Source organism: Mchenga conophoros, linkage group LG11 (genome assembly GCF_057382185.1).
Source record: "Mchenga conophoros isolate Kocher_MC1m ecotype Shallow Benthic linkage group LG11, M_conophoros_male_GT1.1, whole genome shotgun sequence".
Classification (NCBI taxonomy): Eukaryota; Metazoa; Chordata; class Actinopteri; order Cichliformes; family Cichlidae; genus Mchenga; species Mchenga conophoros.
This window is the reverse complement of record NC_140536.1, coordinates 32816418-32960596: the sequence shown is the minus strand read 5'-3', so window position 1 is coordinate 32960596 and position 144179 is coordinate 32816418. Positions and strand designations below refer to the sequence as shown.

The window sequence follows — 144179 nt, the reverse complement described above, 5'->3', positions numbered from 1 at the left end:
GATTTATTGGGATTTTCTTATACAACCATCTCTAAGGGTTACAGAAAATATTCAGTGAGCAGGAGTTCTCTTGGTGAAAATGCCTTGTTAATGTCAGAAGTCAGAGGAGTATTGCCAGACTGAGCTGAGGTGGATGAAAGTCAAAGTAACTCAAATAAGCTCACACTAATTACAGACAAGGTATGCAGAAGAGCATCTCTGAATGCAAAACACACTGATCCTTGAAGCTGACGGGCTACAGCAGTAGAAGACTACACTGGATGCTGCTCCTGTCAGCTAAGAGCAACAAACTGAGGCTACAATTCACACAGGGTCATCAAAAATAGACAATATAAGACAGAAAAATTGGAGGTCCAACCCAGCAACAGTAAGGTGTACCTAAGAAAATGGCCAAAGAGTGTATAATGGAGTATTTATGCACAACAAAAAGTATAGTTCAGTAAACTATCTTCTGTTATTACCCTTTAACACTTACAAACCTAGAGCGACATGTACTTACCCAGGAGTGGGTTATAATTAGGAAAAACCTTTGCACAAAACAGGTGAAGATATTCTGCCATTGACATTTTGTAAATGTCAGTTGCTGGCATAAATTCATTTTATTAGAATAGTAAAAGCTTTTATGTAGGGTTTTTTTTTCAACTAATATCAAAGTCAGGCTTCTCATACTCAAAGTTTGGTTTGTTCATGTGTTCTTTCTTATTGGTGACTAATTACGATCTCACAGTGCACCTGAACGTGGACTGAACCTGTATTTATTTCTGTTTGGTTTTCTTCAAGTGGGAAATCTTTGTTCTCACCTGCAAAAAGAGTTCAGAAAAAATAAATTAAGCGCGCTCATCTTGTGTTTCCTCTATAATTTTAACACATCATTTGACTCGATCCATAGAGTCCAGTGGGAACAAAGATTTGTCCAATACAATTTATATTGAAGAAATCCTATTTGCCTGTATATCTGCGGACACCGTTACACTGGGCACTCCAATCTTGACTTTCAGGGTGTTATTGTTTCTTGTTGTCCTGTGGCTGGGCAGAAAGCCTGTGACTCAGCTGTTTGCGTGCAGCATTTGAGAATAATGGATGTGAAGGCACACCAAACACGGACCTTTAAAAATGCATGAGTGCCCCCCAAAATCCTCCCTCTCCCCCCACCGAATAGAGCTATCACTGGTGCCTGTTATCTCCCTGAACCCCCAGGTAGAAAATGGTAATGATACCACTTAACATCGCTGCACATATGGAGGGAAAATGGAAATGCCAACAGCACCTCAACTATAAAGCAAATCAAATTGAAATATTAATCCGCTGATTAATATAACATTATGAGAGCCCATTCTCTTTGTTGTTAAACAACAAAGGGTTGCAAAATAAGCAACTGCCTAAGAGGTAAGGGGTTTAAAAGAGTCCCACAGAGGTGCTAAAGCCCCTTTCAAACATCATTACTCTGCATAATGTATTCCCTTCCACAGTGCTGAGATTTGATATTGATGTTTACTCATTTATTTTTTAATTAACGTTCGTTGTTAATGAATTCTTTGATGAGAGGCATTTTGTAAATCATTATCCTTGGAAGAGGCAAAAAGGGATGCATCGCTCTTGCCCCTTATACTCATGACAGAAGAAAAAATGCTAGGTGTAAGGGGAAAAAAGTTCCAGATGAGAAGTAGGGTCATTGTTTAAAGTTTGTTTTGTGATGCGTTGATTTCCCCCCGCCTCGCCCCATGTTGGTGTTTTTATGATTGCGTCGCATCTACGGGGATGAGCATACCGAAGTCGACGGGGACCAGAGCGGGAGCTGGTGTGGATACTTAGCTAATTACAGGAATATAACTCAAGGCTTTCAGAGAGCCGCTCCAGTGGGGAGGACGGGTGCAGTTTTATCCACGGAGCCCTTGGTGGAACTCTGTCCTTCCCCTCTTTAATATTGATCACTGGGGAACTCTTGGAGAACAGAAAGTCGGCTTAGAGGCTGGGAAAGTTTGTCGAACCAACAGTTTACTCTTTCTCACAAGTGTCACGAGCTCAAATACTTTTTTCAGTCTCGTGGGCCACACTGAGTGATCTATCATCTATCTTCCAGTGCATGTGACATCCGCTTTGTGTTGTGCCATTGCCTTTTCTAAATCAGCATCATCACAGTTTAAGGAAGGAAGGAAATCTTGATCTCAAAAGATTCCTCAGTTGTAAAACCAATAAAAACATTAAAAGACCAAAACCAGCAACAAATAGTTTCAAACAAATACAGAAGTCTAAAGTGTGCAATTCCTTTGTGCTGTGGAGTTCCATTGTTGCACAAAAGCTTTTAAAACCACGCAGTTTAATCATTGTTACATAAGGAATATGTTCCTTCATTACAATGAGGACACACTGTAGCTCAGTCTGAGTGAATCTGACACGCACTCAGGATCTGGATCCTAATCCACTGTTGAAAATAGTTTGTTTTAACATTTATGTTTAGTGAAACTACTGAGATACATGAGACGTTTAAACTACAATATTGCCTTGAAGGTTTACCTGAAGGCTACAAGACACTGGTGCAAAATTCTAACATGCCACTTTGGGCTCTTTTGTGTTGCTGTGGAGATGTTTTTTCATTTTTAAGCACATTGAAGTTCTGTTTGTATTTCATGCTCAGCATATCAGCGTATCAGTTGCCAGTAATAATTAGAAAATGAAATGTTACATTGCACAAGTGAAAACTGAGCATCCGTCTGACGTTTTTTCAGTTTATTTAAAGTTTTTTTTGTTGTTGTTTTTATCACGTTCATATGTTCAGGTCCAGTAAGGTCACTTTAATTGCAGTGAGGTTTTATTATTCAGTGAATGCCTTGTTTTATCTATTTTTTCAATTTTATTTTAACTTAATTAATAGATTTTTAATAAATTATATAAACTAAAGGAAAATTCACTATATCCTTGTGCATTTTATTTTATTGCGGAAGCCTCTATGTTGCACTAAAGATGTAAATGGAAATATTACACATGATCAAAGTGGAATTTAAAATGAGACACTGAACAAACTGATCAGCAACAACCACACAGTATAACCACTGTAAAAAGAGCGCAGTATTGAAAACTAAAAACATCATTGATAAAACTCATGTTTTAAGAGTTTTGGCATCTCAAGTCTTCATATTTTCTGGTTAATTTGTAAATCTGCAACAACTCATGTATTGTTTGGCCAAACTGGTCGCCAACAGTAAGCTGTGAAGCAAAGTTGCCAATGTATCAAACGCGATACAAAAAAATATAATAAATATATAATAAAAATATATCATCACAACATGATAAAGCAAGAAAAAAATGGTTTTTGTTATAAGGGTTAATAAACATCTCAGTTCCCCCCCAAAAATCTGAATTTTCTGGCTATTTTTTGATGGGTTGGGTCTTACAGCGTTAAGGTTGACCTTTAAGCCTAAGATGTTAGCAAACAGTGCAATTGGTGTATCTTTCTGTTTCTTTTTTAAATATCAATTAACTATAAATATAAGTTTTTCTGTAAAAAAAACAAAACAAAAACAGCTGCGGTGAGAGTGAGCCAAAACAGAGGCAGACTTAGGTGATTTTTTTAAAAGTTAGACAGCCTTAGATTTCTAAAATTGCCACATTGACATATTTATTATAAAAAATAACGATTAAAGCTGTTTGAGCTGGAAACTGATTTGTCTGCTAGACATGCATTGGTGAGAAGAAGTAAAGGTGAGGCTGTTTACAAGAAAGCTCCAAAGGGTATCTTTACAGCGTAGAGAGGAGAGAGATTAGCAGGGAAATGCATCATTTAATAATGCTTTTCCAATATTGACAAGAAGATGCAGGAACACATTTCTGAGTCTTGTTCAGGGACTTTGGGTTTATGATACTGTAGGCTAGTCTCAGTGTGAGGTTTAGACCAGTTGGCCACAGATGAGTCTCAAGCCCCCAACCCATCTGGAGCCACCTTGGAGATGAAGCAAAAAGCTGGAGCTTGTCCATCTCTTGGCAGGGGCAGTCTCGTCTGTACACATACGAGGCGGATCGTCTTTAATCCTACCAAAGAATTAATTGCTTAATTGGATCAATTATGTATCCCAATAGGTTGATGTGCGGTAGGTGAGTTAAATATTATTGAAGTGGTTTTTGTATCCAGGTTGTTATGTGCTAAGAGTTATTTGGATCTCGATCATATGATCCTACACAAGTTTTAAATCTTACTTAATATCCATTTGCTCATGTCACAGTTTCGTTTCAATCATGCAAGCACTTTTTCAAGTTTGCGTCACTGAGCGACATTATGCAGTGCTTGTTTTCCAGACAGAAGAACTATTTTCATGACTTATGGCATTTGCAGTATCTCAAAGATCGCACTGCTGTTTTTCTTCCTTCAAGCCAGTTTTAAATGGAGCCAAACTGCACAGCTTTAAAGGCACATTCATCAAAAAGCGAGTGCACTGCAGATGCTGCCACTTTTTCCTAAAAAAAAAAAAAAAAAAAAAAAAAAAAAAAAGATTGCAAGTAGAATTATGGCTTTTCATCAGCCGATAAATTTCACTTGTGATTAATTGCAACACTCACTTTTGGGATCACTTCTACACAAAAGAGCATTTCTGCTTTGTAAAATTCATATAAAAGAAATGCAAATCAATGGTGTTCTTGGCACCAAACATATGCTGCCACAATGCCAACAAGCCTGCCCCTGACAACCCCAGCTGGGGGCTTGTAAGACTTGCTCTTGGCAAAAGACGTTTTTTCCACCCGCTTTGCAAATGATCACCAATTAATACGAACAGCATCCAATTCTAATTTTGCACCTGGTAAGATTGTGAGTATCTTGTAAAGCTCTTCTAAGCTATGGATCCAAATTACTGGATGCTTTCCCCCCCTCCCTTCGGGGATTGCAGAAGGGGGAAAAGAAAAAAAGATGGCAAAAGTCCATAACCTATTGAGACCAACATCAGTGGAAACCATGAAAATGACCGTTTAGCTTGAAAGGTGTTGTTCTTCAGATGATGAAAAGAGAATTTAGCTGAGGGGTGAGAAATGCAATGACGTGTGGGGTCTTTTACTCTGATTCAACAATGTGATATAAATACAAAAATAAATCTGCACAAACATACCACACAGGGGCAAAAGAAACACTCTTTCCAACTTCTTAATAAAAACTATCTGAACATTTATTCTCTTTCCTTGGATCCGTGTAACTTCTTCCTTTGTTATCTCCAAAGGAAACTCACTTTGTTGTATCGTCACTCTAAAACTTTGAGAGGATGGTAACGCAGCAGCATCCATCCATGTGATAAATTCCAGATATTTCACAAAGAAATGAGACTTTAACAATTCAAAGGCGTTTCACGTCACTAATTGCTCATCAGAGTTCTAAGCATCTCTCTGTCTCTTTCTCTCTCCATCTCTCACTCTGAAATTGATACTCGCCATATGACTTATGATGGATAGGAAGCTTTAATGAGCTCTTACAAGCAATTAAGTAATCAGGGATCCCTGCTGCTCTGTGCTGGAGCTCGCAAGAGCAGTGACAAACGGAGGCCCATCAGTACTGTAATCAGCACAGGACACAGTCACCGCTGCTCACCACTCCCTAACCAAGGGCAGCAATGGGCCAAGCAGCAGGCTCCCATCTCATGTTATTGTTTTGTCTGCAAATAGTCTCGGAACTTTGTGATTTTGAGACATGATCTAGTCAGAGTCTCCACATATCCATATCATCTTATACGCTGTTGTTTTTTTTTCTGAGTGGGGGGTGTAAAACTGCATTGTTGGTGTGAGACTAAAGCTTTTGAATGATGCAAAAAGAAGAGCAAAGAAAACAAAATCGTAGAAGTATGGGAACAAAAAAGTGCAGAGAGTAGGTCAGAGTTCCAAACGGAGAAATGACAGACTTACATTGCTTTAAAGTAAAAATGGGCAATAAGGAACTGGTGTGGATGCAGGTCACGGTTAATCCTAATTAAGCTAATAAAGTAACACTGCATGGGAGAAGTGAAGTGAAAATCAGCCACTTTAAATACAGTCACAGATAATAATAAATGAAAAAGTTCAAATGACTGCTTGTTCTATTGTGAATCACACTTGTTATAATGTTAGCTTTAATTTGTCTCTTGCTCTTGGTTTTGTTTTCTTTAAATGTAAATTCTTCTCCTGCAACAAAAACACTGAACCACTAGTTTAGTAAAATCTATAAAGGAACCTCCTGAGTGGAGTTTATTCAAATGGAGGTACCAGAGTGAACAGAGCTTAGAGGGAAAACTCCACCTTCCACTGTTAAGGGGCATCACAAACAGATGTTTCTGAAAATGAATCATCGTTTATTATTTATTATTATTTATTATTTTATATGATGTATTCTGGCCCTGGCTCTGTATCATCATTAATGTTTTTGAGGCTGTTTTTTTTTTTCAAAAAATTTCAACAAACATGCAAAACAGACAAGGATACTTTTAATCTTAAGGTAAAAAAAAAAAAAAATATGTTTATACTTTTTGTATCAATCTTTTCTGCAGCTTTGATAAACAAACCAAATCAGGGTGATGCACACAGACTGTATACAAAAGATGGAAACGAGGGCTTGAAAATTAAGCAAACACAGACTTGTCTTGAACCTGTATTTTTTTTGCATGGGCAGCAGGGGGCGACTCCTCTGATAGCAAAAACAATTACAACAGTATAGAATTAAAGTATAAACTCTAATGCTCACTTGATTTGTCATGAAATCTTGGTAAAAACTTAACTTAATGGTTAAAATTTATGTAACTAAACTGGTTGTCTCCTTTGTCTCCTCTCTAGAAGAGTTATATTCTATTTGTATATGCCTTTTGTATTACTCTTTTACTTACTGTGCTGCTGTTTCTGGTGTTGTTTCTGTACAGTTTATGGGTGCAGCTGGCTAAACAGCTTTTGTATTATTAGTGATGAACTTAGCAAGCACTCCAACCTCAGGTCTATATTTGGTCATTTCTGGCTCCAAAAAAGCATAGTAGCAATAAAAATGTTAATTTTGAGGCTTCAAAAACAAAAACCAGTGTCTGACATTTTAATGTTGATCTTTCTTGTAGCATCTGTGTCTAGATTTCTGCTAGATTTCTTCTGATTTGGCCCTTTGAAGTGGAAGCATTTCCATGCTTCAGGAACTCTTAAAATGCTTATTTACGTCCTGTTCCTAAAACTAAATAAAAATAAATTATTTTTAAAAAAATGCTTATTTACGAAAGTGGGAAGAAACCACAATTTAATAATTTTGAGCACTTGTTAAAATTGGCACATCAAGTGCATTCCAAGTTCAGAACTCATTGTATCACATTGTTTGTACTGAGTCCAAACTATCACATTACAAGACATCTACATGGCAGTACGTTTTACGGGTACGTGTTTTCGAACACTAGCTATGACACATGATGTCTATTTTAATCTTCTGTTGACACCTAGTTTCTGCCACATTATTTAATTTTTACCAAATCTGTGACGCAATGCTCACGATTAGTTGTTTCGGGACAGTTTGAGCTTCCGTGTGCTGCATGTGGTAAACAATTCTTTTCTTTGTGACAAGGAAAATGAAATCTAATTGCAAGATTTGGCATTCTCAGCTCCCCGCTCACCTGGGGCGTCTGAGCTGTTGAGCTCCATGTTCTCAGCTCTACGTTCTCACCCACCCAAAGCATGTTGGGCGCCCCAGGGCGGCGTAACACCTCTCCCACACTCTTCAACTCTTCTGAATAATTCTGCCCCGACCATACGTCTCATATCTCGTGGTGTTTTGGGGGCCTGAGATAATACGTTGCGCATTGAAAATCAAATATGTTGCTTATTAATAGGACGACTTTGGCGAACGCTACCTGGAGAAATGCCGGAGGAGAGAGTTAGGAGAGAGGGACGCCTACAGTGTGGTGTGCTTTCTCTCTCTTCTGTGCTAAGGGTAAAACAGCTGAGGGTGCAGATTTTTCATTGCTAAACTGGCACAGCTAATGTAGGTGCACACATACACACACACACATAAACATAAGTGGGCTCACACACTCTGTATGGAAATCAGAGAGCCAGGGTGTGGTAGTTGGCAAAGCATTAAAAGCACAGAAATTCATGTTTACTGCATGCAGGGATAGAAAAGACAAATGGAAGAGAGAAAAGGAGGAAAAAACTGTGGGCATAAAGGTCTACTCGGTGAGGCCTCATTTTAGTTTCATGGTAGAGCAGAAAACAACAACGGCAGACAAACACACGTCAGTCAAACAAAGCCTGGTGTTTGGGTGGCAGCAAACCAATGAAAGCAGTGCCACTTATTTTCTTTTTCTACCATCTGGTCTATTATATAGTCCTTATTCAAACACGGACTCCTGCGCCGTACAATTTGTTTGTTTCGTGAAACTGACTGAAAAGAGGTTGTCGACGTCTGATTGTCTCTCAGGCTAATCGACGAGTGAGTTGCGCCGCTCCGTGCGGCTAACTTGGCGTCATTTCCTTGGATTCCGTACAGATTGCACCAGCTAATTATGATCTAATAACTGGCAGACTGTCTGTTTCAATATTATTACAGGAAGAGTAGGTTAAATTAATAGCTCATCATCTGCTCCCTGTATCAGTCATGTTGTTTTAATGATCATAATTCCACCATTAAATCTTAATAATATGTCAAGATCATAAGGGAGACATGTCAATTTGGGGCTTCAATGAGAATTAAGCCAAGGATTGCTGAAGTTAAACCTGTTTTTCTTTCCTGAGAAGGCCTGATTGTGTTAGCTGTGTCCTCACACACATACACACCAGAAGCAGCAGAACAGATGCAGAGCTGTGTCTGAGCCAATCTGATATTCAAGAAATTAATTTCTAATCCCTGATTGATGTCTTGATGCTTAACAGGAAAGAAGCAGGGCGAATGTTTTCTAGCATTGGCATCCTCGGAGTAAATATTCTTGTTAAATTATGAGATTATTTCCATATATTTTTCATAGGCAATTTTTATTCTCAACAACAGCATCTGACTCACCTAAAGGCACACTTAGCTGCTGCTTTTGATCATATAACGACTGGAGGTTAATCTGGGAATTGACAGGAGGAGGCTTCACTTGCATAGAAATAAGTTACACAAATCAGTTTTCTTTCTTTGGAACCGGCTATTATCAGCTGACCTGTGCTGCTACTGTATGATTTGTTGTTCTTCGTGGTCCTGGCCAAGTGAATTATCTGAGATTCAGGTTGTTATAGCTGATTTTCTACCACTACAAAGCTAGTTTTTAAGGTGGAACTTGGCAAGTCTTACATACATTAAAATATAAGATAAGATAAGATAAGATAAGATAAGATAAGATAACCTTTATTAGTCCCACACGTGGGAAATTTGTTTTGTCACAGCAGGAAGTGGACAGTGCAAAAGTTATGAGGCAAAAATTAGAATACAATAAGAATAAATACAGTACACAACTGTACAGAATAGAATAAAATAAAATACTATATACAGTAGAATAAAATAAAATAAATATACAATAAGATAAAAATAGAATACAAATACAAATGCTATATACAACTGAGTAAGAATACAACGATGACAGAAAGGATTATTGCACTTAGTATTATTGCATATGTATGGATGTGTGTGCTTGATCAGTTAAAGTCTTTATTATGGAGTCTGACAGCAGTGGGGAGGAAAGACCTGCGAAATCTCTCCGTCCCACACCGTGGGTGCCGCAGTCTCCCACTGAAGGAGCTGCTCAGTGCTGTCACAGTCTGCTGCATGGGGTGGGAGATGTTGTCCATCAGGGATGACAGCTTAGCCGCCGTTCTCCTGTCACTCACCACCTCCACTGGGTCCAGAGGGCATCCTAGAACAGAGCTGGCCCTTCGGATCACCCTGTTCAGTCTCTTCCTGTCCCCAGCAGAGATGCTGCCGCCCCAGCAGACCACACCATAAAAGATAGCAGAAGCCACCACAGAGTCATAGAATTTCTTCTGGAGTGGGCCCTCCACTCCAAACGACCTGAGTCTCCGCAGCAGGTACAGCAGGTACAGCCTGCAAGCAAGTCCTCCTGTAAACAAGTCAAGATACTCTAAAACCACATCTGGCACTTGTTTGGACTGTTATTCTGAAGCCACATCTACAGGGTATTGTAGATAGGACAATATATAGGATAAAAGTTTTTCTATGTACACAAAAGCAAAAATGACTCCTGTGCTGCTGTCATTGCTCTCACGTTTTTCTCTCATATTATACTTCTGCTGCTAGACAGGACCTAAAGTAGCAGTAAGCATGGATATTACAGTCTACCCTACCACTAATGTAACATAACTGTATACTTATATCATGTTAACTCAGCTTAGTCTCCAATTAATGTCAGTATGACCTTTGAATAACATGAAATTAGTTTTCAGTTTAATTTGTTGTTTCTCTATATGAAATATACGGATAACCTCAGAAACACATCATGTACAGGTCCACTGTCTGATTTAAAAAATACAACACAAATTATTATTAAATGTAACTTTTAAATGTTCTCTTTATCAAATGTCACTTGCTGGACAGCCCTTGCCTTAAAATATAGCAACTGCTTTGCTGGCAAAAAAAACTTGCATGGAAATGATTTGTTGACCTGCCTTTGAAATTACCTGCCATTTTTTAAAAAAACAAACACCAAGTTACACCATCTATGGTTGCACTTCATCAGCAGAAGTAGGTAGCTTCTGGAAGGCAAAAAACAAAGAACGTCTAGAGCAGCGTTCCCAACCTTTTTTGCGCCACTGACCGGTTTATGTCGAACAATACTTTCACGGACCGGGCTTTACGGTGTCACAGATAAATACAATTAAAAAAAAAACTAATACCAGTACCAAAAAAAGATTATTTATAACACCCAGGAAAAGACCCAGGGAAAAATAACGATAAAAAGCTATAAAAACACAGAAAACCATCGATTTCACACCCGAGGCCCTGGTACCAAACGACTCATGGACCAGTACCCGGGGGTTGGGGATCACTGGTCAAGAGTGTGTAGGTGGGAACTGGGGCACCAGCTGCCTTCACAAAAAAAAATCAATCAATCAATAGTTTTTTGACAATATTATATTGATGATAAGATTTTGTATTTATCTAGTCTATTAGGATTTGACTGAATGTGCTGGAATGCCAAAAAGAGGAAAACTACATAGATGATTCATAGATTTAGTGAAGGGGGACATGCAGAGGGTTTATATTTTGGATTCTTTAAGATAGCCACTGTTTGCTTTGATTACTTTGCTTTGCGCACTCTTGGTATTCTCATGAGGCAGTCACTTGAAATAGTTTTCCAACAGTCTTGAAGGAGTTCCCAGACATCACGAGCACTTGTTGGCCTGCAGGGATTTTTGGGGTCATTGCCCTGTTGAAAAATAAATGAAGGTCCAAGTAAATGAAAACTGGATGGGATGGCATATTGCTGCAGGATGCTGTGGTACCCATGCTGGTTCAGTATGCCTTCAATTTTGAATAAATCCCCACCAGTGTCACCAGCAAAGCACCCCCACACCATCACATCACCATGTCCAAGTTTCATGGTGGGAACCATGAATGTAGAGACCATCCGTTCAAGTTTTCTGCGTCACACAAAGACAAGGCGAGTAGAACCAAAGATCTCAAATTTGGACTCGTCAGACCAAAGCACCAAGTTCACTGGTCTAATGTCCATAACATGGGTTTCTTGGCCCAAACAAATCTCTTCTCCTTGTTGCTTTTCCTTAGTAGCAGTTTCTTAGCAGCTATTTGACCAAAAAGGCCTGATTCACTCAGTCTCCTTTGAACAGTTGATGAAGAGATGTGTCTGGTTCTGGAACTCTGTCTTGCATTTATATGGGCTCTAAGCTGAGGTGCTGTTAACTTGCGATTTCTGAGGCTGGTGACTCGGATGAATTTATCCTCAGCAGCAGAGGTGAGTCTTCGTCTTCCTTTCCTGGGGCGGTCCACACGTGAACCAGTTTCGCCGTAGTGCTTGATGATTTTTGTGACTGCACTTGCAGACAAATTCAAATTTTTAGCAATTTTCCAGACTAACTGACCTCCAGCTCTTAAAGTAATGATAGACTGTTGTTTCTCTTTACTTAGCTGATTGGTTCTTGCCGTAAAATGGATTCTAATAGTTCTCAAATAGGGCTGTCAGCTGTGTACCAACCTGACTTCTGCACAACACAACGAATTGCCCCTAACCCCATTAAGAAGGCAAGAAATTCCACAAATGAACCCTGAAAAGGCACACCTGTGACCTGAAAACATTTCAGGTGACTACATCATGAAGCTCACTGAGAGAAGGCCAGGGGTTTGCAACCCTGTCCACAAAGCCAAGGGCGGCTATTTTGAGGGATCTAAAATATAAAACATATTGAGATTTACGTACCCATTTTTTCTTTGCTACATAATTCCATATATCTTCCTTCCTATATTTGATGTCTTCTGTATCTACAATGTAGAAAGTAGTAAAAAAAGTGAGTGGTAGTGTATATCCGATTTTCAGGGGAACAGTTACAGTTCTAATTTAATTATTTTACTATAGTAGAGTAGCTTTGCATGATTCACAGTTCATAATAATAATGCCTATATGAGGCCCTTGGTGCAGACCCTCAGTTCATCTACTGATAGCAACAAGCTGGTCCTTTTGGGTCCCTGTCCCTTTTAGCCTTCTGATTGGTTGCACCTCACAAACAGAAGGTTTAAAGAGCAAGTGGATGGGATTGCTGTGCTCACAACCAGAGCTATGTGTCTGATATTATAAAGGGCACAGAGGGGAAAAACAGTGTTGAAAGCAGTCTGAAATCTCAGATTTTGGCTCACATGGATTACTCCGACATATGTTGACTTCATTATTTGAAACTTTGGCCATGTTTAATATGGGAATCCATATATCCATATATATATGACAAACAACGTATGACAGAAAATAAAGAAAACATAGTAAGTGTACTCTAAGAACTTCTCATATACATATTGTTTTTCTAGTAACATGTTTTACTTTTGGGATGAGTTCAAAAACGATATGTTAAATGTTTTGATTAAAAATCCTGTGTCTGAAGAAAATCTCTTGTTAAGTGAAGACTCTTTGGATCCTCTGTTGGAATCTCAATTACAGCACATTAAACTTTGAAAGGCCTCCAAGGACCGGGAGTGAAGGCACTTTTTGGATGGACTTCTAGAGTCTCTAAAAAAAGGGATAAAATTCACTGCTTTGAGGTACAAACCTGTATTCAAATCACTCTTCCCTCAAGGTTTTTTGTTTTTGAGGTGGAGACAGTCACTGCATACAGCTCCCAGCTAAGAATAGCTGCAGGAGAGGAGGGGAAAGCAGCAAAGTGAGAAAGTGAGGCAACACGAAAGGTAGAGAGAAAGAGAGGGAAAATGAAGGGGAAGAAAAAAAGGAAGTGGGTGACAGTGGGGGAAAAAAAATAACACAGGAGGGAGTGTGAATGAGACAATGGCTCTGTCAAGGAGTCAAACGATGTAAACATTATCAGTGTAACCCGGCAGTGACTTGGACTGGCTCAGGACTAAACACGACACGGGGACAATCAGTCTAAATCAGTCAAGAGTCTAAGGGCGTGGTGTGTGTGTGTGTGTGAGAGAGTGCATGCGTGCGTGTGCGTGCGTGTATGTGTGTGAATAGTGCTGGATGGTATCAGTGTGGTGATGGCAGTACCCTGCTCCGAGGTCACTGCTCTGGTCACACATGTATATACTGTATTTACCCGTGCAAGTGTGTGAATAAGTCAATTGAAGCATAGCATGCTGCAAAGTTAATAAAAGATCATTGTGTGTGTGTAGGTGTGTGTGCGTGTAGGAGGGGGATAAAACAGTCAATGAATCTATTGAGATACTGCAGTCTGTATACAGTTAATAGGAGCGTCTGGATGGAAGAAACTGAGTAAAGGAAGCCAACATGTTAAGTTCACTGCTTCATTGTTGGAGATGCCACGTAGTGTACTCTATGTGCATCCATGTTGGTAAGAGTTACATGATGCACAACTCGGTTGTTGTCCAACATCAGTGTTTAGTTTACCTCTTTTCCTTTCTTACATTTCCTTTTGCAGAAGTTAAAATAAAAATATGAACAGCTGTCATGACACTATCAGTTCTTCACCGTGAACTTCACTACAGTCAGCACAGTCAGCTTTAAATTTCTTGCTACTTGATCTTCTCTCTCTCTTACCTTTTTCTCCATATCTTTGTTAAGTCCTCTCTCTTCCTGGGAAATATGTCAGCTGTACCTTTAGCTAACAGACACACTGGGTGACAAACTGAAACAGTTTGTATGTTTGCTGATATTTGTTGAGCTGTTAGACACACTGCATATGAAATTACCTGCCATTTACAAATATAAGTTCCTTTATGCTCGCTACTCTTCTGTAATGCTGGCTAGGTGCAGAAGTACCGTGACTACAACTTCTAGACACCTGCACCAAAAAAACCCCATTTTTCCAGATCATTTCAGCTCACTCTAACCACTGAGTATAGCACTATTAATGATAAATAAACTATATATTTAGCTTATTTCACATGAACAATAAGGAGCGGTGAGTATTTGTACTTTGTTATTTCTCAAATCTTGCAGTGGCCTTGGAGAGGAGATAAGATGGCTTTGTCTGCCAAGCTGACAGCTAAGGATCTTTTCATTCAGTAGTGATTTGGGTATTTGTCAAGTATAGAAGAAAGTTGTCATAACAAGTATAAAGTTGTGTGCTCTGAAGAAGGGCGTGTAAAATCTTTGTTTATTTTTATTCTAAAAGTAACCCTTAATAACCCTTACAAAGAATTTTGTGGAATTATAACTCATATGCCTTTAGGAGATGGTTTATGCTTCCACCACACCTGCAACCTACCAATGTGGATTATTTCTTTCTTTAAGCATAACAGAATTATGGGGTCAAAGGCTTACTGTGCATCCTGTCGTTCACTGAGTACAAATACAGATAAAGTCAAGGAATGTGCTAATACAAACATAAACTGTTTTCAGTATTGAGCTGATGGTTTTTCCATTTTATAATTCTTTATGGTCCTCGTAGGATCTGATCTGGAATCAATATGATTAATCCCAATCTCCTAAAATGGGCTAGATTTTATAAATCCTGGAAGTAAAGCTCAGCAGAGCTGCAGGGCTCCCTCTCAGATTACTGAAATTACAGTATACCAAATGGTTATTGTAAAATATTCATCCATGACAAATACATGTTGCCTACCCTGATTTTAAGTATTTTAAAGGAGGCATCTCATCAAGCCTCACTGTGACTTCTCTGGAGGTTGATGGTAAGTCAAGTGTCTCTAAATGTTAATTAAACTTACAAATTGATAATTGGCTCACTGGTTAAAATCTTCTATTCATACATCTTTATTTACAAAAAAGCACCAAACTGTTATGTAATTTGCCTATTAAAGTAATTATTCTCATGGTTATTTTTTTCCTGTATTTTTGTGTTTATTTTTTCTCATTTCAAACTAAATCTTATTCTAGCTTTGACTTACTTATCATAACTCTAACAACAGGTATTATTCCAAAATATGGAAAACTGCACATCAAGAAAGGGTGATGGCCTCTTTTCATCACAGTCAGGTATATTAAATGCGTTGTACCTCATGCATATATGCACTTCCAGAGCAGTTCTGCTATCTGCCTACCTGTCTTTTTTTTTAATCCCTTTCTTTGTATCAGCACATAAGCTCAACCCTGCTGTTCAAGAGGACGCCTAAAATAGAGCACTGGCAAAAATAACAATGTCGTTTCTCATGCTCTAATGCCAGTTGATCAATAGTAATTACCTACCTGTGGACCTGGCTAGTGGAGCTCCTTAGGCCCCTGGGGGTTTCACTATAGACAGCTCACAATCCAGTCCTAGGTAACTCTATAGGACAGACCTTTTAATTGCTTTGTTCACTGTGAGTAATTGAGGGTTGCAGCGTGTATGCCACGAGGAGTGTGACTTCACTTGGCCTCCGTCTAATTAATCCCATCACACAAGCCTTCTGCCTTTAATTTTCACTTTGCGCGTGGCATCGTGAGGTGCGAATACAACTGGAAGTATAGGTTGGTAACTGTATATGGCATGCTGAGCCAGATGCACTACAAATGCAACCATATGGGTAGACACACAAGTGTTTCCATGTGTGTATTTTGCTCTGGAGCATATTGTCAGATATTGGAGCCATCATTTCAGCACAACAACTGTCCCACTGCTCTGATTTGATCTCATTCCATGCTAGGCCCCAAATCAGATACATGGAACTGTATCAATATTGTTTCATTAGCATACTGATTAATCAACTAGTTAATTAGACACATTTCCTATAGACTGATTACACCTCCTGGACCTCTTAGTGTGAAGACATATAGAGTAATTTAATTATTGTAACTCTCAGATGATGCATCATAAGTTTTTTGTTTTTTGTATTGTTGACACAAAATATTTTAGAGTTCTTGAGATAATGCATAAATGCAACATGTAGCAGAGACCAGAGGAGCATTACAACATATTCTGAGGTTAGTGTGCTTATATGCCCGCATAATAGTGAAAGTCAGTTGGAAAAACATGCATACAAATGCCATGTTGTTTGTGGCTGAATAAGATATTTTTGAAGCCTTGAATTCAGATTTTGAGCCTTTTACTTTCATCTGGAATGACCACATTTGGATCACAGGGTAGAACTGAGGAGCTTTCATCTGGCATTTTCGTAATTCACTCTAATACTAAGTAATGCAATAACTTTTAAGTAGTTAAAAGCAGGCTGTGAAGAAACTTAACTAACTCCATCAAGTGTCTTTTATTACAACAGTCAACATGAAAAATTACCAAGTTATTACTCAAATAAGCCACACTCCTAAAAAGAAAAAATACAGTTTTAAAAAACATATCCATTCAGTTTTCATAAAGCTGTAAATGAGCTGAAGAAACCAAAACCGTCTGTATTGCTAGGCTGTGAATGTCTGTATGTCTGCCATAAAATCAGGTATTTTAACATGGAAGTCTATGAGCATCGACTCAGTTGTGAAGAAAGCCTCAAGTGGACATTGGAGGAATTGCACTTTTCTGCACTTAAATGTTGGTGCCTGCAGCTCAGTCCTCACCTAAAGCACCGCCATTAAAAAGATATTTTCTGTAATATGCAAATTCCAAAGGCCACTGCACAGCTGTTGTTGTTTTTAACCTTTTAAATTGTTTTAACAGTTAAAGTTAAGACAAAAGTTAAATTAGCAAGTTAAAATGGTTAATATTGCATTTAGTCTTTTTATTCTAGGAGTATATTTTCAGTATTTTCTACAAATATTTTCCAAGGTGAGCACAAAGAAACCTTTTTCATGTATAAATCATACGCATGACAGGGAAAGTCAAACATCCAACTTTTCAACGTCAAATGGCAACATTAATCCTACAGTTTGGGAAATATCAAGAAAATGCTTATGTTTAATAAAAAGGACCAAATGTGATGTAATGCATGCCCATCATCCACCCCAACCTCCACCACCCTTTCTTTCTTCCTTGATAAGTCTCACCATTTCTTGCACTGTACAGAGTGGTGTCGATTAATCCAGTAACCATTGAATTTCTGTGAATACTTTGGGGATTTGATCTTACTTCTTTCTCCAAGAAGCAATGATAGAAGTAGTACAATGCTCTCATGACACTGTAAAAGCTTTTTTGAGAGACATTTGAGATGACGCTATTGATGACATTGAAACGTAATATTCCTGTATAGCAAAACAGTTAAAAAAAACACTACCACTAAACATGCAAAAAAGGAATTGTCTGGAGCTGACAGTCAACACAGGAAATTATTAATGCACCTATATTGTCCTGATCCCTACATGATTTGCTTGAGATGCAAATATTGCGGGTTATTTGAAACACAAGTGGAGATGGGCTGGACAGAAACGAATACTAAATGAATTCCATACAAACAAACTCTCCTCCTTTACAACTTGAACTCTTTCCCTGAGCTTTTGGCCTCGTTTTGTCCTGTAACCCACACTTGCAGCAGTGAGATGGAGAGGGTGCCGCATAGAGGTGTGATGGGTGCCTCCGCTGGCACTGCCAGGCTTGGGTGGCCGTGCAACAGTATCTGCAGGCTGCCATCCTTCTGTTCGCAGAGCATCTGAAGAAAGCAAACTGCACTGTTGCTCACACTCCCCGATCCCGTTGTTGTCATTGGCCGGCAGCCACCAATAGTGAGCCAACTGAGTTAACAGACACTTCCGCTCAGCACATAAGGAACCATCTGTTTTAAAAGCCAGAAAGAAATAAATAAAGTCCCCCCTCTCTCCCTCTCTTTTCCTCCTCTCTCCCCCATTTACTCTTTCTAACACAAGTCTACAATATGCAGGGCTATGTTATTATCCTGCACCTCACTGTTCATCATTTGCAATCTACAGCTAGTTACCAAAATTACTGCTGCGACTAGACTGAATCTCGACTGCCCTTTATTGGCTTTTTAAAATTGTTTCTGAATGAAGGAGTAGCCTGTCAGAAAACTATTTTATTCCATCTGTTTTCCTGGTAAATAACAAAATTGTCTATTTGTTTTTTTTGCCTTCACTGCCATCCCATAATTCAGCACCAAATGTGGCATTGCAGCAGTTATCACACATGACTCATTTGTAATTTATTGGACATTAGCAAGGTCAGAATCATACTGAAGCCTGATGTTTGTAACATCTTGAAAATCACGGTTGCACGCCCGTCTTGGCTGCCACGGGCTCCTCAGACATGCCAGCTTGTAGCTAAATAAATATTGGCTGAGGGGCATTTGAAAAAACATATTGTCCTGGCTCAGCACTTGGTCCCCCTGCCCTCTGTTGCCAAAACAGGACAACGGGGGTCCAGAGCAGAATCTCTTTTCACATGAGCGGTTTGGTCAGCTTGCTGCCTCGGCCTGCTCCTGCAGCCTTTGTGTCTGTGCCTACAGGTCCTCGAGTGTAATGTATTTACTCTGCTCTTCATCGTGTGGCTTGCGGAGGGGATCCTGGAAGCGTGCCATTTGTACTATCACACTATGCCTATGTTTCTCATGTGGCTTATGAGGACAATGGTGCGCTTGTCCCATGTGTGTTTTGCAGTTTTTATGATAGCCAGAGATATCTTTGTCACTCCTATTTATGACATGTGTTTTGAGACTGAGCCTCAAATATGAGTTAACCACAGCGGGGTTTATTTTCCTGTTATTTTTAGAGTCTGCTGTGTGCTTATAATTGTTCGCTTATTTTCACTTGGAATACATTTTACTATGTTTTCATTTAACACCAAGGCCGTGGTGCTTTTTTAGTCTTATCTGATATTTAATGACAAGTGCAAAAAGAGTTATCATAGTGTATTTATAATCATGTTTAACACCTTTGCTTGTCTGCTTGATGACTCCCAAAATCTACTCCCAAACCTCCCTTTTTGCTGCACTTGCTATTTACTGTCCAACATTTCTCAAAGCACACAGTTTTCCTCAGCTTTCCTCGCATTAGTCTCCACACTTAACCCTGAGCAGGAATCCAGAATAATATTAAGAAAAAATATTACTCTCTGTATTCAATTTAACTGGCGAATACCTCATGAATTCCTCTCTATCCAAGAAATTAAGGTGTATCGTAACAAGTGCATTATTTAGTAGATTTGACATGGCTGCCACATATTCGCCAAGAAAGAATTAACACGCCCGTGGAAAGGAAAGCAAGAAGAAGAAGAAGGAATCTAGTGAAAATAATTAATTAACACAGCCTATTTCTAGTCCTCCTCTTAAGCCTATTTAAAGGGCATTAGGTATTATGAATGTGAGGTGGTCTAAATTTACCCCGTATTATCTATCTTCATCTGACTACATTAGTATACTTTTCCAGGCTCCTTGCTTGCTATTTAAATCTCATTGCATGACTCTGAAATCCAACCTCTCTTTTGCTTGTGTATTTCACACTCAGATTATTTTTCCCACCAAGATTAATCTCTCTTTATAGCAGCTGTGATCAGATTTACGCACCTGAAAACTGTTAAACTAAAAAAGATAAACCCGACATGAGTATTTGCTAAATGGGTGAAAGACGCCCGTAAGTGACTTCAAGAAATGAATTATGTATATGCTAAAGAGAACTCATTTGGGAATTAAGGAGGATGAGTAGCAGTCCATTTTGTGCCTGTTAGGGCCTACACTGGCTGCATTAGGGAGAGCTAATGGGCCCTGGGAGGGGGTGTGGGGTGCATGGGAGGGGGTTGGACCCTTTGCAGCCCAAGGTCTCCAGGCCCCTGTGACAGATGGCTGGCCACCTCGCTGGGTGGCTGTGGCTACAAGGTCTGTCGTGAGGTTGATCTGTGGCGTTGACAGCGTCGCGGAGATCAAACGACATTGTGGAAGGTGAAGAGACGGGTGGCGTGCCAGGCCAGAGAGGCAGAGACGGTGTTAGGGCTCAATTCGAGGGTTTTGGAGGAAGCTGCTAGTGCTGATATTTTTAGAACTAACTCACAGATATTTTACATGTTTGCATACTACCTGAAAAAAAAAGTCTTGAGGGATGTCTTTCTGTGAGGCTTAAAACCACAATACCCTAATGAGATAGTACTAGCCTCTCTAACAGGCTGTCATGAAATACACTAAATATGCTTAACTTTTTAATGACAAAATAAGTTTCCAGGAATAAAACTCGAGTTTTTCTCAGTTACAAAGCATTTGATACACCACATGTGCACATGTCATGTGCATTGAATATATGTATATATATATATATATATATATATATTCTTGCACAGAGTACTGTGAAAGGTGCATGCACATATGCTATCCTGAAAGTGATAGAAACAAATATAATTTGAAGATATGAGCAAATATGAACATTTTGTCAGGTTAGTCAGAAAAACAACTCTTTATTACATCGACAGTGAAAAACAGGAGTGTCCAATATCCAGTTTTTCATTGAGATGAAGTAGCCACACGCTGTGTTCTCATGTTTATTAAGACACCAACATTACAGCAAACAGCTTTCATTAGGTTTCATCAGACTCTGATCAAAGCTGTTTGCACAAACGCTGGTGTCTTCATAGAGTCTCCGAAATGAGAACATAACATGTGGCTACTTCACTTGGATGGAATGATTTTTTTTGCACAAACACATTGACTGTAGAGCAGTATGTTCTATTCAATGGGTACTGATAATGGTCTACTGTGAGTTTTTGCTAACTTTTACAACTGACAGAATGGTATTTAGTTTAGGTTTAAGGATCTGTTTTGTTATACCAAAGTAGTTTCACTTATTTTGTTTACAGCATTATCATTTCTTGAATGGAATTTATGAGGAGCTTTTTAAATGGAAGAAAAGCTTTTCATGGACTCAAGAAAATGACTAAGTAAAAAAAAAAAAATCCTTTTTTGGAGTGTTTTCGCTACTGTAAAACATGAACAGAATGTACTCCGTTGCACAGTAACAGTTAATTACTCCTGAAATATGCCAACATTCTGGCAAACAAAAGATTTAAAAGTGTTTCTATGATTCTCAGTGAAACTAAAGAGTTGATAAATCCCATTTTAAAAAGAGAAAGGCATCAATTCCCCACCACCAATGCCCCGTGGGCACAAGAAGCCCGGCCTGTTAGGCGATTAGCCCGTCTTACATTCCGGGTGATCGGATTAGACGATTCCCACAGTCTAGTCTGAAACTACTCCCGACCCGCAGCTCCGGAGAGCATCTCAATATCCAATTTCACAGCTTTCTAAACCTGGATCACACAGGCTATTTATTACTGTCACAGTCTTTGTGTTGGGGGGTGGAAGGGGTGGGGAGTTAGCTTTTGTGTTTCATCTGTTTCGAAGCAGGAAGACGATCAACAAGAGAGAAAAAAGCGTAATGAGTGAGGGACCTGTGGTGTTGCCTGAAACCTCCCAAAAACACAGGATCCTTGTTAAATTAGACAACAACCACGCTTGTTTCAGCAGTCAGCAGCTTCTCCAAGACCTTTTATCCGCACGCCGGCCCCGGTGACTGAAAGAAATTATGACCCAGGTTTGTGTGTGTGTGTGTGTTTGTGTCCTGCAGCACACTGCAGAGTGCTCTCTAATTGATTTAAAAAAAAGAAATGCAAGAGTAAAGAGTTGACTGTACTTTGAATTTAGGAATCACGACCTCTGAAGAAAATGAAGGTGTTTCAAAAACTTTTTGATTACTGCTCAGAATTATACTCAGAAATGGTGATTCTGAACAGATGTAGCCAAAATAGAGCCTCCTAGATAATAAAACCATTTATAAGGCCGTCTTAAACTGGACCAGCAGCTGTAATAGGGGCCTCCATTATAGAGGCTTTATAATTTCCCTGCTTTTTCCTCTTAGAGCCTCTGTTGTTCCTCTGAATTACCTCTGAATGATTTATGCTCACTGGTCTGGCCACTGATAGACCCTGGCAACACAGATAGAAACACACTTAGGGCTTTTTGGTGTGCAAACACGCTGTATTAAAAGCCAACTTGTTTCAAACAGCCAAACACATTTGCTGCGACGGGGGCCACTCGGTGTCATTTCACTTGTCAAACACTGCAGTGTCACAGCCAATCAGGAGACTCCAGGGGCAGCACAAGCCATTTAACCTGAGCAAACACAGTGCGCTGTGAAGCCTGAGGATGACTTAAGAGCCTGAGCAAACACTGGCGAGAGCCATCGGGCACGAATCAAGGCAGCCTGGCTGAGGACAAGTCACTCTGGTAATGGGTTTGTGATGACTCAAGATCGAGCGGCCATCTGTTTGTTACAGTGGGGGAGGACCACAATTCACAGTTCAGATACACAGAATATTAGCCGGTAGTGCAGCAGAGGAGGGGTTTTGGCTGGTGGCACAGGATGTAAAGCATATGTCCATAAATGGTAAATATGTTGATAGCTGAGGCCCTGATTCCCTGAGTTGGGGCCAGATAACAGGATTTGCATGGCGATTTTCAGCCTCGGCGACAGAATGCCTTTAAAAGGTGTAAGACAACTAATCCTGCAAGTGACCTTCACACTATTCACGACATACAGGTGGAAAATGCTGCAGTGCTGTTGTCCCACCAGCAGCTCACCGCTCACATGGAAAATTCACCACATATTTAAAGCACCAAAGTGTTTGCATTGGATTTCAATGATGGGACTTTGAATAAACCACAGTCATTTGTGTTCGGTCTGTAACCGTGAAGTTCATTTGAACAGTCAAACCACATACAGCCTCTGACGCAAAAACTGGTTCTCCTTGCACAGAGCTGCTCAGGGATAGTCCGCCTATGTAGTCCGGCACTTTACAGAAGGAATCTTACCTCTTGGAAATCCTTTAAGTGAAAGAATGTCAAGATACTTTAAACCCATCTTTGAATTAGTGAAATGCACTCAGTTAAAGTCCTGCTGTTAAAGTAGCAGGCCTGCACATAAACTGCTGGGTTTTATATGTTACTGTAAACCACTGTATAGCATATAGTGTTTTACATCTATAAGGCATAAACAACTTGGAATCTGTTATCTTTAAATATAGATAGGACTGTAAATACATGTAGAAGGTAAAGAGCTAAAAAAAAAGTACAAATACAAAGTACAAAGAATTATACTTGAATAAATGCACTTAATTTCTTTCCTCCACCACCAATGATAATGTCTACATGTTCCAATAATCTGCTTAAATTAAATGTTGGATTATATTTTCTTATGTGCATTTTCTTCTTAAGAACAGAAGTGTGGTGCTGAAATATTTTTGATAAAAATATTTACATTTGATTATAGTGCTCAGACAGTAAATACACAGGATATAACTAATTATCTAAAAAGGTAGCCCCGTCTTCACCTCATTGACCTACTTTTTCAATACTGAACAAGCACTCTTTACTCCAGTTTAGTGCCATTTTAAGAGGAAAACCCAAAATAGAAGCGTCATTCATCATATTAAAAGCCGCACTGCTGTTTTTACTTTTGTATATGTCGGATTAGATGTTGTTAAATATCCTCGGGGAAGCAATCAGGTGTTTAAAGTTAAGGGCAATTCCCTTCCCTACAGACAATCAATAAAAAAGAAAAACCTAAGCGTGGGGACTGTAATAGGCTCGGCTTGTAACCTGCTCTGACAAATTAAGGCAAGTGGTGTTTTTTCATTACTTACACATCCGTTTTCATTTTTCAAATCAGTGGAACCAATTAAACAATGCTTCCTTAAATTAGTCATTGATTTTTAGCAATAGTGACACCTTACAAAAGGAAATGATAACTTTAAGGGAGTGTTGCTGCTTTTTTTGTTGCTGTTTTTTTTTCCATTACTGCCAGCACCAGACACAAAAGGACAGAAACAATTCACCTACATGAAAAAGCGAGGTCTTAAATTAGCCATTGATTTTTCCTCAGGTGTCACTTTGGTTAAATGCTTTGTGATTGGGAGTTTTCTTTCCAACTTGGAAATTGACAAGAGTCTATAATCTGCTAGTCTACACACACATACACACACACACCTGCTATGGTGTTTTCTTTTCCCACTTCCACTTTGTAAATTTATGACCTTGTCGGGACAGACATGATAAATATTCAGCTTGATTGAAAAAAAAAAGATTTATCATATGTAAGGAATACATAAAACTGCCAAGAGAAGAAACACTGAAGCTCTTAAACTTTTCTTTATATTATGATCAATTAAAACATTTGAGAAGTGCTCATCACTTTGTTTTTCAGAACTATTTTATTACAGAATTTTTCCTATTGCCAATCCCATCCCACACACGTGAATCTTGAGAACAAAATTCAGAGTAATTTTTTTAATGCTGAAATTGACGGAAAAAAAAGAGACAAAAAATAAAGAGAAATCCAGAATAGCAGGCCATAGCTGCTGCACTGTTTTTTTTTTTCTTTTTTCCCCCCTGTTGTCATTTTCTCGAGACTAGAAAATACACTTACAATTTGAAGCAGCAACAAAATGTGCATTTACCTGATTATACAATGGAACAATTTAATATACCATGATTTTTATTCATCACATTATAAAACTCTAAATATTTCTTTTACGTTGTTTTTTTTTTTTTTTAACCAAAAAGCAACCTATTAATGGCAAAGCAACAGTTTTTAAGCAAAATATACACCTCTCGTTCACCTGGAACAAAACCGAAAACAATTCAAGGGAGAAATTCGATTTTATATCTTTTTTTTTCCTTTTTATTGTCTGTGCCAATGAAATCAGATGTTTTTTGTTTTTTAGCTGGGGATGCAAACATTATCCTGAATATGAACTGACTGGCTGCTGTAACCACTTCGACTGTACATACACTTTTCACCTGTTATCCATTGAAAAACTGAACACCTGAAGGACGAATGAGTGACTCCTGCTCTGACGCATTACACTGCTGTTTACAGTGAATGACTTATTTTACAGCAGCCTGTAGCTTTGTCTTCGATCCTAAACACAGGCCATTCACGTGTGACGCAGAGAAAGTATTTTTTTTGTCATCCAGACATTTTTTTTTCCCGGAGTGCGTCCTTGTAAGTGAAAGTCTCATCTTTACTGACCCACAAGGTTGTTGAGCTGCTGAGGATCCAGTGGAGTTTATGTCATTACAACACCTACATGATGAAATCTACAGTCTGATTGGACGACGGGCCTTGACGGACAGAGGTGCGGTGTTCAGACCGGTGGCGAGGCAGTTCTCACTGATAGCTAAATGTCTCTTTTATAATCACATTACTTTTTCAAGTCTATAATCATGTCACTTCACCATAAAAGTATCGTTAACACGTTTCCAGTACAGGATGAAGACAAAAAGAAAGACAGTCAAACAAATGGCCATCTTTTGTGAGTGTAGATGAGACGGTTTCTTTAGCAGGAGATCAAAGTGACCGTAAATTAGTCCAGTCTCGTTAGGGCGGCACATGCTAAAAATCATAAGGACTTCAAAAAACAACCAAACAAACGGAATGATTCCCACATTAATGTACAAACATAAATGAGTAAAAAGCCAATCACATAGCTAGCCCCCGGCAGGCTAACATCGTGCCATTCCGGTCCATAAAGTGCACTCTCCATCTTGCTGTGCGGTCAGAAAGACAAGAGCAAAAGGACGTGTACGTGTTTGAGACAGAGGGGAAGGGAAGCGCCGCTGCATGTGTGTGTTCAGTCTAATTCCCCGAGCGGCTGCGAGTTAGAGGACACGACAGTCTCATGTGTACGGATGGAGGCAGCTGGGAGGAGGGTAGGGTGGAGGTGTGGGTTTTGTGGGGCTGACGTTAATAAACGTAGCCCTCGCTGTAGGGGTGCGGCTGGCAGTAGGGTCCCTCCTGTACGTATGCCATGTTTTCGTCAAAGTGCGACAGCGGCACCGTGTCCTCCTCGTTGATCTGCCGCTCCATGTCAGTTTTCAGCACCGGCCGCTGATTGTCAGGAAACGCCATGGAGAACAAGGCCTCGGGGTCACACACGAACTTGTAGACATATCTCTCGCCGGCCACCTGGAGAAAGACGGAGAGGTCTTGTTTTTAAACCATTTTTCCACAGCATATTCTACAGTGACTGAGTGTAATCTTTCACTTTAATCCACCAGATGGAAAAAAAAGATTAAATATCTTTAAAAAAAACAAAACAAAACATTTTTTAAACTTTTAAAGCTGATCTCCAAATGTCATCAACAATTCTGCTTTGGCCTCCACACTGCACTAAAGAAGAGGTGCTTTGAGCTTTAAGTGTTTTCAAACAAGATACAGGATTAGTTAATAGCATTTGTATCCATATCATTTGATGTTTGTTTACAAAAAGCTTCATTAAAATCTGCAGTATTTGCATCTCTGCTCTCTCATTATACTCTCTGACTCATGGAGCCCCGCCCCCACTCACTAATGCCGTGTGACTTTTGCGTTTTCACACATCGAATCTGATCTAAATTAAGCCATTAAAACACTAGCATCACACATTAACACATACCAACCAACCAAACGAGACAACAATAGTCCAGTAACTCGTAAATAGTATCTGCTGGCTTTGATGTGGATACAATGACTTGACAATTCTCCAATCGTTAAATAGTCAAATATTTTAAAAAGTGCACAAAAACTACTTTTAGGTGACTAAAATGCTTCGTGCTCCTGATCTAGAGCACAGCAGCACGTGGCTTTAGCTTCTGTGCTGGTACCCTTTGTTGCTTTGGGGCATCCTAACCACCATGTATTGTTTTTTTTTGTTTGTTTTTTTTGTGGATCAGTGTTTTATACAAACCCACTTCAAACAAATGAACTATCCCCAACCTAAGCGAAAACAGCTTATCCATTAAAAGAGTTATTTTAAAACACCAGAATAAATTATATAGAGTGGTTTTACTAAGTTTTCTAAAATTATCTTTGAGACACTGATTGCTTTTTTAAACGTCTTATGTCACACGTGGATTTGGTAGAAAATAAAGGAGCTATAAACTGTTCATCGCTTCTCAGAGGTAAAAGTGATCTCAGGAGCAGATTTATGTTTTCTTTGCTGTTTCTTCCTTATTTTATTTAAACTTGGCCAGCAGTTCTTGACCTCCAACCAGCAAAGTATAATTCCACCTAAAAGTGCTCAACCTCTTCTGACCGGCCTATTAATGAATGCTTTCTGGAGATGCTTCTAACTGTCAAACTAATACCTCAGGAAACAAAAAACCTGACAGAAAAGTGTGTTTATCCAGTATTCTGTTAAAAAAAAAATCATTACTCTTGATCTGAAGTATTTTTGCATAAATAATCTTATGACAATGATCACAGCATATGCAGTGTAGGTCCTAACTCTAAACGCACTAATTGATCTGAAAGAAACTTAGTCCAGTACCAAGTTAATCAACATCTATACAGCTTATGGAAATTATTTGTATAACACTCAAATCCTTACAAATTATACATGCGTGGTAGCTGATCTCAAAAAGAATGGTCATTATTTGCACATCTATTGTTTTTGTAAATATTTTGCTGAACAATTGTTTTACTGCAGGGACACTTTGACGTAGCTGGTTCATCAAACAGTGATGTTTGATGGTGATGATGTAACTGATTACTTTCCCTTATATAATGAATATGTAGCTTGCAAAGAAGAAGAAATATATGTATTTATTACTCATTTGTTTGCTGTTTATAAACATCTGTTTTTGGCATTACTACATATACTACATAAATACTACATGCACTATAATGAAGATTAATTCAAAGAATAACTTGATAAATTAACATACATATCTGGGTTTCACTTTAGTAAAGCGGACACGAGCCGCAAGCCTGGCAAAAACTGATTTTTGCACACAATACAGAAAAAAGCTTTACAATTACAATTTCTCAGCTATAAAGTGTAAATGAACTTTTTTAGCTGTTTCACCATTTTTGAGACACTCTTTTCCTTATATAAGGCACCTGGGGGAATGGGAGCACCTTTAACACAGGCCAGGTATAGCAGCCAAATGAGTAGTTTTCATACTATGTTTACATCAAAAAAATCTTTTAGAAAAAAGGTAAACAGTTTTGGATCCCTTTCAGTGTAAGAGATGAACTATAATTGGTTGATACAATTTTTGTATTTTTTTTTTTTTTTACCTTCTGCATGATTCCCTTCTCGTAGTAGTAGCGCAATGATCTGCTGAGTTTGTCGTAATTCATCGCTGGCCGGTTCTTCTGTATCCCCCACCGACGTGCCACCTTTATCACACACACGAACATGAAGACAATAAAGACAGTCAGTAAACAGAGCATTATCAGAAAGCAAACTTATCTAACACAAACGAGCACGGTTGCCCTGATTTCCAGACAGGAACGCTGCAGCAGCTAAAATGTTAAACAAACTTAGCGATCCATATTTTCCTAATAACAGTAATTAGAGCGCGTCCAGCTTGTGCAGACCTGACCAGGGATGTGTTCATTAGGAGCTTGTCACACACCCAGCGGAGGAGGCAGCAGATGTTACAGCACCTGTCTACCAGACCACCCGCCACCCGGCCTCACGGTCCAAACCCACAGCCCCACGGCATTCTCTTAGCTGCTTGCTTTTTTTAAACTCTGCTTTTTACTTTCATTTTTGTTTGTTTCTCACAGTTTATCTCCTATAATACCTTCCCCGATCAATGCAACTGTGTTTTTTCTGCTTTTTCTTTTTCACATTTTTTCTTGTCCCCACAACCGCTGACATGCTGCAAATGCAGAAACCGCTACCTAACGTTTGTCTGCGGCGCCTCAAAGCAAATGCGTTTGGTCACCTGATGGCATGAATGGGGCCCCCTGTTAGGTGCAGCTGGCTCGTGCTTCTAGACACCATCGGGCTGCGTGGACCACTGCCCGGTACTCATCTATCTCCTCCATTCTACACTTTCACCCCCTGCCTGCACCCTGCATCCTCCTTCATCCTCCAGCAGTGACTGAGCCCCACTGTGTGTGATGTGGCCATACACAAACCCTGCCTCTGTTTCCATTTCAAAAGGCCCAACCGCCAACATGGGTTATATTTTTAGGAATATGTCCTGTGAAATATTTAACAGGAGCAGGTCATCAGGGTCACTTGGTTGGCTTTAGTGTGGACTGTAGAATATATAACCCTCTGAGGTCCAAGTCATCGTCTGTGATGATCCCAATCCTAACTCCAAACCCTTACCCCAACCTGTGTGTTAAAGAAAAGCAATAATATATATATTTTTAAATGTAAGACGTTTTTGCTCCCTGTCAGTTAGAATGATTCCTCTCTTTGTCTTCTGATCGGTAAGAACTATTTTTTAAAGAAGTCTACTGCATTTTGAGAGCAGAAAATATTACTGATTCACACGTTGACCTCTGACCTCATTTGGTTTTGCAGTGATTTACCTTACCTTCTTACCTTCTTTCACTGCTTAATCACTTCATTTTTTTAACCAAAAGTCTACGAACCAAATATATTTAAGTTGTAATTATATAAAACGGTCCAAAGCAGCAAATATTTACTTCTGAGTAGCTGAAAGTAGGTAAACCTCTTAAAGATTTTATTGAACAATATATGTAGTGAAATACAATGCAACATTTACCTAAGACTGTCCAAAAAGCTTAAGTATAAAAGCCATGAAAAATAAAAACTGATTTTTTAAAGGAGGATTACAATATAGAAAAATACGATTTTTTGTGACAGTGCCTTTTGTTTGTCTCTTACCTCTTCTGGCTCAATGAGTTTAAACTCCATGCCACGGCCGGTCCAGGCAATGAAGTGGGAGTTGGACGGGTCATCCAGTAAAGCCACCAGGAACTGCCAGAGCTGCAGCGAGCCTCTGCGCTGGTACGACGGGCCCTCACGGTACAAGCCCGACTCCTGTTTGATGTCGCCTACAGAAAACGGGGCAAAATGGTTATTGTATGATGGGCAGAATCGTTGGTACGTGGCATACTTTTCATTTTAAGAGTCACTGCAGGACTCACCTTCCACCTTTTCAGGCACCACGCAGGTATCGTCGTAGAAGTGCCTCGCCACTTTGTCAAACATACAACCTGGAAAACAAGATCGGAAAAAAAAGATAGTTTGATATCACATGAAGCAAAAACCTATACGTGCACCACCACAACATCCACACGTAACATCGTTGGTACCTTCAGTCCTGTTAGTGTGAGCCAGATAGCCGTCTTGCCGTAAGTAGACAGAATGGCAGCTAGGCACTTCTGCTGAAACCCAGGCAAGAATGAGAGTGGGTGTTAAAGGGCCCGAAGGCAGCATTAAGAACACTATCTCAGTTATCTGAGAGCAGTCAAAGCCTGTTCACTCAATGCACCACTGGCTCTGATTAAAGAAAATGCCCTTCAGCATCAGCGCTGCGATGGCTTCCAGCCACGGGCGAGCTCACTATATCACACTGCCGATACGAGCCCCGAGCATCTCCACTCAGAGGAAGATTTACAACTGAATAAAACACAGCGCTCGTGTGAAAACAGGAGCTGACACGATGTAAGTTTTTTCATAATACGAGGGCTCATGATGATTATTTTACACACGTTCTGAGATCAAAACTAAACGGACCTGCAGGTGTTAGTTTCTTTGACGTTTTCGCTGTGCAGCTGCAGCACGTTTAGCTAAAACGGTTGACGTGTATCTTCTCAATCAGCTTCTTATTATGACTGACTGCATCCAGTGTGAGTATACAGTTTTCTGCCAAAGCTGTTTGCTTTGTTTCACATTTTATTTTTCTTCACGAGTTCTTCACTTGTTTGAAATGAACACATGCTTTTGTAAAACAGTCAAGATATACTACCAATACATTCAAAACGTGAACAAACACTTTTTGATGTTGTTTATGATGCTTTTCGCTGGTCATCAGGCCACGCCCACACTGGCCTGAGGAGACAGATCAGCTCAGTTCTTCAGTGGTGATAAATACTCGCTGATTCTATACTTTATACATATTTAACATTGAGTCCTGATGTTTGAGCAACATTTCAGCTGATGTTAAAATAAACTGCGCAAAATGCAGACGGTCACTTTTCTGGGGTCAAAAAGGAACAATTCACCCCCCCAACACACTTCCTCTGGTTCTGTTTTTTTCCAAGTTTAGATCGTTTTAATGCAAATTTGCCAGGTTTAAAGATATCAGCTCTAGAAATATCTGCCTTTTCCTAAATCGCACCCACCTTGTTGATTTCAAAGCACCTCTTTTCCTTATAAGATCTACCAACCAACTAAAATAGATTTTTGAGTGAACTGCACCTTTAAAAGTTCTCACTCGTGGTTTATCAATATCATGGCTATAACAAGAGATCAAATAAAGACTTGTGGTTTGAATAATTCTTAAACCAAAAATGTAATTTTATATAGACATAAGCAGTTTTTTAAACCGTAGGTTTAAATGGTTAAGATAGAAATGCCCCACTACATAATTCTCTTCCTTCATTTACCGGTTGGATTTACTACATTGTCCAATCGACTCTTCCATTTACTGTATATGTCCAAACCTCCCACAACACAGATGAGATGCTGCGATCAAAAAAACAGCCAAATGGGCTGCAAAGTGAATGTTCAATAAACAGACTGAAGCCCTTCATTTAGACCCATAAACATTTCTCTGAGCTTCATCAAAGTAATGGACTTGTAGAGGAAATTGCTGCTAATGAAATTACCAGATCCCCTCCCATCCTTCTCAACAGTCCAGCTCCAGTCAACATGCCCCACTGTGGCTGCTAATAAATTCACTCTGATGCTCCTTCTTGGACATCTTGGTCCAAGTAGTGGACACAACACAAGGAAGACCTTTTGGTATTTTAACAGTTGATCGAATATATTTCACCACTTTTGCTTTGTGAGTGCACACAATTCTTTGTAGACAGTTTACTTGTATCAATAACAATTCTTCTAATTGTTAAAGCCATTTCATTTATCTATGAAAAAACACTGAAATGTGAAATGTAAGAATTGACTGTTATTACTAAAGAGAAAATCAAGCTGCCAGTGTCATTTTGGGCTCTGTAATTTTTGCCTGTATTTGGCCAAATTTGCGAACAAAAAACCCGAATAAAACAAGAGAATAATGGTTGATGCAAATAACATTGCTGCAAATAGGCCAGAAGAAACCCAAGAAACTGTGAAAAAACAGGGTTATTTTGGACCGAACCTTGTTTTTCTTTTCTTTTCTATTTTTTTTTTCTCTTTTTGATACATTTTTCAGTTGTGCTAATTGGCATTTAGAAGCCACATAGTTGTGAAACTCGGTAAACACATCTATTGCAAAGTAACGTTGCCACTGGAAAAGCGAGAAAACACCAAAAATCACAGCTGCCTGACTCCTCAATGACAAAAACTGCAGAGCTGCTGTTAGGAAAACCAGGTGTAACTTAAAGAGATGTGAATGAGGCACCACATGTTTTGGTGTTTGGAGGTTGCTTTTTCCCCCTGACTGGTCACACACACTCTCCTCCAGCTCTTCCTCTCCTGGGTCCACTCTGTCGCCTTCTGAATGAACCCGGCAGTCCGGCGAATGTTCATTCATGTCCCGAGGTAGCCTCAGGCTCCACAGAGGCTCCACAGAGCCTCTGGCTGATGATTAGGTCCCTTTACTCTCTAACCGAAGGGAGCGGACAAGCGTGGGAGGGCAGATTCTGGATTGTGACCAGGCTCAGCCCCCTCCTTTTTTTCTATTAGAGCACCACAGGAAATGGCGAACAGCACAGACACCCAGCCCAACCAGATCCCCTGCCCTAATAATGGGCAAACTCAATAAAACCGCCCCCTCCCGCCATGTCTTCTCTCATTCCTGAAATGATAATGCTCTGGCAGCTATCACTTCTCTGCTCTTTCACTTACCAGAGGAGTTTGAAGGAGCACAAACAACAGAAATCTTTTCAAATCGCTCACCTGAGTCATAGGTGAAGTCCCTCGGCTCCTGCTTGATCATCATGCCGGCTGGGTATGTGTGGGGAATAGGGGCCCCCATCATGGCCGGGTGTTCGAAGAGGGGGTCGGGGTACTCCTGTTTGAAGCCTTGAGGAGGGAAAGGGATGTTGGGCTCCGACATCTGCCTGTGGTAGATGGGCCGGCCGTCCCGAGCCATTGTCGGCGGGGAGGGAAACGAGTGGCAAGGCTCTGAGAGCTGACGTCGAAATCTGAGACAGACGACAAATTCAGTGGATTCATGACACTGACTCCTGATTGTGAACGACTTGATGAGACAAAAAGGAGATAAATCAAGAACATGTACATTTTGTTTTACTAATCAATGAATCAATAATAGAAGTGAAAATTCTGAAATCCGTAATGATGTTTTCAAGTGCTTGCCTTTTTGTTTCCCCTATGTTTATGCCTACAGGTGACCAAAAAAAGCAAAAAATAAAGGAAAGGTTTGGAATATTTGTCTGAAAATTGAATTAAAGAATCTCAAACCAAAATCAAATATACATGTTTATCCTATGGCACTTGGCTTGTGGTGCTCATGGGAGTAACTCAGAAGTAAAATGCCTCTTGTGTCCTGATTACTCTAAAAATCCACAAAACTTGTTTTGAAAAGTTTCATGTATAAAGTATTTTCTATATACAGTGCACATCCGCCAACTGTGTTACTGTGCAGAGGGATGTTAATGTTAGCTAACTCTATTCTCCTTTAAGAATTTGAGAATCACAAGGGAAGTGTCATTTAAATCCATTATATTACATTATAAGAGAAATCTGACATTTTTACTCCTAAACTGGAAAATTCACACCTAAAAAGATCTTTTGCTTGAAATAATTAACTTAGTAGGTCTGTTTGTTGTTTTGTTTTTTCCATTCTGCTATTGATTTATTGAATGAGCTCTATTTCAAAGCACTAAAGTCAAGTGATGACCACATGGCATTCGATGGTTGGGAAAGTTGTCGTTTGCAGGCCCCGCCCACTGAGGATTCACTCAATGAAAAACAGAAACTCAGATGTGCATCTGCTGCTGTGACCTTATTGTAATCTATCCTTGGTACAACTGCCAGCTAAGATCACCAGATGTAAATGTGATGTAAATGTAAGAGGCTGCAGGCTGCAGTACCTGTGGTCCATAGTGTAGGCGTTATCAGGGAGAGCCTGCGAGGGCGGTATGTGGGTGTAGGTCCTGTCTGGTTTGGGCGTTGGGGCCGTCGTGGGTGAGCCATGATGAAGTGGGGACACAGGGGTGCTACAGGGGGGTGTCACTGGGCTGGAGGGCTTCATTCCTGTGGGCTGCTTCTGCTCATAGGCACTGGGGTAATAGCAAGAGTCAAAGATGCCTGTGTTACTGCCAGTGTACGTTACACGATTTAAACTCTTTTTAATTAAGGATTATTTAACTGATAGCTTCGTCTTAAGATGTCTGTATTTAGGGTAGTTTGGAACAAATGCCCTACCCACTCAACTATCCTTTCACTGTTTTCTAAACCGATTTGATTTACTGTATAAATTATGAAGCCTTGTGAGCAGATGTCACAAAGTGAAGAAATGCATCACAAACTACCTCAGGGCATTTATGTCAGACTGCAGTTAGAATCAATGGCATTTTAAACCACTCCATAATCAGCGGTTCCAGAAACCCTCTGATTCAGTTCAGTTATAACAGACAATTAAAACTAACATGACTGCCATAATCTCACATAAATACCTCTGATTGGAAATATCTCGTTAATGTCTTCAGAGTCACCACCCAAAGCTGTACATATCTCGATGTCCTTTGATTTGCAGTTTGGAATGATTAGCAAGTCATTTCCAGTTAAATAAAAATTACAATGCAGAATGAAAAAGCCAAAAAAGTGTCAAATGTATAGAAAGCATAAAGATTCTTCACCAAGAGTAAACTGACGATAAGCTAAAGTGAGTATTTAGTCATCACTGTCCTACAATAAACCTTCACACCTGCATTTATTCCTCTGTTAAAGTGAGGAATGTGGAACCAAATGTTATTTTCTGTGTTTTCTTTACAAATCTGAAAAAGGTATCATGTACAAAAGCATTTAAATAATTTGTAAAAGATGTTTTAAGTGTCGGTGGGGGGGAGCCCACCTGATGCTGTACGGGCACTTCTCTCCATACTGGAGTTTGAAGGGCCGCTCCTGGCTACAGTTGGAGCTCAGCTCTGAACACGGGCTGTGCAGCTCCCTCTTGATCTTCAGCTGCAGTCCGTGGAACGCCACTACGATGGGAAGGAGGAAGAACAATTAACATTTACACTCTGTCAAACTGTAACATTTTTTAACATTGTGACTATTTTTTTGTTCATTTAGCAGCAGACTGTTTCTGGATTGGCTTGTAAGTACCTGAGACAGAATTCGTACAATCACAGGACGGAAAAAATAAATGAATGAAAACTAAAACCGCTGTCTTCATTTACATCTGACAGATCATTCACAAAAATTAAATGAGATGATCACAGTCTGGAAAAAAAAATACTGCTTGTTTTATTTAAGTACAGCAGATTCAATTTCAAAACTTAAAATACAATTAAATTTCAGAACTGCACACAGCAGCTTTACCCACAATGGAAAAAGTCATGTTACAGTGCAGATACAAGCAGGCATGAATGTGCCAAGCCATCACTAATTAAGAGAACTCGTGATGGATATATTAAAAACACTTGCTTTTCTAAGCATCCATCTGCCAAAGGATATGACATCTGAGGCCATCACTTACACAAACAACTCACTTCAAATCCCATTTATTCAGCCTTTCCTGACGGGGACTCTGGTAGTGAAATATGACAATCATGAAACAGGGTGTGCGGTGAGCTCCGATAAATGCTTTATCTGCTTTCAGCTGGCTGTCAATAAGTTCCAGACGACAACAACAAGTCTCATTGATCTGAATGGGGGCCTGCGATCTCTACCTATGGCCCCACAGTGAGCCCGGTGCATCTGAGAGGCTGTTAAGTGCCTGATCAGTCCTGATTAACATCCCATCATCTAGAGTCATGATCAACGCTAATCCAATTGACTGTGCTTCTGAAGAAAAAGCCAGTCAGTCAGAATGAAGTCAGGCTCAGGTTGCCTCGCCAATCGCGTCTCACCGCGACGGCTCACAGAGCAACAGCGAAGCCATCCCACAGCGCTCTATCAAACACAACAGAGGACCAGCCGCGGTTGAAGACGATTATTTTTGATTGATGTTTTAGACTGAGAGATGGCCCTCTCCTTTTATAACCAGGAATTATGAATGGAGAAAGTCCATCAACTCTTGGTCCAACTCAAGTGCAAACATTTAGATATTTGAGTACTAGAGAAACTTAAATATGTGGCTAAGGACTGTTTTTCTTTTAAATACAAGAAGGTCTCTGAGGCTACAAGGAGTTGAGAGAGAAGGATGTTTTGAGGAGTTTTCTCACGGCTGACAGACAGCTGCTGTACGAGCAGGGGTCGATCTGCCAACACCCCATCTGACGCACAGTCGAGCCCCCTGGGTGATGGGCCACACGGGCCCGGCATGACAAAGCTCAGGGGTTGTTTGCAGCCCTCGCTGGGGGCCTGACCTTTTCTGGGTCATCGATCGGAGGTCAAAGAGACATTTCCTGAGGGGAGACCTTTGTTGACGCTGGCATCGCAAAGCCTTGTTAAGAGATTATGGACTCAAAACAATACCTCAGCTTTGGCTGTCAAGATCACAATCAGTGTCAGGCTAATTACAGTTTACATTAAACACACATGAATTTGTTTAGTTTAAGAGCCGACTCCACCGGCTTCTTGTTTACAGCTCACCTGAAGCTGAACCATAATTTCTTTCTTTATTTAACAATAAATGACATTAAAACAACGTCTATAAAAATGCTGCCGTTAAACGTAAGCGCCACATCAGCTCTAAACAATGGCTTCATGTGTGCTGCAGCACAGGGCATTAAATTAGAAATGGAAATGTCACAATAGATTTTGTCAGCGGGGTGCCAAGGTACACAAATCAATAGCGAGGGCATTGCCTCTGACTAAAACAGAGACTTCCCTTTTAGTCCAGAATGTCATGCCCATCACTGCTTGATTGCTCTCATTATCTACATATTGATTAACTAAGATGGTAGGCAGTTTTAAAGAAGAGGCAGTTAGAACAATTACTGGGTCTATTTTGAATGCAAATGTTCTTTTCTTCGTTGTACCACTGACTTAAACATTGGGCAATTTGCTTTAGCCTTTGCAGTACAGATTAAACAGAAATATTTCCTTTAAACATCGTGGCACATGCAAATAAAAAAAAACTTTTTTTGCATTTTCCAACAACACTTAATTCGAATATTTTTATTTTAGCAGCCGTTTGTTTGCCAGTCCTTTCAGTACACTATCAGATAACTGTTGGCTCCGGCTGTTGTCAACTTTGAAGGTACAAATTGTGCGTTTTGGCAGAACGGGAGCCTACGTTTGGCAGATATTTCTCTAGTCCATTCATAAAAAAATACAGGTCTTTTGGCAACAGCGAAAAACCTTCCATTCCATTTTCACCTACTGTAGGTGCTCGCCTTTGCTGTTAAATGATGGAGGCTCAGATCTGCTGGTAACGTGTGGCCTCATTTTACACCTCCTCTACTCCTCCATTCCCTGCTAAGTTATGCTAATGGTAAGCATCTGTGTTGGAGTTTGAGACAAAGAAATTTCTCCTCTCCTCCTTCAGCCTGAGGACACTTTCGCTTCGAGGCCGCTCACATGCTGGTTCTGTGTCGCATAGACGCAGAGTGCAAAGTTGACATTGAGAGAAGCTGCAACAGCTTCTCATGAGGAAAGATGAGTCTGGCCATGAAAATACAGAACACACCAGCTTATGTGCTGCAATATTTAAGCCTTCAAAATAAATGTCTTTCCTATTCTTTTCAGATTTTTTATTATTATTCTGTTAGGAATATAAAATCACAGCTATTTCACTATTGTTGCCAATTTTATTTCAGCAGTACAGGAACAAAAATTTAGGGGTAACATTTATTTTCTTTGAAAACATTCATCTCAATAAAATAAGATGTTTCTTGTTAATTGTAGCAGTTAGCTTACATCGATAGCAAACTAAATAGGACATCTTGGCTAATGCTAACTGTGCTAACTGTTAGCTTGTTTTACGTTTGATTTAAATCAAATTTGATAAGTTCATTAATAATTCACAACTGTCATATTAATATCTGTTGTGAATTATTTTAATGTAAAATTCAATTTTTAGTTTTTTAAATCTGAGTAAATAATGTATTGTTTTTCTATTTTCACCACGCTATTGAGGATAGGATGAAAATTATTTAAAGGGCTAAGCACTGTAACCTTTACAAATTTGGCTCAAACACTTTTTCAGACTCAGTCTTTTTCAGATTAATACACATATACAACACATACATGGGCAGTACTGAGTATTTTTGGAGCAAGGAGGTAGTATGTGGGATTTACACAAAACAGAGAGTGCCCACGTTGATCGTAACAAAGGGAGATGTTACCCAGTGCAACAGTGTGAGTCACTTCAGTGTTTTTGGAGCAACAATGGAGCTCACAGACGAAAAAGCTGCTGTAACTGATTTGTGTGGAATCAGTTGTCTGTTAGCTTTGGATTTCTCACTAGATTCGGTGACATTAAAAGTATTTAATATTGCCATTTTCATAACGGCCCCTATCTTCTCACTGCCTTTTCTTTAGGGTTAACTTCCAGCTTTATCTCTCCTCACCTTCACCTTTCTTTCTCCCTGTCTCACCGTTTGCCTCTCCATCTCTCGGCTTGGTGAAAACCCATATGGGAGAGCTGCCGGCTGGGATGCCTGCTCATGCGCCCAACCACGGTGCCCTCACCCTCCTGCCATCTGTTAGTGCCTCTCCAGCCTGCTGCAGGTTTGCCAACAGGACAATTCAGATGGTCAGCAGTCTCCTGCCACTATGGCCACCCACCCTGGCTACCTCTGAAGGGCATCAGGACAGTCTTGGTGACCTCTGGTTATCTACTGTACACCACACTAGTCCATGTTGGGTTTTAGGCAAGGCTAAGTCACACCCATAGTTTAAATGTTTTGCCTTTAACACAGCAGTTGTCTTTAGTGTTGTAGCGTTCTGAACAATTATAAAAAGTAAAATTAATGAAACGAATCAAATAAAGTGCAGACATTTAATGGATTTTTTAGACTATTATAACTAGTTTAATGCAGTTTTATGTGTTTAGATTTAAGGCGCATTTATTCACTTTTGGAGCAACTTAAATCATAAGTTAAATTAAAAGCCAAATCAGATTAGGACATCTAAAGTCAAGTGCCTGTAGCCAGGCAAATCCCCTCAGATTTGTCATTTCCAGAGAGCAGGAGTACTCGTGGCAAAATAAAGTGAGAAGAAAGAAAAACCATTCTCGGGTTTCTAATCTAGCCCACCAACGGGAACCTTCTCGATAATCTCAGGCTGTGATCTGAGTCACATGGAGTTAAAAGGCCTGTGATCTCGCTTGATGCCAAATCTCTTACAGCTTCATTTTACCAAACTGTTATCTGTGACCACTAAATCTTGAAATGCAATTAAAGTTGCCAAACTAAATGTCAGATGTGACCTTCTCTCTTTGTTCTTGTTCAAAACTCTAACTTCTGCCTTTTGTTCAACTTTCATTTGCAGGTTAAAGGGTGTTGAGGACACCGGGAGGTTTTGTATTTTTTCTCACAGTTTAATGTGCATTTTGGCTCAAATGAAAGACATGTGCTCTATCTGGGTCCCACTGAGTTCCACTCACTCAATTTCTGTCCCCACCTTGGCACTACTTCCTCCAGAAATGGGCCGTGCCAAGTAACCAGTCACCGTGTGCAACCACCGTATACAGCCAGGTGAAGTACGACCAACTAGCTTATCCTCATCACTGTGAGTGAAAAATGAACTCTTGTCAGACATTGGAAAATGTTTTAAAACTTTTAGGAAGTATTCTTAGAAACAGAATTTGTCCTTTTGTTGGATAAAATATGTAGAGCAAGGAGGAAAAAAGCACAAAAAAACAGATCATACTTGCTTTCATGCTTTAAAATCTCCAGTGAAGGATAGGGAGTGTAAAAGAAGGCCAGCCAACCTCCAAGTAAATGCAGGAGTACTTAATATTACACCGCCTGATTTAGAAAATATAACCACACTCCATGGTTTGCACAAAAAAGGAGTTTGGGGAAAGGTCAAGGAGGAGCATATTTTTAAGATTTTATTAAAAAAGAAAATTCAAAACAGACATCAACTGACAGCAGTTTGGACTACCTGGAGTTAAAAATACCACTTCAACTACCTAAAAAAAAGTTAGCCACAATATTTTGATGTTTTCTTATGCAAATAAGTCACAGTGCAATAATATCTCAGTAGCGGTCCCAAGAACAACAAGGGAAAACACACACACACACACACACACACACACACACACACACACACACACACACACACAGATAACCCCCCAACCCAAACCATGCACCTGTAGACCTGCACGATTGCTGCAGCTCTCCTGAGAGCACTTGTGCAAGCAAAGGTGAGGGCACTGAGAGACATGGAAAAACACACACAGTCACTTGCTTTTTACGCCAGTACAAACACACCAGTGAAGATGAGTGAAAAAAAAAGAAAAACGCCACAGATGTTCACACACACACATAAACATAACACATGCACAGACAAAGAGACACAGAGAAAAGCGACATGGTTTCTTACTCACAGTTTTCAGTCTGGAAATCTGGAACGAACTGCTCATCATTGTCGGGAACTTGAGCTAAAGACACGAGCAGAGAAGAAGAAAGGGATTGATTGTTTCTGATGTTGATGGACACCGCAGCACTGATCACAGCTTTGTCCTCTGGCAAACAGTCCTCTGGGATGTTAGTTTGGCCAATCCCAGCACTGCCTGCTTCTGTTGTCAGTTAAAAAAAGAAAAGAAAAGAAGCCTAAAAAAGTGTTTTTAATGTGTTTATCATTTTAAATGTGCAGAAGATTTCAATATGCTGTAAATCTTCAGAGTCATAGAAATAATCATGCAAATTAAAATCAATTAATGAATTAAAAAAAACACATCTTAATAAAGATTTTTTTTATCCATTCTTAAACTTTCAGTCGTTTTACGCATTTGTTATCCAAATATAGCCCAGTTGTTCAAATGTCCATTTTCTATGCACTTCTTTTCAATTTTATATCTATATCATTCCCTTAAAAAAGAGAGAGAGAAAACAAAACAGCAAAAACACTTTTGATTTGTTGTAGAAAAAGAGCTTAATTTAATTTTTTTTTCTTTCTGAAAATAAAATCTGACTTTCACGGCTTGAAAAGGGACAAAAAGTCCCCAAGACGACAATTCTGATGCAATCAAAAGACTAAATAACCTTGAACTGCTGTGACTAACACATTCCCTGATATTTACTAAAGCAGTTGAGTCATATTTTCCAACAAACTCATACCTGACAGATAATATTTTGACCGTCTACTTTCACTTCCTGAGGTCGACTTGTCCATTGACTGCTCTGCAGCCTCGGCTCTCGCTCCTTGCCAGCAGCCAAACACCCATTGTTAACAGTATCTAATTGGCTTCTTCCCTACTGGTGAATCCACCTGTACCTACCGAGTTAGGTCTGTTCCAAACCCTCCAAAGCTTCACCTGCGCTTCAAACACCCCTGCACTCAGGCTAATGCTAAAATAATGAAGCCCTGCTCCACTCGGGCTCCAATTAGGCATGTACATATTTATATAACACATATTTACACTCAGTGACAGTTCTTCATGTCCCTTAAGTTTCAGTCTCTCTGGTGATAGGCAAAAAGAGATTTAAATGTGTCATTAGCACATCTATTTATAAACAAAATGAGCTGGATCCTCATTATCACAGTATGTGCAGCATGCCTTGACATGTCTGGAGATCCTATTTTTTTTTTTAAATGACTGATATTCCTTTTTTGTCACTCTTGATGTGGTCAAGCGTGGGTTTATTTCTCTTCCCAGAAGTGAGAATTGAGGAGGGTAAACAATTAACAGATGAAGAGGAGATATTGCTCCTTATTTTCTAAAAATGTCAAGCGGGTGCAGACGCCAGAAAATAAATATGCACAAGCAACTTCACTCCATATGTTTGTGTAGTAGAGCTACCAGCTCTCTATTTTGGCCTTTTGGAATTAAGTTGGTGGGAAACAATTAAGACATAACAGGAGATTTTACACAGGGCTACTTTTGTAATAAATTAAAGAAAATGTAATAATATGTAACAGATACAGTGTTAGGAAAACACTTACTCAAACCTTATAAAGAAATCAAATTTTTCCTAATAAAAAACCAAGTTCTTAATCAGCTGAAGCACCACAACATCTCTCGAAACTTCAGCGGACACAGAGGAGAAACAATAAAAATAAATTAATAAATTAAACACAAAGAAGGTGGCAGTCTCTCTGTGACCAAAAGGAAGTACAGGATGGATGAGTCACTGGCCTCAGTCTGTGAATGAGCCAGCTGATCTCTGCAACAAACTCCTGGGGAGAACGGCAGAGTTGGAAATCTGCCGCCATTCACAAAACCAAAAAAAGGAGGGAGAGGGACAGAAGGAAAACAGGAGCGAAGGTAAAGAAGAGGAAGGTTGTAAACACGAGGCCTGAGACTATTTGAATGGTTGTCTAAACCTGCAACAGCAGTAAGCAGGGCTGAGTTTTAAACAAATTTATCATTCTGCCTGTGACGATTTCCAAGACAAATGACGCTATCAGCACAAATATTTTGCAGAGACACCAGTGCGTGAACAAAGGAAAAAGGAAAAACAATCTTAAAGCAAAAAATCTGAGAAGTACAATACATTTTTTGTTGTTGTTTTGACAAAAAAAATAAATAAAATGAGTTTAAAATACTGTATGGAAGAAAGAAGGTAGATGTAGTTTTGGGGGGGGAGGTCACAGATTCGCATGTCAACGATCAACCCTCAACATCTTGGGTCTCGGGAGTCGGAAATTCAGTCTGTCGCTCATAATTTCTCCTCTCGTTCCAATTACCTGAACTAATAAATCTCAGAAATGGGAAGGTATTCCTTTTCATCTTAATGGACAGGAAGTCATTCATTAAATCTACAATCTTGAGGCGCACATCATCACATTGATCCATGACAGGCAGAACTGTAATCTTTAACAGTAATACCTCTTATCAGCCGCTGTCTCTTTTCCCACTTTGGATACTGAAATATTAAAATCGTGTCTTATTCTTTTACACACCCTGCGGTGCGAGCCGCGACGCCTCATCTCACCTCGCTGCCGCTCCGAGTCGGCTCAACTCTTCCAATATCTGTTTTAAAGAATACTTCTCATTTTTTAAAAGCTTTGGATTGCACTGCGAGCGTTTTTACATGTGTTAAAGAATAGATGGAGCGAATAAATGATTGAGTCTTCTTTGGCTGCGTAAAGGGAGCAAGCGAAAAATTCATCTCGACACTCTTCCAGTAAATGTTTTACGACTCTATCCTATGGTTAAAAAAAGTATTAAAGTTTATTTAATTATATTGCACACGTTATTCTACGACAACTAGAATTATTGCTTTACGACGTGTGAACTGTTAGAAAAAAAGAAGGCAGCCTTTTATTGCTGCAAACGGGTAACAGAACACAAAAATTCTAAATTCACAAACTGCAGATGACTTGATTGACTTAAATGAAACAAGACAGTACAGTAAAACTAACATCAGCGTCTCATTAGACTAAATGCTTTTTGGTGTTAATGTATTTAAATGAACCAAATTATGAAGCAGAACATTTTAGCATTACAATATAATAACTCCAACTCCAGTTTTATACACTTCTACGAAATTTTCAATTTTAATATTTCATTATCAAACCTTAATTTAAAACTATATGAAAAATGCACATAAATCAGTGAGTTTCTAACACATATAGCACTTTATACATTAGCCAACGAGCTATAGTAAAGCAAAGTCTAGAATTAGTCTAGTATAATAATAGTCTAGTACAATAATAGGGGCAATTGTAATCAAGTGACTTACAAACTTCATTTTAACCCTGTGCTTTGGACATTTTGCAGACAAAACACTAGAATTTGTTTTAATTGTTCTGGTTTATATATATTTGCAAAAAATACTTCAAAATCCAACTTTATAAAACTGTTGTGTTCTCTCACACTGTACAACTTTACACCATCTGTTTGCAAGCAAAGCAAACACTTCACATATATCTCAAATTATACTTCTTACTGTAAAAATATTTTTTTACTTGGATATAAACTTTGAGATTACATGCAATATTAAGGTACGTTACATCTTTCTGAGATGTCGACAAAAAAGTCCAACATGCATGCACAAAGAAATACAGCAAAAGTGAACAATATTCACCACTAACCAAAACTTCGGTGCTGCAGACACGGAGGAAAGAGGACGCTCGCACTTAAATCCTGAAGCATCACGTCTCAGTTAGACCACAATGAGCAAGTCTTGCCATTAGAGAAAATAAATTTAAAAAGCAAGAAAATTGTAATATAAAAAAAAAAAAAAAATCAATTGTCGCTTTGAGAGCTGGCTGCTGTTTTGGAAGTTTGCGGAGAAAAAAAATTTCTCATAGATCCATTCTCTCTTTTTTTGCCACCAAGAAATGAAATTGAAGAAGACAAGGTGAAGGTACAGCTGTACAAGATAGAGAGGTGTGCTGAGAGGAAGCAAAGAGAGAGAGGGAAAGAGAGAGAGAGAGAAAGGGGAGAGAGAGGAGATGACAGAGTGAGTGAGAGTAAGAGAGCTGGTAGGCTACAGCAGAGCTCTGGTGGAGGTGGAGGTAGTGGCGGCTGGCGTGCAGCGCGTTAGCTCCTGCCAAAAGCAGAAGAGACAGTGAGCGTCGGAGAGCCTTCTCCTGGTAATTTGTGATGACACTCTCTGGGTAGAGCCTCCTCGGTCTCCCTCAAGACCCCTCGCTCACAGTCTCTAATGTATGCATGACACACAAGGTGCCTCTTCCACACAGGCTTTTAATTGGACTGCGACGCTAGGCATGTAACTCCAGGCAGCAGCCTCCCCCCCCCCCCCCCCCCCCAACACTCACAACCTATTCATTTTTACCCATCTCTCCTCCTTTTTTTGCTCAAGATTTAAAACACTCACCTTCTGCTAGCCAAGTCTCCTGCAGCTGACTGAGGTCCTGGAAGAGCTCTGAAAGGGAAACCGAGGCAGAGATCAAGGTTTGAAGGCAGTTGAAAAACAGTCAAAGCTCAAGAGAAGTATCAGAAACAAGTGCATTCACTATTACTGGCTGATATGCCATTGGAGCTCACTGGGCATGTGTGCAGCTAATAACAAGTCAATTTGTGTTTCTGACCACTGAAAAGAGGCTTGTGAGAATCATCACAGGCCGCTGTGCTGTAATTGAGATTCTGTAGTTAGCAGCACAGGTGGCCACAAACCAATTGAATTTTGCTAAATGTTTAGAAGCCGTGAAATTAACTTCTCCCTCTGTCCTACCTTCAGTGTCCAGAGCCAGGTCGGACTTAATGAATTTTCTCTTTCTGTCATTTGCTGGCCTCTCGCAGCTCGTTGTCTTTTCTTGCAGCTTTTGGGAAAGAAAGAAAACACACACACACTCATCAATTTTTCTTCTTCTTGCTGGAGCAGTAATTCTGTTGTTGGCTGCATCACATGTGCAACTGAAATAGCAAATGAAAGAGCCTCAATGAGCCTCTGATTAATGCCTCACACACTTCTAAAGCTTGACCCATGCAAAGGGGTCTGTGCTTCACTTATCAGGCATAATTAACAAGTTGTTACATGGTGCATAACCAATAACACAGGGTAAAGTAATGGGCACCTTGTTTGGCTGTTTATCTTTGATGATTAGATGAAACTTAAATGGTCCCTGAGGGAGAAATGAGTGTTGGCAGCAGCAGAGAGAAAGACAGAGGTGAGATCAGAACAAATAGAATGCATTAGAGAGAACAGCCATCAAAAGGCAGAAAAAATCAAGATGAAGTATTTTCCTTAATGGGGTGGGAGCTGGAAGAAGAGAAGGATGAGTGAAACTGATTTCATTTCAACTTTTCTTCTTTTGAGGCAGTGATCACTCACTCTGGAGTTATAGTAAGGCACTTGCTGATCGTGAAATCCATCCATTCTGCACTGTTGTGGCTTTAACGGGCGAGCAATCTGCAAAGTCTCCAGTCTCCTGTCCGGCCACCCTTCAAACAGGCAGATAAATAGGAAGCAGGAATAAGGAGGAGAAGAACTTCGGGTTTAAATCTCTGTTTTATTCAGTGTATGAACCCTCTGATATTATTCTGAGCCCGGAATGACCGACGGCACCTCCGGCGATCATGCGGTACAGTTAAGTTGGTGCGTAAACGAGCAGCGCGCTGAGCTAGAGGGCGCACCAAAATGTTTTTCGCTCTGTAATAAACTTAGAAATGAGAGGAAGTGTGTAAAACTGCAGGTACTTACCTACCAACTTCGCGCCGCTTTCATTTGCTGAGAGCTACAGAGCGGCTGCAGGATCTCCACAGTCCCGGCTGCTGCCTGCGCCTCTCCCCGCTCACTGTGTTGCTTTCTAGCGGCTTGGCATCGCCTCCCGGGGCCTCCCATGGAAACAAGCCGCACTCCGTTTCCTATTGGTTGTCAATGTCTTTCACTGGATCAGATTGCTGGCAGTCAATCACGCACGGCTGCAGGCGGTAAGCGCGGGCGAAGTCAATGACAACATTGTCGTGCGCTCATCTCGCTTTGTTTAAGTTTGGACTTTTGCGTTTTTAAGCCGAAACTAGCCACCAAACTTCATGACAACTTGGTGTCACTATTTTGTATTTACACTGAAACACATGCAAACTGCACCTGCACACCCCCGCCCTCTCGCGCACGTCTTCACCCCCTCTCCTTCTCGTTTTTTTCGCAATCGCATACAGTGTGAGACACACAAACACACCACTCACTCTTCTCCCGGTCAAGTTTGTGTCCATGGTAACGGTGTTTTGAAGAGCCTCCAGGGGGACTTGCTGAAGCGCCAGCTCTTCCCTCTCCTGTAAAGGGATACTTTGTTGAGACCTGCAGAAGGCACTGACCTGGAAGTAAAGTCCAGGAGCAGCGGGCAGGAAAAAAAATCCTACAAAAAAAAAAAAAAAAGAAATCCCACTGAACCCCTCAAACCATTTTAAATTAAGAGGGAAGTCCAGATCCCAAACCTGAATGTCATGGAAAGTTTTAATCGTGCAGTTTTACAGCTAAAGCATAACATTTGCTTTACATTTAATATTATGTAATACCAGTACCAAGGTTCGCCAGTACAGTTACTAGCAGTTAACACCGATATTAAAACATTAAAAGTTGCAAATGCACTTTATTCTTTCAATAGAAAAAAATATGGCATGACTTCAAAAAGCCACTGTGATAACAGGTTACGTCTGATCTGTACATTTCTTTTCTTCAGTTTAAACAATACATAGAAAATGTTAGTTATGTGAAATAACCAAACACCAGCATTTCGGAGAATATCGATGTGCTTATGTTTCTCTTTTTAGGCCTTAAACTGATGACACTGGTGTCAATACTCAAAACAAGATTTTGTATTGGACATATGGGTACTTATTTGTTATTCGCATGAACACGCTTTCGCAATTTACCATGAATTCTTCTCAGAGCCCGAATAAACTCTAAAAATATTAAGTATGTGACATCCAGCAAGTGTTATTTATCATAACAAAATCTTAATTTAACTATTATTTTCAATGCCAAAGTACTTAAGGGCAGGGATGTCAAACATACAGCCCCGAGGACCAAAACTGCCAATAAATACAACAATACAGTGACAGAAAAATCTTTTTGTTTTTTGGAATTATTCTAGCCTGGAGTGAAAGTATTAGGAAAGTTACATGGTTTTATATGTTTTTTAACAGAATCTTTGAATCATAACATTGAGATATAGTTTTGGAATTTCTAATTTTTCCTCATGCATCTCAGGCTGTTTTTCATCTGTTCTATAAATGGATCACTCATTACATGACAACAAAATTAATAAAAAATAATGCCTTCTGTTGTCTGGCACATTTTAAGGGATTTGGATGGCGAATGTCTTTCTTAGGTTTATGGTTTCAGCTTTTTAAAAATCTTGGCTACAGCTCTGATGAACAATTTCAGAATGTACTTCTTTATTCTTAGAATTTTTTTTCTAAGTGTGTATGAAATGATTTTACTGGTCTTAAGATGAAAATTTGTCTGTATGTGGTCTATGAACTAAAGAAGTTTGACACCGTGGCTTTGAGTTAAATAGAACAGCATGTACATCACAACAATAAATAAACTTGAACGTGTTGTACATGTCAAGAAATATTCTGCGAGATTTAAAGAATCAGACTTTTTAGAATAAAATACTACTTTGTTTTGTGAATCTGATAAGTTTCTCCCTTTAGATCTCTTTTTCTGTTTGGTCTGACTGTTGTAGGATGTCTGCAGTTTCCTGGTTGCACACCTATATTTAAAGCTTACAGGCGTTATTTTTGAAAGAAGGTCATGGGCAAAAAAAAAATCATTACCACTGTCAGGAATGCTTTTTTGTCGCTGTTGCAGCTAAGTTGTAATTTGTAAAAATGTGTGTTGGGTGCATAACAATCAACATAGATTTGCTTGCCAGGATACAGAATAGATCTAGGATAAAACCCTGAAAGAGAACTTTACCAGTGCATCAAACACTTGACTGAAAGACGGGCATATCGGAAGTCAGTGGTGGTCACGCTGGTGCCATCTTGGATCCAGGCAGGGTTCCATTACCAGGCAGGTGAAGTGGATGTGAAGTGAAGTACTGTGTCACTCCTGCTGAACACCCTGAGGATGGAGAAACGCAGGTCAAGTGCAGGAGTCTACCCATCTGACACTGAGACAGCCAATACCCTAAACCAAGTGCCACTCCAAAAGAATATAATTGGGGTTTTCCCCATCTGTTTTATTTTCAAAAATAAAACTCAAGAGACTGAAGTTACTCCAGATTACTACACTGTGTTTCACTTGTACTTATTTAGCCAAAATTGAGGTGACTAAAAATAGGGGACAAGAATAATCATTATAAAGACAGTTAACCACTTCATTTGCTGCTTATCCTCTTTGAGCATTTATTGAAACATTACTTGCATTCTTTTGTACTATTAAAAAAGAAGAAGAAGAAAAATTAGTGGCAAGTGAAAGCTTATTGCCAAACATTTTTACATTCTAGTAATTTCACTATCACTCACATGGGAGTGAGAGAGAGAGAGAGAAATAGAGCTATCTCCTCTAGGATGCAAGATGAAAAACAAATGTTGAAGATCAGGAATTCACAGGGTGTTAAACTAACATGAACAGAATATATTTAATGGGAATGAGCATTAATCTTGGCAAGTTATACTAACAAATGAGTAGTTATTCAGTTTAATTCGATTTTATTTATGTAGTATAGCAATAGTGATTGCTATAGTATAGCAGTCTCCAGGTGCTGTAAGCAAAGACTCTACAATAATACAGAGATTAGAGTTATGTAGATTCAAATTCCAAGTCAATATCTCCCTGTTGGTGAAAAGAGATGAAAAACCATGTACTATCTGGGTTTGCTTAGAAACAAATGGCTGCAAACTAGTGGCACAAAAATGAAACTAAAGCCATTGTCTCAGAGAATCAGTTAGGTCCATAGGTTTTTGGCTAGCAGCAAAAGTTTTGTAATTTTGCCTCTGTAAACCACCTCGTTGAACTTTGACTTTAAATGATCATAATTAGATTGAAGTATAGACTTGCAGCTTTAATTCAAGGGGTTTGACAAATGTTATTACAGATGTTTTATATCTGTGCCCCATTTTCATAGGCACAGAATCATTGGACAATTGAGAGCTGTTCCCTCATTGTCCCATGACAAATTAAGCAGATTAAAGATCTGGACTTGGGTCAAACTTGCATTTGGTATTTTTTATTGCATAGTATGAAGTCCCATGAGATACTGTTGCAAGTTAAGGACGCCTTAGAATCATTAGATTTGGGGGGGGGGGGGGGGACCAAAATAAAACTATCAGAAAGATTGCAAAAACTTTAGTGGTGTCCAAGTCAAGAATCTGTTACATTCTTATAAAACATGGAGGAATTGGCCAGTTCAGCAAAACCAAACATCCCCAAAGACCACAGAAGACTGGATAGAGAAAGCCCAGTCAAGAACACTCAATGAGGGGGGAGTATCATTGTCAAGGTCTGCAATCATGAAATCCCTTCATGAATGTTAAAAATGCAACAAGGTCAAAACCACAACTTACACCGAAGAACAGGAAGGAAAGATTAGACTTTGGACAGATGATGACCAAGATTAGCTGGTACTGAAATAATGGGAAGGAAAAAGGCATCTAGAAGGAAAGAGGCAGCTCATGACTCAATTAATACGACATCATCTGTCAAACATGGTGGAGACAATGTTATGGCATTGGGCATGTATAGCTGCCAGTGGAACTGGGCTATTAGTGTTGGCAGTGTTATTATATTGTGTAGTGGATAATGAACCAAAGCATATTGCAAAAGAGTTTCTCAAGACAAAGAGATGGGATCCTAACCCTATTCTTCGATGGCCAAGGCAGTTACCTCATTTCAACCCAGTAGAACATGCTTTTTAATTATTAAATACAAAACTGAATGGAGAGAGGGCCACAAACCTTGCGGTGGTGTACAGAGGCACATTGCAAAAAGTGGTGTAACTGCCCCAAAAGTTATAGACCTAACTGTATTGCCCAGAGTTGGACTGCATGTGACAAAGAAATTACCCAACTTAGTCACACTGGCCATCAGTGTTCTATAAAGTGCTACTTTTCTAGTACAAAGACTGCATGATGTCCCATTGTGCCTCTGTGGAAACAGAGCTGGTAATTTAGCTAATTCTACTCTAATCATTAACTTCTACTTAAACATTTCTAGTAGTGTGAAAGCAAGCAGTAGACCGTTGCTGATACACTGCTATGCTAAATTTGATAAACAGCAATGGAGACAATATCCTGACCGATAACAGCCTTGCATTTATGTCGCCCTTTTGTCAATTTTGTTCATACAGAAAACACAATATTATAATTGCAATTAAAGCACCTACCTCATATTTGTGTCATACATATAATTATCAATTAATCTAGCATGCATGTCTCTGGAGGAGGATGGAGCACCTGAGGAAACACAGGACCAGAGAGGACATAAAGACTGCACTGATTCAAATCGTGCTGTTGCCTCAAAGCTTCTTTCTTTGAGGCAACAGTGCTAACTGTGACGCCCGTAGAATTTGAATCTGTTATACCAACAATCTTTTGACTAATATGTGACTACTATGCATCATTAAGGAGTAAAAGGTTAAAAAAAAATTCCTGAACACAATGCCAAACAACAAGCTTTTTTATTGTTTCCATCACTTTTCTCAGTCAACACTGGCAGGCATAATTTCTTTTTAGACAACAACAAAATGGTGTGAGTTCTAGAGTGAAGCAAAAAGCAGAAAAATAAATAATACTGTGTACAAAAATACAACCTCACTGTATAAACGCTACACAATACAAAGCAAAAAGACATGGGAGACTCCTTGGCTATCGTCTCCGCCGGCATATGGCACTTATAAAGACCGAAACAGTCAAGCCTAAAATTCTTCCCAAAACATGCAAATGTGAAGTTCTATAAAAACAAATGCATTTATCAAGTGTGTCTCGCTGGTAGGTCTGTAACATAATGTCCCCAGAATATGAATAAGTGAGTACTTTTAGTCTTTGGTCAGCCTGAATGAAATTAGTGCAGAAAAGCACTGAATAAGACCAATACCATCCAGCCACTTAATGCTCTGTATTAAGGAGGATACTCATAGGAAATTACTATCTATAAATGGCAACTGTGCATATGTTAGTGACTGTTATAAAATGTGACTGATTTTCAGTATTGATTCTTTAAAAGGTTGTTACCAACATGTTGAATTTCTGAACTCTCTTGGGCAGCGTTCTAGATATTTCTTTAGGAATAGTTCTCCAGGCTCCTTGAATGACATTCAAAGCTCTACTTTGGACGTTGGCTTCCTTTTGGTCTCTTCTCTGTGGAGATGATCCCCCAGTGCTGCAATTATCTTAAGGTTCGAGCTCTATGGAGGCCAAGCCATTACTTAGTGTCTTGTTTTGTGCTTTTCTATCCACGTATACTTTTACTGCATTGGCAGTGAGTTTGGGATCATTGTCACGCTGAAGAATTAAGCTTTTGCCAATCCAATGCTTTCCAGATGGTACATCATGGTGGATTAAAATCAGCTGGTAGTTTTGCACGGTCATAATTCCAATTTTGGCAAAATCCCCAACACCACTGGTTGAAATGCAGCCCAGAACCATGACAGAGCCTCCACTGTGTATTACAGATGCCTGTAGACACTCACTGTGGTTGCTCTCTCCTGACCTGCTCCAAACATATTTTAACTCAAAATGTAACATTTGGATCAACTCCACAAGACCTGTTACTGCTGATTTATAGACTTTTTTTGTGATTTCTTTCCCTGTTTCCCTTCTTTAAGAATGGCTTCTTCATAGCCACCTTCATACTGAGAACATTTATGATGGGGCTTTGCCGAAAGGAGATGGATCAATTGAAAGGCCAGATGCATCTTTCCGGTCTCTGGGTCAAGTCTGTATTGACAAAGAGACCTGACTCAGGTGTTTTTTTGTTTCTGAAGGACACGACTTCCATATGCTGTTTTAAGGACATAGTGCACGACATGCTAAAATAAGCCAGATTTTTGGCTAATAATCCCCTTGTTGGTCCAAAACACTATTTTATGCCAGTAAACTAAGTTATCTTTGGCATTAACTTTTTTGGGGGGATATTCAACTAAAGAAATGGGATCATGCTATTAACAAGGTGCTAAAGTTAAAAATTAAAACTGTCTTTTTGCTAACTTGTCTGTTACGTAGACAACACTGAGTGATTTAAAAATCTGTGTTAAGTAGCTTAAGAAACAAACAAACAAAAAATCCTCTTAAAATTGGACCGGACTGAAAATGAGTGTAAAAACAGCCAATATCCAAAGGAAAACTTTGAAAGCCTGTAAGACAGTCTGGATACTTAGAAGCAAAATATAAAGAAATGAGGAATTTGCACAGCAATGTATATACATGAATGTCAATAGTAAGTTTGTAGATCTTTCACTGTTTAATGGACGCTTACTTGTGCAGCGGACTGTAAACCCTCATCAACAAACATCAGAAAAAAATGAGTTACCATAGAAGGTCAAGCTGCTTCTTGTGAACATAACTATACAAGTGCTTGTACTATACAAGATAAATATTGTTGTTTTCTGTGGCTTTTCAAAGATTTTCATTCTATTATGCCTGAGTACCTGTTAAGAAAGCACAGGATCCCATAAAAATGCAGATAAATGATGATGTGGTTGAAACAGAGCTGTGCTGTAGATGCAGATTCAAAAATGATCAATTTCCATAAGTGTCAAAAGAGATCATGGTCACTCATGCAACAGAAAGTGTGCACAGATCTGGTAAAACTGTCTCGAAATCTCTCGTGCAACGTAAAACAAAGAGTGTCATGCATTTTTTATGAGCAATCAATAATCATTCCTAATCTTTCCACTGACGGAGAAGCAAAACAGCCAATCAAAACATGACAAGGATGACTTGCAGGAAACATGAAACGAAAGCAGATTCTCTGTCTTTGCACTATTTGAAGCCATTCATGACTGAAGCGTAGAAGAGATGTCGGGTAGAGACACTTCACTTTTTACTAAACACTTTGGGAAAAATCAGATGCAAACTCCAGATATGTCATCTCCAACAGCACCAGCCTCTTTCACTGTCCATCATGCATCAGGGGTATGCAAATACAAAAATAAAACATTAGAAAACATCAATAGCAGTTAAATATGAATAAATAAATAAATAAATAAATACATCTCACAAAACACATTCAGCGGTGGGTTTGTTACACATGGCACAGAGCACAACAGCAAAAATAAAAACAGAAGTTTAGAAAATAGAAGAACAGAAGTGAACTTCCATAAATAGCTTCAATATTTTTGGAGCGAAATTACACCACAGACTGTAGAAGAAAGTGTCAGTCCTAAACTCGCCTCGCTTTGGATTCAATGTGGGCTTCTCAGTGACATCTCCATGCTGCAGGCGACACATCCTGATCCTACACTTTGCTACTGTATGCTGGGCTATCAATCAGACAAAGGGCTCCTTTACAAACAGGCCCAGCTAAGATCAACCGGTGACTACTGCCCTGCAGGTGTGTGTGAGCACTCGGAGGTCTTGAAGGTTCAGTCTTTGCTCTCAGTGCGAGTTCGTCTGATCAGTGAAGAGAAGAAGCTTCGACCTTGTGGTGGTCCCATTAGCATGGGAGCTTGGTTCTTGTGAACGATCTCAATCTGGTATAAGAAAAGAGAGAGCTGAGATTTAGCTCAGAAAGGAAATGTGTTTTAAGCTGTCTGTTAACATCTTCACATAGCATTTTTCAGTAGCATTATGAAATCACTCAGTGCTTACTATACAGTAGACTATAAAGGGAGTTTTCCCAATGCTGCCTGGCTTATAGGGAGCATTCACTCTTTAATCCACGATGAAAAAAACTGATGTCTTGTCAATTTGTCTTTCTGCTTTGCCAAGTGTTGTAAGCCATATTCACCCACTCTTATTATTTGTTTACTCCAGCACGCCTGCTATGTACAGTGCTGTGAAAAAGTATTTGTTCCCTTCCTTATTTCTTAGTTTTTTGCATATGTGTCATAATTGCATCGCTCACACTATCAAACTAATTTTAACATTTGACAAAATCAACCCAAGTAAACACAAAACTGTGTTTGTAAAATGATGACTTCATTTATTAACCAAAAAAATACTAACCACACCCAGGCCCTATGATATTCTGAATCAAGAAATGACTTAAATAGAACCTGCGTATAATATAAGTGCAGTTGGCTAAAGATAAAACACAAAACAGATGAAAAAGAAACTCTTTAGGATCAGTCAGTCTGAAAAGGTTTAGACTCCTTTGTAAACCTATGAAAAAACAATTAAAGTACAAAATTTCTGTTCTCCTTGACTTTTTCCAAAGTCATCCAGCGGACCAGACTGAAGTCTTTGATGGGCCGATTCTGGCCCACGTGCCTCATGTTTGACACCCCTGATTTAGATTTAAACCACTGAAATATATATGCCAGACGTGACTGTAAGCTAAAATACTGACACATAACACTTAACACATAATATAGTCTACTTATCTTTTGATTTAAGCACAAATTTGAAATTTGAATTTGAAAAATTTGAATTTGAAAAATTTGAAATTTGAAAATTTGAATTTTCTTTCTGTATTAATTATTTTTGTTATTATTGTATTTAATTGTTTTAGTGCACAATCCATGTCACACATGTTTTTGAAACAGCTCCTGATACTGTGAAACTATGTTTTTTTTGTTTGGTCTGTTTTTTGGGGGGTTTTTTGTACGACATTTCTTGTTTTCAGATAAACATAATTCGATAATTTTACAGCAGCTATACTTCATATATATATTGATGTGATGCCACAATCAACAACAATAAACACAAACACAACAAAAACAATGGTATTTAAACTATTATTTAGTTTTCACAGCTCATTTACAGAAGACTTTTACCTATAAAATGAAAGTGCCTCCATAATCAACAAATGACTTTTTTGAATTATGTTTACCTTTCTTTTAAATCTCAGAAGGTTATCCCCATGAAATAATAAGGTCTCTATCCACTGTTCATTATACCCAGCACTTTATCCCCACAGAAGCAAATTCAGCAATGCATTAACAATTAAAAAAAAAATCCTCCATATGGATGTTGCATCCAAATGGGTTCTTGTCAAGTGGCTTATGAATGCATATTTGAACGTCCTGACTACAACAAACTTTGAGAATCCCTGGGGTTAGTGACTCCGATAACATATTATTGTGGATTACTGTAAAGACTGAATTTTATATTATCTGACAATATCCTGTTTGCCTGCAATGATGCAATTTCTTTTAGGAGTTGCAACTGTAGATCGATGGAACCCCAAATATCAACCATCAAGGGTTGTCATATTAAGCACATCATTATAGAGTTGCACTAAGAGTCTAAACGCAGTAATGGGGAGGGGAAATGCTACCATCTGCATTCAAAGGACCACATTCACTTCAAAGGAAAGATGCCATTTATTGTGCTTGCACTCTGACGCTGGAGCAATTACTTAGCTTTTGTGGGCTTTCTGCCATCATTAAACATGATTGAAGTTAATGTTTATCAAGTACTTTGCCATAAACATGATAGTCTTTACAGAGAAGACAGTGGCCAAAAAAGAAAAAAAAGATCTAAAGTGATACCTGAAATAAATTTGGATGGTAATCAAGCTCTGTTTCTTTAAAATGCAGGATTAAGTATTTATGTGGTTCAAGGGCCCATGGAACAATATGGCTTTTAGACAGAAAATAAAATAATTTGCTCAAATGAAGCATGGATGTAATGAGCTATCAGGTCACAATTAATCATCCAAATTAAGAAAACCGAGGGGGGATTTTACTTAGACCCTAATGAAGGTGCATTGTACCAGAATCAAATTTGGAAATATGGTGCCAGTTATTTTAGATCTACTCATCAGAGTGACACATGCTGCATTTAGCTTAAAATCTTAAATGGTTATGGTGTTAAACATGGTATGCATGCAGAGACTGATATGCATTTGCATAGCTGCTGTTGTTAATAATTAGTGGAACAACATCCAATTTGAAGTGTGATGTTTTTGTAGGCATTTAACGCGTTAAGTGATTCAGATGCAGTTCAGACATACAGAATGAAAAACTTTCCTTGGAAATCATTGCAGCACAATTATGTATCGTCAGAGCCCAACTTTGCTCTGTGTAGTTGTGCCAGCAGATACAAGAGCACTTGCAGGCCACTTGTTTTGTCATGGCTGGGCGATCCATATGTAAATCTCGGCAGCACTTCATCTGCAGTGGTGTTCTAATTAAAGCTAAACACAACCGTAATCAACGCAAACTCAGGAGTTTCCTTTTGAAAAACGAGCAACTTGGACAGAGAGAAAACACTTATCGAGGTACACGTTTGCGATCTAGACGATGAGCAAATTAGAAGAAATAAGACTTGAATCATTAAGAATTTGTTATCATAAATTAATGCACTAGAATATAAAGCAGCAACAGCTGAACTGTTATATTAATCTTAATATTAAAGCATATATATTTGATATTTTTTTAAACATGTATCAGCTTTTGGTTTGTTTGTCAGAAAGCTATATATAAGATATATATAAATCTTTTAAAGTTTGTATCTGTCTTGTGTGAAACTTGTATGAAAAGCATACAAGAGTGAAAACAGATATAAGATCCCTTGAAAAATTCTATAATAAAACTTGTATGTGTTGGATACTTACTAAAACAATATATGAAAGTAATGAGAAAGTGGCCACGTTCAGGAGTAAATCATATAAGTTTTTACTATTTCTTTTCCATATGGGAGAAGTCATTGAAAGAAGATTTAATCAGTCACTAAGGTGGGTCGCATTAATGACTCCTGGACATCTTAACATCTTAGACCATAATGTCTATAAACCAATACCTTCTTATGAATATGCAGATGCATAGACAAGGGATAAGTTTTCTGTTTTGGTTTTATAATGCAGTTGCAATAGAGCAGGCTTTGTTAGCATACAGTTAAATAGCTGATGTGGTTTCAAAACCATTGTTTTTCACCTAACAAGCATTTAACTTTTCACTTTTGTTTTTTATCTTCATGATGCCCGTGTGGGGCATTTTCATAGTAGAACTCAAGATCTCCCACACAACAGTAACTATGTGTTTCCTCAGAGGTTCCTCAAACAGTCTGATGTTACTCTTTAAGCTCAGAATAAAAAACAAACAAAGAACTTTTTGAAAACTTGAATTTACAGAATGAGTCATGGATGCTCATTGCCACATGTTGGAAAAATTCTCAAGCATCAATATGACTGTCAGACTGCAGATTCCATATGTAAAACGCATTAATATTTTTTCATTTGCAAATCTTTTTTTTGTAAATGGAGATTACAAAATACTTTGCTCGATTCTTCTTTCACTGCCCTTACAATTTACTTTATATTGGCATATAACTGTCTTTAGTTTGGATGAACCATTTGTGGAAATGCAGTTCAACTTACAGTGCACGGAGTCTGCATCCAAGGTTCACCATCAATCTGCATTGGAAGGGATTTACTGGTTCTGTAAGTGAAGAACGAGAAAACATGCTGTAACAAATCTTCACAATAAAACCAAATAAAAGCATTCTGCACCAGGATGCTTAAAAATCATCACCTTAATTTATACTCGTAGCATTTTTATGCTTTTTCTTATATGCCATAGCATTTGCTACCATAATAAACTAAAAACAATATAATAATTGGAAGAAACAGGCACAAAACATTGTTAAAGACTGACCTGATAGTCACAGAGGAGCACTGTGCCAAGCGTCGTCCAGCGCTCTTCAGGCCAGTGTAGATCTGACCCATCTCCATGGCTCCTTCGAGTCCCACAACCTCCAAGAGCTGGTCAGACAGGTCTGAGACAAAAGCAAACAAAAGCAACAAAGCAAAGAAAAAACACTTTTTTAACCATGCAAAGTCCAGCCAAGTTTTGTCCTCATTATGTTATAGTATCACTGCTGCTTTTGAATGTAGCTACCATTCACATGAGAGGTAAACAATGCAAAAAACTCGTACTAGGAGTGAGAAGACACATGAAACAAAGTACAAAAGCGAGGAGGGGAAGAGGAAAGTGAGAAGGAGGTGAGGAAGAATAAAAGAACATGACATGTGATGTTCCTCACTTCAGAGTTTGCCTTCTGTTGCTGAAATATTTAATATTCACTGTTTAAAAAAAAAGATAGAAAAAAGGCAACAAGCTACAAACAAAACAGCTATTAATTAGATTGCACCGGCAATGCAAAGCAATCTTGTGATAATATAATTATTAATTTCTCTTCTGTTTTTCAGTTATGAGCATTGATTTTGCCCCTGCTGGAAGCCCAGTGTCACGCAGGGCCCATCTGTTTCGGAGGCCCGCTCTGCCTCCGACTCTCCATCAACTCATCCCTCCACAAATTAAGAAGCTGCTGCCTCGCTGTTGGTAGTATACAGACACTAATTGAAACTAAGACCCATTTTTAGGCACTCGGTGTGTGTGAGCGTGTTAGCCCCGCAATGCCGTGTGTACGTGAGTCGTGTTGGTTTCCTGAAGGAGTGTCGTGGGCAATGTTGCTGTTGCGGTGAGATGTTGTTGCCGCCGCCGAGCTGTGGTGTCCAGCTGTCACCATGGTGATGGACATGCGTCTGCCCCTATCTCAACGCTGGATTTTGAGTGCAGCACTTTCCAGGGTCGGAGTGGAAGAGTGTGTACACATACAATCCAAAGCAGGTTGACCTCCCTGACACTGAGCTTTAAAGTTGCTCCCCCCGTCACGTGACTTCTCACGTTGATGTGAACGGCTCATGCAGGCCCGTGGTGACATATATGATGGACAGCATCACCAAAGCGATAGGGATTCCTGTTTGCCCCGAGCTACAAAGATCTATTATACTTTAGAGCTCTTAGCTTGGGAAAGAATGCAAAGGCTGTAGCTGTGCTGGTTTAAGAAGGGCAGGAGGACCCTGTGCAGCCAACACACACACACACACACTAAAACACACTCACAGACACAAATTTGCTTTTAGTTACAACTTTTACGATGTCTCAAAGAATTAAAGACCAACCCTGATGAAAAAAACGAGCCTATTATTTTGTGAATTCTTGTAAATCGTGTTGCTGCAGTGACATACAGTCCTGTATATCACTCATTTCTTTATAATTTGTTTTGTTTTTAGAGCTTTCAGGCCTTCTTGTGTGTAAAATAGAGGACAAAAGGAGAAGTAGCACTCCAACTATCTACAGGTGAACAGCATCTGAAAGCCAATAAAGACCTGATATAGGCCTTCAGTTTATCTATCTGCTCTTCACTGACTCCCCATTAGAAATGAGATGAATCCAAATGTATGGAGGAGGTAAGATGAGAGGTACAATAGTGAATGTCTACAGCCATCTGTAAAACACAGCCGAGGGCGTGTCCTAGTAAAATGTAAAGAAATGCGATGTGGCTCAAATCTTTTGCACGGTACTCTAGAAGAGTAGTGTGGTTAGAGCTGAGCTACATTTCTGATGTTGTACAACATCTGTCTCCCATATAAGTACTTTTATTTAAAGGTCCAAATAAGTTTCCAAAATTACATTTTCTAAGTTTATTTACTCTAAAGTCAGCTACACCAGAGTATATCAAGTATATTTAATTTAAAAGTAAAGATGCTGATGCAGTATATTAAGGTTGTGACAAATCATTAATGTTAGTTATGTATCAAGTTGTATATTGTTCACCCGCAATATACAACTTGACATACTGTAACTTAAGTTTATTTTCTTTTCTGAAAATGAGTTTACCGACTTTCTTACACTCCAGTGCCTTGCAGTGTACACTTATTTGCATTGATGCTGATACCTTGCCTGGATCTACAGTCCAAAGAAATTAAAATATGTCCATTGGCACAACTAAACAGAATAATGAAACTGTTTAAAACTCAACACACCCGTACCCTTACAAATTAAATTGTATTGTATTTCCTGATAGGAGCATTCGGTCTCATTTTTACAAAAGCCTGAAATGAACCTTCAGGTAAAAATTGTTCTTTCAAATTAAGAGTTGAAAAAAATAGTTTTCAAAATGATAAAAAAATTACAGAAGCTATCCTCTGTCTCAGAATTGTAAGGAAATTGATTCTGATCAGAATCTTTTCTAATCTGTCCATGTTCCACCTCTCCATGAAATGTCATGAAATATGGCAAAATAGTACAAAAGCACTAGTCTTGGAGGAGAAATGGCCTTCAGGCAAAACTTAAAATTAGACATATTTTCATCTCTTTCTAAGAAATGAGGACACACGACTTCAATAAGGGTCTTAATGGACTGAAATCATATTTTATCTCGAGTGGGTTTTTTTTTTTGTGAATTTCCATTTTTCTTTTCTTGAATCACCATCAATTATTCCATTTACGGGAAGTTCAAATGATTCACCTGGATCTACAATACAAAGCACACTCGCCTAAATATAGTAAAAAACCAACATGTTCTCAGAGATAAACTGGGAGAAAAACTGAATCACCTAACCGATTAGAAAGGCCAATTTATAAAAAGTCATGATAAGCAGTCTATGGCCAAATATAAACCAAATCATCTTATTTATCTAATCTCGAATCAATGTCCCTTACGTAGGTCAAGAAATCAGGATTTCAAATTGATAAACACTACAAGTGATAGTGAATGAAACAATGATATGAACCAGTGTCCGTATGGGACATGAAAAAGCAGCACACTGCGACTTTAATCTTAGCCACATCTTCCCATCAGAGAGAGAGAATAGAAACAACGTCCTTGTCACTGTCACACAACTACCTGTCCAGGCCAGTGGCTGCACTGACACATGTGGAGCGACAGGGTGAGAGCAGAGGAATAAAAGACAGACAGTGACGGAGCAGAGCAGGACCAGCAGCCGATCTGCTGAAAGTAAAACTAAAGAGGAATGGCGGAACAAGGAGGGAGGGCATGTGGAGGCCGATCCTCCAATGAAAGCTTCATGGGGCTTGTCACGGGGGATCAGTCCCAAGCATCAACCCCTCCACCCACACATGAAGCCCCTATTCTAAATAATTCACTCTGCAGCCATTCCCTTCCACCTGAGGGGCTTGTCTCCTGGCGTCACCAGCGGGACGATTTAACAGCTCCCGAAAGGTCAGGGTTTTTTTTTTTTTTCATCCCCTAGCCACCCACCAGCCCACCCATCCACACACAGATGCAACTACACATACAACTTGACAAAAAATGATCTCTGCCAACAGTCATGTGCGTCACCCTCTGCCCCTCTGGGCTAATGCACTCCTGTGTGTTTACCTCTAAATACGCTGTTCTCTTGATCTAACAAGTTTGGCTGCTCACCTTGAGGGCACCTTCCACAAGGGCATCTATTCTAAGATATACAGTACAGGTGGACAACACAAACACACCCACCCGCATCAATACACAGGCTCAAATGGGTATGGACACACATAAACAAAGGGAAATACTCCCCACTCACACTAAGTGCCTTTCCAGGTTTAGACTGTGGCCTCTATTTTTTTTTTAAATACAAACACAGAAGTGATTGATTTTTTTTCAGGGATAAATGGAGTGTTCATCATAGCAAAGCTGGGCTTTGCATTGATCAAATGTGTCCCTCACAGTGCACATGTGCCACATGGTTCCTTTTTATTATGATTTTGCATTGGTTTAACCTGAAGTCTACTGAAATCCTTAAACCTCGATTTTTCTAACTGTCAGCAGGGGGTCGTCCAAAAAAAGAAGTCTGGTTGTATGGAAGTCAGTGAGAAAACTGCCATCGGTGAACATGTCCATGATAATCTTATGGTCCTGGTTGCAAATTAGAAGTCTTATTAAATACAACACTGCATTTCTTTTCTAAATGATGGTCATGTTTGATATCCAAGATGACACAGCAGAGTATGTTACAGGGCAAGCCTACTGACGGAAATGCTCAGCTCGAAGCATCAAAAAGGTGATGTTAATGTACTGGAGAATGACTTTTTTATGGGTTATTTATTGTCGGACTGAGTTGTGTTTCCTTGTCTACTTCCTCACTGTCTCTCACTTGTTTTCTCAGTTTTTTAAACAACATAAAACAGATTCATTTTGCACAATAAATGCTGTGACTGTGAAAAAGAGTCCAATTTAAAATGTGCCACCTTTAACCATCTTTAAAGGCAAAACAGCACCAAAGGAAACAGAAAATTGAATCACAACTAAAAGGAATGAATGCTCCATAGTGTGCTTCACAGAGGGCTTTTTATTTTCCAGAAATTGTGCTATGGCCAGTGAAGTCTCATAAGGGATCACTGGCAGCCATGTCTGGAGATCTTTGCTGGCTCGTCATGTCTCAAAGCCAGACACTGATTGTAACATCCACTTCATCCCCAGGTACAAACACACCATCTCAGCAGGAAACCTAAAAAACATACTGTGCATCACCTGAACAGGCACAGTTAGACATGATAGAAATAAAATACAAAAGCCAAGTAAATCCAGAATTCACGGCTGTGAGTCTACAAAAGAATTTAGAAAGACTCAACAGCAATTATTAGTAATAAAATTATTTCAATAAAGAACAGATTAGCTGTCATTCAAGCTATGTTGTAAACATGGATAAAATTGGGGCATATTGATATGAAAGCTTAACAAAAAGTAAAACTAAATTGTATTCCCTTTCAACAGGACTACAATAACTGAAAACACTTGTGCAGTGATGATATATTAAGCCACATATATATAGTTCTTACTATGTATTTGAAGGAAAAATTATATTGTCTGTAATTTTTCACTGCAGTACTAGAATATTCTGCTTTCTGGATATTTTCTACCCTTTGCTATTAACTCCCTAAAGCGGCTCACACAATTTCACCAGTTTCCACAGAGCAGCTGACTCATTGTGTTTCGTTCATTCATATATTCCCATTGATGGGCTTCCTTTTGACGTAAATGGATTCAGGGGTATGCCCAACACCCCACTCAGTCAGCTCCTATTAACAGAGCCTGTCCACTGGTGCCCACACAGACCATTAATACACAAGTGACAGTTCCAAACTGTGACATGATTGTACCTCTTCTTTGCAAACAAAACCTGCTGGCTGTGATTCACCTTGTCATCAGTGAAATATTAATGTGCTCAGGAAAAGTTTGGCCCAAAGTTTAGTCTTTGATCTGTCTGATAGGAGCAAGGACACAGACTGTTAGTGTCTGATGTGGGCTTCAGGGAGAAGAACCTCCTACACTGTCAAAGCTGTTTAACTTGCACTATTATTGTTTAACAGAGCAAACCAACCATGGTATGTAGCATGCAGAGGTTTGACTGCTGTTGATGACTCACCAATTACGTTACAACATGCCGACAGATTTAGCCAGAAATGTTCAGCTATTGAAAAAATAGTGGGCGTAACCACTCCCAAATAGTGTGTTATAGTAATCACATTACATTTTTCAGTCAGTTATTTTGTTACTCGTGTTACTTCATACATCTTCTTCATATATCTGGACACAAGGTTGACAACAAAAACCCTCCAAAACTGTCAGCTGATTTAAGTTTGTGTGCAGGAGGAGGAAAATGCTGGAGTGGTCTACAGCTTTGAGGAATAGGGATATGAACCTTACTTTTATTTTGACTGAATGAAAGGACGAATGCAAATACGAAATGCTTCACAGACAGACACAGCCACATTATTCTGTTAACACTACGTTGGCACTCTGGAAGCATGTGCACAGAAAACATGCTAACACAAAGATTATGAAAACCCCCAGAGTGATGCTAAAGCTGAGTGTGTGCAGACCCCAGCCCAGCAGCTAGAGCCTGAACTTTAGAGCCGGAATATATACTACACCAAAGTGGCCACTTACCAAAAAATCAATAGGCTACAACATGCTCCTTCAAGCTATGTTGCTAAATGTGGCTTTGTAGCCACATAGCCAAGTATAACACAGGTTATTGAAGCATTTTATTTAGCAATAACACATTTTCTCTGTGAGTTTAGATTTGTAATGTAATTAAGCTTTCTAACCACAATGATTTCAGCATTTATGTAAACAACCGTAAAACTCGGGTGTCAGAGCTACCTTGAACCGCAAACATGAGTTCTTTGGGGTCGAGCACAGGTGTCCTTTTGTCTTGACCCTTCTTTCCTCCCTTGCGGTAGCCCCTCCTCTTCTTGCTTTCACCCCAAAGGTTGGAGCCACCATGCATGCTGGGAATGTTGAGAATGGCAATGCCTTCCAAGGAAATACTGCTAAGGTCCAGAGTAACACCATCACACTTTTAAAAGAACACAGAAAGAGAAGGACAGATACAATCCGTTTCATCACAAGCTTTGTACTACAGTTTGATACTGAAATAATCTATAAGATGATGAACCCTAAACAGTGTTTTTCCCCAATGTCTAAACCAGAATATATTGCTTTGTCTAAGTAAGACAAACCTTAACCAGTTCTCACCCCAGAGTGTCAATGCTGCTGTTGTGCCATAACGTGACACGGCTCTTAAAAATATTAGTAAGCACAGGGAGGTCATCTTTGAAAGAGAAGGTAAGATATAAATTTTTCAATCCATGAACTGGAAGTCCACTTTGTGTAGTTCTGTTTTCAGTTACTGTTCAGCAAAGTATAAAAACTACTTTATTAGAAAAATAGAGTTGAAATAAGCTCAATTACAACCCAGATGTTCAAATATTACTCTTATAACCTAAAATCAAATCTTTATTTCTAAAGTGTTCTTAAGGTAAGACAAGTTTTAGTTTCTGCTTACTCTCCACTATTTGGTTTAATTTAGGCACATAGCTAATATATGCTTAATCTTATTAAGTAGAGATCTAGGAATCAGAATTTTAGAAAGATGGGAGAGAACCAGAGCAGCTGGTTGTTTTAACTTTAAAACACAAGTACACTTTGTACTAACTGCTTGACCCATCCTGCACTCATTTTAATTATGCTTAAAAGAGCCCAGCATGAAGGGGCAAGTGTCCTTATAGTTATTCTGTGTTAACCCAGAAATATTGTATTATATATTACTCTAAATGGTGCATTTTATGACTCAGGGATGTCTCATCATCTCCCTACCTGTCCTTCTTCAGTAATGTAAGCACTACTCAGCCCTAATTAATGAAGACCTCTGCACTGTGTGGATAGCTCTGAGAAGAGGGAAGATGAATTGTATAGACACCATCTTCATTATCACTCAATATCACACACAGCAGGGTCGTGTAGGGCTAATTACCTGTGTGTTACACTAAGGTTATGTGAGAAGTGGGTGGGGAGGTGCACAGATAGCCTTCACACATCCACACTTTGTCTGGGTGAATCTGAAACTAGTATACATTAGTGCTATTTATGGAGCAGCAGAAGACGAGAATATCTTAAATGACATCAATATTCTTACCTGACTGCTAGTGAAATACCCTTAATAATAAAGAATACATGATTGCTTCGTATCTAAGAGCTGAGATAAAGAAGAATAAGTTACAAAGCAACAAATTTCAAAATATATGCTTTTGCTTTTGTTTCTTTTCTTGGAAAAGTCTCCAAAAACAAAATACATGGTTTGAGTTACCTCAACCTCCAGAAAGTCGTGGAGCTTCTTACATGTGGCCGAAAAGGTCTCCGACGTGCCGAACTCAAAGTACCACAGCTTATTCTTTGTTCTGAAAAAAACAAAACAACAGGAACTGCAAAGGGACCGAGAAAAAAGGAAACATGGAAGTGTTTTCCCCACATCAAAATCTGAAGCTTGTGCTCTCTGTCTTTAGTCTCCTATACTGGATTATATAAAAAAATAGAAGACCACTCCATAAAGGTGGGTTTGTGCTTGAATCGTGTTTGAAAAAGAATCTTTTAATCTACACAGGAAATGTACTTTTACCATTTACAGCTTGCTAAAACCACACAGCCATTAATCCAAAAGAAGTATAATGTGTTTCATTAATCACTGAATTCAAAGCTAGTTAAGGAGGCATCTGAGGGAGCACTTCGGGTGGCTGTGCCCAACATTAAGGAGCAGGGAGGGGCATAAGAGGGTAATCTACCTGCCCTGGCAATTAACAGAGGACTAGGGTGCTGCTCCCCAGGCTTCCTACAGTGTACACTCCAGTCCCTAAGGCTGATGATCAATGACCTTGCAGGGGTGAGTCACCATCTGTCCAAACACTGCTATACTGTATTGTATTTTCTCTCAGGTACACAAATAAAATAAAACTGTAATTGTAATTTGATTTTCATTAATAAAGTAACATTAATATGTGCATCTTTGTGTAAAACAGGTGAAAGTAAAACTGCATGTCAAGGATAATTTGAATACTGCATTATTTATTTTATTTCTTTAATAATTTAAACCCCTGAACAAGAAGAATTCATCAACTTTGCTTTAAACAAGACTTGAAAGAACTATTACTGATCACTAGCTCGGTTTCATGCAATTAGAGGAGGCTGGATCTTTGAACTTATTTTCTTTAAGCCAAACTTGTTAGATCAGGTCAGCAGCTTCACAATGACTGTATTTATGGGGCAATGTGGATGGAGTAAAAGAAGCGGTTATTTTAAGACAGTCATGGAAAACTTGTAAAACACTGCACTGCTAATGTGAGTGTGATACTAATAAAAATAACTGCTTAACAAGTTATGACACTGTGAAACAAATACAGTGAATTAGGTCATAGATTTTTTACATTCAGCTCTGTTTACTGCTTTACAATAAGTCAACACTAACTTTTTTCACCATGCTATGAGGTAAATTACTCAACATGTTTCTTCTCAACTTTCTCTTTTTTTTTGGCAAATAACCAAACCTCCTGCTGGCGACTTCAGTGAAAAGTACTTCAGTGCAGTAGATGGTGGGATGGTGGAGAAAAAATGGTCATTGCAAGCAATTCAATAAAAACATCAAACCTCTCATTAATCACAGTGATTTGTGCCGAGCAAATACCAGAGTAATGTTTCATATTAACAATTCAAGAGAAAATATTTTTTACATTTCTTCACTCTTTCCTCATCAAAAAGAAGTTTATTGGATATTGAAGAACATGTGAGACAGCTTTTGATGTTTCTAACGGGACATCGTTTATCTCAAAGATTCAAGGAAAGAAAAAAAACTACAACAATGCTGACAAGCAGAACTGAATACAGTAACAAATGTTACTCTCCTAGCTGGGATCAAAGCACTACAAGAGGAACGTATTAGTATAAGCACAGCAACAATCACTGAATTATTGATTTCCTCATTAGGACTTTTGTCAGGACCATTTAGCCACTTTATAAATGAGCTTTCATTAGAGTACTAGCAAGGTACACTTGATTTATAATGTGCAACATGGTCAATAGCAGAGGGAAGAAAGCAGAGGAAGGTGGTAAGAGGTATAAGGACGACCAGGGCCATGCTGGGAGAATTTACATAACACATTCCTACGTCTCCTCCACCACCACCACACCACCATTGTCATCATGAGTCTGTAAACTGGCCAGACGAGAGGGAAAGCCCAGGAGAACACATAAACAAAATCTGTGCAAATTTGCAAATAAACAAATGAAGGTGGCTACTCTGAAAAGCGTAATCAAATCTTGTGGTTAATGCAGAGAATGGACCCAGATACACTACATGCAATGTTTTGGACCTTCCATTCTTACTGCTGTTGTACTGAAACTGGTTTTGCTGTGTATATATATATATATATATATATATATATATATATATATATATATATATGTATATATATATATATATATATATATATATATATATATATATATTAGGGGTGCAACGATATTCGTATCGATATTGAACCGTTTGATACAGTGCTTTCGGTTCGGTACGCATATGTATCGAACAATGCAACATTTGTAATTTATTTTATCAACTTTCCTTCTGACGATGCTGTCTGTGTGGAGCGCTCAGTGAATCTGCGTTCGACTACTCCGCCTAGGCTGCACTGTCGAGCGCAGATCCACTGAGCGCTCCACACAGACAGCATAGTCAGAAGGAAGAGCGCAGGGCAAGCTAGCGAGACAGAAGTTAAGCTCTCCTTGCAAGATGGACCTCCCCCACTCTCATTCAGATCTGGCGTTTGGAATTATTTTGGTTTTCATGTGACTTATGACCCTGAAGGTAAGCGAGTCATGGACTAAAGTAAAACAGTATGTTGGATGTGCCACGCAATGCTTAATTACATGGGTGTGAACTAGTGTGTTAGCGCAGTTAGCTCGTTAACGTGTTAGCTGTCTAGCCCCATGCACGGGGCGATCGGCGGTAGCTCGTTAACGGAGATTTGCCGTGTTGTGGCGTTAAGGTCATTTCAACGAGATTAACCTGAAAGCACTAGTGGGAACACAACGAATATGACTGCACATTTACGCCGACATCATCCTAGTGCAAAGACAAAAACAACAAGCATGCTACTAACTTTAGCCGAGTCATTTAGACAGCTGTTAGCACGTGATTCTCCTTATGCTGCTGAGAATATAGCCCAGAAGAAGCGGATAGTATAGCTTTTATTTTGGAAAGAGACATTTCTCTGTAATAAACTCTCTTTTCCAAAGATGAGTAATTCCTCAATCAGATACAGGGCTTGCAAAATCGCTAGCCCGACGTCCTGGGGCTAGCGATTTTTTTCAGACGGGCTACCCTGTCCGTCGGGCTATTGTAGGAAGGAAAAATATATGTCAATGCTTTTGCATTCTTTCAGAAATGTAGCTGGGTAATTATGTCATTGGCATCGGTGAGCCACTGTCAATATGTGACATATTGAAATCGCGTTTGAATTTGCGCTTGTTTTTTTTGCAGAGCGACAGCACTGATCTGTGAGTGATGATAATTTGTGCACCAATTCCTCTGACATCGTCTTATTAATCGTTAGCTTACTATGCAAACATGACAAGTGAAATCTCCCGCAGCAAGCTTAAACATGTGAGAGGTTGATCGCGCAGAGAATCGCTGAGCTTATGTGAGTCCGTGTGTAAAAGCAGCAGTATATATATTTTAGTTCTGCTGAGCCAAATAAGACAGGTCGGGGTGAAGAAGTGACAGCCAAAGAAAAGCTTACCACAAAACGGAGAAGTTATGACAAATCAGACTATAAGGCAAAAAGAAAGTGCAGCTTTATGGTTTCATGGACAAAAGAATTTCTGTGGCTGCAACATGATGAGCTAAATAACCAGGGCTGCACATAAGTGGTCCGCAGGTGCGCATTCGCTGTCAAAATAAAAAACGCGCACAAGGGTTAGGGTTAAATTTAAAAACTGTACTTTTGAGTTAAAATATATATTTATAATTTTAATAAATGACAAATTAAAAAGGCATGAACATTTTTTTTGTATCGAAAAAATATCGAACCGTGACACCAAAGTATCGAACCGAACCGAACCGTGAATTTTGTGTATCGTTGCACCCCTAATATATATATATATATATATATATATATATATATATATATATATATATATAACACAGCAAAACCAGAGCGAGAGACAGATGTAGCTGAAGGCATATTTAGGCATATTTAGAAGTAATGCAAATTAAGAGTTTTGAAGACAACAACTGCATTCACTGACAAAATGAGAGTTAACAGACACAGATTGTGTCAAAGTGCCATAAACTTAGCTGGAGATTTTCTATAAATGTATATTTTTAACTGGAGATATAACCTTGCACTTATTCCAAAATGTGCAAATGTAGAACATATGGAGGCATGACGAAAACGGTGAGAAAACAAAGTGGAATAACAAATACAACTGTTACATTTTGCAATCAGCATCTTAGCTGTCAAACACAGGATTGTTCCTCACATCACTCCTCATTTAAATTCACCAGCTTGGTTGTGATATAGTAACACAGGGAAGTGTTGCATATGAATATTGTGACATAAAGGAATAAAACCCAAAGTTTAAAACTAATATTCAATGTGAACACATCGTAATGAGAAGATGCACCAAGAAACCAAAATCTGCTTTCTGGGGACAATTACTAAGTAATGAAACAGAAGTTGTAACAAGTTTCTAACTCCAGAGGGATCAGCGTAAAATCTGATGAATCACTGTGATTGTGTTAATTGTTTCAGGGTTAAGAAAGTGCTTTCAGAGTGCTTTGTATCCTACTCCTTATCATAACTATTAGTTACTTGTAGCTAACTTGTACCCCACACAGTAAGACAGGCAGAAACAAACAAACATGATATCTTTGGTTCATTTTTGACAGATAAAAAAATGGATAATTTCTTTTTAGGGGGAGGGGCAAAATTAGTAGTAGTATAAAAGCACAGAAACTGAAATATGCATTGGGGGGGGGGGCGATCGTGGCTCAAAGAGTTGGCAGTTCGTCTTGTAACTGGAAGGTTGCCGGTTTGAGCCCCGGCTCAGACAGTCTCGGTCGTTGTGTCCTTGGGCAAGACACTTCAGCCTACCGCCTACTGGTGATGGCCAGAGGGGCCGATGGCGCGATATGGCAGCCTCGCCTCTGTCAGTCTGCCCCTGGGCAGCTGTGGCTACAACTGTAGCTGCCTCCACCAGTGTGTGAATGTAAGAGTGAATGAATAGTGGAATAATGCAATCCATTATTATTGTACAGTTTCGTCGTGAGCAAAATGTTGAGGAAACAGTATCTCATGTTCCTTCTGGTATTATGGCCTATGACGAAATATGGATATGGACTTCTATGGCAGTTTAAAAAAGTAAATAAGGTGAGTAGGAGATGGAAAAAACAAATGATAACATTAGCATAACAAAAGGTACTGCTGCATAACCTAAAGTAACTGAAAGTTGATTAACTTATATAAGATAATATAGCTGGAAAGCAGACCACGTGAGTCCTATTCGGGGGTAATTTTTAATCTTCAGTTACACAAATACTGGGATTTTCCATAGATGATCATTCTGGAACATATCGTGTGTATAACGGATCACATCCCAAGAGTATTCATCATGAGTATGATGAAAGGGAAAATATTTCTTGGTTTTCATAGCAAGTGACCCCGAAAAACTACAGTCAAATGCAGTTAAGCAAAACACACTAATAAGAGATACAGCAAGAGACAACATCTGACCGCCCTGTCGATGCCCACCACTTAACCTAACAAGCTCATTGGGGCAACAAATCACCTCATGTCCCTGGTCATTAGATAATTAGGAGAATCTCATTGGCTACATCGTCCTGTCATTTGTTATCTGCTACCCGATGCCAAACGCTGGATTCATCTGACAGACTGACTATGAGGAGTATCTTCAATAGAGAGACCAGAGTAGGGAGACCATTTGAATAAGACGATGCTTGTAAGGAGGATTATGTTAAGTGTAATAAAAGCAAACATAAAGTACCCATTTACTTAAATGTTGGCTGATGTTATGCTGTCGAACCCTTGCAGTCATCTTTGAAGTAAATTATATTGCTGGTGAGAGCAATTTGCATTTTAAGGATGAAAAAACCCCCCAAACATCAGCAATAATAACATCTGCAGCAGGTTTGCAGTTCTCCGAGTAGCTGCAGCACCTCTGTTGTGATTGTAGCTGCAGTGTATCAATGCAAAGTGCACTGCAGTAATAACTTTAGCGGTGTACATGTCAGATCAGCTGTAGTACGTACAGCTGGCAGGCCAAAAGAAAACAGTGGCTCAGGTTTCCAGAGTGACTGAAGTGTGGTTTATTTGCACAGACAAATCACAAAACCAAACTGAAAGAGGGAGGGAAAACACAAACTGTGTGACTAAGAGGAAAAAAGAAAAAAGCTTTAGAAAAACATTACAAGCTAAAAGGGAAAAAAAATGGGAAAAAAAGGAGAAAGCAACAAAACAGCCTGAATCTGAACAATGTTTATAAAACTGCCGCTGCTTGGTTACAAATAAAGGATGTCATAGGTGATGAGCTTCAGTGTAGCACTGCTGTCCTGAGGCCACAGCACCTTTAGATGCACTTTTGACTGGCCACACTGAACATGAAGCTCATGGTCATTGATTTTTTTTTTGCCCCCCCTCTGACACTTAATCTAACCCACAATGATCTACGACCTTATTTTCACACTAATTTCTTCTTGATCAGAGGTGATAAATATCACATTGACATAACCAACTCTTTGTGCATTGCATCAATGCACTGTTTTGTTTAACATGACACTGCCTGGAGTGCTCCAACTCCGAATGGCAGTTTGAGAAATGACCCATGGTGCAGCTTCTTGCCTTCAGAGATGTAGCAAGCAGCTTGAAAAAGGTATTCTGCTGCACTGCAATGGATTCAAGGGTGTGTGTGTGTTTTTCTTAACAAAAAACAAGTGATAAAACTGATGTATAAAATCTTGCATTGCTGTGAGTGAAATGATAAGCCAGACATCCTAAATCTCTTTGGTTAACACAGAAAATAGTTACGCAAGCAGAGCTGCGCGCTTCACCATTTCAGTGGCCACATGAATATGAAACAATAAAGCTATGTTGTTGCAGCTGTACACATGATGTGGTTCTACTCCTGTACTTAACTTATCAATGAATGCTGACAATTGTAAACTGACATAAACTTATTTTAAATGAAATTGTTGAAGCAGAAGCAATAGGTGTCCTTTTGCTAACATACGCTTCTGAGTCTATGTAGATATAGAAATATCTCTAATAGATAGATAGATAGATAGATAGATAGATAGATAGATAGATAGATAGATAGATAGATAGATAGATAGATAGATGTAAATTTTCACTTGGAATCCAAAAAACCAAATAAGTTAATAAACAAAAGCAAATTAATTGTGTGCCAAAGACAGGCCTCGCTAACACAATGTCTTTAAAATTCTCATTGTTAAATTAAACTCATGTGCACACACAGGAAGTGATGCAGGAAGTGATGCAGGAAGTGATTGCTCATCATGCATCACTTTGTCACTACCGGCTGCTGGAGTGGACTTTACGAGCACTGGTTGCTTTTGAAAGCCTCAAATATATACTATACAGCCAAAGTATTTGGCCACCTATACATTACACATACAGGAGCTGTTGGGCCATGGAAACCCAAGCCAAAAAGCTGCTGGTGTACAGCTGTGCTGATTGTAAAGCCAGCAGAGTCAGCAGAGCGTTCGAGGTCTGTATGCCATGGTGGTTTCAAATGCTTCCACTTACAGTTGATTAAAGAATATCAAGAAGCAATTTGTCAGATTTGCTTCATGCAGTAATATAGCACACTCAACTTCAGTGAACTCACAAATGTTTGTAAAGACAGTCTGCATGGCTAGGTCATGCTATACACCTGGGCTAATGGTATTAAAAACACCTGAATTCAAAGATTCAGAGGTGTGGCCCAGTACTTTTGTCCAGGTGTTTGTGGTTATTGGCAGTCATTTCAGTCACTTGCCTCAATGTTGAGAAAAGTTTAACTCGGAACCTGCCCATTTGGTACTACTAGCATTTTTCCCGCCGGTTGAGGATGCTGAATCTTTTTGACTTTCTATCATCTCCAGTTGCTTCATCACTGTGACTCGCTTCCTTAAAATGTATCTGTCCAGACGTCTACATGCTCCAACCCGTAAAACCCTAATTGAATCGAGATAACGTTACTTAGATGAGCAAAGTTAACAGCGGTAGTGCTTTGGGTTATGTTGTGTTCGTAGGTTGAGTTAAATATTTTATTTTGTGCATTAATAAAAAAAAATCGTTGAGTAAATAAATGTCTATTTAACAGATGAAATAAAAGAGATTCTAGGGTTTTTATACACCTTAAATAAACTTAACACAGCAATACTGTTATTAATGATTTTATATTATTTATACGACTTCAGGCACTTTAGTAACACATTTATCTACGGTCTACACATCAGCAGCACATCAGCAGGGAGCTGTTTGTTTCAGTTAGGTGGGCATGTGATTTAGCTTAATGTATAAGTATCAATTTGAACAGGTTAAAGTTTCATCACTTAATTGTTTATTTATTTTTTTACGTTCCTAAAGGTTGCTACCTATGTGCACATTTTTGCCTGCGCGTTTGGTTCAGTTTATACCTTTTTTGCTGCGTATGGGTCTGTTTGTGCTCCCACTGAGCTGAGGACAGGGCCACAGGTGAGATCCCTCTAAATTACACACAAATGGTCATTAATTATAGATGACACTTTGGTCGCAGAAATGATTTCATCCTCAAATGAGGGCAGCCTCCGCTGAGGTCCACCATGCTTGTGTGTGTGTGTAATTGAGTGTGTGTAATAGTGCCATCACCTGTGGCACTGCTTCCAGCTCAGCAGGAAACGCATACACACCTACATGCATACACACACATTAACATGGGCTGTCTGGTGTGTGTGCGTTGGTGAATCCAGCAGCCCCATCCAGCACAACGAAGTGCTTTGATGAACATACTCATTATGCTAAAGAGTGCTTCATGCCTGGGCTTCCCTGTGCCTTCAGGAAAGGTTAACTCAGGATGGTTACACAGCACAGCAAGAACCTGTGGGCACACAGGGGCAGAGAGGCTCTGGAGGAGTGTGCTGACGGTGTTAGATGTCTCAGGACCGAAAATAGATCTGGGTAAGCAGAGCAAATATCATCGGAACATCAAGGTGCCACGACGGATGCCACAGAACAAACAAACATTGCAGCCAGAGCAGTTTTCACACCGAAAGGTCCCAAATCAGATGTTTTCCCTCACTGATCTAAAATCATCTGATTAACGTGGAAAATGCTGCACAGAGACTTCATTGTTTTTATCATGTTATCATTGTTCTAGTGAAAAGCGATGCCAATGGGAAAAAACGGAATGTAAATCATATTTAACAAACAGTTATATGAATAAGAACGTTTTCACAGCAATCTTGGTTTCACCCCATGATTCAGCAATGTGAAGAACTACCTTTAGCAGCAACAACATGAAGTAATTGCTTTCTGTATTTTTTCCCATTCTTCTTTCCAACATTGCTTCAGTTCATCGAGGTTTGCAGCATTTATTTATTTCCAGCTCCCTTAAAGTCCCTCCATGGCATTTCAATTGGGTTGAGATCTGGACGTGACTGGACCATTGCAACACCTTGTTCCTTTTCTTTTTCAACCATTCTGTCACAGATTTGCTGACTCAATTTCCATCAGGTTTTAGTTTTTAGAACAGATTATCTCAAAATATGACTCTAGGATACTTTGGTATATTAAAGAGTTCATGGTCAACTCAGTGACTGCCAAGTGCACTGTGGTTGCAAAACAAGCCCAAATAACTGACAACGAGCAGGAAGTGCTTGTGCCGATATGCTGTGATAAATCTTCTGCAAACGTGGGACTGTGCATGATCACCAGAAAGCTCTACTTTGGTCTCATTCGTCGCGGAAATGTTGTGGTTTGTTCAGATGCAACTTTGCAAACCTAAGCTGCACTGCAATGTTTTTTTTTGTTAGTTTTATTCATAGAGAAGAGGCTTTCTCCCTGGCCATATTAGCCTTTCTCTAATAGTACTGTCATGAACCTTAACATTTAACACGCTGCCTGAGGGCCTGAGATGTAGCTGTCTTTTTTTCAGCATTACATGGTCTAACCCTGGGCTGAATTTTGATGAAATACCTACTCCTGGGAACACTGCAGCATTGAGTTAACACACACCTAAAAGCTAGAGAACAACAAACTGCCATTTATCCATCCAACCATTCTCTTTTTATCCAAGTTCCTGAAAAAGAGCTTACTGAGAATTCAGAACACTTCTATTTGACAAGCCTCATCCAAACATCCACACGCACATTAATATAGAAGTTTATTTGATAACTGACATTCTGATTCCCGTTTAGTATCTTATACAGGGACACTTTAACATGCCCATTGTTAACATCCAGTTTATATGGCCATCTTTTCTTAGATGTAACCATGCTATAGCCACAATGTGTGGATTCTATATAAAATGAGGCTTGAAACAAGACTACAATAAATACATTGTTCTGTTTAGTACTGTGCATTGTTATATAGTTGTGGTAGAACAATGGTTCAAGACTATCACACCGCATGTGATTACACTGGGTTCTATTGTGCACTGTTTTTTCTGGTGTTACACATTGCAATTAAGTCTTAGAGCAGCTTATATCAATTTGGTAGGTAATTTCTACAAGAATTTGTAAGCTGTAGGGAAATTCAAATAAGTATTGTTATAAGTAAAATGCGCTAAACACTGGAAAAATAATTACAAACTGATAACAAAGAAAACAAAAAAGCTGAGATGATTGTTTAGGAAATGTACAACTATCAAGCCAGAACATTTTTACCAATCATTTTTAAGGAAAGACAGAAAAATATTTCTTGTGACTGTTATTTTGCCTCAATTTGCTGTCACTTTATTTCATATGAGTTACATTGTGTAAAAAAATGACATTAGTGTAAACTGTACCAGGGTTGTGCCAAATCTGAGCACTGGTTAGAACATGAAAAAAGTTAACATGAAACTGTACACAAAAATCAAAGTTAATTTCTCAACTCTCTGCTTCTCCACCTCTCTTTCCTTGTTTCTCTCACCATCCATCTCTCCCCTCAGAGTTAGAGATTAGTGTATAATTACATGGGAGATCAGCAAAAAATGGGGGGAAAGGGACCAGTATATTTTAACAAGGCGGTCGAGGAGGAGTGTCATGAGGGGGAGGAGGTGGCGCGGCCCTCGTCACGGGCCGACTGATTGTCTGCTTTTAATCCTCGACCTCATTATCACCTCCAGGTCCGGCAGTGGCAGTAAATGAATCTATCTGCCGAGTGTCAAATCTTCACACCTTCACCCTGGTAATCACCCCAAGGTGCAAATACAAGAGATAGAAAGAATGAGAAAAATGGAAGGAGAGAGAGAATATGACCCCAGCATTTCATGAACAAAATCCCCTCATTTCATAATTAGTGCTGTTCATTAATTATGTTATTTCTCTGGCAATTAAAGCTGGTTAAACACGTAGTTTCTGTAAGGTCACAGCGGTGACATAAATATATAGATTTTTGTTCATAAAACACCTATTACTGCTGTCATATAAAAACAGTCACGCTTTGACATTTCTCTCTTCACACATTGTACTGATGTCTCATACGTTACTTTTTATTATATATCGTGACCTGGAAACTAAATCTAGAGCAAAGGCAAAGCATCAAAAAGGATGACAGATAAACAATGGCTACATTTTAAATATCAGTATTAAGACGACATTCTTAGGTTTGCATTGAAGTTTATTAACTGGGGATTTATAAAACTGCAGACTTTGCTTGTATTCTTAAAGTGATATCAAAAGAGAAGTACATTCATCTGTTTATCAACAGAAGTATCTAATTAACCAATAGCATGGTATAAATTCAGAGGATTTAGGCATGTAGACATGGTCAAAACAACCTGCTAAAGTTTAAACAAAGCATTAGAACGGCAAAGAAAAAAGATTCAAATGTCAATGTCAGATGGGCTAGTCTGACTATTTCAGAAACTGCTGATCAACTGGGAATTTCCCACACAACCATGTTTAGGGTTTACAGAGAATGGTCCAGAAAGAAGAATCTATGAAGTGAATGATAGTTCTCTGGGTAAAAATAACACTTTCTGATATCAGAGGTCAGAGCAAAGCTCAAATAATTTTAAACTGGTTTAAACTCAAATGCCCTCTACAGTCACCAGATATTAGTCCAATTAGGACCTTTATGATGTGACGGAATGGGAGATTCCCATCACAGGGTGTGTAGCTGACAAATTTACAGCTTCTATGTGATACTATCATGTCAATATGGACCTAAATCTCTAAGAAGGTTTCTAGCACCTTGTCGAATCTTTGCTGTGAAGAATTAAAGCAAAACAAGGGGGTTAAAATGAAATGAGTAGAAAGGACAATAAATAATTTTTTAGGATAAGATAACCTTTATTAGTCCCACACATGGTAAATTTGTTAATTTGTTGTCTTATTTTAGTGACAATTAGGAACTCCTTTAATTTAAGAATCACGAAAATTATAATTATACTATAAAAAATGTAGCATGCATATTAATCACCGAAAAAGGAATATTTCAATTTTATTTAAACATCATCTGTTAAGAGTTAATCAGTTATAACAGAAATAAAAACCATATGTTGCATCGTCTCAGCTCTAAAGATCGTGTGCACCTTGTGTGTATATTTTATATGAGACCCAACAAAAAAAAAAAAAGAAGAAAATTGGATCTTTCTGAACTTATTTCGTAGTAACAATGCTTCCATTTTCTTTTTATTGAAATATTGCTTACAAGGTATATTCACTTTACTTTTTTATTTTAAAGCAAACTGTAAGTATCATTACATAGCTCTGTATAGTGACAAATGTTTAAGTGAAACCTTAAAGTGAATTAATATATTAAATCAGTTTCATGATTTTTGAATACTGTTAAAAACATTGTACTTGCTCAGTCTTCTTTAATTCGCTTTGCACCAACGCCTACTTAATAACAGTGGAATGAAATCTTCCCCTCAAGACATGCAACCCTTTGCTTCAGTTGTCATAGAAGTTCCTGAAAAAGAGCTTCCAGCTGCAGGAAAATGACTCAGTGATAAGTTGCAATATACTTCCAATGGACATAAGCCCTTTGGACAAATCTAACAAAATCTATGCTACCTTGAAAAACTATAATCATGCATTATTGAATTGGCAAGGATAGTGTGTAATAGAGAGATCCTAAACTCATTCCCCTGTGTGAATTATTAATTGAATTCAAATAACAGACAGAATAATTTTCTTAAAATATCTCAATCATTTTTCACTAGGACTTAAGATGGGGTAAAACAACAGTGATGCAGTCTGTATGCCTAAAATGTAGACGCACAATGTGATGGAGTGTGATAAACAGGAAAATAATTTACCAGCATCTGCAAAGGATGTGGCACCATGTTGGAGTGGATGATGACCACATAACACCCTCTTTGTTTAATGAGGAAATTCAGAGTTGATATAGTCCTTTCTTGCTTGCTGGCTCTTTTCCAACATGTTGCCACATCTGTCGTAATCATTGTCAGCATTGACTAACAGGCCCGTGTTTATTTGAAACCCCCTTCACTTCCGCTTGGACCATTTCACTGGCTTATCTGCATGTTCGTGCAGCAGAAGAATAGCTGGCTAAATGTTGTACTAAGGCCAGAGTAAAATATGATAATGAGTACAAATGGGATTATTAGGAGGCTGTGTGTCATCAGTCTGACTGATCCATGATGTCAAACTAGCCAAGCAAATTCAATTAGGCCTGCAATTACTCCCTGGCGCTAGTGGAGATGTATTGGAGATGTTAAATATTGATGGAAACATAGATGCCACATTTTTTCATCTCCAAAGGTGAACGCATCTCCTCAAGGTAATCACAAATGCTAAACATGTAGCCTGTCCATTCATCCTGCTGAGAAGAAACATGTTGTGCTGTCATAAAAAGGGTCAAACAGAGGTTCTGCAAATGCACTGCAGGTTTATTTAGACTGTGAAAAATGCATGATTTGATTTCTCTGAGATTTTCTTTTTATGTTTTATGAACTTGAGATTTATTTACGTTGAGCTTGTTGGTAGAAATGATCTATCATAATGTCCTTCTTTTTTGTACCAACATATATAAGAAATATAAGAATAAAGGTGGAGGAGTTTGTAGTTAGACATGGGTGGTAGATGAAAAAAATTTGAACCTTGCAATGTCACATAATAGCTTTTATTCCAAGAAAGAAATAAACAAGATACTAGATAATCACAAACCCTGTACTTTTGCAATCACTGCCACACTCATTAAATGATGGTGTACCATCCAAAAATAGGCAGGGGGTCCAATACAAGTTATAAGTGAGACAGAGTTTTCCTTGATTCCCTTCACTAGCAAATTACAATGCTACAGATCAACAATACTGTGCAAACGTCTTAAGTCACCTTTCCTTTCTTGATATTTAAAAGGAAAGTGTGAAATGGGTGTAGCAATTTGGTATGAAAACCTTGATTCTTCACTGTCTGAACTCTCTAACACAAATTTTCTTGTAATTTCTTAAAGCAGCCTTCAGGAACAATTTTCCAGGCTTCTTGAAGGACATTCAAATGTCTTCTTTGGATGTCAGCTGCTTTTTATTCCATTTTGTCAAGATGACCCCACATGGCGTGCGCTCTGGGGAGGCCAGTCCATGACCGATGATGCTTTTTTGTGTGATTTGGGGATTACTGTCATGCAACAATAGGTGGATCAATTGAAAGGATAGATGTATATCTCAGGTCTTGTGGTCCTGACTTTCAGATACTGTTCCTGCACTGTGGATAGTTTTTACCCTTGAAATTTGCCATTTCCATTTCCTTCTAGTTGAGGACACTACTGGGGGACACCACATGCCAAGATATATATCTCAGCATGTCCATGCTTTAGTTTTCAGGTAGTAACTCTCTCGGAATCACCCCATTGGTGCAATAATCATGCCTAATATTATGTCAAACTGTTTTATCTTAGCTTAAGAAATGGGAACAAGGACCGCAAAGTGTGTAAAGATACAATTTAAAGAGTTGCTTCTTTGTTAAGCTGTCTTTCAGAGGGTGCTAGTTTTCATTTTGCAGAAAAAAGGTGTCAGACACAATCAGCCAATGTCCAAAAAACAAACAAACAAAAAACAAAACAAATGAACAAACAAACAAACAAACAAAAAACCCTTTCCTAAAAACAAAAACCCTAAAAACCTTTTAAAGACCTTTAGAAAGACTAGAGAACTATTGCTATTTAATAAATTACAAGACAATCTAGCACATAGTGAAACAGGAGGAGCACAGTGAGGCCATGAAACTTCCGTAGTGCTAGGATTGTATGGACAAGTTAGTGAAGAGAGTGCTAGGTAAACCCAAACCAGACAATAGATCTCTACCATTAGTAACGTCCAAAACAAACTGTATGTATTAACTGCAGTCAATATTTTCAAAAAAACAATGCAACAAAAGGATGTTTCAAACAATGCCTGTTTGGGTACATCTACAAAATAGTGGTCCAGCTGAAAAACTGGGGAACCACTCATCAATATGTTTGTTAAGAGATATTGATTTTAAGCAGGGCCCCTCTTTGAGGATTTTGCATGTTAAGTTGATTGGTGATTTGAATTTAACCATAGATGTGGATGTGACGGGGAATGGTTGTCTGTCTCTTCGGGTGAGCCCTGCCATTTACTGGTCCAGGATGTGCAATGCCTCTCGCCCAATGGCAATAGCTCCAATGGCCCAAAAGAACAAAACAGAAACATACCTGCTGTTAAACTTCTCAGGGTGCTTCTCTCTCATAACATGGAAACGATGTGCGATTGAGGCATCCTGAAAGAGACAATAAAATTGTATGTTTTATTGAAGCAAGTTGGTGTAATAGTTTAACAACAGATCATAAGTGAATTACAGTCTTGCAACCTCTAGTTTTGGACACTTTAGTGTATGGAACTCTAGGTAAAAAAATTAATTAATAAATAAATAAGCTCTTCTCTACAACAAAGTATTAGGACCTCATTAAGAAAAAAATGTATTTATCATTTTTAGGTTAAAGTCAAAATTCTGAGAATAAAATCAAAAATCTATTTTGAGAAAAAAGTCGAAAGGTGGAGCTTACAGTTGTTCTTTCAAGACAAACTGCCAGTTTTAGTAAGAAGGAAGGAAATGATTTCCCTTTTAGCACATAAACACAGTGCAGTGATAAAGTGTAAGGACTTTGAAAAGATGGTGCAGAAAGCTGCAAATGGTCAGATGGAAAAAAACCACACAAAGTTGGAAGAGTGGATTTGTACGAAATGAAATGACTGGTAATGGACAGATGCGAGGTTATTGATGGTTACACCCTCGTGCAATAAAGAGGATGTATGTTGTATCACAAAACGGCAGATCAATTTGTTTGACTAAATCATCCACACAAGGCATTTTGTAGAGGGTACAGTCTTGAAAAAACAACTGTAATCACCACATTTCAAGTTTTTTCTCTTTAATATATTTTTTTAATGTGGCCCTAATAATCCTTTGTACTCATGTCATTACAACAATTAATAGCATGCAAAATTTTATTACGTTAAAGTTTAAATTTATGTCAGCTGATATTTACTCCACACTTCTCAAACATTGCAGGCACATCTTGGATGTCCATGGTGTTTATCGCTATAAGATTACAGGAGCTGTAGTACGCAGAAGGTTGCTAAGCTTTGGATGAAGTTGACAGAGACCCTGATGAAAACATGCTGCTTCCATACGGGCTAATTAATTAAACACATACTGCTCCTAACCACCCTACAGGAAGCTGCTGAAACCTCAGCAACCAAGTTGTTTTCTTTCTCTGTATGTACCTCACCACTCGTCTCTCTGCAGTTCAGATTTTCTCCAATCTACTTCTAAACCTAAATACCCATAATCACTCATCATTCTCTCACATGACAAAGGTTTTTGTTGATTAATAACAATAACATTTTGAATATTGCACAGTTTTTCATAAAACCACAATGCAGTCAAAGGTACTTTTAAATAAACGATTTAAATGTATATGAAGTGTTTCATTTTAGTTTACCTGTAATCTCATTTTTGAAATGGAAAAAAAAGACTACTGCCTACTAATAAATTTCCCTTCACAGTGGTATACTTTCTTTGTATTAACCTGGGCATTAACTGTTTAAATGTACTGGAGCACAGCACCGCAGTTTGAGTTTAAATATATTGGATATTTTAATATCAAAGCGCATTTGTGCAAAAATGCTAAACAGGGTATTTAATCGGAACACCAGTAAGCAGGTGAACATGACATATGAACTCAAATATGCCGTAAAGTATGCACAAAACCTCTCAGGGCGTGAGGCCTGACTCTAATGAAGGAAAAACATAAATTTCCTTTAATTTACACTTCCAAGTCCGTGTCAGCAGAAAAACGTGTACTGGCCTTTGTGAAAAACTCTGATGAAAACTTATCTTGCTCTGAAGACATCTCAAGAAAGAGTGAGGGAAAAGTTGCTGTGAACTTTCTGGGCTTGTTCCTCGCCCCCCCTCCGCTGAAGCAATCTGTTTTGACCCACTCCATTTTGAGTGGCACTATTGAAACAGCAGTGTAGTCAGGGAGGACCCCCTGCTAGCTCTCTGTACAGAAATTTAGAAGAAGCCAAAAGAGAAAAATCAATGGAGTTTCTCTTGATGTCTCTTCAAGACGCTGTAAGCAGAAGACCAAAAGATTTCTTCAAGATCCCCGCAGACTCGCCTCACGCTTCCATCGTGAGCAAGAAAGGTGAGGTGATGGATATATCTGAGAGATTGTAACTTGATTTTCTTACAAACAGGACAATAGCTGCAAACAAGAGAGCAAAAGCCAGGAGAGGTTGTCTCCCCTTTGGTTTGGGGTCTATTATCTGAGATCTGTACAAGTGGAGCTGTGGCTTTGCAACAGTAAACAGCGATTTCAAGCAACCCAGAGTGGATAAAGCACTTTGTCGTTCTACATTGCTGTACTGTTTGTTTGCTTTAAATTAAAAAACTTAAAAAAGAAACACTCTAATGCTCCTATAACCAAAATACAGAACATTTACAGTATTCACATATATAACAAAATATAATTTTATCTGTACAAATGTTTGATAAAAACATGAAAACTGTTCAAAGTCATATACAAATTTACACAGAAAAGCAAAACCTCTATCAAAACAAAAACAAAAATATTATTATATTAGCTTTATTTAATTTTTTTTTATTCAGAAACACAAACAAAAATAGAAACAACCCCACCTGGAAAGCTTCTGAAACAAAATCACTTTGTGCTTTTGATGTTTTCTTTTACCTCCTAAATTATTTTGTGAAAATCAATTTGGACCAATCTAAAATATAAAATTGAAATTTGCGAATTACAATACTGTAATATTCTGAATATAAAATTATTTTCTTTCCATTCTTGTAATAAATTACAAGTGAGCAGCAGGTGAATAGCTATTTTTTTCTTCCTTGCTCATTGTTTTCTTTTTTAAATTATTCACTATGCACCATGCTAATACACCAGCGTGCACTGCACATCTTGGTCAAGGGTACACTCAAAATGTGTGTAGTATAAAATGACAAAATTGTTTCAGGGTTCTTTTTTGCGCCAAACATGACTTATCAAGAAATATCTTTTCATTTCAATGGGTTTCAAATGTTTGTTTAATATCTAATTATGTTTATCTAAGCAGAATTTGATAAATAACTTAAAAAAAAATGTTTTTTTCATGGTTGAGTGTAATTTTAGCTGTTCTGCAAAACTGAGTTGAAAAAAAAAGTTAGTTAGTTAAGATGTTGTGTTTGTCCAACTGGATACATTTTACTAGTTTTCTGACTTTATGTGTAAAAACAACACAATAAAACACCAATATGACAGGAGTAGTGGGCCAAACCTTGAATACATGTATGACACATTCTTATGCACTGACCCCCTCACAGGTCTGATGCGCCGTCAGCTCACTCCCCCCCCTCACCCCCAGCTGCCCTCAAATAATTACCAATGTAAAAATCTGGCACCCAAATTAATACAGGACATGTGTAATGTCCTCTCATAGCTCAAAGTTTAGTCCAATTATGAGTGGGCTTCAGCGGTTTGATGTGCCTTTCACTACAGTGGAGAGTAATGGCTTTGACAGGAGTGCCAGGGTCATTAGGGCGACTGACTGCATTATGGTAGCGGAGTACGCTCAGTGATTAGTTCTGTCTCTCACCCCTGGCCCTGATTGAGATCATTACACTTCACGTCACTTCCACATCCTCCCAAAGGGATGGCGTCATTAATTCTCAACCCAACTGGGCCATGGCAGAAGGTTAGGCTGGAAAAATTCAAGAAAAAGAAAGAAGAAGAAATACCTGTGCTGTGGGACAAGAATGAGATCAGAGAAAGTATTGTTCTTTTGTTCTTTGGTTACTATAACGCATTATTGGTGACTGACCAGTATCAGAGCAGTCAGTCAAGTTTAAACACCTCTGGCCTTTATTACAAGGGGACATAAGAAAGAAAGACAGGAAATGCACAAAGAGATGATGGCCAAAATCTGTCTGGTATGTGCCATAACCACTCTGCTTTTAGGATCCTCCAAATGGATCCTAAAATGAATACAAATTTAAAAGGACTCATGGAAATGACTTTCAAGCATATGTTGCCAGTGACAGTCATCGTCCGAGTTGGCTGCTATTGCTGATCTTTTGATTTCAACAGTGTCATTACAGAAACAATCTACTCTTCATCTGCATAATCTCTGAAGTAATTATTAGCTTGACTTGTCGCATAATCTTTAATGTAATTCTCTCATTCAACGGAAAGCAAAAAATTTGATGCAAACAAAATATTGTATCACACTCAAATCCATAGAGACCTCAAAGTCTTCTTAATCCCCCACAAACAACTTCATTTGTCATCATCGCGCCCACTAATCCCACCAACAGAGCAAAGACAATAGGGGTTATAATGAGTTTATGAACCAAAGATGTCAGGCCAAAGACGTTTTCTCTCAATGTTTGCTTCAACAAGAAGCAATCATTAAAGCATTAAAACTTCACGTTTTTTTTAGAGTACTGCATGTTTGGTTGACTGCACATACTAACATTAAAATCCACCACATTTTGAGCAAAATTATGCATCTTTATGTTTCAGTCACACAAGCGTAAAAACAGGATGGCAGCCTCCTTGCAACTAGGAAAAATCAATGGTAACCTGGTGACTACACTGAAGATTTCACTTAAGTTAAATGTTCAGTGAAAAAGAATGAAACCCAACTCTACGACTGCTCAAAGCTGCATGTTGTACCTTTAAAACAATCACAGTCTTGCCAGTGCAGAAGTATCAAAAATTTCTTGAATGACCACTTTTAGGTACCAAAAAGAGAGTTAACATCAGTTTCGAAGTTCGAAGCAAGAAATAAAAATGTCTGCCTGGCAGTTTGGGAAAAAAGAAGAAAAAAAGCTTTTTATCTTAACTCTTTGGGGGTGAATTTTTGTGCAGTATAACTCACTTTTTAAAATGCATTAAGAGTTAATGTTATGCATTGTTAGGTAACAAGTCAGTGTTGACACACCTGGCTACATGAATTCTGCTACTAAATTGTGTTACTGATACATTAGCAGCTACTTATGTCTGCATGATGCATGCATATAGGGTATTGATACACTTTGCTAATAAAGATAGCAAGTGTTAACTTTAGTTGACTTAGTACTCTACCCTCGCATTCAAACATAGTCACTTCTGACTTTGAAGAAAAAAGATCATGGTGCACAGTTGCAGCTACTATGAGAGGACACAAAACAAAAGATGGCTTCACAGTAGTAACAACAATCTTTTGTACATTCTGTGTTTTTTAAAAAGGCCCATTTGCATTTGGCTGAATGTTGTTTTTACCATCAACAATCTCCATTACAATCAAGTAGACAAAAATGTACCATTTTAACATAATGATGAAAAATGCTAATATATAAATGATATTATATAATTTGATAGCAATACATTTATTTTCTTGTTTGTGATCGCCTTTTTCAGAAGTCGATCTTTGAATGTTCACTTACTTGTTGTTTCTGAAAATGCTACACCAATAAATCTGACTTGAAAGTTCTCCAAATGAAGCAGCAGATGAAGTAACTTGTGTGTCTGACATTTATGCTAGGCTATTAATGCATTTGAACATTTGGATGAATGCTCTGGGATGTATTTCAAACTGTTACCACTTCCCCCTGAACACATCACCATATGTTCATCACTGTAGACAGATTACAGCTATTGTTCTCCTTTATCACAATGTTAACAAGACCCGTCCTCTAATATCCTCAAACATCGTCATTAAGAGCCCAGGGCTGGAGGTGTTATTCAACTAACATTTCTAGGGCCATGCATCACTTATGTCCCTGCCATGGTCTCTACAAATCTGACAAACCCGAGCGACTCCCTCCTCTACCACCTGTAAATGTCAATTACCATATTTCCCCCTGACATTTATCAGTAATGGCTAACACGAGCTACGTGAAATCAGTGTCATTATGGTGCTGATGGACAGGGGAGGTGCTAATGGATGCGTAACTTCATGCAAATACACAACAGGCCCTGTTTATCGATCAGAGACGGTAGAGGTTTGAGCACATCTCAATAAAGGTCTAACCACAATGTGATCACAACAAATAAATTGACTGATTAGGCTGTTACTGCATGTACTCCACTCGCTGTTCTACCTTCTGTATTCAACCTTCCAAAACAGTCAGAAAGAAGAATTATTGAGAGAGGAATTTTAATTTTAAGCACAGGAGTCCACACGTTAGCAGCTATTTCTATTTTTTTTTCTAGGTTAAATTGTCTGCTGGTATCATTCTTTGTCTGAGACTCTTTCTTACAAAGACTGAACCTTCCTTTGGTGTGTAAGGCGTAAAAAGGTGCCATATTCACATTCTCTCAGCAGTGCACAAGTGATAAATTGTCTCCACTTACAGAGAGCCTTTACAGTATTTCAGCACAGCACTTTCAATGCTTCCCATTCACCTGTTTACACATGCTCACACAGCAATGGCCCTGGCCTCCCAGCAAAAACAGCTTGAGGTTCAGTATCTTGCTAAAGGTGAGGATCAAACTATCAACCCTGTGATTAGTGGACAGCACGCGAGCCCCACAAGGAAATTTATATTGCAACTGGTTCATCGTTGAGAGTCTTTATTGTGGTTGTTTTTATTGTTTATTATTATGTCTTGCATTGTGATATAAGTGTGTTGAAGCCTTTACACCCAACCTGGGAATGCAGCATCTATATAAGTTAAAATTGTAATCGTATTATTAGTAGTATTTATATTTCAACACATCACTTTACACATTGAGCCTAAGGTTGAATTTTTGGTTTTCATTGTAGTTTTTTTTCCAGCTAAAGCTAAAGTACTTTTTAAACCCATAAAATCTTTAATTTTATCTTAATTTGCACATTGCCTTTTTCTTTTACACATCGTTCTTTGTTTTTATAGTCTTAGCAAGTTTACTTATTCATAGATTTTTTTTTTGTTTCAATCAAAAACAGTCAAAATATTTACGTTGCTGATTTTGATTATTAAAAATGTGTGAAGAAATAACACCAAAATCCCTGAGAATATGCAGATGCTAAACAGTTTACTGCTTTTTCTTTTGTTTGTTTCAACACGAGCGTCACATCTGACACCTAGAACGTGAGACTTACCCCAATCCCCTTCACAAGCAGGTGTTTTTGTAGTGAGAGGCATCATGCAATTGCTAAGCAACATGCAATTAGCTGCCATTTGTGTGTGTGCAGAAACAATTATACATAAAATCAAATACAAAGACTATTTACATCTAAATGTATTTAATGTGGACATCATGTTTTTTTCTTCAGCACTAAACACTATTAAATACTGTTCAAAGTGAGAAGATCTGACAAAGGGTATTACATCAAAATCATATAACATAAAATACCAACAAAAGGTATCTTTGCACCTTATTGTCTCAGTGTTCAACTTACCACTCCAATGGAAAAGTAGTTGTTTATAATGCTGTAAGGCACTGGGTCCCCTCGCTCTTCCTTGTCTGTGGGTGTGACATCAATCTTCCAGCGATCCAGCATCACCTCTGTACTGTTCTCAATGTCCCGCAGGATCTTAAGGAGGCTTTCGCCCTCATAGCCTCAGGAAGAATAAGATGAGACAAGTGAGATGCTAAAATGGGTCTAGAATATCTCGTGCCACATGACTGACACTTTGCAAACACAGGTGCATGGGCAAATACACGAAAATACAAGTGAGTTTCCAAATAAGTTTTTATACATGTATATGGACAATTTACTTCCAGTATTACTCAATTTTGTTACTTATACTTAATGATTTTGTTATTATAAAATCCTTGGGTTATATTGTGTTGGACATTTTTGTTTGGTCTTTATTTGGTATTTTGACCTATGGTGAAAAAATTACGTCAGTTCACAAGTGCCAAAAACGGCATTTCCTTTTGAGGCTGGATCCAAAGTAAGTTAAAAATAGCCTCACTTACAGCAGAAAAAAAATGTCTACAGCCTAGTTGGGAAAAAAACCCCAGTTCTGGTCTCAAAGTTTAATTTCTATATTCATTTCAAATGTGAACTCCCCATATATCCCCATACCGCAGACCACGGCCTCTCTGTGTGAGGATCTAAACGTATTCTACGCTAGATTCGACACAGCGAACACCATGAGACCGGACAGTGTGCGCACCGCGGATGACGTCAGTGCGCACACTGTGTCTGAGGAGGATGTGCGGAAGTGCTTCAGGAAGGTGAACGCACGCAAAGCTACTGGTCCGGACGGGATTCCCGGCCGCGTCCTCAGGTCATGCGCGGCTCAGCTGGCTGGAGTGTTCACGCACATCTTCAACCTTTCCCTCTCTCTGTCTGTAGTCCCAGCCTGCTTCAAAATGGCCACCATCGTCCCTGTACCCAAATCCTCCACCATCTCCTCATTGAACGACTGGCGACCTGTAGCCCTGACCCCCATCGTAAGCAAATGCTTCGAGAAGCTGGTCAGGGACTTCATCTGCTCTGCACTACCCGACTCACTGGACCCTCTACAGTTTGCATACCGCCACAACAGGTCCACTGATGATGCCATAGCCCTGACACTACACACTGCCCTGTCACACCTGGAGAAGAGAGACACGTATGTGAGGATGCTGTTTGTAGATTACAGCTCAGCATTCAATACCATCGTTCCCTCGAAGCTGGACAGGAAACTGCAGGATCTAGGACTGAGCAGCTCCCTCTGCAGCTGGATCCATAGCTTCCTGTCTGACAGACGCCAGGTGGTCAGACTGGGCAGCATCACCTCATCCCCCATCACACTGAACACTGGTGCTCCACAGGGGTGTGTACTGAGCCCTCTCCTGTACTCACTCTACACCTACGACTGCACAGCCACTAACAGCTCCAACATCATTGTGAAGTTTGCGGACGACACTACAGTGGTGGGTCTTATCACCAACGGTGATGAGACGGCTTACAGGGAGGAGGTCAGCGCCCTGACCCACTGGTGTCAAGACAACCATCTCACCCTCAACGTCGCAAAGACAAAGGAGTTGATAGTGGACTTCCGGAGGTGCAGAGAAGTACACACCCCCATCACCATCAACGGCGCTGCTGTGGAGAGAGTGAGCAGCTTCCGGTTCCTTGGAGTACATCTGGCTGAGGATCTTACGTGGTCAGTACACACAAACAAAACAGTGAAGAAGGCGCAGCAGCGCCTCTTCTTTCTCAGGAGACTGAAAAGATTCGGCATGAGCCCCCGCATCCTCAGGACCTTCTATCACTGTGCCATTGAGAGCATCCTCACTGGATGCATCACCACCTGGTATGGCAACAGCACCGCCTACAACTGCAAAGCTCTCCAGCGAGTAGTGCGGTGCTCTGAACGGATAATTGGAGGTGAGCTTCCCTCCCTCCAAGACATCTACAGGAAGCGCTGCCTGAGGAAAGCGGGGAGGATCATCAAGGACTCCAGTCACCCCAGCCATAAACTGTTCAGACTGCTTCCATCAGGAAGGAGGTTCTGCAGCATCCGGTCCCGTACCAGCAGACTGAGAGACAGCTTTTTCCATCAGGCCATCAGACTGCTGAACACGTCATAGACACCTCAGCTTCACTACTGGAACTTCAACATTATGCACTCCACACTGTATATAAATGCCACTTGTTTTGCACATATTCAACTCTGTATATTTTATATATTTTATTATTATTATTATTATTATTATTATTATTTTTATTTTTTATTTTTTATTTTTTTACTATTTAATTTGTAAAAATGTGTATACACACACGTAGGAAAATATTTAGTATACACATCCAGAAATGCATACACTATTATATATTGTACATATATTTATTAGTTTCAGGTTGGCCATTCTTGTATTTTGCTCGTTTGTGTTGTTGTGTTTGCACATCTCTGTTGCTTGTGGGGCTCGCACACAAGAATTTCACTCGCATGTGCTGTGCCAGTGTGCCTGCACATGTGATGTGACAATAAAAGTGATTTGATTTGATTTGATTTGATTTATAAATAAGTATTTCTAGAGATGTAGCAGCTTTGAATAAAAACGGCCAAGACAGCATTTTTTTAATGCTTGTGAAATATAGAATACAAATCTATAAATTCCTGAGCAGTAAAACAGACTAACACACTGTGTGGGCAGCTTTGGCTACGGTTATTTATTTATTGTTGAATGTGCTTTATTTAGGTGATATTGGTCTCTGTACAATTCTCCAATACATCCACCTCAGCTGGTCATGACAGATGGCTGAGCCTGGTTCTGCTTGAGGTTTTTTTCCTGTTAAAAGGGAGTTTTTCCTTCCGCATGTCTCTAAGTGCTTGCCCATGAACTCAAAGCAGTCTCTTAAAATAAATAAATAAATAACATTTTTTTTCTTTGTTTTATACAATTGAATATTTATGTATTTGCCTGGAAAGTACAAAACATGTAGACATCACTCTGGGCATTCCACTGTTTGCTCTATTTAATCAGTTAATTTGCATATTATTTTTAGAGCACCAAATAAAGTAATTATTAGTTTTAGCCACATTGATGTTCCAGAATAATTAGAGCGTTACAAACAATATTAACACTGGATTTCTAATGCAGGACATTTATACCTCTACCTTTCACTACAGCAAAGGGATGTGAGGCCATGTTGTTGACTGTTATGTATCTGTTTTCTGTCAGTACCTCCTCCCCATCGCAGACATCTTGCCAGGTCATTGCCCGTGCCAAGAGGAAGTATACACACAGGGGGGTTCTTGTCCAGGTTGGCCTTATCTAGAGCAGCAGGACAAATATCACAACAAGATGTGAAACAAGGCCAAACCAAGAAAACAAACTCACTGCAAGAACTTGCAAAGAAACCATCAAATCCCTTTTTCAGCCCAACTAGTAATACTAGAAGTCAACATGAATGTCCAGTTGTACAGTCTATTTCAAGAGGCACATTTTGCCTGACAGTTATTACCTCTCTTTGTTTTGATTGATAAAAAATTGAGGCAATTTTTGAGAGCCCAAACAAGTAACACATCTTCAAGACCAAACAGAGAAGGCCGGGTGTTTTTTTTTCCCTTCAAATGATGACTAATATGTTGTTTTCCAACTCACGTAATCATCCCATTTTACCACCTCTGAATACACAGGCTTGGATGTAATGAAAGTGTTCATATACAACCCATTTATTACGCTTTACCATTTCAGGCTGGACAACAAGAGTGCTGCAGCCTTTGAAAAATAATAAAAACAAAGGCAATTTTGCCAAAAAAGGAAATGGGGTGTTTAAGTGCTACAGTACTATGTTTATTACTTTACAGGTAACTGAATGGAGTATGTGCACATGTACTGTAGCACCTCAGAAGGCTTGCAGTTTTTTTTTTGTTTTTTTTTGGAATGAACATGAGGACCAAATTCTTGGCAAAGTTGTGACAAAATAAAAAAAAATTGAAAAGTAGCATATTCTGTACCAATGAAGTCCAGGATCCAGCCCACAGTGCCATCACCTCCACAGGCCAACACTCTGAAATCAGGAACATCTCTGAAGAAATTCAACCTGTAACAAACGTCTTACTTTTAGATGCCTTGCACTGGTTACAGAAGATATCTTTTATCTTCAGTTTTCCCTGAAAATAATTGAAAATGATTTTAAAAGTGAAGGTGCATTAAAATGTCTCTTTTTTCAGTCTTTCTTGCGTTTAAAATTCACATGACACAGACACAGTGTGCATATTATGAGCATATTTTTGAGCCTACTGCAACAGCACACTGCTTCACTGCAAACCCCCATCTAATCCCACAAAATAACACATGTCGCATTGATAATTATTCATTCAGTGAGCTAGCCTGCCTGTTCGAGGCCTAATTGGATCATGACAGGCAGTGTTCAGTCCAACTTCTTCCGTTCCTTCACAATAACAAAGCCCTAACTGAATGAGCCAGCCTCCAAGCCTCGTATGGCGGGTAAATGATTCGCTCAATTACTCTCCAACTGGGACCACAAACCATATTAGACGCAAAACAGACGGCCGCAAACATGAAAGGCAACTTTGGGGATATTTAAATACCAAGAAACAAACACTTAATTTGCTGTAATTGCATTATTGAGGCAGCTAATTGACAGCAGTGCGTGCGGCTGCCTCGGCCTGCAGTGTCCGACGGTGACCGTTCACCCTGCTAATGTGTGCTGCAGTGAGTACACTTGACAAAATATTAACAAGGTTAGAGTAGGAGAAGGTCATCTGGAATGTTCTCAACTCTAGGAAGAAGCCACGGATTCGACCCCAGACTGCAGAGGAGAGGCAGGTGACGCTTCAGCCACATCAACAGAGAAACAAACAGTGGCCACAAGGTCAGTCCCTAAAACTTGGGAGTTGCGTTGGCGCAGTGAAAGCTGTGCCAGTCTAAACCTCGTGGAGGGTTTTTTTTTACCCTGTGAGTGCTGCTGTGTATTTATTTTTTATAAGACACAAAGATTCTGTTTTCACATCTAATCAAAGCCAAACAACGTGGCAGCACGATGCTGAGGCATTCCTGTGTGTTTAAACGCTGCTGGACGCAAACAGCAAAGTGGAGGAGCGTTGTGCATGTAAATCATCCATTCATTTTCTTAATCACAAATGTGAACCATAGGAAACCTGGAGCTGCCCACACCACCAGCCTGCAGTGAGCTGCTTGTCTGTATGCGCGATCACATGTGGTATGGCGAGCGTTTCACCTCTCTCTATCCGTCAGTCACTTGTGTCACCAGCTCTGCGTTCAGCCTTATGCATATGGAGTCGCTGCTCGTCAGCATGATGCTATCGTCTCCAGGATTTGTTATGTGTGAACTCACCTCATTTGTGTCTGTTCTGTCTGAGGGAACCGAGTGAGAGGTTTAATGCTACAGGCCTCTCTTGCATGTGATGGTGGTTATTATATGTGGGCAACAACCGAAAACACTACTGGGTGTGTAAACAGAAGGTCATTAGCTGATCTGATTAGTGAGGTAACAAACAAAGGGATGCTTTTAGATTTTGTGTTTTTCCTATATTTTCTTCTCCTTTTATAAACAGTTCTTTCAATTTTTCCACAATAATTTATATAAAAAGACAATTTTCTTAATGCAAAGTAACTTACTACAGATACTGCTGCCAGTTATAAAGCTAATAAAGAAAAATTAACACATAAAACAAAAAATATAAAACTAATGTGAATCTTTATTTTTCCTTTTTTCTTGCTTTGTTTATACTATAGTCGTTATTATTACTATTTATTATTTTTTCCAGTTCTTTAGATGTATCATGGCAGTTGTTTTGGGATTTAATAATCTAAGAGCAGTCATGTTCACTTTTTTAATTCCATTAGAAAACAATACTCTGATTTTCATGAGTACACTGAAACAGCCTTTTCATTTCTGTTAAGGCTGCTAATGTGCTTTCTGTGTTTATCTGTGGTTATAAGCTACAGTGTTTTTAAATATAATCTTTTTTTTTTAAACACAAATCATTTTGGAAAATATCTACCTGCTTTTAGGGTTTAGATCTTAGATTGATAAAAGGGCTGCAGATTTTTCCTCTCGTGTCTGAAACACTTTAAAAAAGCAAACCTCAATCGTCATATGAGTGTGAAATTTGGATGCTTTAAACATTAAAAAAAGTAACCTGTGAAAAAATATATTATATTGACATTTAGCTTCTTTCATGGAAATAATACATTTTTAAAACGGTATCTCACACTACAGATGTGTGAGATATCACTAAAGATGATCTGGTCAACAACGTACCCTGGCATGGGTCCATTTTTAGCCAGGTTGTAGACTTGTCTTGGGTTCAGAAGATACTGGAACTTTCTGTAAATCCTACAGAAGAAATAAATAAAAAAAATAACATCGGAAAAAACTAAGAAGCAATGCAAATGTCGCTCTCTCAAACATCACACATTCGTTTCCACTTCAGGGAATTTAGCCTGTTAAGTGCAAATGCAGTCCAGGGTCCAATCACAATGTAACGAGGCAGTGGACTGGGCAGTGGGGTGGGACATACCCAAAGTCCCCTTGAGGAGAAACCATTAGAAAGACTAATTCATTTTAATTTCAATTTCATTATATCAACTGGCTGAAGTCATATTTTGATCTCATAATTTAAACAAATGAGGGCCGGAGTAATAAGGAGTGAATGAATATGTTTCAGTAATAACCCAATTAGCCCTGGGTTAAAGAAGGGGAACCAGCCAGTGACATGACAGTGAGAAGGCTGTCTGAAGCAAGAGTGTGTGTGTATGTGTGTGTGAGAAAGAAAGAAAAGAGAGCTGACGGCAGAGGCGTCCAGTGCTTTAGGTAAATGTTATTTTGTTTTTATTTGACTGAGCAAGCCTAAAGCACTTGGTGGCCAGAGGCCACGCTGTTGCCTTCCCTCTGCGGCTGAGGAGCGGGGCTTTAGAGGCTTCATGTAGCATGTTGAGACAGATTGTGTACTTACCTCTCTCCCTGCTTCCCCCCGCTCTTCGGATTGACAAACACCAGCAGAGGATGAGTGCCCTCTATTGTTGTGATCTGAATGGGAGATGTCAAAACAAACTGTTGGTGTTTGGAGACTGCAGGATGCTTCACAGGAATTCACTTTCAAGCCATATCCCTCAGAAATTTTGCCAAGTATATACAGCACTTTCAAGGCATGCCAGTCATCTGATTCGTTACATACTGCAGTTTTCCTGTTACCTGGCTGGGATAATGTCTGTGTGTGCTTCATGTTTCTTCGCCTGAGTAAAAACTTAATCTTGGGTTAATTATAATGTCTAATTATAAAGGAAGAGCTGTGATGGAGATTTTAGCCAGTATCTCTGAAACTACATTATACACTATCACAGGTCCCTTGATTTTTGAGGAACTGATACCTTTATTTTTCAAAGAAACGTTGTTTTGCTTTTTTATTGTCAAAAAAAATCATGTATTCATTCTTACTCAAATAATTCAAGTAAATATAGTTTTTCACCGCAGGCAAGTCATTCTCAAATTTACGCCGACCCACTCAGATCTTTCATTGGATATTCAACCAGCAGATGAGCATATGACAAAGGATGTCCTTCATTATTTTTCCCCCTGGTTCATTTATATCTTTTCCTCATTTTGCTTCATGAGACAATATCTCTGTTAATACTTTTACTACGACCTCATAACAACCGCTCCATTTGAACTTTTTCCCCACTAATGATGATGATCAAGAATAGGTCAGAAAATGATGAATAACATCTCATTTTGAAATCCAGTAGGTTTGTTTCATAGGTTCTAGTTTTCTGTTTTACATGTTTTTTAAAGTAAAAATTGGAATGAAAATGTAAAATTCCACTGCAAAATTTTTAATTACAATTTCTTGCAGTATCTTCACTGTCCACCGGTGGGCAATTGCACCACCATTGTAGGTAATTAATACATGTGAACTACAGTGGTTAGAAGCTCCAGGTCCAGGACAATTAATCAGGATTGCCTCAAAATGAACTACAGCATCTGTGTTTTTGGCAGCAATAAATAGAATAGCATAGAAAGCATTTATTGTCGTTACACTACGCAAAACACAAGTGTGGCAGTGCCACTCCTGATTGGTGAATTAAAGTCACAAACACATCACTCACGGAAACAACTCACCTTACGTTACAGAAACTAATTCATGTTCTCTTTAAACATTCTGACAATAACAGACCTCTACATCAAAGACAAATAAGCCATATCCTGCTTGATGTTTGAGCATCACTTTTTGATATTTTTTGTCTTGTTTTGTTTTATTTTGGGGGTTTTGTTGACACCAATAAAATGTCAAGCTGACAACAACATTATCCTTAAATACTTTTAAATATTATTTTTAAAGTTTGGGACTATTAAACTCAACTTTTGAATGCTCTGACATAAAAAACAAGAAGTCCTCTATCTTACAGTCAGTCAATACTCAACCTGATACCAAGTACTTATTTGCGACTGCTTTCTAATCAGCCAGACAGTTTGCCTTGAGTGACATGAGAACGGATTTTCCAGTGTCTCTGAGTGGTAGTGAATCTGTGGACAGGCAGAGCCTGCGATGTCAGAGGCCGATCTCACAAAGCGCCACATAAACAAGCTCTGACTCAGCGGCCCCCGTTTGAATTACCCTTCCTGCAGTTAGTCTGCAACAACTCGCCCAGTGCTCTCCCTGACACAGATGAAGCACTTAACTCCCCCTGCCTGCTATCCCAGCAGGCCAAGGGTGAATTAATGAGCTCCCTGTCCAGTTCAGAGTGATCCATTACTTCCTGTAATTATAAATAATAATCTTGATTATTACGCTGGTTAGCCAGCGAGGAGCATAGATGGATGTGCCTGGGATATGATTCATCATATTTCTCTCTCATCCACGCGTAGACGTGCAGTCGCCACAGACAGCGGCAGGCTTCCATCGCCAACATGCTGGCTGACAGATATTAGAGAGCATCAGGCTGGACAAGGCTCTGCCATGGGATACTGATTACCAGCAGGGCCTGCAGAGTCCCATCATACAGAGCTTCATTTTAAAAACTCAGTATTCATGAAAAACGGTTTGATTTCTGGATGGGACCTTAAAATAATCCGACTGTATCCAATTTATGGCTGTGCAGAATTTAGCAAGCAAGCTTTTTAACATGTATTTCAGTTACTCTTTGTTTTTATTTATTTCAAAATGAGCCAATTTCTTGGCATCCACAAAACGTTTCAGGTCATATAACCACTTATTCTGCACCTGCACCCCAAATAATCGGACTGTCGTATGTTCGCTTGTTTGTGAAGTGAAGACTTGTGCTTTCACTGGATTAAAACAGATTTTTTCCAACTACTAACAGATTTTTCAACTTTTGTAATTTTAAAATAAATTAATGAATCTGAAAATTAAGGATTTCTCAAACCCCCTCTCCTCATTGTGGGCCTTTTCAAACTGTGAAGCATAACCTTATTATCAATGAAATATCTAAAAACAAATAAAATACAAAAAAACAAACAAACAACAAAGCACGAATTCTGCATTCACTGTAGTATGGGATTGTGATTAGTAAATAAAAACTATAAAAAAAATATTAAGGCACAAAACTGTCAAATGTCTCGAGTACAACCTGCAGTCCTTGGCCATCGACTGTGACAGAATTGGCTCTCTGCATCTTTCCTCTGCCTGACTGACTTGACCGAGAGTCCTTCCTCAGTGTAGACTGTCTTTCCTGTGGTCAAAGGTCACACAATTACAAGAGCTTTGTTTTTTTTCCCTGCAATTAAATATATGTATATATATATATATATATATATATATATATATATATATATATATATATATATATATATATATAATTGCAGGGAAAAAACAATGCTCTATATACACATGCATATGTATATATATATATGTATGTGTATATATATATACATTAGGGGTGCAACAATACTCATATCGATACAGTGCTTTCGGTTCAGTACGCATATGTATCGAACAATACAAAATTTCAAAATTTGTAATTTATTTTATCAACTTTTCTTCTGATGATGCTGTCTGTGTTGAGAGCTCAGTGGATCTGCATTCAACTACTCCGCCTAGGCTGCACTGTCGAGCGCAGATCCACTGAGCACAGCACAAGCTAGCGAGACAGAAGTTAAGGTCGTTGCAAATGGCAACTGCCTAAATGGTAGCCGAAATTAAACCTCCCCACCATAAAACAGTATGTCAGATGTGCCACGCAATGCTCAATTACATGGGTGGGAACTAGTGCGTTGGCGCAGTTAGCTCGTTAACGTGTTGACGTCCAGCCCCATGCACGGGGCGATCCGCGGTAACTCGTTAACGGAGATTTGCCGCGTTATGGCGTTAACGTCATTTTAACGAGATTAACGCAGACAGCACTAGTGGGAACACAACGAATATGACTGCACATTTACGCCGACATCATCCTAGTGCAAAGACAAGTGGAAGCAGACAAAAACAACAAGCACGCATGCTACAAACTTTACCCGAGTCATTTAGACAGCCGTTAGCACGTGATTCTCCTTATGGGGACCTGATATGTTTAATATGCTGCTGAGAACATAGCCCAGAAGAAGCATATAGTATAGCTTTTATTTTGGAAAGAGCCATTTCTCTGTAATAAACTCTCTTTTCCAAAGATGAGTGATTTCTCGATCAGACAAATTATTTTTTTTAAATTATTTTGTTGTTTCAGCAACATTACATTTAAAAACCGTACTTTTGAGTTAAAATATATATTTATAATTTTAATAAATGACAAATTAAAACGGCATGAACATTTTTTTGTATCGAAAAAATATCGAACCGTGATATTATTATTATTATTATTATTATTGGATAGAATAGTGCATAGGTAAATACATGGTTTACTGCCAGAATTGGAGTGAACTGTGTGTCTCGTATCTGTTGCTGTAAAGTCGTCTCTAGAGACCTGCTATCGTTTTATGACTACAATGACGTGAACAGCTTAGTGTAGGCTGCAGATTTAGTAATCTCTAACATTTTTTTTTTACTTTTAGCAGAAAGAAGGAGTCAGAATATAAACTGTCAATCTTAATATTATATATCTGTAATTTCCCAGTAGTTTTCCTATAAGTTCACATTTAATCTGTTGCTAGTTGAAGAATTTCACTGAAAGAAAAGCTTATTTTACATATTGCAACTTACAAATCTGCCATAACCAAATAAAAAGTTACAAACATAAATACAAAACAACGAGGTTATTAATAAAAAATTAATGTTGTAACTTTTTATGTTGGCTTTTGACCTTTTCTGGCAAACTTTCCCCACATAAGTTTAAATGGAGTTTTTATTGAGTAAGTAAGAGTCCTTCCTCGTGAAGCGCACTCATACAATTTTGGAAATAAACTTCTACAAAATAATTTGGTGCCATTTCAGAGCTCAGTGGGAGAACACAGGCTGATGATTGGATCCTCGGGTAACAGTTCCAAACGAGGTCAGGTTCACCAAGCCTCGGGACTGCTGACCCATCAGAAGTGAAGTCTTACCAGGACGATGGGGCAGATTGAGTTGGGGGGCAGGATGTGATCCTTCAGGGGTCCACAGTCACACTCAGGTTTCACATGTGAGGCACACTTGTTATGGAGCTGGAGGAGGTGGCAACCGTTATTAACAACCAACTCGTGTCAATAAGAGTTCATGTTTAAGTGTACAATTTCAGGTATATGCTCCAGACTAATTTACATTACATGTGTCATTGTCTCCATTTTATTTTCTATTAATGTGCAACTGCAAACAAGTGTTTTGGGAGTGTAAATTGGTGGGATGACTTGTGAGGTAGGAGAGGTGCAAAAATGAAACCCTAAACAACAAGAAGCAGTGGGAATATAATAAGGAGGTGGCTGGCTCTCCTCGGGTGTCGGCTCACCGTGATTTGACACCAAACACAGTGGAGCCCAGTCAGACCCTGGTAACACTTAATGGTTTTGTGACACTTGTCACACTTGGTGGGGCAGTTCCCTTCCACCCAGAAATGATGCATTACCTGCAGAGAAAAGGAGAGATAGCACACAGAGAGGGAAAAAAGTGAGAAAAGAAACATGGTGCAGAAAAACAAGATATATACAAAAGCACAAGTGACACAACAATTAAAGACAGCAAGGAGGAAGGGAAAAACAAGCAAGAAGGAACAAGAAGGAAACAAGAAGGAAAAACAGAGAGTGAGGAGGAGAAAGCAAAGCAAACAGTGCTGTCTGCATCCCCGTCTCTAAACTAGGTTTATCCTGGTAATTAGAAATGCTTAGTAGCAGATTGAGTTGTTGCAATTCCATGAGAGGAAGAGAAGCCCTTATCCTAAGCTCCACGGAGCACTGCTGATCCAAGCGTGCCGACTGGTAAACACTCCAATTGGACGTACCTCTGTGTTTTTCTTGGACTTGACATAGGTTTTGATGCAAGACAGCGGAGCGCGAGCCACACAGCGCTCGTGGACTGTGTACTTGCAGACTGGAGCAAAAAACAAAACACAAAAACATTGTTTTGAATGAGCAAAAGAACAAAGAAGAACTTCTCTTTTGTTGTAAAGTATGTACACTAGGGTTTGAGTTATGTGTTTGTTCATCTTTTTCTAACTCAGTAAAGGTTGCACTGTAGGAGGCTGAAACACGTGCAGGTCTTATCCTTTTAAAATAAAAAGTCTCTGTTAAACTGTTTACTTCTCCTTTATCTCCACCTGTCCTGTGTTTTAGACAATCATGTGGCACTAAATCAAAATTATTAGACATTTACTTTTTGATGTCAGTTGTTTTATGTAAATATCCTTATCACTACCTTTCATGCATGAAAGGCCACGCAGATCTTACAGATCTTGCAATGTTACATTTCATCTTTTTAAACAGATAAGTGCATCTGTCAAACCTGTAACACTGACTGAATTACTCACATGAGCAGCAGAGACCCTGCTTCCCCAGTCCAATTAGCATGTTGAGACACAGGTTACAGTAGGCTGGCTTATTGAAGTGCTTCAGTCTCCACACGTGCTGCCCATCATCTTTTACGTTCTGCAGCAACAGAAACAGGTGCAACCATTAACTGATGGAACAGTCAACGAGTCACTAATCCACCGCTGTATCACATGGCTTCATATTCAGGCTGGACAATCACCAGTTAATCATCTGATTGACTAAATTTGTTCCTTTTATCGCAAGTTGAATTCTGTACAAAAGCACTTTGTAGTTGATTTTGTTCTTCTGGATGCAGCGTTTTCAGTGGGAGAAACATTTCATCACTTACCCAAGTGACTTCTTCAGTCTCAGCTGATTTGTGAAACAGCTGCAATCAAGAGATGAGATAAGAGTCCATCTTTCACCATCTCAGGCCCCCTCCTCGGTTCAGCCACCGTTGTTTCCTTTTCACATAAATGGCCTCCTTGACTCTATGCTCAAACCAGCCTTCCTCCCTGTGCACATCTTCATCACTGAATGAGTGGCCTGACAGGGTAGCTCCTCCATGTTGCGCTGTGTTTGGTTTCCTCTTGAACTTCATCTCACTCCCGAGGCGTAACATGTCGACGTTTTGTCACGTCCCGCGGCGTTCCTGAGGAACGCGAAAGGAGACCTTCGGCGTTCTTATGGTACGCGGCGGGTTATTGCTGGAATCCAGTGCAATGACGCTCCCGCGGTAGTAGACGTTCCAGCCCTGTATTCCAGCCCTAAACCTAACCTTATCCCTAGCCCTGACCATAACCTTATTCCTGACCTTAACCAGGACTTTAATGATGTTAAATAGCGTGTTTCTAAGCGATTTGAAGAAAAAGAGCGAACATGTGTAGGTTCAGTCCAGACGGTTCTCATATTTCCTCTTTTTCCGAGGTCGTCATTTAGGAACGTGGTGGGTAGCCGAAAACGTAATATGGTGACGATTTGTCACCTAGCGTAAAATGTTACGCTTTGGGAGTGAGAACGGGTTGATATCGCTCTGTTTCAGGTAGGAAACTGGGTCTTTGCGGTGGATGAATCTTTGGAGTTTTTTGGTCTTTAAAAGTCATTGAGACTGTTTTGAAAAAATGTGTCTCGGCTGTTCCGAAACTCCTGATGCATAACGGATCGCCAATGGTTCTTGCTTAGGCAGCATTTTTCCGTCTTCTCTCCTGGATTGCCTGGAGTGTTCTCCAAGCCTCTTCCCAGCTTCCCATGCCCAGCTGGGATAACCACATTTACTCAGGGCTTCTTTGATATGATGTTCTTCTGCTTCCCAGTCCGCTGGGATGCTGTTCACTCGCTTACAGCTTTGATTGCAGCCATTCTCCAACTCTCTGTGAACAGTTCTCATGGCCACAAATCAATGGCAATGACAATTTGCATATTAATGATCATGAAACTACCCTCATGGCTCATTCTTAGGAAATGGTGCTAGATTCCGTCATTATGTATTTGTAGTGCTTATAAAATTTGGGAAACATGCAGTTAGCTGAGACTGAAGAAGTCACTTGATGAGTGATGAAACGTTTCTCCCACTGAAAACACTGAATTCAGATTAACAGAATCAACTTTTGGGGGGATTTCATCAAGACAAAGCATTTTGATTTTCTTTGTATATTATTCTAGGTCAAGCAGTCTAAATTCAGTAAGGTCAGAAGGCATGATTTTCTGTTACGCTTTTGTAGTAATATTCATTCATAAAAAAGGATACGTGGTAAGTTTTTATTAAAAGGTAGTCAAATGCTTCCACCTAGTGGAAAATCAGTGAACTGAAAAGTCCAGCTAATGCTGTAGCTCTTTGGGAATTAAACTATGCTATGTTTTTACATTTACAACTTAAATAGTCAACTTTAAATTGGTTCTGTGCCTAGCTTCATCCCTCGAGTTATGTGCCTTACTGTACAGCTTGCTGTATCAAACAAAAAGTGTTCGTCTGGGCTAGAAATGAGTGAAAAAGCAGCCAATTTCTAAAGACTTGGAGAATTTTAGTTTTAGTATAGTACTGTACTAGCATAGCACTGTGCATCTAAGAAAGCTTTGGGCTTCTCAGTATTAGCACCAAATGTGACTCTCTCTGTGGACTCACTGTCTCCAGGCCCAGCAAGACTAGCAGGGGGATGGTGGTCATCCCTCCCTGGATCCACTCTTCCAGTGATACAGTACCATCGTGATCGTAGTCAATCTCCTGCATCATTTCCTGAAGGATCTACAGTAAAAACAACAACAACAAAAAAAACCATATTGAGTTGAGTACACATGATTGTCTCAGGCTAGTAAGCAATATTTTCATGCATACTCTATTTCTCAAGCAACATAGGGTATGAATATACTCCTTACTGGTTTCAGCTCAGTCACATCCCATTCCAGGTACTCTGCGACATGCATCATCTGGGAGACAATGTGCTCTAACTCCTGCGGCGACACCACAGACGGTCATTATAGGCACAAAAACACTGTGTTTACCTTTCTGTATGTCGCAGCCTTAAGTTAATGTCACTAAATTTCTTTGGCATGAATAGACTGATGAACAGCTCGTAATAGCAGGTTGGAAATGTCATTCTTCTGCAGAGAAGAGTTGCACACAGCAAAAACAAAGGCAGTGTGGGAAGCACTCTGAAGCTGAAGGTTTAATTACAATGGTTGGTTTTTGGGGGCAGAGGCGGGTGATGTTATTATCTAGTACCACACTGAATCACTATGATGCACTTAGGATATCTTTAAAAACTAGAGTGTATGAGTGTAAATGAAGAGTTCATACTGTTTTTTCATTTTCTCTTAAATTCTGAGTATGAGTTGGGTCCCACTGAATGGCTATCTCTGCCTACATTTGTATTCTCTCTGCCCTCTCATTAGTCCTCTGTTTTCTATTATGCTTTCTATCTGCCGTCCAATAATGGGTGAGAGATGACTAATAATTGAATACGTTACCAAACCCACTCCACCTTCTCTATCTCCCTTTTAACCCTTTAATTTAAACCCCCACCCCCTCCTACACACTCTGGACAGATAATGAGCAGTGCTCTTTCATTCATAACTATGTCCAATCCACAGATTTTACTCATCCCTGTTTTTCTCCATTACTCTTCCCATTTCATCCATTAATTTACTTAATTTATTTAAATGATTTTGTTGATGGAGAAACAGACATACAGAGAAATAGAATCTGATGGACAGAAATGATTAAAAAAAATGGAGATTAACTGATAACATTTAGAAAAAAAGATCAAGGGAGAAGAACTGAAGAAGAAAATACAGAGATATTAGAAAGATAATCAGCAAAAAACGTTATCTTACGTTTACAAAAGACAGCTTGCAAATCATATAGTCTATTATTATGAATCCACCCTTGAAACCATCGACTATCATCTGATGATAGTTTAGCTGTTAAATATTATAATTTTTTATTTAAAAAGTTATCTAAGTGGTGAACAGAGCTGGATATCTGTTACCTGACAGAAAAAAAGTCTCAGAAACCCTGAAAAACTGAAAATCTATGTCATCGGACAAGCCACTGGATTGCTTAAATGCTCACTGACCACTTTATGACAGTAGATATTCCTTGTTAGTACTAGTTTGGACCACTTTTTGTTTCCAGAATTAACTTTATTCTTCATGTCATAAATCCAACAAAGGGGCTGGAAACATCCCTCAGAGACTTTGCTGCATATTGACACGATAGTATCATACAGTTGCTGCAAATCCATGATAGGAATTTCCCATTCCACCACATTCCAAGGGTGTTCTATAGGATCTGGTGACTGTGGAGGCAATTTAAGTACAGTGAACTCATTGTCATGTTCAAGAAGCCAGGTAACATTTTCCCAGTGTTTGGTTTGATGGATGGATGGATGAATGGATGGATGGAGACTTTTATTTGTCACATGCAAAGTTTACACCTGCAGTGAAATAGGACCCCTCCAACCATGCATCCAAAGCACAGACATCACATGGGAAGATAGGTCTAATTTTGTTGAGCCCGTGTGAATTTCAGCCTCAGATTCCTGTTCTTAGCCAAGTTAGTGTTGCCTTCCTATTACAACAAACTAATCCGGCCATTCTCCACTGACCTCTGGCATCAACAAGCCATTTCTCCCCATATAATTGCTGGATTTTTTTCTGTTTCTCTCATATGGGTTTTCTCTATAAACTCATCTGCTTATGTGGGTAAATCACAGTAGCCAGTCAGCCATTTGTCAGTCAAGAATACTAATTGGCAAGTGGAACTTGAGCTTATATAATGTTGCATATATAATATTATCAATGCCATAAAAGCTCATAAAAAAACAATAACAAAACCATTTTGCTCATTAAAAACTAAAGTATTCTGAGGTAGGATCCTGATTTTGTAAATCAAAACAAACACTCCAAAAGGGAAATATTTACCGAGCTGTCCAAGGAGCCATTTCCATCTGTGTCGTAGAGTCGAAACATGACTATGGAGACAAAAAGAAAATGTCAGCTTATTGTAGTAACATCCTGGATTCTCCAAAGTTTCTCCACCTTTCAGGTCAGTATTTAGTGCCACTCTAGCTTTGGCTACACTCTTCAGTGCCAATATCACGTCAGTGTACGCAGAGGAAAACCAAAGTCTTTATCTCAGCAGCTGTCTCATCAGCCTCTGAAGCTGCAACTTTAAGTGTCCCCCAATTACCATTTAAAAGTGTCACCATGGAAACGGACAGCTCCTAAATCACAGATGTGATTGATCATCTCTTAACGTCAGTAATTTTATGGCGCTGTGACAAAATCGTGAATCATTCCTCACTTCTTTATATTTTTGTGTCAAAAAGCAAGTCTTTTTTTTGTGATTTAAACCAATAATATTTCTGACCTTTATTTTTTGGTTAGTCTTGCTCTTATTTTCAGTCTGGTTCTTTGCACCTTACAGGGGAATGTATTGGACTAGTTGAACCATGATCTGTGGATCATTCAAGCATAAAAAGACCCCTTACCACCCCCCCCCCCCCCCCAGGGGAGCACATAGCAGAAAATTTAGCAACTTTGTTACTAGTAGTCTGTCTACTGTTACAATTTGTTTAGTTGACTATTTAAAAAGTTTAAAAGATAGCACAGTCTGATAGGCAAAATAGTGTTTTTGTTTTTTTGAATCCCCGAAGAGTTGAACGCGTATTTCGAGACGATGTGCAGTGTGTCCTTAAAAACCGTAGGGAAACTGAGCAAGTAGAGGACAGAAAAGTAGCAGGCCTAAAATCCTATTTACAGCAGATGAGCATATAAACAGTATCTGAAAACCTGACACAGGACCCGGGAGAAGGAAAGGAAATGGTGAGAAAAGCCTGGGGTATGTCAAATTACATAAGAACTGGACTGAAAATCAGTGGCAGCAGGCCTAATGGAGTGACGAATTTAAATTTGAATATCTACAGTCATGTGTAAAACATGGTGGAGGCTGTGTCATGGTTTGGGGCCTGCATTTCAATCAGTGGTGTTGGGGATATTGTCGGAATTAATGAAATTATGAACACAGAAAGGTATCAGCAGATTATGATTCACATTGGAATTAGGCCTGCTGCATATCATATTGCCTGTTAGAAATTTTTACCTGATGCAAAACTGTCATATTGCAATGTTGTTGCAATAGCAACAGAGTCAGAACTGCATGTAAACCTTCAATGATGATTTAGTACCTAAAATGCTTCATCAAACTGCAACAAAGTGAAGTATTTTGCTAAATATGCAAGAAAACTTCCAGCTAAAGGTGGGAACCGCAAACTTGTTTCACAACTTGAGGCAAAAACACCTTACACATAGCATATGTGCATATGTGCATCTCTTGCAGAGTTATATAAAGTTTTAAGCACTTCTCTACTTTTAATTTTCCAGGAAAAATACTAGCTAGACGTCTTTGGTGTTTGCACCTGAAAGGAGCCCAGACCTTATTTGCTTATTGAAGCAGTGGGGGAACATCTTGACAGGGAACAGCACAAAAGCCAGCATCACCCAAAGACTTTTGTAATATCCTCCAAGAAGTTTGAAGAACTACTTAAAAGCTTGTCCAACATCAAAGCCAAGGGTGGCTATTTTCAAGCTAGTTATAATTGCACAAACTCTGTTTTTTTGGCTTACTATGGTATTTCCATGTATTTCTGTGTGTTTGCAGTTTTTTCGCCGCTAAAACTATTTCTAATGTTCCTTGCAAAATATAATGATATGAATGGTTTTGCACAGTACTATAAGTCCTGCTGAGCTGTGACAACAACATCAACAGGAAATGGCTGTGCACACTGTTTCAGGCTAATGCCTATAAATAGAAAAAAAACACTGCCCCACCTCCAGCCTGGCTTGGGTGCAGCACATCGTGGCTACTGACATCATCACTAAAGAGTTGATGTCACATGGCAGCTTGTCAGGCCACTAACAAGGAGCTAATTGCCAGTTTCCAGGGAAACAGAGGTGATGGTGGTGGCTGATCCTGGTGTCTGCTGTTGGGTGGAGGTTGAGGGTGTTAGAAGGGGGTGACTGTAGTGATCAAAGAGGACCCAAAAGTAAAGAGAGCGAAAAGGGTGTTGACATGATACCATGTAGTACAAATGGGCTGAAATAAGAAAAGAAATTTCTTTCAAACATACAAATCTTTAAAATAATTGTGACTGCAAATAAGTTCAAATGTATCTTCACTCAAACCCAGCTGTTTCCTGATTACTATTCAGGTCATTGTTATCATCTAAAAGAAAAATGAGGACTACATTTTATGGACTTTGGTGAGGCCAGTTAAAACTGTAAACAGGGATCAAACATAAATAACGGCAGTGTGACAGTTGTAAGTGAAACTTGATATGTGTCCCAGGAGGTCTGCATTGAAAATAAATAAATAATTTTTAAAAAGTTAATTAATAAAAAACTTACTCACCTTTAACAAACTGCCAAAATAAATTTTCCCCCACAGAAACAGCTTTAATAAGCCACAACTTGATTAAGTTTGCATCCACATTTAGTAGAAAGTGTGGGTGCATTGCTGTATATGTGTACTACTGCCCCCTGTTTATTAGTGGAATAATGTTACTACAAACCCTTCACTACACATTTTATTTCAGAAATAAATATTAGGTATAAATAATTAAATGATATAAACTACCTTTTATTTAAAAATCAACAATAAAAAGAAAAAACGGTATTGTAAGTTTTTGTTAGTTTTGACCTTTAATCATTTTGTTATCATAAGAAGTGTTTTCTTAAAGTTTTTAATGGCCTGTAGCAAAAATACCTGAAAGTGGGAATTTTTAAATTTATTTTTATTGTCTTTCTCATTTTTATTTGTACATTTACATGCAATTTGTATTTTTTTAAAGCTATTTTAATTTTTAATGAACCTGATGTAAATAAAGCAGCACATATGTGTCTAAGAACCACTTTAAATCTGTGCTGTGCCTTTTCAAACAGTCCAGAAGAGGGAGCCATCCTCTACCGAAATAACATGTTAAAGCCCACAGCGGTTTACAGGGACAGGGTGCAGCAATGACACATCACCCGTAGTTAATTCCATAATGTGTTCCCAGTCACAGGTACCATCTGCTGAATTATTTAATAATCCCCTTTGCTTAATGGGAGCAACATTACTCGATAATTTAGCAGAAGCATGAGCATTATAGCAACACAGAAAAAACGGCTGCTGTCCAATTGAGAAAACGTTGTGAATAATATATGCAATGACTGCAATTAAGAGGTGTGTCAATAGACTGCCAAAATGAGGTATCAAACACCTGTTGGTGAAGCTTTATGGGAGCTCAGAAGATCACTTTAAAAGAAGGTGATCTGCATTAAGACAGAAAGTGGAGATGCAGAAAAAAAGATTGATTTTTACATTTATAATAAAATAGGCATTTAGGCTGTGGCCAGATTAGAACCTCTGAGTTTAGAAAACCCAAAATGTTAATGGCTGATAAGACTGGCTGCAAGAGGAAACATTTTACCTTAATTCGTTTTAAGTAAAGAATAATGCAATAAGAAAAAAAATTCGGTTGAATGCACTTCTTAATTACCAAAAACATCTCAGGAAAGTCTGACTCACTCAGATAAAATGCTGAGAAAAAAAAGCAAACCAAACAAAGAAACCAGCAGGTACAAAGTTATTAAGGAAATATTTTGACTGCAACAAGACAGTTTGAGTTGAGTATTTTACTAATTGTTGAGCATCATTTATAATAAAGGGAACTAACTGCTAATTTCCAATTCCATAATTTTATTCTTGGACTCTAATCAAGGAGTTTTGGATGATTCGATCCATCCAATTTCTTACAGAACCAGTTTTAGCTTCTTTCTTCCTTCTTCCGACCCAACTTTCTTGTCATCGGCCAACCAAACAAAAAGTTTGAACAGCAGGTGGGTTTCTGTTAGTAGATTATATATACATTAGAGTAAAAAGTTTAGAAACAGCTTCTCATTTAATGTTTTTTCTTTATTTTTACTACTTTATACATTGTAGACACATACTGAAGACATCAGATATATGAAGCAATTTATATGGAATTATGTAAAGAAAAATGTCAAGAAATTATGTCAAGAAAAATTTTATAAATAACTCTAAATATGTTTTATATTTTGGATTCCTCAAAGTAGTCTCCCTTTGCTTTGTTGACATCAGTTGTGTTGTACAGAAGTCAGGTTAGTACACAGCTGAGAGCCCTATTTGACAACTGATAGAATTCATATTATGGCAAGAACCAATCAGCTAAGTAAAGAGAAACGACAGTCCATCATTACTTTAAGAACTGAAGGTCAGTCAGTCTGGAAAATTGCTAAAAATTTGAATGTGTCTCCAAGTGGAGTCGTAAAAACCATCAAGCGCTAAGATGAAACTGGCTCACATGAGGACCACCCCCAGAAAGGAAGATCAAGAATCATCTCTGCTGCAGAGGATAAATTCATCCGAGTCACCATCCCCAGAAATTGCAAGTTAACAGCACCTCAGATTAGAGCACAGATACAGTGGCTTGCAAAAGTATTCGGCCCCCTTGAACTTTTCCACATTTTGTCACATTACAGCCACAAACATGAATCAATTTTATTGGAATTCCCTGTGAAAGACCAACACAAAGTGGTGTACACGTGAGAAGTGGAACGAAAATCATACATGATTCCAAACATTTTTTACAAATAAATAACTGAAAAGTGGGGTGTGCGTAATTATTCAGCCCCCTTTGGTCTGAGTGCAGTCAGTTGCCCATAGACATTGCCTGATGAGTGCTAATGACTAGATAGAGTGCACCTGTGTGTAATCTAATGTCAGTACAAATACAGCTGCTCTGTGACGGCCTCAGAGGTTGTCTAAGAGAATATTGGGAGCAACAACACCATGAAGTCCAAAGAACACACCAGACAGGTCAGGGATAAAGTTATTGAGAAATTTAAAGCAGGCTTAGGCTACAAAAAGATTTCCCAAGCCTTGAACATCCCACGGAGCACTGTTCAAGCGATCATTCAGAAATGGAAGGAGTATAGCACAACTGTAAACCTACCAAGACAAGGCCGTCCACCTACAGTGGGGCAAAAAAGTATTTAGTCAGCCACCGATTGTGCAAATTCCTCCACCTAAAATGATGACAGAGGTCAGTAATTTGCACCAGAGGTACACTTCAACTGTGAGAGACAGAATGTGAAAAAAAAAAATCCATGAATCCACATGGTAGGATTTGTAAAGAATTTATTCGTAAATCAGGGTGGAAAATAAGTATTTGGTCAATAACAAAAATACAACTCAATACTTTGTAACATAACCTTTGTTGGCAATAACAGAGGTCAAACGTTTACTATAGGTCTTTACCAGGTTTGCACACACAGTAGCTGGTATTTTGGCCCATTCCTCCATGCAGATCTTCTCGAGAGCAGTGATGTTTTGGGGCTGTCGCCGAGCAACACGGACTTTCAACTCCCGCCACAGATTTTCTATGGGGTTGAGGTCTGGAGACTGGCTAGGCCACTCCAGGACTTTCAAATGCTTCTTACGGAGCCACTCCTTTGTTGCCCGGGCGGTGTGTTTTGGATCATTGTCATGTTGGAAGACCCAGCCTCGTTTCATCTTCAAAGTTCTCACTGATGGAAGGAGGTTTTGGCTCAAAATCTCACGATACATGGCCCCATTCATTCTGTCCTTAACACGGATCAGTCGTCCTGTCCCCTTGGCAGAAAAACAGCCCCATAGCATGATGTTTCCACCCCCATGCTTCACAGTAGGTATGGTGTTCTTGGGATGCAACTCAGTATTCGTCTTCCTCCAAACACGACGAGTTGAGTTTATACCAAAAAGTTCTACTTTGGTTTCATCTGACCACATGACATTCTCCCAATCCTTTGCTGTATCATCCATGTGCTCTCTGGCAAACTTCAGACGGGCCTGGACATGCACTGGCTTCAGCAGCGGAACACGTCTGGCACTGCGGGATTTGATTCCCTGCCGTTGTAGTGTGTTACTGATGGTGACCTTTGTTACTTTGGTCCCAGCTCTCTGCAGGTCATTCACCAGGTCCCCCCGTGTGGTTCTGGGATCTTTGCTCACCGTTCTCATGATCATTTTGACCCCACGGGATGAGATCTTGCGTGGAGCCCCAGATCGAGGGAGATTATCAGTGGTCTTGTATGTCTTCCATTTTCTGATGATTGCTCCCACAGTTGATTTTTTCACACCAAGCTGCTTGCCTATTGTAGATTCACTCTTCCCAGTCTGGTGCAGGTCTACAATACTTTTCCTGGTGTCCTTCGAAAGCTCTTTGGTCTTGGCCATGGTGGAGTTTGGAGTCTGACTGTTTGAGGCTGTGGACAGGTGTCTTTTATACAGATGATGAGTTCAAACAGGTGCCATTCATACAGGTAACGAGTGGGGGACAGAAAAGCTTCTTACAGAAGACGTTACAGGTCTGTGAGAGCCAGAGATTTTCCTTGTTTGAGGTGACCAAATACTTATTTTCCACCCTAATTTACGAATAAATTCTTTACAAATCCTACCATGTGAATTCATGGATTTTTTTTTCACATTCTGTCTCTCACAGTTGAAGTGTACCTCTGGTGCAAATTACTGACCTCTGTCATCATTTTAAGTGGGGGAACTTGCACAATCGGTGGCTGACTAAATACTTTTTTGCCCCACTGTAAACTCACAGGCCGAACAAGGAGAGCGCTGATCAGAAATGCAGCCAAGAGGCCCATGGTGACTCTGGACGAGCTGCAGAGATCTACAGCTCAGGTGGGGGAATCTGTCCATAGGACAACTATTAGTCGTGCACTGCACAAAGTTGGCCTTTATGGAAGAGTGGCAAGAAGAAAGCCATTGTTAACAGAAACCCATAAGAAGTCCCGTTTGCAGTTTGCCACAAGCCATGTGGGGACACAGCAAACATGTGGAAGAAGGTGCTCTGGTCAGATGAGACCAAAATGGAACTTTTTGGCCAAAATGCAAAACGCTGTGTGTGGAGGAAAACTAACACTGCACATCACTCTGAACACACCATCCCCACTGTCAAATATGGTGGTGGCAGCATCATGCTCTGGGGGGGCTTCTCTTCAGCGGGGACAGGGAAGCTGGTCAGAGTTGATGGGAAGATGGATGGAGCCAAATACAGGGCAATCTTGGAAGAAAACCTCTTGCAGTCTGCAAAAGACTTGAGACTGGGGCGGAGGTTCACCTTCCAGCAGGACAACGACCCTAAACATAAAGCCAGGGCAACAATGGAATGGTTTCAAACAAAACATATCCATGTGTTAGAATGGCCCAGTCAAAGTCCAGATCGAAATCCAATCGAGAATCTGTGGCAAGATCTGAAAACTGCTGTTCACAAACGCTGTCCATCTAATCTGACTGAGCTGGAGCTGTTTTGCAAAGAAGAATGGGCAAAGATTTCAGTCTCTAGATGTGCAAAGCTGGTAGAGACGTACCCTAAAAGACTGGCAGCTGTAACTGCAGCAAAAGGTGGTTCTACAAAGTATTGCCTCAGGGGGCAGAATAATTGCACACACCCCACTTTTCAGTTATTTATTTGTAAAAAATGTTTGGAATCATGAATGATTTTCGTTCCACTTCTCACGTGTGCACCACTTTGTGTTGGTCCTTCACGGGGAATTCCAATAAAATTGATTCATGTTTGTGGCTGTAAGGTGACAAAATGTGGAAAAATTCAAGGGGGCTGAATACTTTTGCAAGCCATTGTAAATGCAAGACAGAGTTCCCGTAGCAGGCATGTTTCTACATCAATTGTTCAAAGGAGACTGCGTGAATCAGGCCGTTTTTGTCAAATAGCTGCTATTAAACTACTGCTAAGAAAAAGCAACAAACTGAAGAGATTTGTTTGGGCCAAGAAACCCAAGGAATGGACATTCGACCAGTGGAAATCTGTGCTTTGGTCTGATGAGTCCAAATTTGAGATCTTGTTGGAAAACCATTTCAATTGACTACCTCATGAAGCAAAGTTTTTATCACTCAAATTATACTTCAAAGTAGTTTAAAAGAAATTGGACTATATACAGACAAACTCCTACTGGATACAAAAAAATTAAAAAAATAAAGCTGCACTGAATCCTCACCAAAACACGAATGGGTCTATATGAACATTTACTATTGCAACAGGAAATATATTACATTAAAAAAAATCTTCTTTGGGTATTCGTTAAAAAAAGTCTACCACTGAAATATTTTTAGATTTAAGAATTCCACAAATCTTTCATCAAAGCCCAAACAGAAAAAGAAAATGTGAAAAACTGGCTGAGCTAAACATCCATAGGCAAGTCAAGGACCGAGAGCTTTTCAGAGCACAATCACAGCTTGAGAACAAAGGTCAACATTTTTCAAACCTTTACTGAAGGTTCTTTTTAAGGTTGTCCCCACACTTAAAAAAGCACATTCAGAAGGAACCACTTCACACTGTTACGAGTCTTTTTCTAGATCTCATTCAGTTCACAGAGATGTGTTTTAACACTGGTTATTTTTTGACCATGAGTTATTTTTTTGACCAAAGAGTCACAGTTTCTTAACAGAAAGGTTGGTACATATGAGGCATGTGTGGTTTATTATTATTTTGCTAATAAGCACACACTAGAGCATGCATCCACAGACAAAGAGATATCGCTTTGCCAGGAGTCACTGCCTTGCTCCCTCTCACTCTCTTGTCTTTTTCACTGGGCTTCAGTTTGACCTTATTTGGCCTGAAAAACTGCTTTTCACCCACTGAGCTCTAACAACCAGTGACATTTCTTCTGCCTACTGGTACCTCAGTTGTTTGGCATCTGCATTTTATCTTTTTATTTGTATATTCAAGGTTCCCAGTGTTTTTTGCATATTGCATAGTGTTAGGAGAAGTACAATCACTATCTGCACATTACTGCTGATGTTTACTGCATATTAACATAGGCCCCAGACATGTGACATAGGATGATACTCACATTCAAGCTTGTCCTCAGGACGCCCACCCTCTAGCAAGGAGAGGTAACACACAATGTCCTTAAGCTGCACTGTATCTAGGGGCCTGGGCAGAGTAGGGGTCTTCAGAGGGGTGGAGTTGCCTTTGATCAGCTTTAGTCCTGCAGGACCAACACATGAAAGGTTAAAACATCCTTTATGCCACCTCTAATGTTAGCCCAATAAGCTACTGGGTTTGGATGTCTGATATCAGTCATATATAGTCAGAACAATCTGCATGTGTATGGTGTCTAGGGATGACAATACTTCAGCCCTATCACATTGTGTTTAATGGTCCAAATCAATATACTTATTATTTACAGCCTCATAATTTGGCATAAAATGAACAAATTGACACACATTTTCATGCTCTACATTGCTGCAACTCTGCTGTTTACTCTGCTTTAGCTCTTGTCCTTTTAAGGTCCCACTCTCCTTTGAAAGGTCAGCTGGTCCACTGAAGATGAGACTATAGTGGTTATATACATAAAGGTTAATGCCACTGTGACAGCCTCTCATTTGTGAGTATTGGAGAACTAAGCTGCTCAGTGAAAATGCTGTAAACGTCACAATATAGTACATAACACGTACATTACAGTCAAGTACAACATGTAGAAAAACCCAATCAGCTGTTTTGTTTGTTTGTCTTTTGTTTGTTTCTTTCTTGTTGTTTTTAAGCTGTAACACTGGGATTTTAGCTGTGCAGAGAAGCAGGTTATAAATGTTTTGAAAGGGGCAGCTGTTTTACATTAGTCTTAATGGGTTGTGTTTCATTCAATATTCCGTGTTTGTACCACAGTGTGACAACAAAAAGAGAAAAATATGCAAATGAGAACAGATTTACTCGAAATTTGTCAGTGTTAAAATGCAGTGTGAGCAGAGAGGGTAGGGCAGAGGCAAACACTTAGTAGTGTTAGCTACATTATCAATTCACTGTGCTCACATAAAATAAAATAAAGCAAACAGAAAACATAAATAGATAATGTTTCTTTTGTTATGGGAAAACTAAAGCTCAAAATAAAGCCTACAGGAGTGAGTAACATCTGTACTCCTACTCTGTAGGAGTATGTAGAAAAACCAGCTTTACAAAATTAAAACACACAACATCAAATCAAAGATTAAAAAACTAAAAAATTTAAACACTAAGATTAAATCTTAGAAACCATTTTCACATCAATAAAGACATGCAAGACTCAAATGCAAAGTCAAAACAGCACAAAATAATAACCTAATAACCTAAACTAAATGTAATAGTTAAAGAAGTAAAATGACAAAATGTCAGATTGTGCTGAGACATGAATTCTACTGTCTCTCCAATTCTACTGTCTCCCAGGCCATGAAGGGCCTTTAAAGTAATAACAAAATCTTAATGTCACTTTGAAAACAAATTTTTAGGGGTCTTTCTATTGCATTTTTAATTTACTGACTGATTTCTGATTGATACCAGTTTAAATAGTGTTACAATGGCCTAACTGAGAGGGAAAATCAATCATGACAAATGAGTGCCATTAAAAGTTAATACTTAGCAAAATTCCTCAGACGGCAGTAGCAGTAGCGAGATTGGGTAACTTTAACAATAATGATTCCATAACGACCTCACATTCATCCCATGGGTGGATAAATGTCATAGGTCATGACACACAATGAACTGAAGAGAATACTGGGTTTTTTAAGTGACCATAAATAGAGAAGTTCTGTTGTTTAAGAGAAAACGGATACATTAGAAAAATATGTCCTTTATAAGTGCAAGAAAAGGTCCGCTATTAATGACACAAATTAGGGCAACCGTCTACCAAATGAACTGTGAAGACTAAGCTTTAAATTTACTGGACCTGAAAACAGGAATTTGGGTTTGGTTTCTCATTAATGTCTGAGTTTCTTCTTTAAAACATATCACTTGCTTCATTCTGTGTCATTAGATGGACACAAAGGGTGATGGGAGGGCTTATAGCTAGCATGCTGGATCAATAAGGGCGAATCGAAACACTCGCACAGGCTGCACTGATCCAGTTTCACACAGCCTCGTAATTGGGGCAAACAATGTGATCAAATGCTGCATGTGCAAAAGATCATGATATGAATAATCTAAGTTAATGGCCTTAGGTAAACTATATTTCTTGTTATTTTTCTAAGTTTTTTTATTCTGTGGACAGCTTTTGTCCTGATTGAGTTAAACTTACATTTAATACATGAGTAAATACAGTAACCTGTTAAGATTCTTTAAACCTTTGAATCAAACCAATTACCAGGCTGTGTATTCAAACTATATTAGGATATTATGTTCACTCTTTATGATTATTAATTTACTTACTAATGCACTACCAGCTAACCAAGTATTACTTTCAAGAAAAAAATAATGCCTCTATGTAAGGCTACAAATGAATTTATAGAATGGCAGTTATAGAAACCTCATTGTTTTGCTGTAAATGTACTCCAGTACTCCTCAATCTCCACAAGGAAAGTTTTCAATTTCCAGTCACAGAATAAGACTAGTAACTGGAGAACATTTTTTTATATAACCTTTCTATAATAAACTCATTTTTTCCTGTGGTTCAATGGCAGAAACATGTCTAAATCTGGGAGGCAATTCCATTATTTTAACTGTGCTTCAAATCAAATGTAACAACTAAAGCCCACACACATCATCACACATCATTTTTAGTTATTGTTATTTAAGTTCACAGTAATTAGGAACAATACAATGTTTTTGGAGGAAACCTAGTAATGAAAATTTTACATTTAATCAAGCCTACACAAACATTTGCTACACATTATTTACATAGTTTTAACAGAAATTTGTGAATAGCTCTACTACAAGGTTATCTTTCCCAAAGCTGGGAGTCATGACAATTCTGAGTTTGTTTTGTAATTATTGTTAGGACACTTAGAATGAGGTCCGGTTGTACTTTATCTGAAGCTGACATTTCACACAGATGGTGCAGCTGTCTTGTTTCATGAAACAAAGCTGATGTTTTTGTTAGACAACCCATTATTCCAAAAAGTTCTCCACTTAAATAACAATATACACTTACAACTAATGTCTTAGATATGATTTTCCATCTATGCATTATGCCAGAAAAGGTATCCTCCAAAAACAGAGTGCTTATGACAGATTTGTTCACTGCATGTAAAAAGAAAAGAAGCTATATCTTAAAAATGGTTGAATGTATTCAAAAAAATTCAGAATATTTGGTACCAGAAATGTTATGTTTTAACTGAATCTCTTGGTTTGGGCTTTATCTATTTTATTGTATTTATTTTTATTTATTTATCTACTCATTCTCTCTCTCACACACACACACACACACACACACACACACACACACACACACACACACACACACACACACACACACACACACACACACGAAAGTTCATTATTAATCTTGTTGTTAACATTGCTATTAAGTTTATATATGTTTCATGTATTTGTTCTTATAAGGCAGACAAACAGATGTTTAAACACCTTTTTTATTTATTATGGGAAGAGAAAATATTTTTCCCTCATTTTCTTTTATTTATTTTTAAACCTTGAGTGATCTGCTTAAGTTTTCCTTTTGGACCTATTATACATGAAGTAAAGCTGAACCAGGAGATTAGCCAACTCAAGCTCTGGCAGTATAGTCAATAGCTAGTTCACATACACACTGTTCTCACTGCTTAGTCACCTTGTGTGTCATGATATCACACTGGAGAAATATACCACAATAAACTGAACATTATGGTTATACAAGTTTATTGTTCAGTTTATGAAAACCATAAATTAAGATTACATTTTGTATTTTGACATTTTTATTGAGGATTTATTAAAGGCCGCCAATATTAGAAGTGTAATAAAAACAATGCCAAGACAGTTTTGCCCAACTTACTCTGAGTTTATTGTCTCAAAAATTCAAATCATCCACCCCAACCTCCTTCCTCTGTGGACAATGAAACTTCATAAAAACCTTATCTAATGAGAGCTAGAGAGCCTGGTCACTTGAAGATAAAACACATGTTGCTTTTTAGCACTCAGTGACACGAGACAGACTTTATTATTAATTATCTGAGCTGGTAGGCAGTCAAGGAGGTGTCAAAGCCAAGTGGCAGTGCAGGAGATGCTGTCTGAACGAGGACTGATCTGAAGTGTTAAGTATTATTTTAATATCAGTTAGTCATTACCACACACAAATGAGACATTAGTATATTGCTATAAACAAACAAAACTATTGCCAAGTCAATTGGCAGCTTCTACACTACAATTTACACTGAGTGCCATCGGGCTGGACTTGGCATTAAATTGAATAAATTGTCCAATGGCACAAAACAGAAACAGTGACAGTGCCATTTTTTTTCACACAGCAAAGGAAGAGTAAAGTGATTCATTCTCTACGATGACAATAACAATCCCCAAAAGAAGCGCAGTGAAGGACGAGAATAACTGACATATTGGCTGAACCTTAGCAACACAAGTGGGGATGTTTTCTTATACACATCACTGACTATAAAACACCAACATGCTGTGTTTATGAACTGAGGGCATGTTAGGGAAAGAATTTCTTTTCTACACTTACCAGAGACTCGAGGTTTGTCAGAAGATGAGGGACTGGGTTTGGGTCCTTTGTTGCTAAACGACATGTAAAGGTGTTGACAGAACTCTTCAGGGAGTTCACTCTCCAGGAATGTTTGCATAAAGACCTTAAAGCCCTGGAAGTCAATCTCCTAAAACAAAATAAAAATAAGAGCGCTAGTTGTTGAATTCAGGTTTGAGTGAAATGCCGAGGATTTTCAGTATCATGTTTTCAATATTTTGCAAAATGTTGCAAATTTTTGTACTTGGCTATGTCTGAATTGTTTTGGGTTTTAGCTTCTTTTATTTACTGCACTATGTGTGGCCTACATACAGATGCCTTTTTATGCAGCTTTGATGACAACTGTTTTTGTTTTGTTGTGTTTTGCTAGCTGTATCAATTTGCAAGTTGTGTTCAGACAGATACAACAGTGAGCCTATTTTTTTAATGTCATTTTGCTCACGCACATGGTTATTGCCAGATTGTGGTAAACACTTTAAGGGTTTAATATTTTCCTGCAATAGGTTGCATTGCCTCTAGAAGTTTCTACAATCCTTAAGAGAGTTCAATTATTTAGTGATTAGAGAAACTAGAAAAACACAGACAATAAATGAAAAATAAATCAAGAGGAAGAGACAGCAGATACCTGGCTGAGAATTTCCTGCTTCTACACTCCGCAGCATTGAAGAAAGAAAGAATCGCGACATATTCATGGAAGTATCACATGGTTATGTCATTTAAAATGCACAAAATAAGCACATCACATATTTACACACATTTTGAAAATGCAGTTATGTAGTTGTGATTATCTGTTATTGAATTAGAGATTTGTGAACTGTTATGATGCAGCAATTAGTAGTTGAGTATTTTTTTTTTTTAGTTGCGTTCTTGATTATTGTTTTATCTTTAAAATGTATGCATGTTTAAAATCTCTCTAAATCACTTACTCATGTTTTCGGAAAGAAATGCTGAAGTGTGATATATGCTTGCTGTTGGCATTTCCTGAGTCAATAGACTATAAACTATGTGTTATATAATCCAGTATAAACTGAACATACCTCTTCTGGATTGTATTTAGCCAACACACCATCTCCATGGAACTCCTGCAGCACATCCTTCAGCTTCTTGGTTGAGTCTATGAGAAAACATTCAGACATGCTTTATTTGTGTTATGTTTTATATATGATTGATATCTACATAATTCAGTTATATTATATAGTTCAAAGTACTTTGCATTTTCTGGTTTTTAATTTATAAAAACAAATGTGGGTTCATGGAGTTACCCTATCTGCAGTAGGTGTCATTTTTTTCTGTACCCATGCAGGTGTGGATGCACCTGTAAGTGCTATAGAGGCATGCACGTCATGCACTCAGTATTGCTGATTTAACTTGGATGCAGCATTTTGATGCCTACAGGGAGACACACCTCCATATGTGAGTCAGACCTGTGAAGATGTATTCTGCTCTACCAACTGTAAAGGTCAGACCATGAATGAAACCTGACTTAATATCTTTTAGATCATTTTTTATATTAACCATTATTCAGGGCTTCATTAAATATATCATCCACATTTAGTACAACTACAAACCAGCCATGGCCTTTAACAGGACACGTAAACAGGCATGGCAGACATTTGTAAAAGTACCTCAAGTTCAAATACAGGGCAGGAGTTGAAAACACCAACCGGGGATAACAACTAGATAAAACAGAATTGTGAACACATGTAAAGGTCACAATAACATACTAAAACAAATACAATACCAAATAACTATTTTCAGCAGGGAAGAGATGGACCATTAATGAAATATGCAGGCTGCTTGCAAAGTGAATTAGTACTTAGATAAAGGAAAATGCATCAGGTTAATTCCCCTAAGATGTAAAAAATGTGGTAAATTACAAGTTCTGGGAAAAAGTATTCACTTGAAATAAAATAATACACAAACATAATACACTTAACTTGTATAAGGTACTACTTCTAAGGCAGACAGAAGAATAAAATAGCCCTGAATAATTTTCATTTTTATTTTTTATTTTTGGTAGATACATCTTTAGCATTTTTAAAAAATACTTCTCATTTATGATGTAAGCGCTATATTTTGTCGTGACATGGAAAAATAAATCCTGAACACTCAGTTTATAGTTGTAGCAAATTAACAGCTAGAAAACTACAAGTGTGAATATTTTATATACAGTATGATCTAATTTTATTGTTAGAGGTAGAGTGTACAGGATTTAAATATACCAAAACCTTTGTATTCCTTCTAGTCCATATGAACAGCTGGTGTATTTGTATAGCCAAATTACTGTATCTTTCAAGTTAAGGGAAAACTAAGCAAATATTTACTGCTCATTACTTATTAATAACCAATCTCTATACACCCACTGGCTGAGATGCAGATGTTTGTCTAGCATTGATGATTGAGGCGGTGCCTCGGTGTGGTTGTTGCTCGGACCTCAGCTGCAGCTGTGATTTCATCCTTCTGCTGCTCTTTTTCTGCTGGATAATTTTAATTCCACTACCAATTCAACCTGCAGCATTTCTGTGACAGATGTGCCACTGCTACTGCATGCAGGTATTGTTACATCCAGTGCAGACTAATGTGTGACAGTCAGACTCAGCATAGGCAGTTGGGGGACAAGGTGGGTGAATGTAGTAAATGTGAATATGAATACAGTATATCTGCTCTATTTATCTCTCTAAAAGCAGTCGTACACACACAGCTGAAGGTGTGCCCACTTTAACTGTGGTCACAGTCGCGTGTAGCATATATTACATGATAATACAACTCGATATGGGTAAATATTAAATGTAAACATTATGTAAAGTTAAAAATCTGAATTGAACCACACAAAAATGATATAACTATTGTCATTTCCCTGAAAGAGACAAAATGCCAAAGACTGCTGTGACTAAAAAACAGACTGAAATCACCACAGTGGCTCATTATTTTCACTCTCTGTTTAAGCACTCAGCACTGGACAAAAATAACTTCATCAGGCAGAGATTTGCTGTGATAATTACTGCATGCTACAGAGAGTTTATGAGCCCTACTGCTGAATCAATTTGCTGCACCACAGATACCAGGTTCTAATGTTAGTGAAGTTAATTTTCTCACATTTCTCTCTAAGCACAAGTTGGTGTGTGTGCACATTACAAATTACATTAAGAAGCTTGTTTAAGTTTGTGCTTCACGTATGGTATCTTTCTGCTCTCTTTATACAAATGAAAAAGGCCTGTGAGGGATATTTTTTATGTTGATAAGTAATTACTGTTTAATTACTGTTTTTCATTGTCACCAACAGATAAATATGCACTGGCCATTGGTCAAGATGGCCTACTGAAATTCAAACTGAGTATCAGAATGGTGACTAGAGATGATTTAAGGGACTTTGTGCACAGCATGATTGTTGGCATCAGGTGGTGGATCTGAGTGTTTTAGAAACTGCTGATCTGCTGGGAGTTTTCAACACAACCATCCCTACGGTTTACAATAAAGAGCCCAAAAAGAAGAAATTATCCAGTAAATAGCAGCCCTCTGTGCAAAAATGGTTTGTTGATGTCAGAAGTCAGAGGAGAATCAGCAGACATGCTTCGAGCAAGGCAATCCTTACTCAAAAAACCACTTGTTACAACCAAGGAATGCAGAAGACCATCTCTAGATGCACAACATATCAAAAAAACTGAAGCAGGTCACAGCAGCAGAGGACCACACTGAGTGCCACTTCTGTTAGCTTAAAAACATGAAGCTGCGGTTATAATTCACATAATTCACTTTTTGTCTTGATTTCTGTTGCAGCACTGGAATGGTAGGGTTACAATTGGGTGCAAACAATAAGACAGCATGAATGGTACCAGTGGTTACTGGTGGTAGTGATGTAATAATGTGGTTGTGTAATAATAATGTAAAAACACGTTGTGCCCCTTAGTACTAGTGGAGCATCAACAAACACCACAGGCCACCTGAGTATTGGCGCTGACCATTTCTATGTTGCAAAGTGAAAATCTGGTTTCTGGAACCTGACGGTGAGTTCACTACATTGTCAGCAGATCTTAATCTACTAGAGCAGCTCAGGGTGTGCTGAAACAGGAGATTTACATCAAGGATTTGCAGCAATAGTGTGGTGTTATCATGCCGATATGCACCAATGTCTGAGGAATGTTTCCAGCACCTTGTTGAATCTGTACCATGAATAATTAGAACAGTTCTCAAGGTAAAATGGGCTCCAATCCAGTTCCAACAGGGCATAACTGAAGTGTCCAGTGAACATATGTTTGTCTGCTTGTGTGTTTGAGCTGAATAAATGTTTCTAGAACTAAAATCCCAACCTGCTATGAAGTAAATCCAGCAGCCCGGGAAGCTGAGGTTATGCTGCTGTTTATGAAACCGAACAGCATGCCCCAGATTTATAATCATCTGATCTGTTGAGAGGTTAGCCTTGCAGTTAAGGAAGGGAAATAAAGCAAATAAGAATAAACCTGTATAAAAAGAATTTGATAGAAAAAAAACGTATTTCAGAGAATCAGACCTTAAATAGATGTAGTCTGCTATAGAGCCACCAGTTACTATACAAGAGCTTGGACCTTATTTACCACACTGCAGATTCTGAAGAAAAGACACGTCCAAAAATCTATGTGTTATTGCTAATAATAGCAGGTATTCTGTCTCTATTTGCATTTGCATTTGAGCTCTCTTCCCCTCTCGACAGCAATTTGTCACCTCCTGCACTAATAGCTTTGGATCTTTGATTTTCTCAGGACGCATTTTACCAATACAGATTAGAAATAAACAACCCACACTGAACTGACTGTGTGTCATCATTATTGACCATCTTTATGAGCACACCAACTACGCAAAACCATTACCGAGCAGAGTGATTATGTATCCACTGCCTGTTACATTCAGCAGGCACAGCTGAATTACAGTGTGTTTTCTCTATCAGGATAATGATTTAACCATTCTGTGCCACACAATAATGAGGAACAACAGAACAGAAATGTAATGTTTTTGAGGCTCATAAACACTCTGAGGATTTTTTTTTTTACCTTCTTTGGTAAATAATTGCCCTTCTGTTAAATAGCTCACTGCCACATAACTTGCATTAGTAAATCTATTATATGGATAGAAGCTCTTAATTGTTGTGAGCCAGATCTTAGGTGCCTGCCTCAGCACACGGCCATTAAATCGTTATGAAAGTGTGAACTCCTCACTTTAATGAGAATGAAGGGTGAGATGCAGTACAAGGGAGATAAAAGTAGAGATTAAAAAGGAAGGCGAGGGGATGTGATGTCCATTGTTATAGCTCAGATGAAGGGATATTTTAATAACCTGTAGCTGCAGAGGGCACAAAGAATCGCCCCAAGCTCATTGAAACATAATTATCCAGAAATTGTCTTCCACACACGCACATCCACGTGCATGTGCCTCCACACATGTGTAGATAATTGCCCATTATGACCACTATGTGTCTCTTTTTTTATTATACTTCTTCCCTTCTCCCCTTTCTTCTATTTTGAATGATTCAAACCCAAAATATTTGCAAAACACGTAAAAACCCCACCATAATGCACTATGTGCCAAAAAGAAGAGGAGCGTTTCACAGAATGAAGAACAATGTTGTTTTAAACCAAGTGAGAAGCTGGTACAAGAGCTAAAGAGATGGAAAGCATTAATTATTAAGATTCAAACTAAGAGCAAATGAAATAAAAAATTGTTTCAAATGACTAAAAGATGTCTTGTTTGGGACTGAAAATAACTGACATATGAAACATCTACTGTGACGTTACACAAGGACACTACAAAAACACCACTTAGGTTGTAGAAACACTGAATACGTAACAACTATTCTTCTCCACAGCTAGTTCCATAATTTGTCTCACTTTAAACGATTTACTGTGACTGGTGTTCGTATCTCCAGCGTCTGTCCAAAACTATGCGTGGGTGGTGCACGTCGTCCTGCAGCATGCCAGGTATCATCATATTTTCCATTCCTGGTACCATTTCAAATGATGAAATGTGTCAACATGTTGGAGCGTAACATAAACTCCAGGAATCCAGAGCGCAGCCTGGTGAGCAGGGAAGCCAACTGTTGGGCTGCAAATGAATCAATCATAGCTCGCCACAAAGATTAAACGCTTCAGCAGCTTCAGTTTTCTACATCAGCAAGACAAGTTAGAGCAGGCAATTACAACGTCAAGATTATATAATTAGAACAACTGATGTTAACCACAGCGACTCTAACTGCACTGCAGTTTACATTAACAGACACACTGTTGTTGTTACCGTGGTGGTTTGATGCTACTGGAGAGAATATGTGTTTGTGCGTAGTGCACGGGAACGTCTGGGTTTTGCTTCCATTTATGAGGAGGATTACGGAAGGCATGATGCTGAAATCCTGCCAGCTTTCCAAGAACTTCCAGTGACGAAGTGAAAACTTGCCTCAACTCAAAACTCACGTGTGAATTGGAGAAAATTAAATAAACAAAGCAGTGACACGAGTTAATGAGGAGATACTTAAACATATTTGTTTTGCTTTTGTAGCAGAGAGTTCGAGCAGAATACGTCATCTATTTCCTTTTTTGTGGAGGGATCAGTCTAGGATATGTTTATCCTAACAGCTTTAATGTTTCAGCCTGTTAGCAAACAGGATAGCCATTTTTTTGTTGTTGCAGAGGTTAAATTCTCGTCTTTTTTATATAAGGAAAACTATGTCGACCTGTTGCCAATTAGAACCTAACTAAGAGTGACTTAAATTCATTACAAAACACATTTACTTGAATATGAAAGGCACGTAGAGTAAATTACTATTAGAACCTTATTTCTAAACAACAAAAGTGATATTCCTCAAGGGCAGGTTTCCTTCTCTTTTTTTTTTTTTTAATCTTTATAGGCCTCAACCACTCAGGGAACAAAACATTCATTGCCTTAGTTATTGCAGACTAAGCTTTGCTTTCAATTCCAGCCTGCCATGTCATAAATAATAGGAGGGCAACACAAAGACCTGATGTTATAACAGCTGACATGTAACCTGTAGATGCTGATTTGAGTCCTTGTTCAATTGGTGGGTTCTCCTCTCTCAGGATTGTTTTATTTATTTTTTTTATTTTTTTTTTTATTTTCTTGTTGTTATGATGCTCATTCACTGCCAGGGTAGTACACAAGTAAAAATATCCTTTTATAAAAAGAATAAAATGCGCAACACACATCTACTGGAAAAGTAAATGCAGTCACACAGTCGTAGGCTCTGTCTCAGTGCCATGCAGCCTGTGAGAAAAGAAGCACTAATGGAAAAGTCTCCTATGGACTTAGCAGAAGCAAAATACTCATTTTCCAAACTGCAGAAAAAAAAACATGATGTGATGATCTACCCTTATGTTAAAGTGCGTGGGTTAACTAAGGGACAAGAGCACCTCTGTGTGTTAACTGATTGCATTTAAAGGCTGTGCAATAGGAGACTTTGGAGGTGGGCTGTAATCTGTCTTTCCAATCAGAAGTGTTTTCTGTGCTTTTTTTCAATTGGCTGTGCAGGAAGATGGTTTGGGTGGGATTAGCTCAACTCTGTCCATAACTAAAACTGGCCTAGTGAGTGATCGGGCTTTTCTCAGTTTCAGTGCTCTCCCTGTGATACAGCCTGAGGTAAACGAAATGTGGCAGTAACAGCATGCTGATTCCAAATATAGAGTGCAGGCTTTTCAATTTAAAACGATTCTGGTTCACTAAGACAAACATGGTGGTAAAAACAAAACTGGGAGGTGCATGCATTTCATGAAACTGTAATTTTGCATGCATATCCATTTTGTCTGTAAGGAAAAACATTTCTAAGCATAAAGTGCAGAATGAGGCCCAGTCTTATTGTATAGATCCCAGTAAGAGAACAATATTCTCCAGAATGCTGGGATGAGAAATTACAGGAAATGTCCGTGTATACTTACCGGCTCAGTTATCTAATCCCAAGTATCTCTTTTATTTAAAAAAATCTGCTGATGAAAAGTCAATTGCAGTTTTCTGCTTCTTCACAATAAATGTTTTCACTCATCTGCTCAAAGACCAAGGTCAGCATTAAGCTTCAATCAAAGCAATGAAACATTTTCATATTCCTATCCTCCTCTGATTATACATGACGTATCTACAGAGAAGCATGTTTCATGCTGACCTGAACAGAGAAGTGTTTTAATGGCAACTCTAGATCTCAGTATCACACAGAGGAGTCACCGTGCATGACTTCAACATTTCAACTATTTATCGTTTGGATCAGAACATCAAGAAACTTGTTGATTTAACTTCTGTCCGAATGTAGGCTGAAAACACAGTTTACACAAACTAGTTTAAAAGATGGATCTGTGTATATAACTTAAACCTGTAGGTGATCTACAGTTTATTAAGATGTCACCAAATAGATTTTCACCTTAAATCCTGCACTCAGAATGTAGACAAAACTTTATACTTTCAGGACAAAAAATTAATAAGGAGTAGTATGATGTAAACAAATCTGCTTGCTAAAGAAAAACAGAAGAAAAGGTGAGAGGGAATAATAATGACTGTTTGGTGACACGGTGTTTGTGAGACTGCACATAAGTCCATCTCCTTTGCCTATCCCTTAGTTTAATTCTCATAACCCTCTCTGGTTAGACAAAGAACTAAATAAACCAGACACAAACCAGACAATGAATCTGGCTTTAAGCATTCCCAAGAAAGCATATTGGTGTATTTCTACTACAAAACATGGAAAAAGTACACAGTAGATATCAAGTTACCAACATTTGATCGAGAGACTGAAGTTCCAGTCTCCTACTGTTAGGTTAAATCATCACAAATACCTTGTAATAATTGACTCTCAAGCTACCTGACTGTGATTATGAAAAGAAAAAAAAATAATGAAACAAAATTCATCCTTTCAGAAGAATCTAAGCAAATTTTCTGAGGTTACCATGGTTCTGAAGTCTGGTCATAGACTGTCATGTCGTGACACATTAAGGCTGAGCATTTTTGCTGTTGAAATTGGATGTGATGAGTAAAAGGTTGATCTGACTGACAAACAGAGGGGCTCTGCATGTTTTTCTTCCTTTTTGGCTCTAACTGGGATTTACAAAATTCATGTTGTATTTATTAACACATGCAACTAATGACTGAGCTCAGAATTACTGAGGCATCGAGGATGACAAACAGTCATTGTCCTATAGACTTCCATATGACCAAGCTTCTTTTTTGGAACTAGAGGAGTCATCTTCCTGCTGGCCATTAGAAAGATTCCAGGTTTAAGGCACTGGTTTGTCTTTTCAGACCTTGAAGCTGTATTCCTGTGCTGTGGTCAATCCTGTGTGCAGTTTTGACTTCTCCCTGTTCCTGGTATTCTAAATACATGCATGTTAGATTGATTGGTGACTCTAAATTGGACACTTATGTAAGGCAGATAAAGTGGTTTGCGCTGTGAAAGTACTTTGAATGGTCAGTAAGACTAGAAGACACCAGTTGCAAGTCCAACTTTTGTATACAATATACATTTTAGGCTGCAGTTTAAGGACACATATCAACCAGACTGTGTAATGTCACCTCTTATTGTCCCTGAAGAAAAAGCACAGCTTCCTTAACACAGTCAGATGCAAACTGAGAGTACCTCCTCTACTCACACTGAGTGTATTCCTGTAGCAAGGCGAATTCAGCTGGGGTCAGTGTGACCCATTTGTCCTGGCTGCTCATTGTGTTCAGGCCACGTCTCTATATCCACCGTGCATTCCCCGTGCAGCAACACACAGCAGGGAGTCTCACACTGGAACACAACAAGACATCAAAATCAGCCCGATTCACCCCCACAGACATCTTTTCTTTACATAATGTCAGTACAAAAAGCAAAGCTGGTAAGACGCAACAGCTTTGTTGCTGAATAAGACACAACAGGATTACATATATTCTCCAATTAGCTGGAGAAAGCAAACATTTGCTGGCACATTTTAAAGCAATAAAGAAATAGATACATTATTTTTCCTCTGATAATCAGAGCACATTTTTTCTTCCTGCCTGTTCCTCCTTCTGCAGCTGCCATCTCAACTAAAATGTCCCTCTTCCTCTGCTAGATCTTGGTGTTTCAAGCATTGAGATTCGTGTTTGTTAGCCAGAGCAGGATGAATAATTTAAAGTTTAAGACATGTTGGTACAAAATACACTATCATTAAAAAATGTGATCTTTTTATACATAGAAACAAGTCCCAACACTAAAAAACAAACAAGTGATATCTAGTCCCATGTATTCACAATTCAATTTATGAAAATTAAAAACTATCAACCCAGGAAGTGTAATATTTGTGTTATACATAATGTCACAACTCAAATATTGCAGTATATTCCTGCCTATCGTTGCTTTGGTGGTTTTGGTCCTTGTACTTGGAATATGCATTTCAATAAAGAGATTACAAAAAATAAAGCCAGTTATAAAAATACATAATTCGACCATGGGTGTGATGTATGTGCAGCGCTGCAGGAAAGAAAATAAGCCCTGAATCTAAAGTCAGCTCATCTGTTTTGCTTAAATGGTTACATCACGAAATGTCTGCAACAAGTGGAGGGATCCTTGTATTTAAAAAAAAAATCCTAATTTGGACATTAAAAGATTAGAGATCCGCCTTGGTGCTGCTTCAAAACATCATCCTGAGCGGTTGCTATGAAGACAACGTGATCAAGTTCAGGCTAAATGGGTTTTTGTAGGCAGGTACTTCCATTTTTGAGCAGAGTCCAACATCCAGGGTTTCACTGGAGGTAAATTAAGTAGCGTCAATGTTTGTGCTTCACCAGTACTTTTGTCTGCATTATAACAGCTTTTAAAGCATGATGTCAAACAAAACGTGTCAGACTCTGTGGCTGATGTAAAGCATTGTGCTCCACTTAGCAAAGGCAAAACACAGAACATCAATCACATGTAAAACAAAGGTGTTCAAACATTAATTTCAGGTTTGACAGGAGAGTATTAAGGATTAGATATCGTATCAGAGAATGGATAACATGCCTCGCTGATTTTTGCCCTTTAATTAAAGTAAATACTGAATTGCCACGCAATGCAAACACATCTCTGAAGTAGTACCAATTCAGCCAAAATCACAGCTCTGCTGTTCAGATCCACATGACCTTGCTTTCCCTTTTATTTTTGTGGAACGAATGTGGATGCAGTTGGATGTTTCTGTAGGTGTCACTCAGGCATCTGTGTGGGTGTGTGTATGTGCGCGTGTGTTTCACATTGCCTGTGAAGCATTTGACCCAATAACTGGGAACTGAAAATCTGGATCAACAAGTGTTCATTCATGTGGAGAATAACTGTGTGTGTGTGTTTGTACGCTTGTGTATATTTAATATACAATAATGTGCTTGGTATGAGGTATGAATTTGTGTACTTTAGTTTGAAATCATATCTAAGATCGTGTGTGTGTGTGTGTGTGTGTGTGTGTGTGTGTGTGTGTGTGTGTGTGTGTGTGTGTGTAAATACGCATGTGAATGAATGTTCAGAAAGCTTGTGCCACAGTTACTCTGAAGAGGTGATAGGCTAAATCAAGCCTATATACTTAATTGAGTGTCTTTATTATTATATGCACTATATAGCCAAGATAAAGCAACACAATATGAAGCCACCGGTGCTGCTGCCTTAACACACTGCGTGCGTGGGAATCAGCCTCCCTCACATAAACTTTGATCTGCCTCTGGAGCTTAAACTAGAAACGCTCTGCACTGTCTTTCTTAATGTTTTGCACAGGCAGCAAAAAAAAGAAAAGGAGCTGATGGGAAATCTTGTTGTTTATATCAGATCTCCACTGAGTCTAATTCCAGCACAGAGATACAATCTCAAATATAGTACTGGTGTGTGCAGTACGTTCCTGCTTCGCACTGCACTGTAATCATCCTCCTTTTCGGCGTTGCCTGACTGCAGTGCATCCCCACAAAAACACTCAGCTGGCATCCTCTGAACAAAACCCAGCTCTGCAAATGTTATCAGATAAGCTTCATTATCAGTTAGTAGTGCAGTGAGGAGATAACATGTAGAACCATGTGTTACACACGACTTGGAGAAGATCTTAGCTCAGACACCACTAATGCTTTGACACAGAGAATCAGTAGGTAGTGGCCACTGCGACATGCAACACAGGGAATCAGATGAGAATTCAACATGCCTCGCTCACCTGCTGCAGATCTGGAGTTAATCACCAAGACAGATGAGGGAGGAGTCCTTTTGGGCAGGCGTTTTCAGATGCAGCTCCTCACTCACATTCCTGCCGTGCCCTCCTCTTGATCTTCTCTTAGCTGCAAGGCAAGGTGGGTGTTGTGCAATTAGATGGAGTGGAAGAGTGTGTATCTGTGTAAGAAAAAGAGGAAGGAAGGAGCAGCAGCAGCCCTCTCTGCTTCCTGTCAGTGTATGAGTATGTGGATGGGTTAGTGTTTGTTTTTCTCTGAGGCAGAGTCTGGTCAGAGCAGCATCACAGGGGATGTGGGGTGGTGAGAGAGAGAGAGCGAGAGAGAGAGAGGATGAGGGAGAGTAAAATCATCCAGCGCTGCTCTGCCTGCAATGATCAGTTTCCATACTCCCGCTCGCTCACGTCACATCCCTCCATCCCTCCCCTCTACTGCTCTGTTATTCACCTTCCCCTCCCTCCCCTGAAAACCCGGAGGTCCTATGCTCTCTCGCTTTCACTCTGGCTTTCTCATTTCCCTCCCTACTACTCCCCAATTCTCTCCTCCTTTCAAGCTATCTTCACTCTGGTCACTGTGTCACACATCAGCCGACCACATTAGCATTCCAAACGGCAGGCAGTAAGTGCAGCAACCTGTAGGATGTTCTCTCCAGAGGGCTGAAAAAAGGTGGGAAAACTAGAAAGATGAAGACAGAGATGTGAGAGAGGGTGAAGGGTGAAGCACAAGTTGAGAATGAAAGACGAAAAAGGGTGACAAATAGAGTGGAAATAGAAAATGACAGAGATGATGCACAGGAGGTGGAGGAGGTGGTGGAGGAGGAGGGCACGCTTTTTGTGAGCAATTTTTTCCATTCTCTTCTCCCATTTTTGCACAGAGGACACACAAACATAACATCAAACAGATATGAAAGCTCGTTTTCAGTACCCATCAAAAGAGTATAGTCAATAATGAGAATATTTGTGATTTTTAGAATAGCTTGTTAAATGTAGCTGATCTATAAATATATGGACCTAACACTGGTGGTTATAAATCCATTTGTAGTTATTAATTTGAAGCTATAGACACACAAAACAGTTACGAGATGCTTCAACCACAGTGTAATTTTAATATATGTATAGAAAAAAACAGTATAGGTTATGTTGATATGCAACAATAAGCACAGCAACAATATTAACAACAATACCAAAAACAACATGAGATGAGGTATATTATGAGCATCAGATGTCTAACTGACTAGTGGCTCAGAAACCCATCATGTCAAAGTGCTTGGCATTAAAGAACATATCCACCCTTCCTCTACCCCTGTGTAGCGTAAGCCTACAAAGCTTATAGATCCAGAGAGAATGCCATCACCATGGCTCTCCATGTCACACTGACCTATCTTAAACAGAAGAGGGCATAGTATGTGAGGATGCTTTGTATTGACTAAAGCTCTGCATTAGCTGATAGGTTTCAATAACTTCCTATTTGTGTGAATCAAGGATTTCCTGTCTTACCACCACCACAGTCAGATTTACTGGAACATCTACGTACAAATGCAGCCCACTTCTCCCCACACAGCCTGAACACAAAACAATCATTAAAACTGAATATGTCACAATAGCACTGGGACTAACTTTAAACATGAATTAGAAAGCCTACAGAGATTAAACCAGGATGGTGTAAAAGCTCAATTTGTTACTGAGCATCGATGAAACAAAGAAATCACAGACTGCAAGAACCTCTCCCTGCTAAACATTAAAAGAAGGTAGATAGGTGGGTTACCAGTATAAGCTGCATATATGTATAAAAGTCGTAACCACCATGACATCGGCTTCTGGTTTCTGGCTATAAACAGTAAACAACGTCTGTGTCTGAAAATGTATTCAGAAAAAGCAATCTATCTGAAGGCTTAACTGGTGGTGAAAGCACTTACAAAAAGACTGATGGTCCTATAAAAGTTTCTCATGTGATGTCATAAACAAATAACCCAAGAGTTGTCTGCCAAACAGGATGTGATATAATCACTAGTTGCTAGGGAAAAATCTGTAATCCCTGACCGATTGCCAAGTATTTCCTGCGGGTTGCTGAAATTGTCTGCAAAGACGTTGCTGTATCAAAAACCTCCTTGTATTTGCTTTGGTCACGAGCAGACTGTCACAGTTGCCTGTAGTTTGCATTGGAAAAAAACTGACATGTCTGCAAACACTCACTTACTACTTGCCAAGCGGTAATAAAGCTTAAAAAAGTGCAATGCAAATTTTTACCTTAAATTCACGAATTCTCGATTTCTGGATTACATCACCTTTTTTTTTTTTAAAGTGATGCAATCCAGAAACAGTTATATAAGAAATTCTCCAAAAGTCACCAACACGCCACCACACAGTTAGAAGGTCCAGTTCAGTAACTCAAGCCTTGACAGCCAATGGCTCCACATACTTTTGTTTCTAGTTGTACAAAAATTTTAACTTCATTTTTACTCAAGCTAGATGCTTTAACATGGGAGTCTGACTTGCTTTTGGAGTGTCAAGTGGCCATTTGAGGAGCTGTAGATGTTTTAAGATAAGATAAGATAACCTTTATTAGTCCCACACGTGGGAAATTTGTTTTGTCACAGCAGGAAGTGGACAGTGCAAAAGTTATGAAGCAAAAATTAGAATACAATAAGAATAAATACAGTACACAACTGTACAGAATAGAATAAAATAAAATACTATATACAGTAGAATAAAATAGAATAAAATATACAATAAGATAAAAATAGAATACAAATGCTATATACAACTGAGTAAAAATACAACGATGCCAGAAAAGATTATTGCACTTAGTGTTATTGCACATGTGTGGATGTGCCATTAGCACTGGTGCAGTTTCTATCTTGAAGATTCACAGAAATCTTGCATGGTTAATCAGTCCTGCCTGCCTGGCCACTTAGGAACTATTTGGTGAGCTATTTTTTACCACTTTTCTACATAGTGTACTGGATGCATCACAGGATGGCATACCAACTTATAACAGCACACAGGAGAATTTTCCTGAGAGCGATAAACTATCCTGAGAAAAATAAAGGTTTCGCCTCACTGGGAATAAACTGCTTTGGCTTTCAAACAGTCATATTTCTAAGATTAAAATGATGCTTCCTTTTGTGGCTGTATTTAAAAAAGAGGGACAGCTTCCTTAGGTGATGGGTGTTCATCCTTCATTAATATTCAAAACACAGTCATTGACATTTTAGACATTTGAGCTGATACTCCTATTCAAAGAGATGCATGCTGAGTGCTCACATACAAATTAGCTCAATTTGGCCTCAGTTGAAGCAATCAATAGTAATGAAGTCAGAGGGTTAAAGCCACACCACTAACATATGAAATGTAAGAAATCTCCCCAGTGGCACAGAATGACACAAATTGGCACAAATTTAACCGAAATCAAGTTTCAGTGTTGGTTTGATGCAGGAAATGTCTATCGTAAGAATGAGTCACATTTAACCCTTTCAGCCACACTAAGTGCTTTTGTAGTCTGAGCTCAACTGACAGCTGGCTTTTCACTATAGCTTAAATTGTGGTAGTTATAAAGATTTGACGTTGCTCCTTTTTATGATATTTCAGATGATGAAGGGTGTCTTCCAACTTTGATTTTGGGGCCTGGATTAAAAGATAAGTGCCAAACGCATAAACACAGGTGTTTAAGTGTGCAGCAGAATTGTTTTGTGCTATGTTCACAACAAAACACTTCTGCAGTAGACATGAAGGTGACTCAGCAACAGTTCTTGCCCTGCAGTTCTGCTTTTCACTCAATGTTGTGCAGAGAAAAAGACTTGAGAGTAATAAGCATTTCACTTCTTGGAACAAACCTAATATATCCTATTCAGTTACCAGCCCACCTTTAGATAACCTGTACATTGAAACCTTTTATGTAACCTCCCACCTACTGGAAGCAGCATTTAATCCGACCCACAAGCCTCAGCATGAATTGAGTTTCATAAAAGGTTGCTGAACAATGACCCAGATATTGGCAGTGTGGCAGTGGCGCCTCCAGGCTATCTGGGTAGGTCATGTGGGCGTTTACATTTGTGTCAGAGTGGCAGAGCCAGTTGAAATATTGACATGTCCTTCACATGTGACTAGCAATGACTAACTACAAGACATCTGCTTCTCAGAGTGATGTGCAGCCAGGATCTGGCCGATTTTACTGTATAATTTGAGTATAATTAAGTTCATTCTAAAACAAAGAAATCTATTATAGGAAAAACATAATTACATAAGTGTCACTATTAAAGTTTATTTACACAAAGTAAACTTTAAGCAGCAAGCTGTAAGGAGACACTGCTCTTATCAGCTTGTAAAGCTGTAATGATGAACATGTTGGCCAACATTGCTGCGTCTGCTTCCTCTTTGCATATCAGGCAAACACAAGCTTTTAAATGTCAGTACTTACTGCCTCCGGCTTGGTATCCAACAACTCCTCAGTGAAATGTCTGGCCATTTAGATGCTAAACGTTCCGCTGTCTTTACCAGCTAGCTGATTACTAAGTTTGCTGCGGTGCTTGGCAGGTTCATCAAAGAATTTTTAGTGTAGTTTCAAATTAGACTATAGGGAGTGGGACGTGTCAGACCGAACCAAAACAGAACATTAAAAAGAAAAAAAATCTATGAACAAAGGCCTGTTCTCAAACCAGTCATACTGATTCTGCAAAATATTAATGAATCCAAACACAAATACACACAAATACAAGTGAGGCCTGCTCTACAAAGGTGGTTTCGTTTACCCTAACATTACCAGTTGGGCTAACCAAGTAAAATATTTTACAAAGTAGTTCAAACTAAAATATATTTTTTTAAATAAATAAATATGTAACACAGACTGAAGGTCTTGTGTGTGAGAGAGAAAAAATATTGTATTTAATACACTGTATGAATGTATATGTGCTTTAAATAAGACCTACTGGATTAATAATGTTTAGATTATATAGACCAGGCAGGGAAGTAGGCAGGTTTGTTGAATGTGTGCAGACTTGTCAGAATTATATTTGTATCATCAAGAAAGTGGAGGGACGTGACAGACTGCAACTGTTATTCCAGTAAATGTTTAGATGTGCATAATATTGTTTTAGCAACAGTAAAAAAATAAATATTTATAATATAAATAATTCAAGTAGAGCTGTAGCCTACTGGCATTATGCCAAATATAGATTTTTCAGCACAGCCACTTTATTTTTAGAGCCTAAATATTTTAAAGAGTGGCACCAATTTAGCTCGAGTCAAATTCAGTTCTTTATAAAAAATGAATTATTTGTGAAATTTTTTTAGAACATTCTGGATCCTGATGACACAAAAGATAGCCCTCAGATGTCACTAAGCTCCAGGAGCAACAGACCTCCATCATTATGAGATCATTATATACATGTGGGGCAGACACAATGGAGGCAGGTTGAATTAGCCTCTCTGCCTCAATGACACCCTTCTGTCTCCAAAAATAGAGTGAAACACAGACAAAAACACACACAGTACACTCAGCTTTCTGTTAGTTTCGTCTTGTCCTGAGTGACAGGATCGGAGCTGGTCTGGGGTGGAAAAAAATCTCTTTGGTTACGTTTAATTCATTTAGTCATTAATTTTTTTTGTTTTTATAAAGCCAAATTTAACTGAATGATGAAGAAAGTAGTACTATAAACACCCTTTGTTCTACACAATACTGCAATGAAAGCAATTTTAGGTTCTATGACTCAAACCTCTTTCTCAAACAAATGTCCAAAGCCCATATCAGTTCTACTTCACTCTTCCTTTGTGCTATAAATAACAGCCTGGATGTGGAAGATAGACAGAATCATAAAGGGACCATTATATAAGTCGTGAGCATCTACACAGGCTGACCCTTGGTCTTTCTTCCCAGAGGAGTTGGTCAGATTGATGCTGGCTAGGTCACAGACAGCTGGGGCTTATTTGCCATGTATCCATCCCCAGGCAGAAGCCAAAGAGCTTTACGAGGTAGAGCAACATTCATGTGTAAACACTAGGCAGCAGTCATTTTGAGGAAGTGTGTCCGTGTGTACAGGAAGTTATGGAAGGGAGACTAAAATGCACAACTAATTTCAGTTTTGAACATGTTGGAGAAGATGTAACTCCTCTGTTATAACAATTAGACTTCCCAATACTTAGAAGCATAACGAAATTAAAGATGTCCAAATAGATCCATTAAGTTTTCAATCTAAAAAATCTCTACCTTGTAGTGCAATATTTCTTCAGATTTAATGTTCAGCAAATGACTCCAGCTGAAGATCTTCCAACCATTTATATGAGATAAAATCTTAATACAATCTGATATTTACATATGATACTTTTCATCAAACCAATGTGGCAAATTTAAATGTAAACATGCCACAATTTTGTCTTCCTCGCTGGTTATTTTATCTTTCTTAACAAATGCTTGATCAGTTCTTTGAAGATGGATGGATTTTATTTTTAGAACAGGAGAAAGTGCTTGTGTGAATGGGTGAATAAGGCACGCTGTATAAAAAGTGATTTGAGTACTCAAAGAGTAGAACAGCACTATGTAAGAATCAGTCTATTTACCATATTTATATATGTGAGCAATGATCTTTTGATGATCTTTGGTGAATGGGAATTAAAATATATCCAGAAGATTTAAGCATAATGTAGAAAACATATAAAAATAAGTTAGGAATATCAAGCTTCAAATACTAGCCATTTTAAAATGTCTTATGCAAATGTATTTTTAAAATACTGATAATATTAGTGATAGTGATAATAATATAGTAGGACACAGACTGTATAACCACTGACACATTGTTTCATGGTTGTATCTTTGTCTCTGTTGTCATGGTATTTGCACCAGTGTTTGCTAAAAGCATCTTTCAGATGTTCAGCTGTGACAAACTATGCTTGTGTAATTTGCAAATCTTTTCAGTGGAAAAATATTTGTGGGTGAACAAAGTTTATAGGTTTAAAGCACCAGTAAAACAAACAAAAAGATTCTTCATGTATCAGATGACACAAATCTAAGAAATTTGTGGTTTTTGTGCCCATCATCCACATCTTCCTGTGGCTCAGACAGTAGTGACTGCAGGGCACGGCAATCCACTACACGCCGCGAAAATACAGAAATACAGCATAGCCATGAAATGTTGGAGCCTCTGTACATGTATGAATTTAAGGGGTGTTTACATGTGCCCACAATTACAAATTCATGCCAGTGTTTGTGTAGTAGGATCTCTATCTGTCCCCATGGAGAGCACTGAACTATAGAGTATTAACTTAGGATGAGTCACTGGAACATTCTTGGCTCAGAGGGAGCAAATCACATTTGTTCACTCTTCCCATCTGCCATGTAATGAGGGAAAAGGAGAAAAAACAGGGAACCACACAGACAAATAACATTGTAACTGATGAATGACATCGATTTATTTATACAGCATTTATATAAAACAAACAACATGTGTGCAATACTAAATAAACGTTTTTCGTTAAAGAGAATTGAATTTTCTTTAAAACGTCTATTTAATGTCATAAAATTAATAGGGACTAATACTGCAGTGTTTTTCATTGCTCTACAATTCATAGATCATAGATCAAAGGGTTTGGGTATGCTTATTGTACATGGCTGGGGAAATATACATTCTGCAGGTTAAAAGTTGTGAAATAAAAGTGAGAATACTGACATCAGCCTGTAGGCCTCATTAATTATAAATATATGTTCCTATAATAATAATGGACTGCATTTATATAGCGCTGGTGGAAGCAACAGCTGCCCTGGGGCAGACTGACAGAAGCGCCATCGGCCCCTGTACTGCCTCTGCTATGGTTGGGCAGTCAGCTAAACTCCTTCCCCACATCAAGACTCTGACGACACGATTCCCGGTTCACAGGTTTATTGACACAGGGAAAGGTGAAACTGTAACAAACAGTACAAGGCATAATCACTGTACTTATTCACCATGTACATATATAACGATGAAAATATATTAACCCAGTTTTTTAATATGTCAACATGCAATGTTCATATGAATTACTTCCCTTTTTAAGTCAAATACAAACATCAAATTATGATTTTAACAAGTCTTGCTATAATGAATGCATCCAATACGTTTGTCATTCCCCTTTAACTAGCTCCATAAGCGATTGCTAGCTTAAACTGCATAAGATTGGTTTTATCATTAAACTTACAGAAAAATGAACTTACTTGAAAGAAAGTGGTCTATACATGCACATAAAATATAAAACAAGTCTATACATACCCACAATGCTACCAAAGGCATAGGATGTATGTGGATGCCACTGGATTTATCTGGCTAAGGCCACCATGCTGCACATGCCTTCTCCTTAATTCACAGACTTACTTCCTGTTTACCAATGACATCATGTCCTATTACAGACTACAGGTTTTAAGGTGGCACCAGAGAGTTACAATTGCATATTTAAACATTTACCAAATCCAAGAAAACAGTCTACCTTAAAAACTTTTGATATCAGAACACTCCCCGCCTGGCGTGATTAACGCCACCACACTTTGTCAATGACAGTTCAACACCTAGACATCTGAAGCCAGAAGAAGTACTATTTCTGTAATGGGTCTCACAAACAATGTTTCTCCTCCTGGCTTGATGACCTTGACCTCGACCTGGCGAACTTTACCATCTTTGCTTTGGAAGGTCTGTGTTACCAGACCAAGTGGCCACTTATTTCTTTGTACCTGACTGTCCTTGAGGAGAACAACATCCCCTGGCTTAATGTTTGGGTTAGATGACTGCCACTTCCTACGTGATTGCAATGTTGGAAGGAACTGCTTGCGCCACCTGTCCCAGAAGGTGTTGGACAGGTGCTGGACTTGTCTCCACTGATGCTTGTAGAGGTCAGCGGCTCCAAACTCTCCTGGAGGAGCAGGAACACAGTTTACCTTCTGTGTTAGAAGAGCAGCTGGCGTAAGAATGAATGAGTTGTCGGGGTCAGTTGTTACAGGAACAAGAGGCCGGGCATTAATGATGCCTGCTACTTCTGCCATGAAAGTTACCAACACTTCATGGGTCAGCTTCCCCTTGAGCTGGAGGAACATGGAGTCAAGAATCCTTCTAGCCAGACCAATCATCCTTTCCCACGTTCCACCAAAGTGGGAGGCATGTGGAGGGTTGAATGTCCAAGAGCATCCTTGGGCTGACAGATAAGACTTGACACCACTGTGGTCGATGTTAGAAGGTATCTTCAAGGACTAACAAGCACCCACAAAGTTAGTGCCTCTGTCTGATCGAATACTTTTGACCGGCCCTCTAACTGCTAGAAACCGCCTTAATGCGTTGATAAAGCTGGATGTGTCGAGGGATTCTATGACTTCAATATGTACGGCTCTTACGCTCATACATGTAAAAATCACGGCCCACCTTTTGCTGTGTGAGAGGCCTCCTCTAGTCCGGCGTGCAGAAACACTCCAAGGACCAAACACATCAAGGCCAACATTTGTGAAGGGAGGGTCTGTTGAGAGACGATCTGCCGGAAGGCTGGCCATTTTTTGGCAGCTTACTGGAGCTCTAAGTCTTCTGCATGTCACACATCGGTAGATGATGCTGCTCACTTTTCTCTTTCCACCAACTATCCAAAATCCAGCTGCACGGACGGCCCCTTCCGTAAAGAGACGCCCTTGATGGTGAACTTGTTCGTGGTACTGTCTAATGAGCAGGGTTGCAATATGATGATTCCCTGGAATAATCACAGGAGTCTTCTCACTCTGAGCAAGACTCAAATAGTGAAGACGACCTCCGACTCTTAGTAGGCCATGTGCATCAATAAAGGGATCGAGACTTTTCAGAGGACTACTTCTGGGAACCTCTTTGTGTATTATGATACATTTGATCTCCTCGCCATAAACCTCTTCTTGGACTGTTCGAATGATGATGTCTGAGGCTTGGGTGGATTCCTCAACACTAAATCCTGTCTTACAAAGATGCCAGCCCTTACAAGGTTTGTTTGTTGTGATCATGTTGTAACAACTGGCAATATGTTTCAGATGGGCGATTGCACGAGTCAGTGACTGCCACGAAGAAAACTTGGTGAATCGTTGGGACCCAAGTTGCTTGGATGCTGTGGCAGTGCTTAATGTGGACACAAGCGGTCGGATGTCTGGATCTGAACCTGGGTCCACAAGATCAAAGGTGATGTCAGGGATGTCTTGCTCTGGTTTGGACAGAAACCTGGGTCCACTAAGCCAGTTGGTGTCTTTTAAAGTGCCTGCAGCAACAGAACACGTTGCATGGTCTGCAGGGTTCTGGTTTGTGGCCACGTAGTGCCACTGGCGTGGACTGGAGGATCTTCGAATGCGCAGGACCCGATTACTTACATACACATAAAAACGCCTGGTCTCACTACAAATGTAGCCCAGAACCACCTTACTATCTGTGTAATAAGTCACAGCATTAAGCTGAAGATCAAGTTCTGCTGAGATCAGGTCTGACAACTCAACAGCCAGTACTGCTGCACAGAGCTCTAATCTCGGGATTGTGTGCTCTGGACGAGGAGCCAGCTTGGCCTTTCCCATGACAAACCCCACATGCTGGTTTCCAGCAGTGTCTGTGACTCTAAGATATGCTACTGCAGCAATAGCTTTTGTTGAAGCGTCAGAGAAGAGAAAACACACAATTCTCTGTTGACAGCTGTCGATGGTGAAGTTTCAGTGTAGGGTCTGGGTATCGTCAGACTTGACAACTCTGTCAGTGAAGCTCTCCACGAGGCCCAAGCTTCCTCCTTGTCTCGAGGTAATGGCGCATCCCAGTCACCATTCTCAGCAGTGAGCTCTCGCAGAATGGCCTTGCCTTGTATGACAACTGGTGCTACAAACCCAAGAGGGTCGTAGAGACTGTTAATGATAGATAAGACTCCCCGGCGAGTATAAGGTTTCGTCTCCTGGGAGACACTGAAGACAAAGCAATCTGTTTGAAGGTTCCAGTTGAGCCCGAGACTGCGCTGCATCGGTACTGTGTCTGCATCAAGGTCAAGATCTTTAGAATCAGAATCAGAATCAGAAAGGGGTTTATTGCCAAATGTTGAGCAGGTTTACAACATTAGGAAATTGCTGCGGTGCTTCAGTGCACTTGCTTAAGGTCACTTGCATAGTCTCTTGAAGGAAAGGCTCTCATGATCTCCTTCTTGTTTGCTGCGATCTTATGCAGCCTCAGGTTAGACCTGGAGAGGACATCCTGTGTCTTCTTTAACAAGTTGATAGCTGCTTCGACTGTAGGCAGAGACTTCAGTCCATCATCCACATAAAAGTCTCGCATCACAAAATGCTTTACATCAGGGTCACCATGGAACTCACTGACTTGAACGGATTGATGCAGGCCGTAAATAGCCACTGCAGGCGAGGGGCTATTCCCGAACACGTGGACTGTCACGCGGTAGTCCACGATATCTTTGGAGAGGTCATTATCACGGAACCATAGAAACCTCAAGAAGTTTCTGTCCTCTTCTCTGACCAAGAAAGAGTAGAACATTTGTTCTATGTCTGCTGAGAATGCAACAGCTTCCTTTCTAAAGCGAATCAATACACCCAGCAGTGTGTTGTTCAGATCAGGCCCCGTCAACAGCACATCGTTGAGTGACACACCATTGAATCGAGCACTGGAGTCAAAAACTATTCTGATCTTCTTTGGTTTCTTGGGATGGTACACACCGAATGTTGGTAAATACCATCGCTCTTCCTCCTCACCCAACGGAGGAGCCAACTCTGCATGACCATTTTTGAACATCTGTTCCATGAAGCTAAGGAAGTGTTCCCTCATTTCAGGCTTCCTCTCAAAGTTGTGAATGAGAGACTTGAGACGCTTCAGTGCCTGAGGCCTGTT

At 39.0% G+C, this 144179-nt stretch overlaps 2 protein-coding genes across 10 annotated transcripts; both read right to left on the bottom strand.

Moving 5' to 3' along the window:
* Positions 1 to 24608: 24608 nt before the first annotated feature.
* On the bottom strand, positions 24609 to 46823 carry etv1 (ETS variant transcription factor 1). 7 transcript variants are annotated; one of them, XM_085292546.1, is made up of 13 exons: positions 46692 to 46823; positions 46323 to 46432; positions 45723 to 45810; positions 45366 to 45413; positions 40964 to 41155; positions 35372 to 35501; positions 34389 to 34577; positions 33232 to 33479; positions 30483 to 30554; positions 30315 to 30383; positions 30052 to 30221; positions 28479 to 28580; positions 24609 to 26384 (listed from the first exon to the last, which is right to left on the bottom strand). In XM_085292546.1, the coding sequence occupies exons 2-13, from the start codon at positions 46365 to 46367 to the stop codon at positions 26163 to 26165; spliced, it is 1575 nt and encodes a 524-aa protein (XP_085148672.1). In that variant the 5' UTR covers positions 46368 to 46432; positions 46692 to 46823; the 3' UTR covers positions 24609 to 26162. The 7 variants fall into 7 exon arrangements, with proteins under 7 accessions (XP_085148672.1, XP_085148674.1, XP_085148676.1 ...); XM_085292548.1 differs by having other exon boundaries at positions 30483 to 30551; XM_085292550.1 differs by having other exon boundaries at positions 40964 to 41017.
* A 4779-nt stretch (positions 46824 to 51602) lies between these two features.
* dgkb (diacylglycerol kinase, beta) lies at positions 51603 to 140816 on the bottom strand. Of its 3 annotated transcripts, XM_085292544.1 has the most exons (26): positions 140803 to 140816; positions 132346 to 132466; positions 129814 to 129953; positions 121246 to 121322; positions 120834 to 120854; positions 120191 to 120338; positions 115622 to 115759; positions 106619 to 106668; positions 104573 to 104647; positions 104322 to 104441; positions 102199 to 102316; positions 101674 to 101762; positions 101185 to 101301; positions 100805 to 100903; positions 98902 to 99003; positions 96270 to 96343; positions 95576 to 95650; positions 93282 to 93367; positions 92506 to 92595; positions 89282 to 89442; positions 82066 to 82130; positions 66483 to 66573; positions 64997 to 65192; positions 58699 to 58819; positions 58422 to 58482; positions 51603 to 54630 (listed from the first exon to the last, which is right to left on the bottom strand). In XM_085292544.1, exons 3-26 carry the CDS (start codon positions 129881 to 129883, stop codon positions 54523 to 54525), a joined length of 2352 nt encoding a protein of 783 aa, XP_085148670.1. In that variant the 5' UTR covers positions 129884 to 129953; positions 132346 to 132466; positions 140803 to 140816; the 3' UTR covers positions 51603 to 54522. The 3 variants fall into 3 exon arrangements, with proteins under 3 accessions (XP_085148670.1, XP_085148669.1, XP_085148671.1); XM_085292543.1 differs by lacking the exon at positions 140803 to 140816 and having other exon boundaries at positions 132346 to 132700; XM_085292545.1 differs by lacking the exons at positions 120834 to 120854; positions 140803 to 140816 and having other exon boundaries at positions 132346 to 132701.
* Between the last annotated feature and the right edge of the window lie 3363 nt (positions 140817 to 144179).

Excerpts from the sequence above, each read along its gene's own strand:
- etv1 (XM_085292546.1), bottom strand. The coding sequence starts at position 46,367 with ATGGATGGATTTCACGATCAGCAAGTGCCTTACTATAACTCCAGA. Across the intron at positions 35,502-40,963 it reads AGATTTCCAGACTGAAAACT|TGGCGTTCCACGGACTGCAG; the intron begins GTGAGTAAGAAA and ends TTCCCATCGTAG. Across the intron at positions 34,578-35,371 it reads AAGTGCCCGTACAGCATCAG|TGCCTATGAGCAGAAGCAGC; the intron begins GTGGGCTCCCCC and ends CTATTACCCCAG.
- dgkb (XM_085292544.1), bottom strand. The coding sequence starts at position 129,883 with ATGAGCAGCCAGGACAAATGGGTCACACTGACCCCAGCTGAATTCGCC. Across the intron at positions 101,302-101,673 it reads AGTCCAAGAAAAACACAGAG|GTAATGCATCATTTCTGGGT; the intron begins GTACGTCCAATT and ends TTTTCTCTGCAG. Across the intron at positions 65,193-66,482 it reads ACGACTTTCTGGAGGTTGAG|TGTGATGGTGTTACTCTGGA; the intron begins GTAACTCAAACC and ends TTCTTTTAAAAG.